General features: G+C 33.2%; 15 protein-coding genes, 2 long non-coding RNA genes and 2 pseudogenes across 20 annotated transcripts; 6 read left to right on the forward strand and 13 right to left on the reverse strand.

Annotated features, from left to right (window-relative positions):
* Nucleotides 1-10,519: 10,519 nt before the first annotated feature.
* LOC120219409 lies at nucleotides 10,520-14,625 on the reverse strand. The gene is made up of 11 exons (XM_039216224.1): nucleotides 14,483-14,625; nucleotides 14,023-14,387; nucleotides 13,712-13,756; nucleotides 13,503-13,598; nucleotides 12,965-13,111; nucleotides 12,469-12,504; nucleotides 11,938-12,132; nucleotides 11,730-11,864; nucleotides 11,586-11,651; nucleotides 11,434-11,499; nucleotides 10,520-11,341 (listed from the first exon to the last, which is right to left on the reverse strand). The coding sequence occupies exons 2-11, from the start codon at nucleotides 14,359-14,361 to the stop codon at nucleotides 10,709-10,711; spliced, it is 1,758 nt and encodes a 585-aa protein (XP_039072155.1). The 5' UTR covers nucleotides 14,362-14,387; nucleotides 14,483-14,625; the 3' UTR covers nucleotides 10,520-10,708.
* A 2,607-nt stretch (nucleotides 14,626-17,232) lies between these two features.
* LOC120219315 lies at nucleotides 17,233-20,188 on the reverse strand. Its single transcript, XM_039216134.1, has 3 exons — nucleotides 20,083-20,188; nucleotides 17,543-17,823; nucleotides 17,233-17,281 (listed from the first exon to the last, which is right to left on the reverse strand). Exons 1-3 carry the CDS (start codon nucleotides 20,161-20,163, stop codon nucleotides 17,248-17,250), a joined length of 396 nt encoding a protein of 131 aa, XP_039072065.1. The 5' UTR covers nucleotides 20,164-20,188; the 3' UTR covers nucleotides 17,233-17,247.
* An 8,441-nt stretch (nucleotides 20,189-28,629) lies between these two features.
* Nucleotides 28,630-29,498, reverse strand: LOC120219312. The gene is made up of 3 exons (XM_039216130.1): nucleotides 29,418-29,498; nucleotides 28,859-29,139; nucleotides 28,630-28,774 (listed from the first exon to the last, which is right to left on the reverse strand). Exons 1-3 carry the CDS (start codon nucleotides 29,460-29,462, stop codon nucleotides 28,705-28,707), a joined length of 396 nt encoding a protein of 131 aa, XP_039072061.1. The 5' UTR covers nucleotides 29,463-29,498; the 3' UTR covers nucleotides 28,630-28,704.
* A 441-nt stretch (nucleotides 29,499-29,939) lies between these two features.
* Nucleotides 29,940-33,703, forward strand: LOC120219410 (DEAD-box ATP-dependent RNA helicase 36-like). Its single transcript, XM_039216225.1, has 6 exons — nucleotides 29,940-30,591; nucleotides 31,433-31,755; nucleotides 32,007-32,210; nucleotides 32,294-32,375; nucleotides 32,988-33,086; nucleotides 33,432-33,703. The coding sequence occupies exons 1-6, from the start codon at nucleotides 29,965-29,967 to the stop codon at nucleotides 33,600-33,602; spliced, it is 1,506 nt and encodes a 501-aa protein (XP_039072156.1). The 5' UTR covers nucleotides 29,940-29,964; the 3' UTR covers nucleotides 33,603-33,703.
* A 710-nt stretch (nucleotides 33,704-34,413) lies between these two features.
* LOC120219237 (G-type lectin S-receptor-like serine/threonine-protein kinase At4g27290) lies at nucleotides 34,414-37,470 on the reverse strand. The gene is made up of 7 exons (XM_039216080.1): nucleotides 36,187-37,470; nucleotides 35,969-36,097; nucleotides 35,677-35,801; nucleotides 35,374-35,584; nucleotides 35,055-35,292; nucleotides 34,813-34,963; nucleotides 34,414-34,728 (listed from the first exon to the last, which is right to left on the reverse strand). The coding sequence occupies exons 1-7, from the start codon at nucleotides 37,448-37,450 to the stop codon at nucleotides 34,414-34,416; spliced, it is 2,433 nt and encodes an 810-aa protein (XP_039072011.1). The 5' UTR covers nucleotides 37,451-37,470.
* A 1,956-nt stretch (nucleotides 37,471-39,426) lies between these two features.
* Nucleotides 39,427-42,521, reverse strand: LOC120113438 (G-type lectin S-receptor-like serine/threonine-protein kinase At4g27290). The gene is made up of 7 exons (XM_039134611.1): nucleotides 41,230-42,521; nucleotides 41,012-41,140; nucleotides 40,720-40,844; nucleotides 40,417-40,627; nucleotides 40,098-40,335; nucleotides 39,856-40,006; nucleotides 39,427-39,771 (listed from the first exon to the last, which is right to left on the reverse strand). Exons 1-7 carry the CDS (start codon nucleotides 42,518-42,520, stop codon nucleotides 39,457-39,459), a joined length of 2,460 nt encoding a protein of 819 aa, XP_038990542.1. The 5' UTR covers nucleotide 42,521; the 3' UTR covers nucleotides 39,427-39,456.
* Nucleotides 42,522-49,298: 6,777 nt separating this feature from the next.
* Nucleotides 49,299-52,418, reverse strand: LOC120113439 (G-type lectin S-receptor-like serine/threonine-protein kinase At4g27290). The gene is made up of 7 exons (XM_039134612.1): nucleotides 51,140-52,418; nucleotides 50,922-51,050; nucleotides 50,630-50,754; nucleotides 50,327-50,537; nucleotides 50,005-50,242; nucleotides 49,763-49,913; nucleotides 49,299-49,678 (listed from the first exon to the last, which is right to left on the reverse strand). Exons 1-7 carry the CDS (start codon nucleotides 52,401-52,403, stop codon nucleotides 49,364-49,366), a joined length of 2,433 nt encoding a protein of 810 aa, XP_038990543.1. The 5' UTR covers nucleotides 52,404-52,418; the 3' UTR covers nucleotides 49,299-49,363.
* A 2,221-nt stretch (nucleotides 52,419-54,639) lies between these two features.
* LOC120219238 (G-type lectin S-receptor-like serine/threonine-protein kinase At4g27290) lies at nucleotides 54,640-56,413 on the reverse strand. Its single transcript, XM_039216081.1, has 2 exons — nucleotides 56,368-56,413; nucleotides 54,640-55,859 (listed from the first exon to the last, which is right to left on the reverse strand). The coding sequence occupies exons 1-2, from the start codon at nucleotides 56,411-56,413 to the stop codon at nucleotides 54,640-54,642; spliced, it is 1,266 nt and encodes a 421-aa protein (XP_039072012.1).
* A 798-nt stretch (nucleotides 56,414-57,211) lies between these two features.
* LOC120219411 (uncharacterized membrane protein YuiD-like) lies at nucleotides 57,212-61,225 on the reverse strand. The gene is made up of 4 exons (XM_039216226.1): nucleotides 60,829-61,225; nucleotides 60,666-60,703; nucleotides 60,483-60,549; nucleotides 57,212-57,681 (listed from the first exon to the last, which is right to left on the reverse strand). Exons 1-4 carry the CDS (start codon nucleotides 61,111-61,113, stop codon nucleotides 57,298-57,300), a joined length of 774 nt encoding a protein of 257 aa, XP_039072157.1. The 5' UTR covers nucleotides 61,114-61,225; the 3' UTR covers nucleotides 57,212-57,297.
* Nucleotides 61,226-62,393: 1,168 nt separating this feature from the next.
* LOC120219412 (DNA-directed RNA polymerases II, IV and V subunit 8B-like) lies at nucleotides 62,394-64,151 on the forward strand. The gene is made up of 4 exons (XM_039216228.1): nucleotides 62,394-62,533; nucleotides 62,993-63,150; nucleotides 63,644-63,735; nucleotides 63,922-64,151. Exons 1-4 carry the CDS (start codon nucleotides 62,458-62,460, stop codon nucleotides 64,031-64,033), a joined length of 438 nt encoding a protein of 145 aa, XP_039072159.1. The 5' UTR covers nucleotides 62,394-62,457; the 3' UTR covers nucleotides 64,034-64,151.
* Nucleotides 64,152-65,149: 998 nt separating this feature from the next.
* Nucleotides 65,150-66,470, reverse strand: LOC120219332. The gene is made up of 3 exons (XR_005525287.1): nucleotides 66,344-66,470; nucleotides 66,162-66,232; nucleotides 65,150-65,413 (listed from the first exon to the last, which is right to left on the reverse strand). It is a non-coding gene; the product is annotated as an uncharacterized LOC120219332 (long non-coding RNA).
* A 10,462-nt stretch (nucleotides 66,471-76,932) lies between these two features.
* LOC120219300 lies at nucleotides 76,933-78,232 on the reverse strand. The gene is made up of 2 exons (XR_005525285.1): nucleotides 78,124-78,232; nucleotides 76,933-77,239 (listed from the first exon to the last, which is right to left on the reverse strand). It is a non-coding gene; the product is annotated as an uncharacterized LOC120219300 (long non-coding RNA).
* A 1,553-nt stretch (nucleotides 78,233-79,785) lies between these two features.
* LOC120219414 (NAC domain-containing protein 21/22-like) lies at nucleotides 79,786-85,855 on the forward strand. 2 transcript variants are annotated; one of them, XM_039216231.1, is made up of 5 exons: nucleotides 79,786-79,797; nucleotides 80,755-80,756; nucleotides 82,104-82,272; nucleotides 84,805-85,070; nucleotides 85,358-85,855. In XM_039216231.1, the coding sequence occupies exons 3-5, from the start codon at nucleotides 82,104-82,106 to the stop codon at nucleotides 85,805-85,807; spliced, it is 885 nt and encodes a 294-aa protein (XP_039072162.1). In that variant the 5' UTR covers nucleotides 79,786-79,797; nucleotides 80,755-80,756; the 3' UTR covers nucleotides 85,808-85,855. The 2 variants fall into 2 exon arrangements, with proteins under 2 accessions (XP_039072162.1, XP_039072163.1); XM_039216232.1 differs by lacking the exons at nucleotides 79,786-79,797; nucleotides 80,755-80,756 and having other exon boundaries at nucleotides 82,009-82,272.
* A 134-nt stretch (nucleotides 85,856-85,989) lies between these two features.
* Nucleotides 85,990-87,170, reverse strand: LOC120219415 (conserved oligomeric Golgi complex subunit 1-like). The gene is made up of 3 exons (XM_039216233.1): nucleotides 86,979-87,170; nucleotides 86,678-86,852; nucleotides 85,990-86,287 (listed from the first exon to the last, which is right to left on the reverse strand). Exons 1-3 carry the CDS (start codon nucleotides 87,071-87,073, stop codon nucleotides 86,270-86,272), a joined length of 288 nt encoding a protein of 95 aa, XP_039072164.1. The 5' UTR covers nucleotides 87,074-87,170; the 3' UTR covers nucleotides 85,990-86,269.
* A 2,927-nt stretch (nucleotides 87,171-90,097) lies between these two features.
* On the forward strand, nucleotides 90,098-93,415 carry LOC120219416 (annotated as a pseudogene).
* Nucleotides 93,416-93,621: 206 nt separating this feature from the next.
* On the reverse strand, nucleotides 93,622-110,411 carry LOC120219413 (succinate-semialdehyde dehydrogenase, mitochondrial-like). Of its 2 annotated transcripts, XM_039216229.1 has the most exons (20): nucleotides 110,279-110,411; nucleotides 109,965-110,166; nucleotides 109,240-109,288; nucleotides 108,778-108,865; nucleotides 108,567-108,677; nucleotides 107,044-107,106; nucleotides 106,849-106,959; nucleotides 106,056-106,121; nucleotides 105,855-105,932; nucleotides 105,687-105,764; nucleotides 103,236-103,302; nucleotides 102,977-103,062; nucleotides 102,649-102,681; nucleotides 102,496-102,528; nucleotides 101,213-101,313; nucleotides 94,465-94,550; nucleotides 94,136-94,242; nucleotides 93,979-94,056; nucleotides 93,846-93,892; nucleotides 93,622-93,754 (listed from the first exon to the last, which is right to left on the reverse strand). In XM_039216229.1, exons 1-19 carry the CDS (start codon nucleotides 110,357-110,359, stop codon nucleotides 93,854-93,856), a joined length of 1,557 nt encoding a protein of 518 aa, XP_039072160.1. In that variant the 5' UTR covers nucleotides 110,360-110,411; the 3' UTR covers nucleotides 93,622-93,754; nucleotides 93,846-93,853. The 2 variants fall into 2 exon arrangements, with proteins under 2 accessions (XP_039072160.1, XP_039072161.1); XM_039216230.1 differs by lacking the exon at nucleotides 105,687-105,764 and having other exon boundaries at nucleotides 93,753-93,892.
* A 4,559-nt stretch (nucleotides 110,412-114,970) lies between these two features.
* LOC120219239 lies at nucleotides 114,971-115,921 on the forward strand (annotated as a pseudogene).
* Nucleotides 115,922-116,150: 229 nt separating this feature from the next.
* Nucleotides 116,151-118,660, reverse strand: LOC120219417 (protein Iojap, chloroplastic-like). Its single transcript, XM_039216234.1, has 5 exons — nucleotides 118,359-118,660; nucleotides 117,753-117,879; nucleotides 117,047-117,185; nucleotides 116,859-116,947; nucleotides 116,151-116,523 (listed from the first exon to the last, which is right to left on the reverse strand). The coding sequence occupies exons 1-5, from the start codon at nucleotides 118,599-118,601 to the stop codon at nucleotides 116,402-116,404; spliced, it is 720 nt and encodes a 239-aa protein (XP_039072165.1). The 5' UTR covers nucleotides 118,602-118,660; the 3' UTR covers nucleotides 116,151-116,401.
* A 3,538-nt stretch (nucleotides 118,661-122,198) lies between these two features.
* Nucleotides 122,199-123,490, forward strand: LOC120219301 (probable BOI-related E3 ubiquitin-protein ligase 2). Of its 2 annotated transcripts, XM_039216120.1 has the most exons (3): nucleotides 122,200-122,785; nucleotides 122,897-123,268; nucleotides 123,302-123,490. In XM_039216120.1, the coding sequence occupies exons 1-3, from the start codon at nucleotides 122,357-122,359 to the stop codon at nucleotides 123,476-123,478; spliced, it is 978 nt and encodes a 325-aa protein (XP_039072051.1). In that variant the 5' UTR covers nucleotides 122,200-122,356; the 3' UTR covers nucleotides 123,479-123,490. The 2 variants fall into 2 exon arrangements, with proteins under 2 accessions (XP_039072050.1, XP_039072051.1); XM_039216119.1 differs by having other exon boundaries at nucleotides 122,199-122,785; nucleotides 122,897-123,490.
* Nucleotides 123,491-127,749: the final 4,259 nt, after the last annotated feature.

Genomic DNA, 127,749 nt, shown 5'->3' on the forward strand with positions numbered 1-127,749 from the left:
CGGCCGAAATCGTCAAAGATATACTCGACAACGGAGATTTTCGACAGGACTTCCTGGCAATTCACGACGAACGGTGCCGATTCACGACGGACTAGGGGTCGGGTTTTAATCACCGTTTGATGGTGAGTATTTTGGTGGTTGTGGCTCTAACAGAGGTGGTCGGATGGCGACGAAATGTGGTAGTAAAGAGGGGTCGGCGGAAAAGGGAATTGGGGGTTTAGAGATTTGGGCTGATTGGGGCAAAATTAAGATAGCTCTATCGAGGGAAAAATAAATTTTCACCGTGTATTAAAAATAGGTAAATTCGGGTTCAAGTCCTTGAACTTGCTATAATTCAAACTTTGGCCCAAAAATTTCCAAAAATTATCAATCTAGTCCTTGAATTGAATTAACAAAAATGATTTTAAATTCTCATTTAAAAATCGGGGTGTGACATTTAGTTTTAGGGGTGTTTAAACTTAATATTTAATCGAATTAACCGATCGAATTAATCAAAAATATTGAATATTTAATAAATAATATATATTATTTATAAATTTTATTTAATTCAGTTAATCGGCCGAATTAATGGAATTTAATTCAGTTTGGTTAAATTTTTTTGAAAGAATTTCGGTTTGATTAATAATTAAAAAATTCCGATTAATAAGTTTTGGGTAATTCGGTTTGATCAATTAACCGAATTAACCGATTGAACACTCTAACCTAAGCAATTACATCTATCCCTGAGTTTAAGTCTACCCAAAATTTCAATTTATTTTGAAGGATTTAATCTTTCTTTTTTTAAAACTCCTTTTTTTCGGGTATTACTATTAATCTTTTATAAATAAAATCAAATATTTTAATTATTAAATAACAATTTTAAGTAACCAACCTTAATTAGTAAATGTTGTCTAAAGCTCGATTGACTTACCTCCTGCTCGGAAGCGACCAGATTTTCGCGATGGTTTATGCAGATTTTCGCTTTGTATTTCTTCTTCAGATTTTCAACAATCAGAAAAAGCTATAAAAAGAAGAAGAAAAGAATTATGAACCTTTGTTTCTAAAAGAAGTGGATGCTGATGGTTTCTCGATTCTTCGAGTTTTAATGGTATGTTCACATGAAAGTGAACCAAAAACTCCATAAAAGAAACAAGGATTCATTAAGGCAGATGACAGAGAAAAGGTTTTCTTAGCTTAATCTTCTTCCTCTGTGCTTGAAGTATCAAAGCCATTCAATGATGAGAAGAAAAAGGATAAGAAAAAAAGGGAAAATGGTAAATTAAGAGCGGTGCAAGCAGAGCTGATAGCATAAATGAACCACATTTTTCATTTCAGCTCGGAGTAAGTTCCAGAGGTTCATTTCAGCTTTCAGCTCTGCTTGAACCGTTCCCTGTCGTTTCACTTTTTTTCTCATCCTTCTTCTTCCTATGATTCCACGGTTTTTCATGAGCAAACAGAGTTCAGAGATGAAACAAAGGGAAAGTGAATCACAAAACAAACGAAAGAAATCAGTGTATATAAGGAAAATAAAGTTGGGGTGTTCAGAAGGTTCAAGTTCCTGAATTTTATTTTATTCAAAAAAAAAAGTTGCAGTATTCTATAGTTCCAATACAAGTTTAGCCGTACCAATAAGGTTTCTGTTTTGGTTGGTTAATTAATTAGCGTAAGATCAGAAGAACCCGAGGAATTGAAAATCGTAAACTATTCTACTTTAAGTGATGAGCACTCTTGGAATTCGATATTCCCAGGCCAGTATGTTTGCAAAATTTTTATTTACACCTCTAACTATTTTCAGTTCTTGTGGATCCCTACCGGCTTTTGTATTTGAGTCTGCGATTCAATTTTAAACCAAAACTTAACTTACACCAACATTGACCGGCAACGTCAAATGAACGAACGTATTCAAGCTCCTATCTATCCGTCGTCTAAACAAGTCTACACACGTGTATATAAATCTTGTATACAATCATTTACTATATATATATATATATATATATATTTAAAATATTATATTTAAACACTTAACGAAATGAATATCTAAAAAATTTAATGATTTAATCATATACGATCAATGTCTTAAAGAATTTGATAATTGTACTTCAACTCTATCCTTACAGATCTATGGAGGTGGACAACAACAATCACTAAATTTAAATTTACCATTTAGTTGAATATAAATAAATAGTAGATTACCTAATGATTGGTACTAACCAAGTTGACAAATTTGATATCAATATATCTAAACATTGTTACTGGACCGTTTCATTGGATTTTTGGACTGGTTCAGGCCCAACTCTTGGATTACTTGAACTGTTATTGGATCTGGAAAAAAAGCAAAAAAGAAATAAATAAATAAGAAATAATAATAATAAATAAAATAATAATAAATAATAATAATAATAAAAAAAATTAAAAACCCATATAATATAAATTTTTAAAATTGTTTCTTTTAAAAACTATATATTATATATAAATTTTTAAAAATATTTTTATAAAAAACTATATAATTTTCAAAAATGTTTTTTTAAAAACTATATAATTTCCAAAACTGTTTTAAAAATTATATATTATATATAAGTTTTCAAAAATGTTTTCAAAAACTATATATTATATAAGTTTTCAAAAAATGTTTTCAAAAACTATATATTATATAAGTTTTCAAAATGATTTTAAAAATCATATATTATATATATTTTCTAAAAATGTTTTAAAAACTATATATTATATAGTTTTCATAAGTGTTTTAAAAACTATATATTATATATATTTTCAAAATGTTTTTAGAAACTATATATTATATACACATTTTTAAACCGTTTGCAAACTATATTATATATAGATATATGTGTAAAATAAAATAAAATAAAGAAATGTGGACGAAAATGAGTGTCTACAGTGACTAATAGATTTCATCGACTGCACCTTTCACTAATGATGTCGCTAATAGTTATTATACCATTGCGGTCATTATTATACTAAAGTATTTGATTGAACTAAAAAAAACTTTTTAAAATAATAAATAATATTAAAAATTCAAAAAATATTTAAAATTTATTGAAAACACTACAAATTTCAAAAGTAATCAAGAAGGTATTCAAATATTAAAAATAGTAAATTTGAAAAAATAATCAAATCTTTTGACTGGTAAGTTTTCGTTCTTGCTAGCCTAAATATATCGTCATTATGTGAACATATATATATTTATTTATTTAATAGAATTAGCCTTGTAACGAAGCAACAATCAATTATAAAGTTAGTGGGACGAGAATAGGGGGCATAGGCACCCAAAATTAGCATTCAATTCTTTAAATTTTTAATTTGAACCATTTGAGTTATGAATCGCAGTCAATTGAACCATTGAAACCATTTTTTTTTATCAAAATCCCTAGTGGTCCGTTAAGCTGAGTCATTCCGTTCAGATCGAATCTCGATTTAAATAAAAAAAATTACCTTTTGTGTTAGGTAAGATCATATACTTACACATTACTTTTTTTACTAGATTCATATCTTATCATAAATTCACTTAAAAGAATTTAAAAGTCATTTATACATGAAAAATGATAAACATCTTTACAATATTCAGAACCGATATCAAATCAGTTATAAATTATCTTAATAATTTTTGTTTTTCAATTTCTCGACATTGAGATAGAAAGTGCGGTACATGGTTTCACGACTCCTTGACAAATGCCGACGTGAACTTTGAGTTGGAAACAGCCTTTAAAGATTAGATAGATTGTTCTTTTTTGCGTCACCACAAGTATTCGGCCGAGCGATTTTGTTGGGAAGCCTGCACGAATCTTGCGATTGTCGTTTGACACCATGCGGCACGCCACTTGCCGGTTGTCAATATCAAATTCCCTCCTGCCTCTACTCATATTTAAAATTTTAATAATATATATAACTATTAAAAATTAAAAATAACTTATATTTAAAAATAAAAATGATATAGGCAGATCTAAACATATTTAGATTAATCGTTTATAAATATTAAAATTCGTTTCACTTATTTGATTCTTATCATTTAAAGAACAAATGAGTGGTACGAAAAGATAAAAATATCATTCTTATAATATTAATAATTTAAAAAAACAACATGTTTAAAACCAACACTAAAGTTTCAGTAAACTTTTCATTTTGTATGACGTTAATTTTGGTTTTATTTTATTTTGAATGTAAACCTAAAAGATTTGACACAAACCACTGCCTTCACGCCCATTACCAAGCCACCCCGACATGAACAACACTGTTACACCTGTACCAACTAGAGCCATAGTACTAAATTGTGGTTCCAATTGGGGTATCGCACTTACATATGTTGTAGAGGTTATAGTATGATTTAATTTTTTTAAATAACTACGTTTTTATATTGCAAATATGGGTTATAATGTCGCGATAATTTTAAAAACATTATGATACAACTGTTACATTATATTACGATCATATTTTTACTTGTAAATAGTGATGTTGACTAATATTAACGCGTTTTCACTTTTTTTTTCTTTTCCTAATTTGAAAAGAAGTCAAGATCGAACCAATTTTAGGGTCTTCTTTTCTAGCTCATCATCCTTTTTAAAGGTAGAAAGCTTGATTCAATTTGGACAGTCTTTTATCATGAACGAACCATCAAAGTTAGTTACGTTAATAGAAAGCTAAATCGGGTTGTACGCAATTTCGTTTAATAGGTTTTGTCGAGAATCAATTTTTTTTAATTTCCGTTTGATGAATCAGAATATATTAAAAACAATGTAATTTAATTTGAAATATAACATCTATACTTTCCACACACAAAATTATCCTGGTTTCCTGGACTTCACTTTCCTTACCCGATACTTACCATCACAAATTTTGGATGGCTTTTCCTTGTCTCATCTTCCATTGCACTTGAATTTGATTTTGGGCTTCGAATACTTAGGCTTCTCTGACTTTTTATCACCTTGCTCATTTAGCGACTTTGACTATGGTGATGGCTTTACTGAGTTCTTGGACACCCCCTCAACTGCAACTCTTGTTTAGCCAAGGACTTAAGTTCATTTAGAGTTTGTAAAATAGGTAGAAAAATTATTGATATCTGAAAAATATGATGAACATTGGAATAAATTGAGAGAGAGCGAGAGAGGGAGAGCCTCCTTCCTCCAATCTTGTATTGTAGTTTATATAGAGACACTTAATGCTTGTGTCAGGCCTAAAGTGATGATAAATATTTGTAAGTTGATATGTCAAACAAACATGATTGTCAAACCAAAGTACTGTAGCTCTCTGAAAGATATGAAACTTCAAAAGTTTTAAAGAATTTCAGAGTTTGATAGGCGGTAGAATGACAACGGAGATGTGATTTGCGGATATTAGACCATTCCGTGGCTGGTTCACTTGGCACAAGGGTGGTTCATCTTTGGTTCCTATTTGTGAAAGATTTGATCGTTTTGTGGCGGATTTGGCATGGCTCTCCCTCCCACCCTGCTTGTGCGGTGAATAGTGAGTTTTCTCCTTCTTCGGATCACTGTTATTGTCCTTGACACTGCGTCTTTCGGCCACTACATTCCAGGTGCCCATTCTGACTATTTCAGGTTTGAAAATTGCTGGGGGGATAACCCTGGGTGTGTTCATGCTGCCTGGGACACTACAGGGGGTTCTACTTTATCTAAGTTACGTTCTGTTGGTCTTCATTTGGATGGGTGGCAAACACCGGAAACGGGCTGAGGAGATCGATGATTTTCATGCCATTCGTCACCGTATAAACTCTTTACTTTAGAGACTTATGTCTGATATTGAACTTCAAGAATTCGGTCGACTGAAAGAGGACCTTCATCACCGCCTCTCTCGCAAGGAAGTGTATTGGCGCCAACGTTCCCGTGTGCAATGGTTGGCGCATGGCGACACCAACTCGGCTTACTTTCATGGGCGAGCTTCTGAACGTCGTAAAAAGAACAATATTTGGGGATTGTCTAGCGCTGATGGGACTTGGGCCGTGGATCCAGATGCGATGTACGCTGAGATATTGTCATATTTTCAGTCATTGTATCGGTCTTCTAATCCAGCTCCGACACCGGTCATTTTGGAATCTGTCTCTCCGGTCATCACTGCATCCATGAACGAGAAACTCACGGCTGCCTTTACACGTGAATAAACTCTTTACTTTAGAGACTTGTTGACGAAAACGGGTAAAGAAAACGAAAGAACACGAGAATTTTACGAGGTTCGGCAATGTGCTTACGTCCTCGGTGCCTAGGCGGCGCTAGAAGTTTTATTCAATGATATTTTAGGTCTAGGTTACATCTCTATTTATAATAGAAAACCCTGGTACATAATTACAAAATCAACCCTGTACCGTACCGCGGGGGCTGCGCCCCCACACCCCCAACCCACATAATTCGTAACCCCACAACGAGACTTTTTATGAGCCATACATAACAAATCTCCACCTTGGCGAATATCCTGCCCCTTGGAAACTTCAATGTGGGTTGGGTTACCTTGCTTCTTTAACAACTCGAAACATTCAACAAGTCCAAGCAATACTTGAACTTGTCTGTCGTAACTGGCTTGGTGAACATATCAGCGGCATTCTCATCAGTATGTACCTTCTGAAACAAAACCTCTCCAGATGCAACCAACTCTCTGATCTTGTGGAACCTTACATCAATATGTTTAGTTCTAGCACGATACACCTGATTCTTAGCCAAGTGAATAGCACTTTGATTATCACAAAGCAACTGAACTCCACCTTGTTGAACACCCAACTCCTTCACTAAACCAGTAAGCCATAAAGCTTCTTTTGCAGCTTCAGCCGCTGCCATGTATTCAGCTTCAGTTGTAGATAGTGCCACGACAGATTGAACAGTAGACTTCCAGCAAATAGGCCCTCCACCAAGAGTAAACACATACCCTGTCGTAGATCTTCTATTATCCAAGTCACCTGCATAATCTGAATCCACATATCCTACAACCAAAGGATTATCCCGCTGACTCCCAAAAACAATTCCATGTCCCACAGTACCCTTTAAGTACCGAAAGATCCACTTGACTGCATCCCAATGTTGCTTACCAGGTTTAGACATGTACTTACAAACTTGACTAACAGCATGAGCTAAATCAGGACGAGTACATACCATCGCATACATCAAGCAGCCAACAGCATTAGAATACGGAACCTTTGCCATATTTTCAGCTTCCTTATCTGTCTTAGGGCACTGTTCTGATGAGAGCTTAAAGTGATTCGCCAATGGAGTGCTAACTGGTTTCGCGCTGCTCATCGCAAACCTTTCTAGCATTTTCTCAACATAACCCCGTTGAGATAGCCGCAGTTTCCTTGAGTCTCTGTCCCTGCAAATTTCCATTCCAAGAATTTTCTTTGCAGCACCTAAATCTTTCATATCAAATTCCTGACTCAATAAAGTTTTCAAACCGATAACATCATCCATGTTCTTCGCAGCAATCAACATATCATCAACATACAGTAATAGAAAAATAAAAGAACCATCATCAAGGCTCTTAACATAGACACAACAATCATACTCACATCGGTTGTAGCCAATCTTGATCATATAGGAGTCAAACCGTTTATACCACTGTCTCGGAGACTGTTTTAACCTGTACAAAGATTTCTTCAATCTGCAAACTAAATGCTCGTTTCCAGGTTGAGTGAAACCTTCAGGTTGCCGCATGTAGATCTGCTCCTCTAAATCACCATGCAAAAAAGCAGTTTTAACATCCATCTGCTCTAAATGCAAATCCCAACTAGCCACCAATGCAAGTACTGCTCGGATTGAAGTGTGCCTGACCACAGGAGAAAAGATTTCATCATAATCAACTCCTTTCTGCTGTGAAAAACCCTTCGCTACCAAACGAGCCTTGAACTTCTCCCCCTCTTTTTCTGTTACTGCTGGTTTCTTCTTATACACCCATTTGCAACCAATCGGCTTCTTACCCTCAGGAAGGGGAACTAACTCCCATGTGCGATTGTGATTCAAAGACTCCATCTCCTCAACCATGGCTGCCATCCACTTGTCGTTTTCCTGACTAGTAACGGCATCATGAAAAGTTTCATATGCTAATGCAGTTGGGAGCTTGATGTGTGCAATGGTGTGTACGCGTCCTGACATTTCACAAGCAGTTGGAGTTGTGAGCAGGTACATGCATGATCCTAGAGAAAGACATTGGCAAGCTGTGAAATGGATTCTACGGTATCTCTAACAAACCGCGGATGTTGGTTTAGTTTTTGAACAAGATGAAACACTTGGTCAGTGTGTGGTTGGATATGTTGATTCCGACTATGCTGGTGATTTGGATAAGCGTCGATCAACTACTGGGTATTTGTTTACTCTTGCTAAAACCCCAGTAAGTTGGAAGTCTACCTTGCAATCTACGGTGGCTTTGTCTACTACAGAGGCAGAATACATGACAGTTTCAGATGCTGTGAAGGAAACAATTTGGCTTAACGGGTTGATGGAAGACTTGGGAGTTGTTCAAAGTCACATTAGTCTCTATTGTGACAGTCAGAGCGCTATTCACTTAGCGAAAAATCAAGTCTACCATTCAAGGACTAAGCATATCGACGTGAGGTATCTCTTTGTGCGAGATATCTTTGAAGAAGGAAATATTCTACTTCAGAAAATTGCGACAGCAGAAAATCCTGCAGATATGATGACCAAGGTAGTAACATTAATCAAGTTCAATCATTGTTTGAACTTGATTAACATCCTGAAAGTATGAACACCTTCGGGTGTGTGGCGTTTGTGAGCGCAATTAGAGGCACAACATCAAATTTGGGGAGTTGAAGAAGTTGAGTATGCTTGGTAATTTCAAGTCAAGGTGGAGATTTGTTATGTTTGGCTTGAAATTAAATTTGGCAAGTTGGAAATTTCATCTTGGTTGGTGGCCAACTTATTGGAAAATTCATCTTTGGTAGGTGGCCAACTTATTTTTCATCTTTGGTCCCTAAAATATTAGGTTATTTATAAGTTTAGTCCTTAAAACTCAACTATAAATAGGCCTAAGTATTTCATTAGAAATCATCCCAAAATAAGTTCTCTCTTCCTCTTGTTTTCTTCATTCTCTCACTTTGGGAATTCTAAAGAATTTCATTTGTTGTAATATTTGTTGATAGTGAAGTTATCATCCGGTGTGGTGCCCGAGGAGTAGACGATATTCTCGTCGAACCTCGTAAATTTGGTGTGTTCTCTCCTTTATTTTTTTATTCGGTTTTTTCATTGTGTTTCAATATTCAATAGTTTGACAGGTTTATCCGCTGTGCAACCTTTGGTGGTTTTGATCTTGACATTTTAGGTCAATTTTGAAACTACGTTCGTGTGGGAAATAACCCGGTTTCCCCAACACCTAGTTGGGTTGATCTCATCATGTGTTGTGTGACTTCGGTTACCTATTGTGTTCGGGTGAATGGCTGCCTTACGGAACGATTTAAGTCAGAACGTGGTCTGCGTTAAGGTGATCCTTTGTCACATTTCCTATTTCTTTTGTATTCACAAGGACTATCATCGTTCCTCCATACCGAACAACAAGCTCATCGTCTTCGGGGTCTTCGGGCAAGCCGCTTTGGTCCTCGTATCACATATTTATTCTATGCCGATGATAGCTTGGTGTTTCTACGACATCCACTGTCGAAATTTCAGCTCTTAAAGGAGGTCTTACATGAGTGTGAGATAGCATCTGGGCAGCAAGTGAACTTTCATAAATCAAGTGTGTATTTCAGCCCCCAAACTAATCAAGCTGATCGTGCACATATGAGTGCTCTATTAGTAAATGAGGGCAGCCCTACTTTCTCCAGTTCCTGATCCTATCGTTTCTATTCAATATTGTTGAAAACTTCAATTTAAAGAGGTATGATTATACTCTATATAATGGATATATTTCATTGTATTATTAGTAAAATTACAAATAGATTATTTAACTTCAAAAAGTTATAAACATATTATCTTATTTATCGATTGTAACAAATAAATCACTTAACTATTAAACTTTTAGTTACAATTAAATCACTATTTTGATTTATAACAATCAAGTTACTCAAATATAATTAAAAGATTAACGTCCATTATACACTTAATAGCAAAGAGACATGCTTGTTATAATCAATAAATAGAGTGATCCATTTATACTATTTTTAAAATTAATTATCCATTTATAAATTTACTAATAATTGAGAAACATGCGATATTTTACTCAAACTCTTTTGCAACAAAATGGCATTTTCCCACAACTTATGCCCATTAGTTTTTAATATTTTGACTCTTTGATACTAATAAAGGTGCAGTTAAAATGAAACATATTTAACCATAGGCTTTTTGGTATGAAAATTCAGAACTGGAAAACAATTACATTTACATGGATACTAGGAAAAGCAGATGTACGCAGTGTCTTGCATTTTATCTAGTAATTTTCTTAGATTACTTTATATATTGCCACATGGGGCAGTAAATCAAACCGTATAAAAACTAACAGAAGAAACAAACACCCTAAAATTAATGAAAACTGTCGAGAGACTCGCAAACTACGAAAGCATTAGTATTTAATTACAACCAGACCAAACAAACGAGGGGGGGGGGAAGGAAAATGAGTTGAAAGCGGCCGGCCAAAGGCAAAAAAAGGCCTCTCCTATGACAAGAATCCGTGGTGTGGTGTGGTTTGCGCAGAGCAGATTTGGTTTAATAAAGAGGTAACTGAATCCTTTTTGCTTGCTCAATAGCTCAATATTGAGGTAGCTGAATCCTTCTTTTTAAGTCGAGCTCGAGTTGTTTGCGCCTTCAAGAGTTTGTTTAACACCCCTCGTGCTAACAAACATTCCGGAGCTGACAGGCTTATCATTAAAATCTTCTGCAGCATCCATAAATACCTTTGACCTCTTTAATATCTTAGAATGCTCCTCTTTCGTAGCACTCAACTGAGCCTCTAGCTTGAGTATCTTAGAGTGTTCCATTCGACCAATGTACGCGCAAGCAATTTTCTTCAAATGTTCCATGGCAAATTCCACCTTGAAATTCATACATAAAGCATCCTTGATTACATCCCTCCACTTCAATATCAGGCCCTCGGTAACGTGCTCTAACCGTAGATCACTCATCTCTTTGACGCAAGCACAAAACATGATGTAGATCGCCTCGGCAATAGTCGGATTCATTTTACTTGTTGCAGAAACATCACCGTAGACATCAATGATGTTCTTTATGATCGGATGTAGAGAGAGTGGAAAGCTATATTTGCCTATTGTTATGCGCTCACCATCTAAGCCAGAAAAGTCTGACAATTTCACTTTACTCCCATCATCAGCTTCAAGCTTAAAGAGAATGTCAGTAACGGCTGCATCACCATTTGATATGGGATGGAATTCAGAAAGCTTCATCGATAAAAACTGCACCAAAAAAAACATAATAATATAAGATATTATCATTTTGATATGATTGAAGCGTGCACCATTTCAGTTGTTGAATTAAGCTCGAATACCTCAACCTGTCGCTGAAGTGATTGTATATAATTAATGATTTCATCTAGAGCTTCTGCGCCTGTAAGCTGCAAGAACCATTAAAACCTGACAAAATAAGCAACACTTGCTGTTCTAAATATTAATTTAAGCTATAACATCCAGAAAAACACACCTTGCTACAACCAGGTACCAGTTCTTGAAGAATTCTCTCCTTTTCTTTGATGGTTTCTATTCTTACCTGAAGCCATAACCAATTAACCCCAATCAAATGATTAAACTTTACTGAATTTCAAAAGTATAAGATTTAAAATATTACGTTGTAACAGTGACTGGTTTTTGTCTGGCCTATTTGGGGGATGGTTTCATCTTCTCCCTTCTCGTGATTTTCAACACTGTCTTTTCTTGCCTTGTTCAATGGTTGGCCTCCCTTAGCTTGATCAAACTCAGCATCCTGCCATAATCTTAGCAATCAAACCTTAGACTACAAACAAAAACAAATATGTAATGGAAAATCATTTTGTTACCTGCACACTTCTTTTTCTTTTGTTGAGTGAGATTTCTTGAACTTGCAAACAAGTATCTCTAGGAGCTTCAGTGGCATTCAACAAAGCATCCAACCCAGATACTGGTTTCACCCCATTGACTTCTAAAATGTTTTCTTGTAGTTGCATCAAGACAAGACTTATAAAGCTTGCCTGCTGCAATTCCAAACTTCTGATCTGGAAAAATCAAATTGTGAGGAAAAGCAAATCAAGATTCGATGTTTACAAGCTTTATAAAAAACTTAATATGGTTTAATCCAATTGAAGTCCAAAGATGAATTCCAGCCGAAGCATTAGATATTTCAAATCCAATATAAAGATGCAGAACAATATGACATACCTTGTCAACAAGTTCAGAATTAGTTCCATGGTGATCCCGCAAATGACAAAAAAAACAAATAGGCAACACTGATTGATTTTAATGGTTATAATGTATGAGATGAATTTCAGTAAAAGAACTATATATATTTTAAACCAGGTAGACTTATAAAGATGTAGAATAATATATCATACCTTGTCAACAGCTTCAGAGTAAGATCCATGATGATCCTGCAAATTGCGGAAAACAGATATGTTCAGAATGGTTTTAACGGTAGACTTGTAAAGATGTAGAATAATATACCATACCTTGTCAGAAGCTTCAGAGTTAGATCCATGATGATCCTGCAAATTGCGGAAAACAGATATGTGATATAAATAAATTGAACTAACAAAAATATGTGATATACATGAATTGGACTAACAAAAAGGAATAAAAAAATGAAGTTAAATGATGATTTTAAAGAAAAAAATAATAGATAGAGGTCAAAACGGAATCGCGAAAATAATTGAGTGACTAAATATATATAATTTATCTCATATTTAAACTTCAAGGAGAAAACATCTAAAAAATTACTTCAAAAAATTAGGGGAGGGAAATGATGAATGCCAGTCATGAAAAAGAAGCGAACTGCAAAATAATGACTTATATTGTGGTTCTTAAAAAACTTTGGAAGCTCACAGATGCTACCTGGAGAGAAAGACTCTGATGCTCAACCTGCTTGCCACTGGAAGGCAACAATCCTATTTTTTCTTTTAGTGCTGTATTCTCAGCGTTTAATCGCTCATTTTCCTCTTTCAAGTGTTTATTCTCAGCAATCAGTTCATGTGCCTTTTCCTGCAACACAAACAGTGAACATTAAAAAAAAAGGAATTTGCAGTGCCAAACATACCCAACTTTAATATCAAACCACGAGCAATTCTTGATTCAAATGAAATGGGATAACAAAGGATCTTATCATACAACAAACAAGAAAGAGTTATCAAGCAAGAGTAATATGGAAGAACAACATAAAAGCACAGGACTTATGGACTTCGGTACCATTTTAAGTATCCAAGATAGGATAAAATAGTTTGCTAATAGGTAGAAACACAAATTTGAATATAAAACCACCATCTAGTACCATTTCAGTCACTGAATTAAGATTTTATATATAGAGCATCTAACAGAGCATTTTTGTAAAATTGTAAGCTTGCACCATTTCAATGGCTGAATTAAGCTTGAATACCTCAATGGCTGAATTAAGCCTCAATCCCTCAACTTGTCGCTGAAGTGACTGTACATAGTTAATGATTTCATCCAGCATTGCTTCCTTGCCTTTAACCTGCAGGAACACAATAAAACCCTCACAAAATAAACATAACTAGCTGTTGTAAATAACTGTTGGGTGTTATTTTAAAGGTAATTCTTCAGCTATAACATCCAAGAAAAACACACCTTACTGCAACCACGTACAAGTCCCTGAAGAACTCCCATCTTTCCCTGAAGAACCAATGAGCAAGTAATCCAACTTTAATATCAAACCACATGCAATTCATTGTTTAACTGGAAGGGGAAAACAAAGAAGCCTACCATACAACCAGCATGAAAGAGATGTCAAGCAAGAGTAATATTGAAGAACTAACAAAATAGCACAGGACTTGGACTTTGATACCATTTTAAGCTCCAAGATAACATGATACTTTGAATATAAAAAACCACAGTCAATTACATATGATAAGTGAGAAGAAAATTTAAACTTTCTTAACCTTTAGCTTTTGTCTGTAGTTTATATCGCATTTTCTTTTATTTTCTCTTTGTGCTGGAGTAGGTTTAGATTTACCACATTCTGCTTCTGTTTGAAATGAGGCTTCAGATGTTTCGGCTTGATTAAACTGGTAATTTGGAGACTCCATTGGTCCACCATTTATAGCAGGCCCAGAGATCTCAGTAGTGTCAATGACGAACTCAGAGTCAATCATACCAATCAATTCAGAATCATCTATGAACGAGCTTCCATCGAGGTTGAACGGATTAGTTTCGAATGGGAATTGTGATTTATCTCGCATCAATGAATTGGATCCATCCGATGAATAACCACTAAACATCTTGTAGTACACCTATATATATTTAACTAGCAGAAGAAAAGAAAAAAAAGGAAACAAATCTTGAATTCAACCAGATTTCTGAAAATAAATGCTCAACATTCATAACGGTTTAGCAGCTTACTTGAGTGGGAGAAAATTGAAGAAGAGGTAGACGGAATCTTCCTTTCCTGCTTCAGCTGAAACTACAAAGGCCAATGATGTTTAGACTTAACATCATCTGATTCTTATAACCCAACCTTCAGGCTTCAACACTCTAGTTACTTCTTTCTTCTTCACTTCATCGTTCGAAAACCTACCACTTACTTCAATCGTCCGAGTTGCTCGTACGCGTTTCTTTTTAGAAATTTCTTTGTCATACTTCTTTCATCGAGTTCATTGTTCAGACTCTAAAAGTCAATCATGCCAGGCCCCAGACCCCAGTGCGAGTCGTCCGAAAGCTCTTTTTTTATATAGCAAAAGTCGTCCGAAGATTAAAAACTTTATGAACCGTAGGATCTGTCAGATCATATTACGTGGAGAAACTGTCATTGCTTTCAGCCCCGCCCTTATTTTCAGGAACGGGTTTATTAATAGGTTCATAAATATTAAATAGTTCATTTTCTCTTAAACATTATAATTAAATTATTTAATTAATGGATTATTATAAACATATCATTGAATCATTAGATATTACATAATTTTTTAATATTGAATATTTTATTAATTAAAATATATTAAATTTTAAAAAATTATAAAGGAGTGAATCAATTAATTGTTTGTTACAATCAGATCCTTTATTGATATTGTTGATCATTGTTGTTGTTATAGATGATGGTCGATGAAAACCAAACTTCACTGTAAGGTTCACCTCGACATCTTTGTTCACTTTATTGGATTAAATTCACGATAATCTCTCTCAAAAATCATGAAACCACTTAAAATTATCAAACTTTTTGAGTCGATTTACCTCGTCAATAGTTAGATTATCTTCAACTTGAGATATTTCTTCTCACCAATGATAGTCTTTTCATCGTTAGGATCTTCGAATAGAGCCCCCAATTTTCAAGAAGCTCAAAACCCAAAATAAATTTTCTTTTATATTTTTTTTATATATAAATTAAATGACTCGTTCGTGAGCTTTTGAAATTAGATGAACTAGTAATCCTATTAATAATTAGATGACAAATTTTAAATTTTATTAATAATTAGGTGGTCCATTTGTAATCTTACTAATAAAAATATTAAAAACTGTTTCCTACTGATACCTTCTAATGTCCGTTTCATTTATAGATCTAATGATATGTTTGTAACAATTGGTAAATTGAGTTGTTTTTAAAAATTATGTGACCTATTTGTAATCTTATTAATGATTGAATGACCTATGATGTAGTTTATCCCTTTGTCTACCTCTATTGCCAGATTGTTACGCGCGTTGTCTCTTTCGGATCTTTTGGCTGTTGGTTCGGTTTTCAGTTCTGGTCACAATAGAAACCAACTTTATCACTTTAAAATCCTCAAAATGTAATACAGTTTCTTTATTTAAAAGAAAACACTTAGCAATTATTATTGATTTCGTTTTATTTAAAAAATTATTATTTATTTTATTTTTGAAAAAAAAAACATATTTAAATAGAAATAAAATTTATTTTCAATAATAAAAAATTATTAAGAACATGTAGAAATGTGAGTAGTAAAAAAATTTACTCTTATATGGACTGAGTTACTATGGAGTTAATTGCACATGAGGTCCCCAACCCATAATCTCCATTCTAAATTGATTTCTAAACTTTAAATTTTTTTATATCAATCACTAAACTATGATACCATTCTAAATTGGTTCCTAAACTTTTTAAGTTTTATATATATCCTCAAACTACCAATAACATTTCATTTTGATCATTTTGTTAACGTGCCATTAACTCAACTAATTTTTGAAAATCATAAGAATTGAAGATATGAGATTCCAAAAAAAAAAAATTTATTTTTTAAAGTCTTGAGATTTGAACCCGTGACTTTATGAAAAAAAAACTATTTTGATTTTTAAGGTCATGAGAAGTTTTTTAGAAGGTCACAAGTTTAATTCTCATTACCTTCAAAAAACATTTTTTATTTTTTTATCCATTAGAGTTAATGACACATTAATAGGAGGATCAAAATGAAATGATATTGAGAATCAGAGAATTGGTATAGAATGTTTAAAGTTTAGGGATTAATTTAAAATGAAGTTATAATTTGAAATTTGTTACAAAATACTTTTAAGTTTAAGGAACAATTTAGAATATAGATCATAATCTGAGGACATCTTGTTTAATTACCTCATATGGATTTAATTATCATGTATAAACGAATCATTAAGGAATCTCAACTGTAAAAGGGATGTTTTTCGTAGAGGACATAGATTTAAATAATTACGTTTACAGGATGTGTGTATATTAACAATGTTTAATAAATACTCTACTCGTAATGTCCAACTATATCTTTTAGCTTTAATTTTAACAAATTAAATCATGTATATTAACATCATTATATTATTTTAATGCAAAACTAAGATCAACAATCCTACTTAATATATTTTTGACAAATCAACAAATTAGCGTTTAGTAGTTGATAATTTTATGTTTAAAAAGTTGTGAAACATACATTTTAAAAAGGAGTTGATTGAATGTTTTTAAAATGTTTTTTAATATTATTAAAAAAATAAATAATAACAAATCAAAATTGAAAAAAAATATTAAAAATCAATAAATAATAATTTTAATAAAAGAGAAATATGGATAAATATACACATTATACATCCTTTGAGTTTGTGGGACCAAATTGAATGCAATGTGTTGAAGATGAAAATATAGAAGTAGAACAACTGAAAATACACATAATTTGATTGCATTTTGCAGAGAATTTTATCACTCAATGCTTGACGGTCGAAGTTGCGATTATCTCACTGCAAAAACCATACAAATGCAAGCCAAGAAGAAATTGATCAGAAGCCACAAACTTATAACCTCACATTTATTTTATTTTTTTAAGAAATTTAAAATGTTTCATAACAACCACGTATACCATGCAGACGTAACTGTTCAAATTTAAAAACTTTAAAAAGAATAACAATTTCTTTTACCGGCTTTGATTTGAACTCAAATAAACCCTAGTGCAAATGAAATAATTTTAAATGATTATTTAGGTAAAGGAAGGAGGAGCTGACCGAAGCAAGTGAGTGAGGAGAGAAGCTTTGTTGAAGTCATTTTCTTCTCTAGCTTTGAGAATTTGAAACATGAGAGCTAGGCGAAGCTGAGTGTGTGCGCTTTGGCGAATGATGGCATTAGTTTCCTCCCTCAATTTCTCGCATTCTTCTTCAATGGCTTCCAGTTTCTCTCCAACTTGCCTTTGTTCTTCTTTAATCATCTTTTGCTCTTCACTTCTCTCTTCCATCTCCCCTTTCAACTCCACAACTCTCCTTCTCATCTCCTTTCTTTCTCTTCTTTTCTGTAAACCAAACACAATAATTGTTTTTTTAATTAATAATTAAACTAAAAAAAATTAGTTATTGTAGTAGTAATAATAATGCATCGACTATCACACCGGAGTTGTTATCAAGTTTGATGTTGGTTTTTTTAAAACTTTGATACAAATATATTATTTTATTTAAAAAAATCAGCTGACCTTATTCCTATATGTAATGGGATGAGGGGAGGTAAGATAGTAGGCTGCCCCCAACGTCAGGTTGAGAGCAACTTCCGTGGAAGACCTCCGACAGTAAGAATTATGAATTGCCCACCGTGGGACACGATCCCACGACCACAAGGTTAAGAGCCTTGCGCTCTACCAACTGAGCTGGACGGGCAATTCATATTATTTTATTTCAAAATTTCATTAATAAGAACTCACCTAATTCAAAAAATAAAACATCAATTCTCCTAATTCAACTTTTAATTATAATATATATATATATATATATATAATATTTTTATTACTTTTTTTGGGTAAATTACATCAAATACTACTAAACTTTTAATTGCTCAAATTATAGCATTAAACTTTGGTTTTACCTTCAATTATACTAATGAACCGTTAAATTTTAACAACACGATGATGTGGATGGATCTTTCCATCAATGCGATGACAAAAAAAATGATATTGTGTTAGGCACTGAACTTTAGGAATGTATCGATTTTACTACTAAACTTTAATAAAGGTTCGATTTTAGGCATTAAACTTTTACGACTGCTAACAACCAATCATTTCATGTCATTGATCATCATTCACAACAAGAATAATATCAGAATGTTTACATTTCACTCATCTTTTTCTCATTGGATTGGGTTTTCACGAAATTCACTCAAAATCAACGAAAATCCATTTAAATGTTCGATATGTTAATACCTTGATCTCCTTCAATAGCCATCCGATGAAGATTATTTTAAGTTATATTGTTTATCTTCCCAAAATAATGCTTCTCACTGTTTGGATTTTCGAACAAATATCTCAACCCCTTAAATTCGAGAAAACCCCTAAACCCCTAAAAATGGTGAAGTTTTTTTGTTTATTTGTATCCATTTTAAGTGGATTTCATGTAAAGTTAATCCTAAAACAAGAAAGAAGAGTGAAATGATAACGTTTTAATATCGATCTTGTCTTGAATGATAAATTACAATCAAAGTGTAATGCCTAAAAGTAAATCATTCAAAAGTTTAGTGGCAAAATTGATATATCTCTAAAGTTTAGTTCCTAATACAACATTATTTTGGGCATTAATAGTTGTACCAGTACGATGTTGTTTTGTCCATGTCATCACATCGTTTGAATTTTAACGGTTCAATTGTATCATTGAAGCCAAATTCAAAGTCCATTGCTATAACTAGAGCAATTGAAAGGTCACTGCTATAACTGAAGCAATTAAAAGTTCAATGGTATAAACGATACATCACCTAAAGTTTAGTAGTATAAAAGATACACCACCTACGATTCAGTAATATTTGTTGTAATTTACCTTTATTTTTACATTAGTCTCTTATTTTTTATATAATTTAGTTTTCAAAATAGATTTTTGGTTGTTTCACATTGGCAGTGTACTTTATCAATTCACTAGAAAAGGCTTAAAGGTATTCGAAGCAACTTCCCATTTGGATTTTTTTATCATTTTTAGAATTACTTTAGAATTTTTATAATTTCTTATAACTTTTTAAAAAATAATAATCAACGCTTGAAAATTTCCCAAGAATACTCAGCTTAACCCGGAAATTTCATTAATATGAACTATCCTCATTCAAAGTTCAAACAATAAGATATCAACTCTCCTAATTCAATTATATATATATATATATATATGGACAGATCCAATTATATCCAGTGTAAAACTAAGAGTTTTACATCTTTTCAGGATCGTTGGATGAAAGAAATCAAAAGCTGCGATTAACAATAGGAAATGAGAAGATATTCTTGGTATAATATACACCAAAGAAGAATAGGAATTAGGCATTGGATAACATATATATAATTAGTGTCGGAAGAGACTTATTTAAACCTAAGCTTTAAATCTTAAATCTTAGGATTTTATGTTAGAGGTGAACTTTTAAAATTCTAAAAATGAACGAATTTATAAAATTCTAGGAGGACGAAAATAAATTTTTAATAAACAATACAAAAAACATCTAAAATATATGGTAACTTAAATTTTCAAGAAGAACAACGCCCAGTATAACATTAACAACGTATCCATTTGATTTTGCGGATAAAGAAACAAACCTTGAGCTTTATCCCAGATCGGTGGCATCTCTTCTTGAAGGCTGGCAGAGGATGCAAACGAGTGAAGGAAGACGAAGTCATTCTTTTAGACAAGGCTTGGTCCTTTTATTCTCAAATATCACTCGCCATATGCATATATATAGAGGGAAGTCTATGATATATAAGATTATCTAAAATGTATTTATGTGTAAGACTATAACACATCATTATTAATAAATTTAAAATTAAAATTTAACAAAAATATATTATTTTCAAGCTTACTGATGATATATAAAAGTATACACCATTATTACGTCAAATGTTAATCACATATATATATATAATCACATTCATAATATATATGAAAATTATTTATTTATATTTTTTTTATACAAAAAAATATTCTTTAAAATAAATTATTCTTTCCATCCCACTAGACCCTTGCTAACTTTTTTGTCAACATTTTCAAAATTAATTTTTTATTATTTAAATTTTATTAGTAATAAAATATATTTTTTAAACGACCTTTAATCAAGTAATAATTTTATAAAATTTAGTTATTTAAAGTAATTATAGTAAATGTTAGATGTTCTTATAATTATATACTAATAATGATTTATTAATGAAATATTGATTTTTCTAATAACCTGCAGTAATTACATGGTAGTATATGTTCATAATTTTTTTTAATTATTGATAACGCACATACATCCTACAGACACGGCTACTCGAACTCAAGATTTGAAAGGAGAACAATACTCTCTTTGACCACTGAGACCACTCAATAAATTCTACTAAAATTATGTTAGTTACAATGAATGGATCAATTCCTCAAGTAAGAATTACCTTAAGTATCCAAAGAAACAATTTCATAAGAAGTTCCTTCCACGGCAAGAGACTTACTAAAATTATTCATTAAAAAGATTAAATACATATTTAATAACTAAATTAGTCTTCCATTTCCAAATAGACAATCAATTTTTTTTCAGATTAATACTCAAATTTTAATTTCATCTATTATTTGAATATTGTTATTAATGCTGTTAATTATTTATGATAGGACACCATAAAAGTATATCACATGACAATGATGATATCATTATGTATTTTTTATTAAAAAATTATTTTTTTGAAAAAATATTAAAAATTTAAAAAAATTAAAAGAAATCTCAAATCAGATAAATTTAATGGCTACAACACTTCAAATTCCATTCTTCTCTTAAAAAATCTAAAATACGAAAATGAGTTTAAAGTTGAAGTTTGACTATAAAAGATTGTTGTAATAAATTAAAGTAACCTACAATGTTGTATCAATTGAAAATCTTGTTTTTAAAAAAAAATACACACATTTATTTGAGCATATTAAAGAAAATTTGCACTCAAATTAAGTACAAAAAAAGGGGGGATAAGGGAAAACTGTGAAAAGAAGTGAAATATCATGATTTTATAATAAAATAGATAAATAAAATTTTATCTCATGATAAAATAAAAGAATATATTAAAGATTCAAATAAAAATAAACAAATGAGTAACGCTAGACTAGTTAATTAGAGATAATTTATTGATAATTGTCGATTAATTTTTTTAATATGTTTTTGATTTTTTTTGTTTTGTAATTTTCTTTGATAACATTCTAAAGATTTTTATAAAATAGATTATGACATCATCATTGACATATAACATGATCTTATATTGTAATGTCATAAAAAGGTAATATCATTAATAAAAATATTAAAATATTAAATGAGATTATAATTATGATATCAACTTTAAAACAATTGAATACTAAATTTGAAGAAAGTATAAAATTGAAGTACCAACTATATATGCAATCCTATTAAAAATAATAAAACATAAACTAACCAGTTGATTGGACCCATCCAATTGATTAAACTCAAGTGGGGCGTCATATATGTAAAAAAAATTAAAAAAAATTAAAAATTTTTAATAGTTTACAAATGATTACATGATAGCATATCCTCATAATATTTATTAGTTATTAATAACACACACTCATTGCAAACGTAGCTGTTTGATCTCGTGATCTTTACGGAGAATAACATTCTCTTTTACCATTAAAATCACCTAATGTGTTTCAATTTTAGATAAATATTGAAATAATACTCTTTCATATAACTTTTTGGATAAAGTACATAGACTATAAGACGTTGATTTGTTGAATAACTCTACTATTAAAAGTTACAAAATAATCATTCGACTATTCATTATGTTCCAAACTCGTCCTTTTCCGTTAAAAAAATTAATGATCATATGAGTTGGACGTTAACATGTTGACTAAGATATGACAGTCGTTTAAGCTTATGAGATCGAATTTTATCATATCTTAGTCAATAAGTTAATATCTAACTCAAACGATCATCAATTTTTTAACATAAAAGGAATAAAATGAATAATCGAATGACTATCTTGTAACTTTTAATAGTCGAAAAACTTAACAAAACAACATCTTATAGTCATTAAACCATTTTGAAACTTTTAGTAATCAAGAGACTCACCAAATAATATCACATAATCGAAAGACAATTTATATAATTTACCTTAATTTTTTTAATAAATGGAAAAAGTAGAAGGTTGTCCACATAATAATTCCAGAAGTAATGAATGCGATGAGTTTGTGATATTTGAAGCTTATAGATCAAATGTACCCGTGGACAATTTGCAGGACATGACAACTATACAACTATTGCTATATGCGTTTGGAACACGGAAAGCAACCGATTTGTACTCAAATTCGCACGATACTCTATAAGTATCCGTCCCTTTGCTGCCGATATCGTTCGTTCTCGTCCCCCCTTTTTTCTAATCCCCACTTGGCCACTTTTCCTCCTCTCGTACGCTGGTTGATTCAACTACTAAGCTATGGGCCTACTTCTAAACATTTCCTTTAATTAATTTATTCTTTGACGTTTGGGTTTCTGTTACTTACATATCAAGTTTGTTTGCGTATCCCTTTTAAAAACAGTTTAGTATATAATTTCTTCATACGTAATAAAAAACATGAAATTGAAGTTAGTTGTTCACAAAAAATAATCAAAATTAAAATTTATTCTATATAATTACGTCAAAATGTCGTTTTACAGTGTGCATTGGACCAAATGTAACACTGAGTTTTATTGATTGCTCCTTTACAGCTAAGAAATGTTCAAACAACAGAGATTGAGAGCGAAATGATATAAAAGATATTTATTTTGCAAAGTAATTGAGACGAATTATCTTGGATTTTTCTGAGAAGATGACTACAGAATAAGCTACCTTAAGGTTAAATATTACATAAACCTTAACAATAATTGTAATATGTTCTGAAATATTTTAGCTTCAAAAACTATTAGCAACAAAAAATGTGATCCATTATCAAATCAAACCTTCTTTTTATAAGGGGAAGGGGGACTGGGGAGGGACCAAATCAAACTATTGGAGTAAGAACAACCTAAAGAGATCAAGAAAACAATAAAACTAAGAGATAAAGAAAACAAAGCAAGGGCAACAACAGTTCATATTGATGAGATGATACACAATGAAAACTATAAAGTATAAAATAACAAAGGCAAACACAAAAAATAGAGAGCGAGAAGAATTCAGTTCAAGTAATCAAAAATTTCATTACATTCACATTCAAATACGTAGATAAAGAGTAAATGTTCAACCAAGATTTTAACAACTATGCAAAATGGATTAGTTGAATGCTCCATGAGATGGTTTTCACATATACAAGAATGCAACTCGCATGACAATATGACCCTATCAAAGTATTCCCACTGATTGTAGACATATTAAATGCTGCAAACAGAAGTCCAATCTACGTTTCAACAATCTAGAAAACTTCAAATATGGAAAAACCTCAACAAGATAAATAGTAGCTAAATCACATGCAAGGCAATGAATACTTGGATTCTAGAAAACCTCAAAAATAGACCCAAATGTCCAACCTCTAAAACTAATGCCATGAAAGCAACATAGAAGCCCCCAACAAGTTTACAATTGTGTTTAACCAAATCAATATGCTAGTAGTTTAGGATTTTCAAACCCACACCTTCACTCAGTGGAAGACATCTCATATTAGGCAACAACAAAAGCTGCAGCCTGAAATTCTTTTGTTGTGAACATAACCCATTGTAATCCACAACCACAACCCCCAAAAGTCGAGCCCATTTTTTCACCTTACGCATCATGGTCTTCGATATAGATTGTGCACACCTAAAAGTTGTGGCTTAAGACCACAACTATATTAAAGGCCAAAAGTAAAGTAAAACAACTAAAACCACAACTATTTGAGTTTTCGTCGAAGTTTAAACACATAAGACTGGAACCATATAAAAATAGAAAACAATACAAGATTTAGCAAACCAAAAACAACCGTTGAGATTTATATTTAAGCTATAAATAGAATGATGCCAACAATTAATCTCATTTCCAAGTTGTTAGCAGCACAAGCAACAATTATCCTCTTTTTACCCAAAAACATATACATAAAAAACATTAAGCCATACAAGCTAGCATTTTTTATTTAAAATTACCCTTTCCATTTGAGTGGTATCATTTAAGTGATATTTTGGCTTATCAAAGCTATGTTGCTCAAACTTGAATATCAGTGTCAGGTGCTGATGTGTCTATAAACGTTTGACTCATCAACTGCCTTTAACTTAAGACACGAGGTTTGAAACCAAGGGATCCTAGAGAAGGATACGGGTGTAAGGATTCGTTTTACATATTAAATATTTTAAGTAAAATATAATAGATTAATTTTGTTATAATTTTTAGATAAAAAATCATTTAAAATATTTTATTTATTAGTTATAATCAATTTTGAGTGACTTTGAAACTTTGATCCATTAATAATGAATTAAAAAAGTTTTGGACTGGCTTTATAGACTAAACAATAATAAATATTTTGGGCCATACTCTTCAAGCCTGGGTCTAATTCTCTAGTTTCTTTGATCCATATGTTCCTTGCTGGTACCTTTTTGCTTACCTCCTTTTATCTACTCTTTTGAAACTGTTCTTCACCTTTCAGTCAAAAGAGGCCGTGTCCCAGGAAATCAACACAGATCCCATACTCAAATTGTCACCCAAACCCACAGCATAAATGACTATCGTTATCCCAATAATACATATTACTCGATATAAACAATGGAGAAACCCAAAAATATGTCCAGAAAAAATCTTAGCACCCAGAACCACATCACATATATCATTATCCCGTAAAGAATTAATTAAAATAGAAAACTCATTTTAACAGAACGAATATGAAATGGTGATAGAAATTAATAATTCGTATCATTAGCTCTTGCATATGTTTATAAGAAATTAGACTTCATGAACCATGAGGTAAACAAACTATCAATCTGAAGCCTTTTAATTTTTCTCATTCAAGTATTTGATTCGAGTGAAAGGAATTATAAAACAAACTCTGTTTACTAAACTTAATTAGTAGTAACAACTGTTCAGTTATATTTACCTTTTCAAAGTAGACTCTATAGACTTCCTAACCAAAATCAAAGGGGGAAAACTTGCCTTATTTTAACGGCAACCAAACAAACAAGTACAAAGAACAAATCCAAGAAAAAGAAATGCGGCTATATATTTCAATGATTAATATCAAAGATCACGGCGCTTCAACATGACTAAATTGTAATATATATAATTCTTAAAAAAACAAAATAATTTAGCAAAGTAAAAACGGAAAAAGAGGAAATTAGGGTTAGAGAAAAAGTACGGTTATTGTGAGGTCTTCCATAGCTTCAAAACAATAGCAGAAACTAAACCAAAACGAGCATCGAAGTAGAAGAGTGACCTTCGCAACTGACACTGAATTGATCAATTACAGAATCGAGAGCCAGTAATGGTCGCCTCCCAACACCATCTTGAAGCAGAGCGGCACGAACGACTGCCAAGTCTGATGAGCAAAAGGGGATCGAAAGAGGCCCGTTTTTGTTGTGTTTGAAGGGTTTTTTAAACTTGGTGTCTAGGCTATAATGAAATTTAAAGTGAAAATATTACCCTTGTTTGGAATTGGAAATCCTCACAAAACATGTTATAAAAAAAATATTAGCACAATTTCAAAAATCCTCTTTTCTTTGTTGAACGTCGGTGGATATGTCTTACATGTATAAGGTACGACAGTCATAATATACGGTTAAAAAAATATTATTAAAAATATTAATATTTATTTAATATTTTTGATAAAACGTTATTCAAAATATTATTTTTTTTACCAAAAATATTAATATTGAGCGCTACCTAAAATATTTAACAATTTCGATAAAATACTATCTAAAATATTATTTTTCTACCAGAAATATTAATATTGGGCGCTATCTAAAATATTATTTTTTAGCTGAAATTAGTTAGCAAAATTAACATTTCCGGTTAAAAAAATAATGTTTTAGGTAGCGCTTTACCGAAAATATTAAAAAATATTAACATTTCCGGTAGGACCTTTCTATAGTCGTATATTAAAGCTGTCGTACAACATAATTATCCCTTACATATGTACATTACCGTTATTATTATTATTTTTTAATAATTTCTACTTAGCATAAGGAAAGAGAATTTTGGTCCAAACAAATAATAAATTCATAACTTAGGATAGAAGATAAGTGTTAACTGAGAGCTTTTAACAACTTGCTTTATAAATTATTGATATTATCGTTATTATTGTTTATTTGGTTTGATTTGCGATTATTATATCTTTTTGACACGTGATTTGTCTAAATTATCTATGTAAATTTAAAGTGATTATTTTCATTTTTTTAACAACTAAATTATAGTGAAATTAACGTGATTGACAAACAATATTTAATATGAAATTCTTTGCAGTTGGAAAAAAATATTTTTAGAAATTTTGAGACATATTTTCAATGAGTAAAGATGAAAATTTGAATCATAAAGATATAGTTTTATATTCTACTTCATGAAACATTTATAACATCACATCATATGTTCAAAATGATTGAATGATGAATAAGAATTTAATGCTCAAAGTAAACTACTTGTGAATTATATTGAAGAATATGAAAAGCATGCATCTCAAATATGGGATATGTTTATATACATGAACCAACTTAGATGTAGTAAAATGTGCGAGACAAGACTTTGCTTTGTGCATAGATGCCAGAGGATGCAAAATGGTGTGAATCTAAACTTGATGGGTTTAAAGGTGTTAGTCGACATCAAATATTCACGAGCAATTGAATTTGTCTTAAGAAAATTGTATAAACAATCCTCGACGATACTCTACTGATCTATCTAATTCCATAATTACTGACGGATAAACGATTTTTATTTCGCTCTTAACCTTTTTATTGTTGTGTTCGATTCAATTATAATTTATTTCTATTACTATTTATTTCTTTAATTAACGTTTTGTCTAACCTTACTAACATTATATTCTTATATTTAATTGAATTATATATCAAACTAGAGATGAATTTATTTAATTTTTTATCTAAAATTACTTACCACTAATTATAAAAAAAATTACTTACCACTATTTTAATGGTTTTAATGATTTCTTTATTAAAATTATAAAAACAATGAAATAAAAGGAAAATTGTGTTCGTCTTAATATATATAATAAAATTAAAATTAAGTAAAGCTATGCATTTTCATAAAAATATTAAAATGAAAAAAATAATAGAGTTAACATAAAGAAAATACAATTATTTTTCATGTCAGAAGTTTTCTGAAATTCAACAACTTATTTATATTAATTGAAAATATGTATTATATTTAAGATATGTTTATAGTAAAATATAATGTAATTTATAATTAGATTCAATAATTATCAAAATGAATGCATAATATGTACCAAAAAATGAATGCATAATTAAATAGATTTTATTAATTTTTAATTGACAATTATTGAATAGAAAAAGATAATAAAAATATATAGAACAAAAGAAAATTAGTTTGGGGTAAATTTACTTTTTTATCTAAAATTAAGATCATCTTTGTGGTACAAAAGAAAGAAAGGCCGACTAGAGTCTACATCCTTAGAGTAGCTACTCCTCTAGCGTCGGCCAGCAGCCATGCAACGATTTCCTCCGGAGGGTGTGTTAGAATATAACTTCCCGTCTCTCGTTCCCGGGCCATTTTCGCAAGAAGGTCGGCACATTTGTTTCCCTCGCGTCAAGTATGTGTGATTTCAACAACCCATCCTTCCTTACAAAACTTGTTACAGTCCCTAACCAGCACTTCTGCTTGTATGTCTTCCCTCTCTTCTTTCTTAAAATTAAGATCATTAATATGTCTTGGGGGTTGGTAGATATCTCATCGAACCTCACGAGTAGGTGATTGTTTTTCAAATTATAAGATAACTCAACGACAGATTTTAGATTTTAACATATCGTTAAATGTTGATGTATGAGAAAAATACAATGTTTGTATTTACACTAAATTAATTAAAAATATATATAACTAATTTGCAAGGCACGAATAAAAAATTAATGTATGTTACATGATACAAATATATGTAAATTTTACAATAATACATCTTTTAGAAAATATTATAATCATGAAAATAACATTGAGAAATTTCTACGCGTCGTCTAAAGATTTAAATAGTAGTTTACTATCAAAATAATAGTTGTTATCTGATGGTTCCAGTATTGTTTGAAATCGTTATTACATGATTGTGATATCTGAAGTTACTACAGTTGTTTCGTTGTTGCTATTATCTCCGCTTAATGTTTCCCTAATAAGAAAGGAAAAGTCAATTGTTTGCAACAAGGCAAAAGCTGTCAATCGAGAAAGGAAAAGGGAAACGATTAGGGTTTACCGAAGTGACTGAGTTAATTGGGCAGCCTGGGCGAGATCGCCTTGTTCTCGTGCCTTGAGGATATTGAACATGAGAGCGAGACGAGCTCGAGTATGGGCAGTTTGTCGAATAATTTGATCGGTTTCGTTTCGGAGCTTATCGCATTCTTCCTGGGTTGCTCGGAGATTTGCCGCCACTTGCCTTTGCACTTGTTTAACGCTTTGCTGCTCTTTGATAATCTCTTTCTTGTCTACCTTCAACCATTTGAATTTCTTCCTCATATACCTTGCTGAATTCTTTCTCTTCAGTTCCCAAGTAATTAAACACCCCCACATTAGTCAAAATTGTTTCATTAAATTGGGATTATAACTTCTATTAGTAAAATACACTTAAAATGCACCATGCATGCAAATTGCAAAGTTAAATGGCAGTGTGTAAAATCTCTCAAACTGGTCTTGTTTTAACATCTAAAAACCGTTGCATGCATGAACATAAAGCAAAATTAATCAGAAAAACGAAAAGAAAATACAAGGGATATTAATACGAAAATGAAAGGAGTGAGTGAGTTTTACGTACATACCTTTCGCCATTTACACAAAACGAAGGATCCTGAGGTTTGCGCCATTGTCTTGGAATAACACAGGAAAGGAAAGTTATTATGCAATCGGCCAACGTGTGTGTGTATATATATACATATATAAATATCTTTTTGTCTGGACAGGAACAAAGTCAAATTGATGTTTTGAACTTAGGTCGGCTAATTAAAATTTTAGTAGTTGTCGAAAGGCGGTGGTGCCTCTGCCGACTAATCTCACCGCGTGTTCGCCTACGTTTTTAGAGCCGGCGCGTTCGAGGTCGCGCGTTATTCCATCTCACCGCGTGTATATTTTAAATCATAAAAGTTTAGGCCGACATTGAAATTGAAGTTATCGACTCAAATGTAACCTAAGTGGATCTGGGCTGACTGGGCCGGAGGCATCAGCCCATTGAACCATAGAATTGGGCGTTTTAGGCTTTTCCTTCATCTTGTTTGTTTAAGTCCCAATGAGGGATATTGCAAATTTGACTTGTTTTCTTTCTCTCTTTACCCCCTCAGGGTTTCTCTTCGTCCAAACAGTAAATCCAGGATGGAGCAAGGAGGAGGGGAACAAGAAAATTCTCCCGCTTTAGTTGACAAAAGCTTTCCTCTTTTCTCCAAACCCCGAAGACCCAAAGCCAGCGAAACCCCTAAACCCTCCATAATCCATGATCCACATACTCCCCAACTAGAAAAATTTTCCTCCTCATCTGCCACCTCCGGCGCCTCGGCTTCCGCTTTCTCCGACCTGGGCCTAGCCGAATGGGCCATCCAGACATGCAAAGAACTCGGAATGCGAGAGCCAACGCCGGTTCAGACCCACTGCATACCTAAAATACTTGCCGGTCGTGACGTGCTAGGGATAGCTCAGACGGGAAGTGGAAAAACGGCGGCCTTTGCTCTACCAATATTGAACCGTTTAGCGGAGGATCCGTATGGGGTTTTTGCGCTGGTTATTACTCCGACTAGGGAGCTTGCTTTTCAGTTGGCAGAGCAGTTTAGAGCATTGGGGTCTTGTTTGCATCTGCGGTGTTCGGTGGTGGTGGGTGGAATGGATATGATTACGCAGGCGAAAGCCTTGGTCTCGAGGCCGCATGTGGTTGTGGCTACACCTGGAAGAGTCAAAGTTTTGCTTGAAGAGAATCCTGATATTCCTAAAGTCTTTCAAAGAACTAAGGTAAATCCCTCATCTTATTCATTGTTGATTTTTCATGAGTGACAGAGCTGGTTTTGATGAGAGTTGTTTTATAGTGTATGATTTGGAACTGACACTGACAAATTCAGAATGTAACTTCGATTGATTTAATTTTGGATAATACATTGCCAGTAGCTAGTAATTTGGCTAAATGAGGAATGAGGATGATGTGGCTGGTAAGAGGTGACCTAATTTGCTTTAAAATGACCTTGAAATTTGTGTTTCATATCATAAATGGGAACGACGAGTGAAGCATTTGAATTCATTGCTTATGTGTGCGTTTCTGTCTTGCAAATTCACGCTATTGGTGGATGAATTGTTGAAATCTAGGACAAAATAGGATGCTGGGTTTAATCATTTTCTTGCGTTGGAATTAATTTGGTATAAATAGTTTTGAGCTGTTTTCTACTCAAGACTCTTCAAAACCTGAGAATAAGAAGCTGGGATATATGATATGGACTAAGGGATGGAGAAGGTTTTCTCATCTAATATTACTTAATTTTGGGATTGAGTCTAAATGATTCTGTATTCTTTTGCTTATTATCAGTTTACGGGGAGATTTAGATATCTTCAGAATGGAGATTTTCCGTTGGAAAATAAGCTGAACTTTTTAGAGTAAGATTGTTGAAAGTGAGTAACTGGAACATGATATTTGTAACCACCCTTGACAACCATCATTGAGTCAGGAAAGCAGGATAAGGATATTGAGATCCTCCATCTGGTCACTGGCCTCTTTAGATCCTTCATGCTAAATAAATGAATATGCTTGTTTTGAAATTGCTCCTTCTTTATGTATTCGTTTTATGTGATTATTTTGTTTCAGTTTTTAGTTTTGGACGAAGCAGATAGAGTTTTGGATGCTGGCTTTGAGGAGGAACTAAGAGTGGTTTTCCAATGCTTGCCAAAGAACCGGCAAACTTTGTTATTTTCTGCAACAATGACCAGTGAACTGCAAACATTGCTTGAGCTTTCAGCCAACAAGGCCTACTTTTATGAGGCTTATGAAGGCTTCAGGACAGTTGAAACGCTTAAGCAGCATTATGTTTTCATCCCAAAGACCGTGAAGGATTCTTATCTTGTTCACATTATGTCTAAAATGGAAGACATGAATATCCGCTCCGCCATGATATTTGCCTCAAGATGCAGGTATCAAACCTTTGAGTAGATTGGCTCTTTTCCTTTTTATGATTAATTTGTCATCTTATTATTATTATTATTATTACAGCTACAATTGGTTAAGCTGTGTACAAAATACAGTATTCCACCTTGTAGATGTTACATTAGTTGTGATTCTTTTCTCCTTAGTAGCTTTATCAGAATTTATTTGAAGTTGTAAAATTTGTGTTTCTTCATAAATTTATGTTTTGACATTTCTTATTCTTGAAAATTTGGGACAGAGATTGTCATCTTTTAAGTTTATTGTTAGAAGAGCTTGAAGTGGAGGCTGCATCTCTGCATTCATTAAAATCACAGGCTCTAAGACTTTCAGCAGTGCAGCATTTTAAATCTGGAAGGGTTTCTATACTGCTTGCTACTGATGTTGCTAGTCGTGGTTTAGACATTCCCACTGTTGATCTTGTCATCAATTATGATCTTCCAAGGTTCTATTAATGAAGAATTTTCTTAATTCCTAGTGTCTCTGAAGTATGCCTGGGCATTGAATGTTAGCTGCTACCCGTTGCAGGTATCCTAGGGATTACGTTCATCGTGTGGGGCGAACTGCAAGGGCTGGTAGAGGAGGATTAGCTGTGAGCTTTGTTACTGAGGTGAGTATGAACTATGAAGTGGTTGTTGACATTGAATATGATTTTTGAGGGCTGTCGACTCTGAAGATCATTGTAGAAAGGTTTTCCCATAAATCTCGAAGAACACAAACTTTAGAAATGAGAATTACCTAGTATTTGTTCTTTCTACAATTGCCTTCAAAATTGTATAGAATTTAGATTTTCAACGTATATGATGCCCTAAGGGGATACCATGCTCTGTTTGCATGTGTTAAAAGCCCTAAAGAGGATTGCCATCTATAAAACAACCCGTAGTTGTATTCCGCATATGTTTCCTGTAATATGTGGTCAATTCTATATAACATAAGACTTTTTGTTAGATAAGGAGGCTATTTTAACTGAAACCAATTTGAGTTTGAATTCCATCAATAAATAAAGCCTCGTTTCCCCTCTCTCTTATTTCAGATTTAAGACTTAGTGATAACGGTGTTGTCACCTTCTGTTTTCTCTATCACTCTCAATGCCAATTCATTTGTGTGGCTTTTATTGTAGTCATGCATGTTATGGATTATCTTCTTCTGATCTAATAAAGAGGCTTTTTAAGTATGAAGATCCTAGTTGTTCATTTGCTTATTAGAGTAATGTAATATGCAGAATGATGTGGATCTTGTTCATGAAATAGAAGCAGAACTAGGAAAACAATTGGAAGAATTTGAATGCAAAGAGAATGAAGTCCTGTCTGATTTCACAAAGGTATGATCTGATAGATTCTTCTTCTTTTTTCTGCTTAAATTGCAGAGCTATTCATTTTGACAACTGTCAGAAATCAACCTTCTGAGGATTTGCATTGTGTGAACTGCTTATGCAATTCCAACTAATGCTCTTAAGTTGAAAATACACGGTTAATCCTTAGAACTGTGGAATAATATGTATTTACGCATCGAAGCTCTTGTCTTACAGCATCAACTATAGAGAGAAATAAAAGAAAATTGGCTTTTTTAAGGCTCTTTTGGCATTACTAAAGAGTTCGTTTTCAACATAGTAGTTTCTGATATTTATCCAAGTCGAGGTTAATTAGTATCTTCTGCAAACTGGCAGGTATTGAAGGCTAAACGTGTGGCCAGGATGAAAATGATGGACGATGGGTTTGAGGAGAAAGTGAAAGAACGTAAAAAGCAGAAACTGAAGACACTAGCTGAGAAAGGGTTGCTGAAGAAAAGGAGTAAGAAAAGAAAGCGTGAAAAATCTGCTGCTAAGATTAGTGATTAAAGTTTAATTAGCATCTTAACAACCCTTACCATCTCCACTGCAACAATATGAGCTCCATTTTGTACAAGGAGCAACTTGCTTCTGTTTTTAATTTATTATATTATTATTATAATTTCTTTAGAATAGCTATCATCAGATTGGTCCTGAGGCTGACTGAACTATATTTTGAATCATTCTCTCATTTATTAAAGAAATTATTGAAAGGTCTTTCATCAACTTTTTTCTCTACAATGTAAAAGCCAAGTGCATGGAGATAAAATGGTCTTTCATCAACTTTTTTCTCTACATTTAAATGATAAAATAAATCAAAATACTTAATTACACAAGCACGAATGTACTTGTACGTGCAAGTCTGACGTATTAATGAGTGCATGTAGGTATAGGTACAGGTACGTGAGTATATGAGATTGCTTTTCTTTTTAAAAATCTTAAATTTGAGTAATTGTATTTACAAAATATATATATTAATAGTTAAAAAAAATTCTAAACATATATTATTTTATAATCATTTTAGATTATCAAAAATAATAATAAATTCTCTTATTGCTTTTTCTCATTGACAGACAAAATATAATAAAAATAACGATAAAATTTTACAAATTAAAGACATAAATAAAGATAAAATATAACTTATCTCATTATAGATTTTATATTATTTACGACACTCCATATATGTTTTTACTCTCTTTGAACGGATTCGCTGAACCTACTAAGATATCGCTAACGCTAAAGCTTCAAGTTTAGACGATTTCAAATCATTCGACTTTAAAGCAGTGGGCTTTTTACATTCAATACTTTGCTAAGAATCTTTTTATCTACCTTCTTCCAGAGTCAAGGTGACCGCATTTTCAGTTGAAGGTTCCATATGTAAACCTACAGCACTTGTATCAGCGGAACTTCTTTCTACGTAGAACCCAGGCTCCTTCGGTGGAGGCAGTGTCGATGTGATCTCTTCATTATCCAACATCCGAACCACGTACGACATTGTTGGTCTATCTTCTCTGTGTTTCTGAACACACAGCAGACCTACCTGAATGCACCTCACCACTTGTGCTTCAACACATGAATCTTCCAAACATCGATCCATTAGCTCCAAGGTCTTCTCATTGTTCCACAGCAGCCATGCCTACAACGAATCGAGTTCTTAATCCGATAGTGTAAGGATAATGACATGGAAAAATCATATGACAATGCAAGAAAGACGTCCTACATGTCCCAAGAGATTGTGGTAATGATCCGGATGGTTAAAGCCCCTGTTCTTTTTCCCACTCATAATCTCTAACAGAAGCACCCCCAAGCTAAACACATCAGATTTAACTGAAAATTTCCCGTCGATCGCGTACTCCGGAGACATATAACCACTGAAACAGATGATCAAGCAAAGAGTGAGCTTTTAAATCAAGTGATGAGAACAAGCAATCTTTTAATTTCATGCAACAAAATTAAACTTACTATGTCCCAATTACTCTGTTAGTTTTGGCTTCAACTTGATCACCTCCAAACATTTTCGCTATCCCAAAGTCTGAAATTTTGGGGTTCAACTCATTGTCCAGCAACACATTACTGGCTTTCAAATCCCTGTGAATGATTCTCAATCTCGAATCTTGGTGGAGGTAAAGAAGCCCCCTTGAAATTCCCATAATGATTTCGAAACGCTTTGGCCATGTCAACAACTTTCTTCTGGTTTCATCTGCAAAATTTTTATTTTCTTTACTATTTAATTTCATGTCAAATGAATACAAATTTTGAAATCTGGGTAAAAAAAACTAACCAAAAATAAAGTAATTCAAGCTTCTGTTAGACATAAACTCGTAGATAAGCATCCTTTCATCTCTTTTAATGCAACAGCCCAAAAGCCTAACAAGATTCCTGTGTTGAAGCTTAGATATCATTGCAACTTCATTCATGAACTGTTCAACACCTTGCTGGGAATTGCGAGAGAGCCTCTTTACTGCTATTTCTTGTCCCTTAAATAGCTCACCCTGCATGTTATTTTGTATAAAAATTAAGATACAAGTCCCATTTCAATGAATTATGTATAATTATAGAAGTAGTTATTATCTCTAGCTATTACCTTGTACACAAGTCCAAAACCACCTGTTCCTATTTTATTTGAGTCGGAAAAGTTATTGGTCGCAGATGCAATTGTAACAAAATCGAATAATGGCAACTCCAGATCTTCTTTGTTTGCTTGCGATTCTGAATGTGAAATAATTAGATTCTATAGGTCTATGAGAAGATGCTAGGCGCGAGATGCAATACTAACAACTGGAATAGTATCCATTACATCCATAACCACAATGGCATCCATTTCGTCCACAACAAAAATAAAGTTAATACTAGAAAGTGTTGATGAGTTCATTTACCTTTTATCTTTCTCCTACACTTCCGAATCATATACCAGCACATCGAAACTAAAGCAAGCAGCCCGAAAAGCATTGATGAGGCCACTATAATTACTATTCTTCTACTTTTCCAAATCGAATCACCGCTTCCTTTATTACCAACGAATCAATTTAGTCATTATTTTCCTTAAAATGCAGCAGAAAACACAATGGAACGAATAAACACAAAATCCACTTACTTATTTCTGAAGCTGGCACCCGAATATAAATAGCTTGCTCACTTTGTTCTTCAATGTATTCCCGGATATCTATCAGATTTCCAAACCACATTAAACATCCGCTTCCATTGTAATTCAAATTAGCATACGCTGTACATGAACAATTCTTCAAACACTCGACCCTGCAGTCCTTGAGGTTCATCCTTTCGTCCAACTTAAATTGCAATAGGTCTGGCAATTTCACATTCTTAATCTTCAAGAATCCCTCTCTCTCCTGGCAATCTAATGGAGTCCTCCTTACACATCCACCAGTCCAATTGAGTACTTGCCACTTGCGCTCCAATCTCGGAACAAACCCTTCCAAGCATTCACAGATTGGCAGTTGATTGATTTTACAAATTCCATTAGGGCCACAGTGAGCATAATCGTCACACAAGTCATTCTGCAATGTATACATGACAGTCCATTCAGTAGTGTTCTCATACAACACAAGCCGTTGAACTAAACCGGATTCATTCACGGTAAGTCTTGAGATAATAGATTTGTCTGTCACTTCAAACATATTGTAAGCCTCCTCTGTGTTATAAACAGAAACATGATAAATAATAGGGCTTATCTGTGATGGACGACCACTATATTTAATTCCATTCCATGGACCTATTCGAAACCTCTTCTTTGTTCCCTCACGAACAACAAACTGAGGTGAGTCGTTATCAAGTCCATAAGTAATATCTCCAGGAGATGGATCATTAACACCCTTCCGTGCTGTCAAATATCGGTTTATGCCAGTTTTAAAGTTCCTTCCAATCTTCATCCCTGACAATTGAGTGTCCGATGGAAAATCAAAACTTTCCCACAAGTAGCTTTCTGTATCTTCATCAGTATCCTCGTCTCTAACAACAAAATTTCCAGAATCCAACAGTTGTGCAATTGGATTTTTGGCTGATCTAGATGAATTAGTTGACCAAATAGTAGTGTTTTGACCATCGAAGATAAACAGGTTACCAGTGCTGGAAATATTAAGGAAGGCATGTGAATCGATAACTGGGTTTTCTCTGTTACCAACCCATACAACAGTGTCAGGAAGCCTTTTATACCATATTCCCAAGTAATATTTGTTGGACTCACTGGGAGAAAAGAAGCCTAGCTCGAATGTTTGACCAGAAGAAACTAAGGTGCTGCCATTCCTGATGGATTGAGTTGGAGCTAAGATATAAGCAGCAGAAGCATAGTATGAGCCTGAAAACAGGCAATACTGAAAGAAGATTAAAGCAAGAGTCCACATTAAGAAATAAAAAAAAGGAAATATTTCATGCATATGTCTCAACTCATGAAACTTTATTTATAATCTGAAAATGAATGAAGTTATACTTTAAGAAAAGTATATATCATTAAATTTCCCACCGAAAACCAGGGAAAAACTACATACATTTTCTTAAGGTCAAAGACACGGGGTTTGTGTAGCGGTCATGATCTTCAACTAGTGAGGGTGACCTTGGAACTAAAGTGTTCATTTTAAGTTCAGAGCCAGAACGCTTTTTTCATTGGAATAGTATAGAGTAAGAATATTTGGTCTTAATCGAAAACAAAAGTAATAGGAATCATGAAATTTGATTGAATAGAATAGAATAGAATAAATAATAGTATTAGGGTAGACACAAAAATTACCCCTTTTTTATTCTCTCAAACAAAGCTCTCGTTTCTTGCCTTGGCCTGTAGGTTGCAGCCTCCGTCACCGCCGCGCTTCCGGCGCTTTCCACTGCCGTTCTTCGAACGCCGGTCAAAGTTCTAGTTAACAATGGTCAACGCAGGTCAACGGTCAACAGTCAACAGTTTTACACAAATATCACCCTAACATAAATTATTTACAAATTTAACACCATTTTATAAATATTTACAAAACTAGCACTCGAGTTTTTTTTTTCTCCATACCTGCGCCAATACTTTCCCACGCGCAGGGGCGGCCCGTGGGGCGCGTGCGGCCCTAAAAATCTCGGAAAATTTTTTAAAAATTATTTTATGGCACTTTGAGATACTTATCAAGCTCGTTTCACAATTTTGAACGGCGGAGAGCTCAATTCCGAAACATCGAAAACTTTGACTTCCTCACCCCTCCACGCGCCGACGACGACAGAGAAACAGAGGACACCGGCGGACTCGGAACGATGCAAGGAACGCGATGGTGTGGGAGGTGTCGAAAACGGATGGTCGGATCGATGTGAATCGACGGAAAACCAACGGAAATTGAGTTAAAACCGACAATACTTTCGATTGAAATTAACGACGAACGACGTCGATTCACGACGAGAGGTTTGAGGGATTTTATTCATCGGTCGACAACGAACATGATGGTGGTTTCGATTCGTCAAACGGAGACCGGACGGTAAGTATATCGGAGATCAAAGTCAGTTGACCGGAGGAGAGAAAATGTTAAATTCTGCATAACATACGAGGAGATGGGGTTTATAATTCATCCCATAAAAAATAAATAAACCATAACTTGTCACTGAACTTCCTGCACGTCTTAAAATGGTCTGCTAACTTTACAATTTTACAATTTAATCCTTAATTTTCTTCCTAAAATATCAATTAAATCTACCACTTTAAAATTCTAAAATTTAGCCCCTAAATTGAGGTGTTACATTTTCCGCTGCCGTTCTTTGAACCCCGAGGGTGGCCGTTTTGTGGGTATGGCTCCATCGTCTTCTCCCCAAGGGCTTTGCTTCTTTCTCTCACTGCCGTTGGTTTTGTTTCTCCGCTTGTGCTTTCGCGGGAAATAAGAATTTTCAAGGATAAAATACATTTGTGGTCACTGTATTTTTAAGACTCTTTCATTTAGGTTATCAAAATCAAAACATTTTCAATAGTCACTATAAAGATTCAAACTTACGACCATTAAAAGGAGATCCAAGGCTTAATCGCTTAGTTAAGTTAATTACTAGATATATCTTCACAAAATTATATTTATAGCATACTATGGTTAAAAGTTAATTACATTTTTTTATAAAAATATATTAATTATAATATAAGTTATAAACTATTATAAGAAAATATTTATAACAGTAATTAAGTATATTTATTATTTTATAAAATATTTATAAAATATTTTATAAAATTAAAAAATATATATAATAAAGAGAGAAAGACAAACTCTCAAGCATAAACAATTTCAACTTATTGACTTCGAAGCAGTAGGCTTTACATTCAATAATTTGCAAGCTTAGACAATTTCAAATCATTCGACTTTGAAGCAGTGGCCTTTTTACATTCAATACTTTGCTAAGAATCTTTTTATCTACCTTCTTCCAGAGTCAAGGTGACTGCATTTTCAGTTGAAGGTTCCATATGTAAACCTACAGCACTTGTATCAGCGGAACTTCTTTCTACGTAGAACCCAGGCTCCTTCGGTGGAGGCAGTGTCGATGTGATCTCTTCATTATCCAACATCCGAACCACGTACGACATTGTTGGTCTATCTTCTCCGTGTTTCTGAACACACAGCAGACCTACCTGAATGCACCTCACCACTTGTGCTTCAACACACGAATCTTCCAAACATCGATCCATTAGCTCCAAGGCCTTCTCATCGTTCCACAGCAGCCATGCCTACAACGAATCGATTTCTTAATCCGATATTGCAAGGATAATGACGTGGAGAAATCATATGACAATGCAAGAAAAACGTCCTACATGTCCCAAGAGATTGTGGTAATGATCCGGATGGTTAAAGCCCCTGTTCTTTTTCCCACTCATAATCTCTAACAGAAGCACCCCCAAGCTAAACACATCAGATTTAACTGAAAATTTCCCGTCGATCGCGTACTCCGGAGACATATAACCACTGAAACAGATGATCAAGCAAAGAGTAAGCTTTTAAATCAAGTGATGAGAACAAGCAATCTTTTAATTTCATGCAACAAAATTAAACTTACTATGTCCCAATTACCCTATTAGTTTTGGCTTCAACTTGATCACCTCCAAACATTTTCGCTATCCCAAAGTCTGAAATTTTGGGGTTCAACTCATTGTCCAGCAACACATTACTGGCTTTCAAATCCCTGTGAATGATTCTCAATCTCGAATCTTGGTGGAGGTAAAGAAGCCCCCTTGAAATTCCCATAATGATTTCGAAACGCTTTGGCCATGTCAACAACTTTCTTCTGGTTTCATCTGCAAAATTTTTATTTTCTTTACTATTTAATTTCATGTCAAATGAATACAAATTTTGAAATCTGGGTAAAAAAAACAAACCAAAAATAAAGTAATTCAAGCTTCTGTTAGACATAAACTCGTAGATAAGCATCCTTTCATCTCTTTTAATGCAACAGCCCAAAAGCCTAACAAGATTCCTGTGTTGAAGCTTAGATATCATTGCAACTTCATTCATGAACTGTTCAACACCTTGCTGGGAATTGCGAGAGAGCCTCTTTACTGCTATTTCTTGTCCCTTAAATAGCTCACCCTGCATGTTATTTTGTATAAAAATTAAGATACAAGTCCCATTTCAATGAATTATGTATAATTATAGAAGTAGTTATTATCTCTAGCTATTACCTTGTACACAAGTCCAAAACCACCTGTTCCTATTTTATTTGAGTCGGAAAAGTTATTGGTCGCAGATGCAATTGTAACAAAATCGAATAATGGCAACTCCAGATCTTCTTTGTTTGCTTGCGATTCTGAATGTGAAATAATTAGATTCTATAGGTCTATGAGAAGATGCTAGGCGCGAGATGCAATACTAACAACTGGAATAGTATCCATTACATCCATAACCACAATGGCATCCATTTCGTCCACAACAAAAATAAAGTTAATACTAGAAAGTGTTGATGAGTTCATTTACCTTTTATCTTTCTCCTACACTTCCGAATCATATACCAGCACATCAAAACTAAAGCAAGCAGCCCGAAAAGCATTGATGAGGCCACTATAATGACTATTCTTCTACTTTTCCAAATCGAATCACCTGTTCCTTTATTACCAACGAATCAATTTAGTTATTATTTTCCTTAAAATGCAGCAGAAAACACAATGGAACGAATAAACACAAAATCCACTTACTTATTTCTGAAGCTGGCACCCGAATATAAATACCTTGCTCACTTTGTTCTTCAATGTATTCCCGGATATCTATCAGATTTCCAAACCACATTAAACATCCGCTTCCATTGTAATTCAAATTAGCATATGCTGTACATGAACAATTCTTCAAACACTCAACCCTGCAGTCCTTGAGGTTCATCCTTTCGTCCAACTTAAATTGCAATAGGTCTGGCAATTTCACGTTCTTAATCTTCAAGAATCCCCCTCTCTCCTGGCAATCTAATGGAGTCCTCCTTACACATCCACCAGTCCAATTGAGTACTTGCCACATGCGCTCCAATCTCGGAACAAACCCTTCCAAGCATTCACAGATTGGCAGTTGATTGATTTTACAAATTCCATTAGGGCCACAGTGAGCATAATCGTCACACAAGTCATTCTGCAATGTAAACATGACAGTCCATTCACTAGTGTTCTCATACAACACAAGCCGTTGAACTAAACCGGATTCATTCACGGTAAGTCTTGAGATAATAGATTTGTCTGTCACTTCAAACCTATTGTAAGCCTCCTCTGCGTTATAAACAGAAACTTGATTAAAAATAGGGATTATCTGTGATGGACGACCACTATATTTAATTCCATTCCATGGACCTATTCGAAGCCTCTTCTTTGTTCCCTCACGAACAACAAACTGAAGTGAGTCATTACCAAGTCCAAAAGTAAAATCTCCAGGAGATAGATCATTAACACCCTTCCGTGCTGTCAAATATCGATTTATGCCGGTTTTAAAGTTCCTTCCAATCTTCATCCCTGCCAATTGAGTGTCCGATGGAAAATCAAAGCTTTCCCACAAGTAGCTTTCTGTATCTTCATAAGTATCCTCGTCTTTAACAACAAAATTTCCAGAATCCAACAGTTGTGCAATTGGATTTTTGGCTGATCTAGATGAATTAGTTGACCAAATAGTAGTGTTTTGTCCATCAAAGATAAACAGGTTACCAGTGCTGGAAATATTAAGAAAGGCATGTGAATCGATAACTGGGTTTTCTCTGTTACCAACCCATACAACAGTGTCAGGAAGCCTTTTATACCATATTCCCAAGTAATATTTGTTGGACTCACCAGGTGAAAAGAAGCCAAGCTCAAATGTTTGACCAGAAGAAACTAAGGTGCTGCCATTCCTGATGAATTGAGTTGGAGCTAAGGTATCAGCAGCTGAAGCACGGTATGAACCTGAAAACAGGCAATACTGAAAGAAGGTCAAAACAAGAGTCCACATTAAGAAAGAAAAATGGAAATATTTCATGCATCTGTTTCAAATCATGAAACATCAGTTATAATCTGAAAATGAATGAAGTTATACATTAGTAAAACGATCATCAAGGCGAAGAAAGAAGAATATATACACCATTAATTTCCCAGCCGAAAACCTGGAAAAAACGGCATCCATTTGCTTCAGGTCAAAGTCTAGAGGTTTGTGCAGCGGTCATGATCTTCAACTAGTGAGGGTGACCTTGGAACAAAAGTCCACATTTGAATCTCAGAAGTAACACATTTTCTTCATTGGAATAGTATAGAGTAAGAATATTTGGCCTTCGAAAATAAAAGTAATAGGAATCATGAAAATTGAATGGATAGAAAATATAATAGTATTAGGGTAGACAAAAAAAAGTACCCGTTTTTTATTCTCTTAAACAAAGCTCTCGTTTCTTGCCTTGGGCTGTAGCCTCCGCCACCGCAGCACGTCCGCCCCCCGTTCTGGGCGCTTTCTCCTGCCGTTCTTCGATCCCCGCAGATGGCCGTGTTGTGGGTATGGCTCCATCATCTTCTCCCCTTTTCTTGCTTTTGTTTCTTCTGTTCTCATTCTCATTTTTTGTTTCGTTCTCCCACTGCCGTTGGTGTGTTCAAGTCGATGTGCTTTTGAGGGAAATAGATTTTTCAATGGTAAACTACATTTTTGGTCATTATATTGTTGAGCCTCTTTCATTTAGCTCACCAAAATAAAATAAGAAATCATTAAGGTTAGGGTAAAGTATAGTAATGGTCACTGAACATTTCAGAAGCTTGCATTTAGGTCCCCCAACATTTAAAACTTGCAATACAGTCCCCCAACATTTATTCCGTTTGCAATATGGTCCCCCAACTTAAACCACAGTTAGAAAATTAGGATAAATTATATAAATGGTCATTGAACTTTTCAGTCACTTGAATTTAGGTCCCCCAACTTTTAAAACTTGCAAAACAATCATCAATTTCATTCTAAACCCCAATTTCCAAAGTAATTCAATTTTATTCTAAACCCTAAATTCCAAAATACTTAAATTAAATTCAATTATGTCAAAGTTATTATTATTTAATTCCATCTTATTTCATGTGATACGTATTTTTTATATAAATATAATAGTATAATTCTTATCTGTTGAAGAAATTTTTTAATTAAAAAAAGTAGTTAGGATATAAAAGATGTTGAAAATAATTCGAAATTTAAATTTATAAAATTTTATTTTGACGTATAAATAAAAGTGTAAACTACTCGATTGACAACTTAACTATCTAGCCCTTTTTACTTTTGTCATCGATCTTTTAAATTTATCAATCATACCACATAATTATTTATCTGTTTCAACTAAGCCACTAGTCGTTACCAATTGATAAAAATGATGATGTGGCAGTTAAAAGGAATTGACATTATTATACATTCAGTCTTTATTATTTATATAATCAATTTGGTCCTAAATTAAATAAAATTTAATAAATTAATCATTTAATTAGGTTAGCACATGATCATGACACGTGTCATTGGTGACACGTGTTACCACCTAATTATTTATATATGCTATCAATTTGGTCCTAAATTAAATAAAATTTAATAAATTAATCATTTAATCAGGATCTGACATGTGTTAACACATGATCATGATATGTGTTATTGGTGACACATGTCACCTCCTAATTAGAAGAAAATTAAGTTACAAAGAAGTAAAATTTGGGTCTTGGGCAAACTCAAACCTGAGTCACGCAAATGAAAGATATAGGGTGGAGCCACTAAGCTAACACCATCGTTTGTGTTAAGAGATATACAATAATACATATACTAATAGTATGACCAATGCCAGAAAAAAAAGAATATAATGTAAAATGGAAATAATGAGATTTGAACTTCGGCAAAAAATTTGAAAGCAATAAATGATGGGAAAATATTATATTTTTTACAATAAAAAAATATTATATTTGATAAATTGTTTGATAGATTTAATATATTTTTTAAATATTAGTTGATACAATATTTTAAAAGAATAAATTTAAGATTTATATATTTTTAAACTAAATTTAATAATTATATATTTCATATTTATAATTCATGATTATATATATAATCTTAAGTTGAGTATTTCTAATATAATTAATAATTTTAATTTCTTATTAAAAATAAAATATTCAAAAAATATAAATGATTTATACATTAATATATGAATATATTTTTTATACATCTAAATATAAATATACATTTATATAAATATATTTTTATTCGTTGTGTCTGTGCCTTGAACTCTTTCTTCAAGCCTATATTACCTTAAATTGAAGTATTTTAGAATTTAATTGAAGTATTTTAGAATTTAGGGTTTAGAATAAAATTGAATTACTTTGGAAATTGGGGTTTAGAATGAAATTGATTACTGTTTTGCAAGTTTTAAAAGTTGGGGGACCGAAATTCAAGTGACTGAAAAGTTCAATGACCGTTTATATAATTTATCCTAATTTTCTAACTGTGGTTTAAGTTGGGGGACCATATTGCAAACGAAATAAATGTTGGGGGACTGTATTGCAAGTTTTAAATGTTGGGGGACCTAAATGCAAGTTTCAAAAATGTTCAGTGACCATTACTATACTTTACCCTTAAGGTTATCATGGAAATATGGAGATTCAAACTTAGGACATTTGAAAGGAGATTCACCCTTTAACTAAGTTAATCACTTCATATATTTTCAGAAAATTATATATATATATATAATATAGAGTTAATGCAAAAATAAACGGTCTAAGTATATCTTAAATGAAATTTATGTGTTTAAAAATTTTCGTTAAAAATAACTGTTTAATTTTTTGATGTTACACTTTTAGGTGTATAATTTATCACGGTCGTTAAAAGAAATCATTAATTAACACGTCTTATGTCTATAAAAATTTAAAATTATTATTTAAATTAAAAAACTTAAAGTTATAGTTTTTTAAAATAACCCCAAAATTTATAAAATTATAAAAATAATCTTAAAATCTCTAAAATTCTTAATTTTAATCATTCTTACCCTCATCGGCCTCCACAATGCGTTCGATCAGTCTAACGCCGTCTGTCAAAATCTTGAAATTCAAATTAGATTGAGAAATTTGGTTGTCGGTGTTTATACACAAGGGTTGGAGTGGCCTGAACAGGAGAAATAGGGGTGGAATTAGCAGCAGCCCATTCTATAACAATCATTTGGTTTTTTTCATTCTTTTTTTGTTTTGCTCTCCCCAGTGAAGGAAGACTTCCCCGCCGCTTGGGGGGTTGGGGGGAGAGACTTGGAGAGAGGAGGCACGTACGAGGGGTTAGGAAATTAGGTGTTTTGGGTTTTTTTTAATATTTTAACTTTTTCAAAAATAAAATATATAAAAATATATAAATTTAATACGTGTCAGATGATGGTATTTAACGAATGTTACAATGAATGCACCTATAAATATAATGTTGAAAACGTTAGGTACCTATGATATATATTATGATATAATTTGTGGTCAGTTTGATAATGAGACACCTAAAGTTAATTTAGGATATAATTTAGACTTATTAAGTTTATAATATATTATGGTTAAAATTAAGACTTTAATGTAAAAATAAATGCTTAAACTATATTCTAAGTTAATTTTAGGTCTTTAAAGAACGTTCAAATCAGATCTAATGTTACTTTTTTAAGTGTCTACGTTATAATGATTGTTAAAAACACATTAATAGACACTTGATGCGTTTATATTTTAAAAGATATTATTTTGTAAAAGTAAAAATATTATTAAAAAATCCAATTCTTTTTTGGGTAAAGTATATAAATGGTCACTGAATTTTTCAAATACTTGCATTTAGGTCCCCTAACTTTTAAAACTTGCAATACAGTCACTAAACATTCAGTTCGTTTGCAATATGGTCCCCGACGTAACGACTGTTTCACTTTTCGTTAGGGTAAATTATATAAATGGTCACTGAACTTTTCAGGAGCTTGCATTTAGGTCCCCCACCTTTTAAAACTTGCAACACAATCATCAATTATATTATAAACCCCAAAATCCAGAATACTTCAATTACATTTTAAACCTCAAATACCAAAAATACTTCAATTACATGCCCAACCTCAAATTCATATTTCATTCTCAAAATTTGTCATAACAAACTAAACTTGAAGCAACAACCCTAAACCTTCAAAACATAATTATTTCAAAAAAATCAATAAACTATAAGTGAACAATAAGTGATTATGTTGGGTTTAGGGTTATTTTGGGCCTAAATACTCAATTCAGTTTATAAAATAGTTGACTTGAAATTTTTTCGATTTGAGTTTATAAAATTTAAATCAAGTCGAATTGAATTGAATTTTCGAGTTTCTGTTTAAATTTAATTATAACTATTTATAATACAATAATATTATTTGATTCTAATTTAAATAATTTTTTAACCATATACAATACATAGATTTCTTCATATTTTTTTCATATGTGGTATACATATATCATACATAGTCAAGGGACTTGACTCAAACTTAAAAATTAATCCACTAATTACTAAAATTTTTGAGATATTCGAGTTGTATTTTACAAATCGATTTTAACTTGAATTTTTTTAAGTTGAGTTTATGAAATTACAACTCAAAGTCAATTTGTGTCAATTTTTTTGAATCAATTCAAGTCGAAAAATATTTTTTTCGAATCGAATTGAGTATTGTTCACTTATATTTGGTTAAATCTAACTTTTAAATCATAAACCCAACATAATCACTTATTGTTATGGACCCAAAATGAACTAAATGTTATTGATTATATTGGGTTATTTGGTGGGAAAATTTAGTATTTAGGGTTATATTTTAACGGTTTAGGATTGTTGCTTCAAGTTTAGTTTGTTATGGAAGATTTTGAGAATGTATTATGAATTTGGGGTTGGGCATGTAATTGAAGTATTTTAGAATTTGAGGTTTAGAATGTAATTAAAGTATTTTGAAATTTGGGGTTTATAATGTAATTGATGATTGTATTGTTAGTTTTAAAAGTTGGGGGACCTAAATACAAGCGCATGAAAAGTTCAATGACCATTTATATAATTTACCCTAATAGTAGTGAAACAGTCGTTACGTCGGGATCATATTGCAAATGAACTAAATGTTTGGTGATTGTATTACAAGTTTTAAAAGTTAGAGGATCTAAATGCAAGTATTTTAAAAGTTTAGTGACCATTTGTGTACTTTACCCTTTTTTTTAATCCTAGCTGCTAAACATCCCCTTGACAGCTTCTCTCTCAGTGCTTATCTCTTGAGTAGGGGAGATGTTTAGTGGCTAGAATTTTAAAAAATAAATTATTTAGAACAAGATTTTTATTTTTTAAAAAATATATAAAACATGACTTATGTTAGTTAATGATGTATTTTAATACTCGTTACGACGTATGTACTTAAAAGGATAACGGTAGACACTTATTTTGAACAAAAATTCTTTAAACACTTAAAGTTGACTTAAATTATAATTTAGACACTTATATTTACTTTATAAAATATATTTATTATAACCTGATTTATAAATATATATTTAAAACATTAATTAAAATATATTAATTTTATGGAAAATAATTATAATTTATTTTATAAAATAAAACTTATTAACTAATCTACATGGTAAAAAGAAATATTAGTATCCTTAAAAAATTAAGTAATTGTGTATACAAAATATTTACTTTGTAAATAGATTCGAGTATTTCAGTTTTTGTTGTTCTCTTTCTTCTGATTGTCTCCTTTTCTCTTTAGCGTGAGTTTTTTTTAAAATAATCAATTTGAATTAAAAAATTAAGAGGTTATTTTTTTTAAATGAAAGTTTGAATAATATATTCCAAAAATAAAATCTCAATAACCATTTAAGACAAGGTCAAGCCAGAGTTTAGAAAAGATTTTGAATTTAAAATCACTTTTGATACTAAAAAAAGATCAAAAAGAACTTTTTAGAATAAAAAATATTTTTCAAACCAGAGTTTAGAAAAATTAAAAGTATTAGCTTTTAACTTTTGAATATAAAATTATTAAATATTATTTAAAATGTTTTTTATTTCCTAATATCATGTATTAAATTAATATTTTAATTATATATATTTATTTTGCTTCTAAAACCAAATATTTTTAATTAATTAATTAAAATTTTTAAAAACAATTTCCAAATTTCAATAGAGAACTGATCCTATATCTGTTTCATGACTTGTCCGAGCTGAAGCTTTCATCTCGGAGGCGGAGGCAAATAGTTGGCACGGCCATTCTCTTAAAAGATTAAATATTAACTTTAATCTCTTTAAAAGTTAAGGTAAAATAAACAAATGATTCCGATTATTAGATGATTTATTTTAGTCTTCGATTATTAAAAGTTATAAAATGATTTTTTGACTGTATGATATTATTTTGTTAAGTCTTTCGTCTATTAAAATTTACAAAATAAACATTCATTTATTTCTTTTTTATTAATATAAGGTGTGATACAAGACAACAATATATGTTCAAAGACTTCTCAATCTTTTAACAATGATCGTTTATACCTTTACTTACATGATGCTCGAACTCAAAACTTGAAAAATAATAATATATCTCTTAACCACTTAGACTACTCGGTTGGTGCTACTTAATCCCTATTTCACTTCTGAAATTGTGGGAACCCAAAGATGCCATCATTTTGACTCCTAAAAGATATAATTCATTTTTCAATTTTTTATTGACAGGCAGAATTTAATATAAAAATAGTGGTGAATTTTCTAAAATATAAAAATAGTTATACTTGAAATTCCAACGAATTGCTGACACTAAAGCATAAACAATTTCAAATCATTCGACCTTAAAGCAATGTGCTTTTTACGTTCAATACTTTGCTAAGAATCTTTTTATCTACCTTCTTCCAGAGTCAAGGTGACTGAATTTTCAGTTGAAGGTTCCATATGTAAACCTACAGCACTTGTATCAGCGGAACTTCTTTCTACGTAGAACCCAGGCTCCTTTGGTGGAGGCAGTGTCGATGTGATCTCTTCATTATCCAACATCCGAACCACGTGCGACATTGTTGGTCTCTCTTCTCCGTGTTTCTGAACACACAGCAGACCTACCTGAATGCACCTCACCACTTGTGCTTCAACACACGAATCTTCCAAACATTGATCCATTAGCCCCAAGGCCTTCTCATCGTTCCACAGCAGCCATGCCTACAACGAATAGAGTTCTTAATCCGATATTGTAAGGATAATGACATGGAAAAATCATATGACAATGCAAGAAGGATGTCCTACATGTCCCAAGAGATTGTGGTAATGATCCGGATGGTTAAAGCCCCTGTTCCTTTTCCCACTCACAATCTCTAACAGAAGCACCCCCAAGCTAAACACATCAGATTTAACTGAAAATTTCCCGTCGATCGCGTACTCCGGAGACATATAACCACTGAAACAGATGATCAAGCGAAGAGTGAGATTCTAAATCAAGTGATGAGAACAAGCAATCTTTTAATTTCAAGCAACAAAATTAAACTTACTATGTCCCAATTACTCTATTAGTTTTGGCTTCAACTTGATCACCTCCAAACATTTTCGCTATCCCAAAGTCTGAAATTTTGGGGTTCAACTCATTGTCCAGCAACACATTACTAGCTTTCAAATCCCTGTGAATGATTCTCAATCTCGAATCTTGGTGGAGGTAAAGAAGCCCCCTTGAAATTCCCATAATGATTTCGAAACGCTTTGGCCATGTCAACAACTTTCTTCTGGTTTCATCTGCAAAATTTTTATTTTCTTTACTATTTAATTTCATGTCAAATGAGTACAAATTTTGAAATCTGGGTGAAAAAAAAAACAAACCAAAAATAAAGTAATTCAAGCTTCTGTTAGACATAAACTCGTAGATAAGCATCCTTTCATCTCTTTTAATGCAACAGCCCAAAAGCCTAACAAGATTCCTGTGTTGAAGCTTAGATATCATTGCAACTTCATTCATGAACTGTTCAACACCTTGCTGGGAATTGCGAGAGAGCCTCTTTACTGCTATTTCTTGTCCCTTAAATAGCTCACCCTGCATGTTATTTTGTATAAAAATTAAGATACAAGTCCCATTTCAATGAATTATGTATAATTATAGAAGTAGTTATTATCTCTAGCTATTACCTTGTACACAAGTCCAAAACCACCTGTTCCTATTTTATTTGAGTCGGAAAAGTTATTGGTCGCAGATGCAATTGTAACAAAATCGAATAATGGCAACTCCAGATCTTCTTTGTTTGCTTGCGATTCTGAATGTGAAATAATTAGATTCTATAGGTCTATGAGAAGATGCTAGGCGCGAGATGCAATACTAACAACTGGAATAGTATCCATTACATCCATAACCACAATGGCATCCATTTCGTCCACAACAAAAATAAAGTTAATACTAGAAAGTGTTGATGAGTTCATTTACCTTTTATCTTTCTCCTACACTTCCGAATCATATACCAGCACATCAAAACTAAAGCAAGCAGCCCGAAAAGCATTGATGAGGCCACTATAATGACTATTCTTCTACTTTTCCAAATCGAATCACCTGTTCCTTTATTACCAACGAATCAATTTAGTTATTATTTTCCTTAAAATGCAGCAGAAAACACAATGGAACGAATAAACACAAAATCCACTTACTTATTTCTGAAGCTGGCACTCGAATATAAATACCTTGCTCACTTTGTTCTTCAATGTATTCCCGGATATCTATCAGATTTCCAAACCACATTAAACATCCGCTTCCATTGTAATTCAAATTAGCATACGCTGTACATGAACAATTCTTCAAACACTCGACCCTGCAGTCCTTGAGGTTCATCCTTTCGTCTAACTTAAATTGCAATAGGTCTGGCAATTTCACGTTCTTAATTTTCAAGAATCCCTCTCTCTCCTGGCAATCTAATGGAGTCCTCCTTACACATCCACCAGTCCAATTGAGTACTTGCCACTCGCGCTCCAATCTCGGAACAAACCCTTCCAAGCATTCACAGATTGGCAGTTGATTGATTTTACAAATTCCATTAGGGCCACAGTGAGCATAATCGTCACACAAGTCATTCTGCAATGTATACATGACAATCCATTCACTAGTGTTCTCATACAACACAAGCCGTTGAACTAAACCGGATTCATTCACGGTAAGTCTTGAGATAATAGATTTGTCTGTCACTTCAAACATATTGTAAGCCTCCTCTGTGTTATAAACAGAAACATGATAAATAATAGGGCTTATCTGTGATGGACGACCACTATATTTAATTCCATTCCATGGACCTATTCGAAACCTCTTCTTTGTTCCCTCACGAACATCAAACTGAGGTGAGTCGTTATCAAGTCCATAAGTAAAATCTCCAGGAGATGGATCATTAACACCCTTCCGTGCTGTCAAATATCGGTTTATGCCGGTTTTAAAGTTCCTTCCAATCTTCATCCCTGCCAATTGAGTGTCCGATGGAAAATCAAAACTTTCCCACAAGTAGCTTTCTGTATCTTCATCAGTATCCTCGTCTTTAACAACAAAATTTCCAGAATCCAACAGTTGTGCAATTGGATTTTTGGCTGATCTAGATGAATTAGTTGACCAAATAGTAGTGTTTTGTCCATCGAAGATAAACAGGTTACCAGTGCTGGAAATATTAAGGAAGGCATGTGAATCGATAACTGGGTTTTCTCTGTTACCAACCCATACAACAGTGTCAGGAAGCCTTTTATACCATATTCCCAAGTAATATTTGTTGGACTCACCGGGTGAAAAGAATCCTAGCTCAAATGTTTGATCAGAAGAAACTAAGGTGCTGCCATTCCTGATGGATTGAGTTGGAGCTAATGTATCAGCAGCTGAAGCACGGTATGAACCTGAAAACAGGCAATACCGAAAGGAGATCAAAACAAGAGTCCACATTAAGAAAGAAAAATGGAAATATTTCATGCATCTGTTTCAAATCATGAAACTTTAGTTATAATCTGAAAATGAATGAAGTTATACATTAGTAAAACGATCATCAAGGCGAAGAAAGAAGAATATATACACCATTAATTTCCCAACCGAACACCTGGAAAAATGGCATATATTTGCTTCAGGTCAATGTCTAGAGGTTTGTGCAGCGGTCATGATCTTCAACTAGTGAGGGTGACCTTGGAACAAAAGTCCACATTTGAATCTCAGAAGCAACACATTTTCTTCATTGGAATAGTATAGAGTTAGAATATTTGGCCTTCGAAAAGAAAAGTAATAGGAATCATGAAATTTAATTGAATGGATAGAAAATATAATAGTATTAGGGTAGACAAAAAAATTACCCGTTTTTTATTCTCTTAAACAAAGCTCTCGTTTCTTGCCTTGGGCTGTAGCCTCCGCCACCGCAGCACGTCCGCCTCCCGTTCTGGGTGCTTTCTCCTGCCGTTCTTCGAACCCCGCAGATGGCCGTGTTGTGGGTATGGCTCCATCATATTCTCCCCTTTTCTTGCTTTTGTTTCTTTTGTTATCATTCTCATTTTTTTGTTTCTTTCTCCCACTGCCGTTGGTGCTAGGGATGGCAACGGGTCGGGTTCGGGTCGGGTATTGGTCTCCGTCTCCGTTTAAAAAACTCGTATCCGTCCCTGCTTAAAAAACTGTGGGGATTTAAACGGGGATCCCCATCGGGTAATCGGAGAAAACCGCGGGGAAACGGGTATCTCCGTTTAGCCTAAACGGTTATTTAAATGGGTATCGGGCCGGGTATATATATATATATATATTTAAATTAAATATATAAATATTATATATATTTTTTAATTTAATTTAAATTTATTAATATTATATATATATATATATAATTATTTTTAATATTTATCGGGTCGGGTATCTGGGCGGGTAATCGGGGAGGGGATTACCAAACCCGTCCCCGTCCCCGTTTAACATAAACGGTTTTTCCCCATCCCGTCCCCGTTTAGCATAAACGATTTTTCCCCGTCCCCGTTTAATTTGTTTTTCGGTTTTTTCGGTCGGATTCGGATTTTTTTGGCATCCCTAGTTGGTGCGTTTAAGGGATGAGGTTGATGGCCGCTTCGCTTGTGCTTCTGAGGGAATTATATTTTTCAACGGTAAACTACATCGTTGGTCATTATAGTTTTGAGCCTCTTTCATTTATTTCACCAAAGTAAAATAAGAAATCATTAAGGTTATTATGAAGATTCAAACTTAGGACATTTGAAAGGAGATTCACCCTTTAACTAATTTAATCACTTCATATATTTTCAGAAAATTATATATATATAATATAGAGTTAATGCAAAAATAAACGGTCCAAGTATATCCTAAATTAAATTTATGTGTTTAAAAAATTTTCGTTAAAAATAATTGTTTAATGTTTCTGCTTAGGGATGGCAGAATGACCCGAATCCGACGGGGAAACCCGAAACCCAGTCAAGTTTGGATCGGGTCGGGTTTGAATGATATTAGGTCGGGTCGGGTATCGGGGTAAAATTCGGGGATTTTTTCGGGTTCGGGGCAAGGTATCCCTGCCCCGATAATATATATATATATATTTTATATTAATTATATATATAATATTTTATATTTTTTTATATTAATTATATATATAATATTTTTGGGTTCGGGTTTGGGTGCAATATTTCGGGTCGGGTTCGGGGACAGGACAAAAAAATCCTCGACGAGGCGCCCCGATAAAAAACCCGACGGGGATCGGGGCGGGGACGGGGGGAGCAAAACCGGCCCTGAACCCGCCCCGTTGCCATTCCTATTTCTGCCGTTATACATTTAAATGTATAATTTATCACGGCCGTTAAAAGAAATCATTAATTAACACATTTCATGTCTATAAAAATTTAAAATTATTATTTAAATTAAAAAACTTAAAATTATAGTTATTCTAAAATAGCCCAAAATTTTATAAAATTATAAAAATAATCTTAAAATCTTTAAAATTCTTAATTTTAATCATTCTTACCCTTGTCGGACTACACAATATGTTCGGTCAGTCTAACGCTATCGGTCAAAATCTCTATTGATGTGACCATTATAATCACTATTCTTCTACTTCTCCAACTTGAATCACCTGTCCCTTTACACCAACAAATCAAGTTAGCCATTATTTTCCTCAAAATGCAGCAGTAAACAAAATGGAATAACACAAAATTCACTTACCTAGTTCTGAAGCAGGCAATCGGACATAGATATTTTGCTCAAATTGTTGTGCAATGTATTCTCGGATATCTATCAGTTCTCCGAACCACATTAAACATCCACTTCCGTTGTGATTCGAATTAGCATATGCTGTACATGAACAATTCTTCAAGCACTCGGCCCTGCAATCCTCGAGGTTCAACCTTTCATCTAACTTAAAGTCCAATAGGTCTGGCAATTTCACATTCTCAATTTGCAGGAATTCTTCTCTCTCCTGGCAGTCTAACGGAGTGCTCCGTACACATTCACCAGTCCAATTGAGTACTCGCCACTCGCGTTCCGATCTCGGAACGAATCCCTCCAAGCATTCACAGATTGGCCTTTGATTAATCTTACAAATTCCATTGGGGCCGCACCGTGCATAATTATCACACAAATCATTCTGCAGTGTTAACATGTTGGTCCATTCACTGGTGTTCTCATACAAAACAAGGCGTTGAAGCAGACCGGATTCGTTCACCGTAAATCTCGAGATAACAGATTTGTCCGTCACTTCATACGTATTGTAAACCTCCTCTGTATTAACAACAACAACATGAACAATAAGAGGCCTTACCTGCATAGGAAGACCACTAAAGCTAAGTTCATTCCATGGACCACCTCGAAACCTCTTCTTCATCCCCTCACGAAGAATAAACTGAGGAAAGCCATTGTGATCAACTCCATAAGTAAAATCTCCAGGAGATGGATCATCAACACCCTTCCGTGCCGTCAAATATCGATTTACACCGGTTTTCAAGTTCCTTCCTAACTTCATCCCTGCCAATTGAGTGTCTGATGGAAAATCAAAAACTTCCCACAAGTAGCTTTCTGTATCATCATCTTTAACAACTAAATTACCTGAATCCAACAATTGAGCAACCGGATTTTTGGCTGATCTAGATGAATTAGTGGACCAAATCATAATATTTTGTGCTTCAAAGATGAAAAGATTACCAGTGCCGGAAATATTAAGAAAGGCGTGTGAATCTATAACTGGGTTTTCTCTATTACCAGCCCATACAACAGTGTCAGAAAACCTTTTATACCATATTCCCAAGTAATATTTGTTGGATTCACCGGTTGAAAAGAAACCTAGCTCGAATGTTTGACCAGGAGAAACTAAGGTGCTGCTGCCATATCTGATGGATTGAGTTGGAGCTAAAGTATCAGTAGCAGAAGCATGGTATGAGCCTGAAAACAGGCAATACTAAAAGAAGATCAAAGAAAATGTCTTCATTAAGAAGGAATGAATTCAAGGAAATATTAGCCCGAACATGCATGAAATTATATTTATCATCAATTTACACATGCAAAACCATGATTTACACTAGTTGTTCATTGTCAAAGTCGAGAGGTTTCGGTAGCAGCCATGATTTTCATTCTTCCTGACCTGGGAACAAAAATACTCATTTTAAGTTCAGAACCATCACGTGTGGCTGCTTCACTGGGATAAATTACACCATTCTTCACTCAACTATCTTTTTTTTTCTTATTTTGGACACTTAAATTTAAAAATATTTAATTTATTCACTTAACTTTCAAATTACTTCATATTTTAATCATTATAAGAACGACATGATTTATTTTATTATCATTTATCTATGACATGGCACATTTGTTCAATATTTTTACCATGTAAGATTAAAATAAAAATAAAATATTTATACAAACTCAAATCTCCAATAATCAAACCTCAAACCCTCATCTTTACCCCAATCAGCTGCACTCCCAAAGCCAATCTTCATTGTTTTTTATCTAAGAGAGAAGGTGAGTTCCCTTTGCATCACATAGTTGACATGTCGCCACCGTATAAGCTTATGTTGCTGCCTATTGTTGCTTTGGTTGTCGTTGTCGGGATCGTGCACATCGTTTGGGTTCTGGTGACAATTTTCGTCGTTGTTATTCTCTCAATGATGTCTTCTCTTTCTCGTTCTACTACTTTGGAATCACGTTGTTTGAAATCCCCGTCGTTGTTTCGATTCGATTGTCGTCAATGTGTAAGATATGTTTTCTCTCGTTCCTCTTCAAACATTTTTGATGGGTCATGTGTTATTGTCGTCGGTTTCTGCATATGGTGGTTTCTGGTTGATACACCAGTGGAAGGGATTATCGTGGTCATGCATGTTGAGAGGAATAAGCTAAGCTCCGATCATCTAAAATATTAAAAAAAAATTGAAGAGAGAACCCTAAAGAATTTTAAATTTTTGAAGAAATAAACATCGCCGAAGAGAGAAGATGAGAGCTTGATTGGAGGTTTAAAGGATAATATATAGCGTGAAGGGGGCTGAAATTAAGTTTGTTTTCTTGGGCTAGGGTTAAAATCGATAGATATTCAATCTATTTATCGATTAATTCAGATTTGAAATTACATATACTTATTATAAGGATAATATTCTCAACTTATTATAAGGATATTATTCTCAACTTAATTTACTCTATTTAGAATGTCAAGATTCAAACCTATAAGTTTCAAAAGTAATTCATAATGAAAAATTGTTAATAAGAATTCTAAATTTATTGGTAATTTGGAACACCTAATTTTACTAAAAGAATTATATATTCTTTTTCAATCCCCCAAATAGAAAAGGTAAAAGATTCATTGCGCAAAGCATATGATATAAATATAACATCACATAACTATGGAATAGACTGCCAAGCTTACAAGAAAACCTAATAATGCCCCCGCTACAACTTCAACCTCTGTGTGTCCGATTGATTCTTTTAATCGAATTTGATCTAAAACTTCATAATCTTCTGCTGCAAACTCAAAAGTTTGACTTGTTTCTTTCTCGGAAGCGATTAATAGCGAAATATTCGCGGTTTTTGAAGCTAAAGAGCTAGATTTCTTGGGTAATGTAGGACTACGCCCCTCAAAATTTCCAGCAGATTCGGATGTTTCTTCACGAGAATCGATCAAATTATCTCTGTCCTCAGTGACAACTGAATTAACCCGTCTCTTGGCTAATATTGCATTCAGCACCTTTGCATGATTCCCTACTTCTCTTCGCACCCCCTGCAAAACCAACATCCATGAGTAGGTCACATTCAACCATAGATGTTAACAATATTTTACTAATGGATAACCATGTCATATTGTACACACACATACCAAACAAGATCATTCAGCTTTACTAATGATAATATGCCGACACAGGCATCAACTCTGATGATTATACAGTTACCGAAATTTTAAATATCTGAAATGACTAGCGGATTTATTTTCCAAGTGTTTCTCTCTTTCCTTCTATGCAACAATGATCACCAAACAGGTCATTTTCACTAGATCTAGCAGCCATTGATCTCCTTCTCCAACACATCACTCCCAAGCTTTTCCAAGCACTAGTTCCAATACTACTCTACCAAGTTGAAAATCTCCAACCAACCCATTACAAACCACTGAAACGACTTTGGCACATGTCGAGAAATACCAGAAGGAAAGAAGAGGTGGATGGCTATGGAAGCCTAAACAATTATTGAATGCACCTTATCCATTATAGAATAGCACCATGTTACTAAAACTATTGGATGATAACAACCATGTTACTCGAACTCTTCATTTTTCTTAAAACACTAAAGTCTTGAAAGGTATATGTCCTAGAAATGATAAGATTAAAGGATATACAGTTAATAATCCATACCATTCACTACTACCGTAGTCATAAGGGTTTTCCTTCCTTGGTTAGCACATGGATACAAAGTTACAATGTACTAATTGAACACCACCCATGAAATATAACGACTTTTCAAGGAAATTGTAAAGTAATATGAACTATGGGATACTCGTGCATCAAAGGCTAATTCCTAAACTATTCTTGATTATCATTAAGCCAAGGCAATGCATTAGCAATACTATGCAAACAACTGATCCCATAATTTAAGTATACAGAATACTTGGGATCCTATTCATTAATAAATGGGTGTTTGTTTGTCGTACATGTTCACAAAACCTAACGCGCTGTGAGAACTCCATTTGGTAATTTTCAAACTAATTTCCACATAAACTTTCTTATGTTTCAGTCACATAATAATCCTCAAGCTGTATAATACCAAGTCAACTAGTACATGGATGGTCATACTTTGATCTGATTCGAACAGGTTGCAAATTAAGATGCCAACAATATCGTGTTTTTGTGCATTGCATAAAACAGGGGAAGATTGATAAGTGATCCATAGAGGATTCAACACTTCAATTGATACTAAGAGACATATCTAACTTGTTCTGGGCTTAGATTAAATAGTAAAGTATTTGGCCAAAGCATGGTGAATTCAAGATAAATAGTTTCTCTAAATTCATGTAATTAATCAAGAATCAAGCTATAAGAAATAATATGGAAAGCACATAAGTAAACACTGCAGCATGCCTATGTGCTTTTAGAAAGATTTGGTGAAATGAACGAATTGCTCTGATAGGCTAATCTCTAAGAGGCTTGAATAAGGTCACAATTAATGTTCAACATTTTGGTGGTCATTATGCAATACTAGATGCTGCTCATACAAACTATAACCTCAGTGAGGCACAAAATAATAATTTACACTAATTAGCAACATGATTAGAACCTAATAGCTTACACACAATAAAAAGGAACAACATATCAAAATAAGATTTGATTAAGTTGAAGAGTAAAACATATTAAGGTTTGAACCCAATCTCTCAGTGCCATTCAAAACTCTTGCCACTAAGCCAACTCCAGAAGGTTGTTGGCTTAAGAAATGTTCTTGGCCACATCACACTTTAGTACAAAATGAAAGTTTCATTTGGTATTAGAGTTTTGATTGAGAACTTTTACAAGGTAAGATGCTTTGACACCAAAGAAAGAAGACAAGACCACAAAAGCATAAAGGAATGCATGATTCGGCTATAGATGCCTACATTTACCAGAAAAGACCAAAGAGTACAATATTGATATTATGAATTGTATAGTATTTTGGACAAAAATGCCTTATTTATGTTAAGAAATTTAGGGGGGGGGGGATAAGGATGAACATTGTCCCATATTTTCCTGATTCATAATAACGTCGTAGTTCCTACTATATCTAATTGCTTCGCCAGAAACGACCAAAGAGTACTATATCTTTCTATTCTTCCTTCACATTTCATCACACCAGATTAAATAGTAAAGTACTTAGGAAGGAACATATGATAAAATACAACACAGGAATCTGGTGTGATGAAATGCAAAACAAGAATAGAAAGATGTTGCATAACAGGTTACAGGTAGCAAGAACATGAAATCTGATGTAACTTATTGCAAGAAAATCCGGTGCAGTATAACATGAGACAAAGATATAGCGCAACACACTATAGGAAAATCTGACATAATGGAACAAGCTGCAGAAAAAATGGCAAAATACACAAAAAGAAATTCTGATGTTGTGGAACATGGCAATGGTATAATAACAAAGCAAAAATATGGCAGAAAATGTAATAGAACAATAAGAAAACACAAATAAAAAGACATAATAAACCTAGCTGTAATACCATGTTACAAGATAAACGCTCTAAGTTCATAATACTTTCTAAGTCAAAAGATTCAACTTATTGGAATTGGAAATAAAACACTTTTGAGAGTTATGCAGCCACCTTCAAATCAAAATTTTGATAGAAAATATTTATTTCATAAACTAGTTTACAAGAAGATTACTACTGCCAAGAATCCACATGAAACAGGAACAAACATTCGTTAAAAACAACATCATTGAAAGAGATAAGATGAATTTCCGTTGTGGCAGAACTAAAACTTTGCAAAGCCAAATAGGCGACAGAGACAGCATCCATAAAAACAAGGCAAACACCACAACAGAGCATGTGCATACCTGAGCATCGTACATGACAAGGCCGGCGTAGACCAGCGTCACCCCGAAAATCGAATCAGAGAACCCTCTGCAATACACATGTATAGGTATAAAGAGATCGATCGAAAGAACTGTTTAATTCTAGAAGCATAAAACTAAAATACAAGCAAGCAAAGGTCTGAATGGTTAGAGAAGAGCAAATACCTTTCAAAAGCAAGAGAAGTTGCAGCAGCCACGACAGACTGTCCACAAATAAGATAAATAAAAGATAAAGATGAGGGCAGAATCAGGAAATGGCTAAGAAGAGCAAAGTGACTTAAGAAATGAAGTGTTACCAAAGAGAAAGAAAGGCAAAAGGGGGCATTACGGAGGAATGGGTAGAAGGAAAGCCTCCAGCTTGAAAAGCAGTCTTGAAATCGAAATCTTTCCCATAAAGAAGAACAGAAGTGAATGGCTTTGATAGCTGCCCAATTGCTGCCGAGGCTGCAGCCGCCACCAGCACCTTGTTATGGGCGAGTTGAGCAATATCGTCAACCCCAATGTTGGGGACAACAAAGCAACTGAATTTTGGCTTGGGTTTGATACGATGAGTTAAGGTTAACAAGGGCTTGGGAATCGGAATCGAAATGGACGGGCAACAGTGCAGTACCATTTCTTCTCTTGTTTACCTTGTCGCAGTTGACAGGAAAATTAAAACAGATCAAAGTCCCACCTTCTAACGGGAATACTGAAGAATGGATAAGAGTCAACCCAAGCTAAAGGCACAGGAGAGCAGTGGCTTTGAATTTCTTTATTGTTAATAAGCTAATGTTTTATTTCTGAACACTTGATTCAGTGAGGGAAAATTTTAAATAAATATAGTGGAAAATACATAAAATTACTGAAAATTAAATAAAAACTCTTTTAAAAACTAATTAAAATATTTTAATTTTATCAGAAACTTTTTAATTTCTTTCTTTTACGTCATTTCACCGTTAAATTTTTAATATCATTTAATTCTATAATAAATTTATAAAAAAAGTCTATGAAACTTTCCTTATAAACTTGAATCCTTGAATTTCTTTTATTTATAAATGCTTGATTATTTTTTTCAGATTAAAAAAAATAATGTTCTCAATTTCATATCATCAGACAATAAAAATTATGGATCAGATAAAAATAAAGTCGATGTTTCGATTTAAATTTTATCTATTTTGAAAAAAATCAAATTAAAAAAATTAAAGAAATGAGAAAAAAATATCTTATTACAAGTATATCGTAAATGACGATCTAACGATAATGAAAAATAGATGAAGTCGTAAGAAAGAATAATGTTGAAAGTTTAGGTCAATTTAAGAAAGAAAAGCTTCAAATTATAGTCTTTTGACCTAATGAAACAATTAATTATTGAACGATCAAAATAAAAAAAATAAAAATTCGGTGATAAATTAAAATTTTAGAAAGTTAGATGATCAAAATAAATACATATTAAAAATTGGGTGACATGTAATATATATATATATATATATATATATTTTCAAAAATTTATCCTCGACGTTTAACCTCTATACCAATAAATTAAATATTGACTGAATTTAGTCTTGTGAGTCAACTCAAACATCAACTCAGATATAGAAAATTAATTAATTTTAAAAATTAAAAATGAATAATTTTTTTGAATAGAGTATTTTAAAAATAAATTATTTTATCATAAAAATAAGTTTTATTTAGACACATACATGTATCTAAAGAATTAATGAGTTATTAAACATATAGTAAAAAATAAATTATTAAACATTTTATTTTTCAATTTACGGAAACGTTTGATGTATCACCAAACAGGCTCTAATTCGAATGGGCCAATAAGAGCCAGCCCGATTTTGAAGTTATGTATTGGGTGTTGCATGCTTTCTGGCTCTATATAAATTTAACCCTTCCCTTCTCTTACATAGCCACACTTTCATCGTTGAAACTCTTGAATAGTTTCTGCTGCAAATCTAGTGTCGGAAGGGTAAAGATGTCAAGCATAATACTTTTCGAGGATATTTTTGTGGTCGATAAGCTTGACCCAGATGGTAAAAAGTTTGATAAAGGTCAAAGCTCTAATCTTTCTTTTGCTTTTCTTTCACTCATCTGGGTTATCCCCTTTTTTTCTTCGTAATATGTTGCAAGTATATTCATGCGTTGTCAACTTAAATATGTTGTGAAAAGGTTATTTTTTAAGCATGGAAGTTCTCTATTGTGAGTTTTGGCTATGGAATTTGGATTATTTTCTTGTTACCTGGTAGTAATCTAAAGCTACACGAACAATTAGATATTGTTGTACTTATACAGATGGTCGAGTTTTGTTGTAATTGTTTATGCCATTTAGATAAATATATATGGTCAAGCTTAAATATTCTGGGTATTCTTTATGTAGGAATAGAAATGCATGTTTTGAATGTTGTACAATGATGTTGGAAAAAGGAATAAATAGTACCAATCATTTGTTTAATTGTTTCAGTTAAGTGTTCTATTAGCATTTCCCATTTATATGTTTGTAAATCGTGTAGTTACTCGAATTGAAGCACGGAGCCAGAACTGTGATATGTTCATGCACCTAGATGTGAATACAGAGATATATCCTATGCATGTTGGTGACAAGTTCACAATGGCTTTAGCTCACACATTGAATTTGGATGGAACGCCCGACACCGGCTATTTCACTCCGGTACTCTTCTTGCTGTTGTAGTTAAAGTTTACCTCTCTACTCTAATTTCTTTGCCGCAACAAAAGGCGTCTTGTTGGAAGTGACTGGAATTTGTTTTCAGGTTGTACCAGTGCTCTTTGAACTGTGCTTCGGTTGCAGTTTGGTTCTAGGATATGATTTGTATGCCTAATGTGTTCCTTATATAAATTTTTTGATCATCTTGCCTGTAGTTAGATCTATTCAAAAAGTATGTTTCTAGGACACCTAAATCCTATATTTTACCTCGTATGTCATCATGCTTGTAATTGTTTCTATTTGCCATTCTTATATGAAAACATTATCACAGTTGACGTAAATTAGAAAATTAACATAAGTTGAGTTTGCTATGGCGCACTGACTCTATCTTGCTGTTTATCTACATGTATGTTGCATGCATATATGTAAAGGAACTTCTATCTTTAAGATAAGCCAATTTTTTGTTTCCATATGCCTAACAAATTGACTTATTTTCCAGGGGAGGAAGACTCTTGCAGATAAGTACGAGTATGTCATGCATGGGAAGCTATACAAGATATCAGATGATGCTTCGGGGAAAGGACTTAAAGCGTATGATTATTAACATTCTTAGCCATTACCTTTTTGTGTACCACTAGTATCTTGTATGTTCAACCGCTAGACTTGATATCCAAGAGGACTGAACTTGTTGCTATTTCACTACGTTACATGATCCAATCTCTTTGCACTGTTATAGTCTCCTTGATCTTAAAATTGAACATCTGATCTTATTTTCAGGGAGCTCTATGTTTCATATGGTGGGCTTCTAATGCTGCTCAGGGGAGAAGCTTCTCATGTCGCCCACTTCGAACTTGACCAGAGGATATTTCTTCTCATGAGGAAGCTGTGAAACTTTTAAAATCTGTGATTTCTCTTATAAGTTGGCTAAGCTATGCAAGCATCTAGATTGTTCTACTGTATTATAAAGGGCGACTTTTGTCGTCCAAAACTGGCATAATCTTGAACTTTATGCAAACTAATGCTTGATGCAATTCGACAGTCCCAACAGTTTATTAACTTCTGCAACTGCATGACAACTTTTTTTCAGGCTCTTGTTCCAATATCGTTCAATAGACGGTATTATGTTATATGCATTGAATGATTGAAAACAAAGTTCATACAAATGCGTTGTCACCAATTTGTGTTTGTATTAACATGCATCTTCGATAAGCATGTAGAAACATCAATTTGTGTTTTATAAACATGCATCTTCGATAAGCACGTAGCATGTGTTTCTTTTGGCACGAAGTTCGTATATTTTTTCTTTTAAAGATACTTCAAATGTTTATAATTATAATGCATATGTTTAAATAAAAGTACAACATTGAGATTCTCTTCCCCCCCCCTCTTCCCCCTTTTTTTTCATTTAAAGATACTACAAATGTTTATCTTTGATTATGGTACAAAGTAGACTACAAATTGTGATAAGTTATGGATGTTGAATGTAAGCACCAACTAGACTCGATCTCGGGTTTACCTTTGTTTTACTTTTGAATTACAGACAAACAATCCGTCAATCATAATCTCCGAAAAATATCTCTTGGTTTGTCTATGGTGAAAGAATAATTTCAATCCTATACTATTTTCCTGAAGCTGAACATGATCTTAGTCTCTTGGACCGCTGTAGGATATAAAACCAGAGAGTTTTACATTTCTTGTTCACTGCTTTGATAGGAAAAAGAACGATGAGTTTGCCTTCAGCTTCGGACAAACGGTCATCAAACGTTGAAGCGAAACAGCATTATGTCTCCTTCTTGTACTACGTAATCTTTACCTTCAGATCTCAACAGCAGAAAGTTCAATATCAGCGGAGACAGTGAAAAAATATACCGAGCATTAGATCCAAGAGAGGTGAAGAAAATTTGGTAGTGTGGATAGCTGAAATATGCATGAAACTAAAGGATACACAGGGAAATGATAAAACTAAATACAAGTTTGGGTTTTGTTGGATAGGGCCATAGGATATTTTAAGAAAAATGAAGAGAATCACTGCAACATAGATAGGGACCAAGGAAGAGTTTCACCATTTTAAGATAGAATAAATGCATGCAAAACAATCTTACTTTCCTGATAGCAGAAGTGAACCTCATGGTAGGTATTAAGCAAATACCATTCAGGAAATTTATTACGGATTTGAAGTTTATATGCTAATAACAATGAAATAACTTACAAGTCTTTTCTCTCTTGCTGCTGCTAGTGAACCAGCCGCGACAAAATCATCATAGGATACCTGTTAAGAACAGAAAAGTTGTTGGTGGTTATGGAAAGAACAAAGCATATATTTCATCTCATGATCAAACGTCCACCGATTCAGTGTTTGATTAAACATCTTAACTGTGAAACAAGATGCATGTGAATGCATATCTGAATTTTCATATAACTTGGAAAGAAGCAGATGTTTGAAAAGGTAAAAGATGATTACTTATTTATTTAGGCTAGCATCTAATGAATTCAATGTCTTTCAATAGAATAATGTTCTATACAGTTTGCCGATGACTGCAGGGAAAGTAGAACACTGCAATGCTACAGGCAGGTTTCATTGTAAAAAAACTGGCTGGTGGGTCGGGACGGAAAGCAGTGGTGCATCCTATCAAGCACATATCACCTTAACCCCTTAATTAAAGTTTGTACCATTTAATCAAATATAAAATTTTAATTACTATTCACCATCTTAATTTTTATTTAATATTAAAACTAGTTTTTTGATCTTTGAGTTCTATCCTAGACAATCATTTTAACAGATCCAACCAGTTGAACCGATAACAGTTGATTTCACCATGTTGACCTCTGATCCAGTTTTTTAAACATTGCCCAGCAAAACGATTGAATTTCCCTTTTGGAGCTAAAACATCTGCCAAGACAACGTGGGATAAAAACAAATAGCAGGAAAAGGGAAAAAAAATTGCATCCATTCAGCCACTTCAAGTTGAAAAATCTGAATATATATGGGATGCAATCCACAATACTGTTGATCTTACCATCTCAGCACGAATGAAGCCTTTCTCAAAATCAGAGTGAATGACTCCGGCAGCTTGAGGAGCAGTCATTCCTGATCAAGAAAGAAAAAAAATTAGACAACAGTGGAACACGTATTTAAAATTCAAGATAAAGATAAGACTGCCTCCACACGGTATGGATAAACACTAGCAGCTAAAGCTACCTGCAAGTATTGTCCATGCTTTTGATTCCTGCAGCATTAAGAACAACACTTTCAACTAATGCAACAACTAAGGATTCAAGCAGAAATATAACTTCACAGGATCAAATAAAAGCTGTCAAACCAATTCATGGCTGAGATGAATGGTGAGGATCGTTCTCCATCTGTAGTTACTTGCAATATATTGATTGGTTCTCTTGCCCTCCATGGCAGGACTTCTCAGCTATGGATGTTTTAAATGAAATGATACGAGGACGTTTTAAGGACGGTCCTACAAGTTATAATCCGATAATTGCTTGACTTTGCCAAGAGGAGAAGGTGGATCTTTTGGTTAAGTGTCTAGACCAAATGATCTATAGACGTTGTAAACCTAATGAAGGAACATATAATGCTATTGCTGTGCTCTGTGAGCAGGAAATGGTGCAGGAGGCGTTCTCCATATTTCAAAGCCTAGCAAGTAAACAAAGTTCATCTCCGAATGATTTCTACAAGAGTGTGATTTCTAGTTTATGCAGAAACGGGAACACATATTCCTCACTAATCAGCGGATTGTGCTTGGAGGGACAATGCACTTATATTAAAAATGGCTGACCCTTGTTCCCATATATAATGGGATAAAGGGGAGGTAAGATAGTAGGCTACCCCAACACCAAGTTGAGAGCAGCTTTCGTAGGAGACCTCCGAATTATGAAATGCCCTCCGTGGGACTCGATCCCACGACCTCAAGGTTAAAAACCTTGTGCTCTACCAACTGAGCTGGATCCTAGAGAACAGATCAAGCCTTGAAGGTTTTTGAGATGTTGATCGAGAAAGGCTGCATGCCTAACGAGACAATGTATACCATACTAGTGGAAGGGATTGCGCACGAAGGAGAAATGGAGCTGGCAGCATAAGTACTGAAGGAATTGCAATTAAGAGAAGTTGTGAGTCAACATGTTGTAGAAGACTTATAATGCAGTAAACCTTTCTACCATTGATAACTTTTGAATTTTAGGGTGCCAAAATACAGGGGGAAATGGAAGAAAACAAAGTCATTGGTCTGTGAGTTTGATTGAGTGTTCAGATCCTTTAACAGTGTCAAATATGAATTTTGTTCTGAAGGTGAAAGAAATAGCTTCGAGATCATTTGAATGAGAACCAAATTTCTGGATGGTGGTGTCAACACACCTTTTTTGTCCTACTAGGATTCAAACTCTCAAAAATATGATAGAATTCTGTTAGGATTCAACTCCTAAAAATAGGATAGAATTTTGCTATGTTTTAAACTCCTAAAGATAAGATCCACAAACACTATAAATAGCCATTGTAGCTCACTATTGTAACAGACGATGGGCATACGAAATTATCAGAAGAAAAAAAAAACACGAGCAAATAGATTGTTTTGAAGCTATTGTAAACAATTCAGGAGCAATAAAAGGTGAAAGCTTTTACCTTTCGCATTCTTTTCTTCACTTGCATGTGTTGTTATTCGTCTTTGTGCTTGAAAAAAAACAGTTTTGGCCGAGGAAAAGGGGTTGTCGTTCGAAACTTTTCTTTTAGATCTACACAACCCCGAGGCCGTTTTGGAAAAATACTAGAATATTTAAAACGAGGGAAGGAAAGGCTTTTAAAAATCAATTTTTTTTTTCGAGGTTTGCCGCCGATGAATGGTCCTTTATGTATTATTTTCATATTTTTATTTATTTCTTTTTGATAATTCGTATTATTAAGTATATATATATATTAATTATTTTTATTCTAATATTATTTTAATGTTTTTTAAAGTTATTATATATATATTTATAACTATTATATTTATTATTATTTTACTATTAACGTATATAAATATATTTTTCTCTTTTGCTACTATTATTATCATTATATGTATATTTTTTATTATATTATACTTTTTATTTTTACTTTTTTTAAAACATATGCATATATATACATTTAATTATATTTTTATATTTTATACTTCTTTATTTTTTTGTTTTCATGTATTTATATTATATTACATTATTATTATTTTACTTTATTAAATTATTTTTTTTCGTTATTATATTTATTATATATATATATTATATCATAATGTTTTTTTTGTTTATTCATTCTTACTATATTATAGGGATACATCACACTCATTTATTAACTACGGTCCTACCCCTTATCGTCTTTTTCCTTCCCGACAGTTATATTTCACCAAACCTTGTCTTTCTTTTTTACTTTCTTTTGGTGTGATTGCGTTTTTTTTTATTTTACTACTTATTATCATTATTATTATTTTGCACTTAATAATTATATATTTTTATTCATCTTTTAGTTTTTCATCATTTTTTTTTATTTTTTCCCTTCTATTTTTTTTATTTCATTTACTCTTATTTCCTTTTTCCTTTAACGCGTTTCTCGACTTTTTAAGGGTACTCTTTCAAATTGATCGGAGGTAAGTAATTTTGGATCATATGTTACCTTTAAATTTTAACTTTCGATTTTCTTAATTAAAAACAACTGGAAATTACGTAGTACCGAAAGGGCGGTTCAAGGGTGCTAATCCTTCCTTGACCGTAACCGACTCCCGAATCCGGCATATCTTTGGTAAGACGCAGATCAGGTAAGATATAAGGTATCCGATTAACCTATTTTTTTTTAAATAAATAATCGGTGGCGACTCCAATCACATTTTTCAAGTCGAAGCCCAATTCCGGGGCCCAACCGAAAGATGGTTACGACAGCTTGGCGACTCCGCTGGGGACACAGGTAAGTGAGTCAGGCTAAGGTAATTTCCAGTTGTCTTTTTAATGAAAATGGTAAGTTTAAATTTTAAGGTAACATTTCGATCTTTATTACTTACTTTTGATTATATTTTCGAGTAATTAGTTGTACTAACCGTTTTCTCAATGATTTCAGCCCTTAAAGTCTTTTTTCATCTAAGGCTCTAAACCCGAGCTCCGAACCCGTTTTAAGTGGGGGTGAAAGCGACGCATTCGTGTGAATTTATTCACCGCATATGCCTAGCAAGTAGCCTTCGGGATTCATATACCTTATGTCTTCGTGTGAATTTATTCTCCGCATAGACATAAGGGAATGTGTCCTCTCGAGTTTAACTTAGTCCACACAAACCTGTGATGGGTTTAGGACTAAGGGTCTGGCAAGCCCAAAGGGGCACCAGCAAGGAGAACTCGGGTACCGTTTTTTTAGAACCTAAACCGGGAGACTATGGAGAATTAGAGCCCACCCCAAAACCTCACTTCAAACCTTAGGCTGTTTTATTTCATGCTTTACTTTCTGTTCAAAGCATGCGAACTAGACAAATATGCGGTTAGGATTTGTTTGAAATTAGCATGCGGGATAGAGATCATGTTCGGGTAGGAATAATAAGCATGTGGGGTAGATATCATGTGGGGTAGGACTTTCATTTTTATGATCGTTTTTGATTATTTTTCACCTCACTAACTCTTTTCATCTTTATTTTATTTTATTTTCATCACTTGCATCATTAAAAAGAGGTCATTGATCCACTAAAACGTGTTTGTTAAAACTCGAATAATCTGAATCCATGGACAAAGGTGTTGTAATACAAGAGATGAAAATACAGAGGATAGTCTACAAGGCGACTATGTGTCACATTCAATCCAGAAAACGTGGTGCCCACAATTGAAGAGTATATCACTCTGCTGCATTATAAAAGACCCAAAATGAATCGGGTCTACATCAAGCACAATGAAAGCTTATCTTTGAAGAACTGACTGGCAGAGGTTGCAGGGGCAAGATGAAGGTTATGTATCACGGAAGTCCTTTTGAACACAACAATGACAAAATGATAGCTGAAATTGAAGACCATTGCCCGCGAATTCAAGAAACATATTAATGAACTTCACATAGTTCCTATCAATTAAGGGCTCCAATGACGAATTCGTTGGGAACATGCTCAACAAAAGTAAATGCTCGAGATGCGATCATTCGAGACTTCTTGGACCAGTACAAAAAACAACTTAACATTTTCACGGTTCATCCAGAGAGGCCGGAGCGGTTCGACAGGTTATTCAACCGGTGAAAGACGAAAGCAGAAGACTAGTCAACATGTCAGAAGCTGTCAAGATATTTTTTTCTCTTAAAAGATAAAACATTTTTGTCCCCAATAAGGATTATTCATAATAACAGTCACATTTCTTGGATCAATGCCTCGAACATTTCATGCATTCTTGTATTCTTGCATTTTTGCATCTTCATCTACATTTTTAAGCATTTTCATAAACATGAAATTAAATCACGGAGGATTCGATGAAGTGGTCTTAACCACATTACACCACATGGAAGCCAGATTTTAACAATTAAAGAAAAACTGAAATCAGTACAGGGGGAGCTGGATCAGCTGATTGTAGGACTAAGCCTGCCAGGATGATCTGAGAAAAGAGTACCCATCTCCTAAGGGCTACGATGTTGAAGTTGTTGCCACATAAGGATTCCCAAACATTCTTCTGAAAACTGTAAGGCGCTTGCCGAAGAAGGGGGCATGGCATATATCATTTGCACTTAGAGGATTATTTTGTTTGAACACATCTTTTAAACGATTGAATTCATGTTACTTTCTAAGGTGGAACAATTGAACAAATTTTAATCTTTAGTTCTTTGAATATTAAATGAATTAAGGATTCTTTTAATTCTTCAAGAATTATAGATTTTTGACATATGACAAGATTAGACCTTTCTTACCCTGTCTCAAACCCTAGAATAAAACACATTGATTCTTTACCCAAAATAACTCATGGTCATTATCAAAAAACCAAATTTTGACATTACCTCCATTTGAAATTCTTGAACATTACCTTTATCTTTTTGATACACCCACACCTTTCTTTGAGTCAATAAGATCACACAACTGTCTTTTTAGACTCAAAATTAACCTTTTTTACCATTAAAACCCAAGGCATTGAGTTGTTCATTTGAACATGAGCATTCTTCCAAGATACAGTTTGGGGCATCTCGCCAGGAGCCTGAACATTGAGACATGTTGGGAGCAAGAAGCAGAAAAAATAATTCATTCGAAATAATTCTATCATGCATTAATTGCACTGTTTTCATGTGAATAGAATTAATCCTGAAAATCTATCCCCCTGGGGATACCACTTCTGTGAAGACTTACATGTATGAAATGATGAACGGCTTTCTTTCTTTATCCCTTCACAACAGGAGAAAATATATATCTCTTGCGTCCCCCTTTGAGCCTATAGTATTTTTTTTCTTCTGATTCAACCCTAACCAAGGATCACCCTCCACACTGGGGGGCAAGGTGGAGAAAATCTGCTCACATGAGTGAAGACATTGATTCAGATGAGATACCGAAAGGTGAACCAAATGCCAAGTGCGATGATTCAATCAGAACAAAAAGGGCAAATAAAAAAAGAAAAGAAGCAAAAAAGGAAAAAACAAGAACAAAAAAGAAAGAACAAAAATAAAAAAAGGGAACAAAAAGCACATGCAAAAATTCCCTAAAGACAAATGGTGCATCAAGCTTCAATGAGATTGATCAAGCACAATCATTCCCGAATCACTGAATCCCTTCACTCGAAGATCATAGAGCATCAAGAGAAAGAGACATTTTGAGCAAGACAAGATCGATGGCATCAGAATGAATTGATCCTTGGTTCAATACCCTGGAACACTTGTTTGGGCCTATTTATCCTTTTCTTTCATAACCACGAACCCTGGCCTACATTACGTGCCTTAAAAGTCATTTCTAATCATACATGGATTTCTAAACAGAAGAGACTATCTTCAGATTTCATCCCGCCCATCAGAATTAATCTTTGTTTGCAAAAAAACAATGTAATTAATGTATGGTAGAGAAAAATAACAAAGGGGGGGTTCAAGACGTAAATCCTGAATAACGTCTTGAAACCAAAGGAGGATTCGAGTTGAAAACCTGGAAAGGCGGCTCGAATATAAAAATTGTGCAACTGAAGCGATCACACAAATTCCTTGATAAGGCATCGCACAATCCGAGTGTGACAATGAAGGTTGGGAGTCAGAGAACACTTCCAGTAGAGAAGCATGCAAGCTACCCCATCAATCCTTTGAGCATCAAATGCCAAACCTTTGACCAAACACAATGACCTGAGACTTTTTATCCTTTCCTTACTTGACCATCTCTCAAAGATAGCTTTGATCTTGACACTTGTCAAATAGCTATAATTTATTGAAGGATTAACATTGTAATTAATTCTTTGATATCCAATGAACTCTAGTTTTATGATTTGTCTCAATTGTAAAACCGTGAAAGGGGCAATATTTTTAAAACTTGGGATTAAACATTTTTTGAAACTCTTTTAATTGATATTAAAAGAGAAAGAAAAACATTTTTTTCAAACAAGACAGTCTCTCCAGAGTGGATCTTGGTAAATGACATGTGACTCTTAGACACAAAACTCATGCTCAGAATCAATGTTGAAGCAAGAAATGAGGAACATTTGGGGCATCTTTGAAGATTCAACATGAAATATTGGAGCATTTTTTTTGGCATCTTTGGGGATTCAACATCCTAATGCGAATTATCAGGCCTTTTTCAAGAGATAAAATATAACCAATTCATGTTATATGCATCTTATGCATACATTTTAGAGCGTCATATCTATCATTTTATTTCCACGTACATAATATTTTACAACTTTAGAGTCAAGTTCGACTTCAAGACGAAGGATACTCGATTCAAAAGCACCTTTACAGATTGATGTCGGTTGCTTAGCTCAGCAGCAAGAAGCTACACTTCAACCAACTCGACAGATAGAAAGATCGTCATTCATTTTCAGATTCGACATTTCCAATATAAATTATGTCTCGCTTGAGACAGTCTCATTTAATGCAGATGATTATCTCACTTGAGATTGCTTTTTTAAAACAAATTTTGTCTCCCTTGAGACAGTTTCTCTTGAAACATAAACATTGAAAACATTTCCCTTGAAATAAATTTCGTCTCTCTTGAGATAGTTTCTCTTGAAACAAAATTTTGTCTCTCTTGAGACAGTTTCCCTTGAAATAAATTTTGTCTCTCTTGAGACAGTTTCCCTTGAAACAAAATATTTGAATATGTTTTCTTTGAAACAAATTTTGTCTCCCTTGAGACAGTTTCTTTTGGAACTAAGTTTTGTCTCTCTTGAGACAGTTTCTCTTGAAACAATTTTCGTCTATCTTGAGACAGTTTCCCTTGAAACAAAATCTTTGAATTTATTTCCCCTAAAACAAATTTTGTCTCCCTTGAGACAGTTACTCTTGAAACACAAAATCTTCAAATTTATTTCCCTTAAAACATAATTTTGTTTCCCTTGAGACCGTTTCTCATGAAACAACAGATATCTTTGAGATCGTTTCCCTTGAAACGAATTCTATCTCTTTCAAGACAACTTCTTTTGAAGCATCATCTGAACCGTTACACTCAGCTCAGGCACATACTTGAGATGGTCGAGAAGCATTTCTCAAATCAAAAATAGAATGTGCACATCAGATTTGAACATTTGAAGAATTCAAGATCAGGGATCAAAATTTGAAGATTCATGAATCAAGATTCCAGACAGGCAACTGGAGATCGAGATTTCTCTCTAGAGCCCCAAGATAACATATGTTGCATATGCATTTTAGGCACACCTAAGAGCATTGCATCCATAGCATCACATATATGCATAACTTTTTCAGGTTTTAGCTAGAGTCAATTTCAACTTCGCGGCGAAGGATATTGAACTCAAAATGACACGATTTGCTCGAGAATGGATTTCAACTTCACGACGAATGATATCTAGCTCGAAGCCAAACTTCACAATAAAGGGGTCTCCACGGTTTCAACTTCACGGCGAAGGGAATTGTGTCCACCCGCAACATACAATACTTGGATTTCAACTTCACGACGAAGGATATTCAAGTCAAGGCTCAACTTCACAACGAAGGGGCCATCCGCGATTTCAACTCCACGACGGAGGATATCGTGGCACTCGAGACAACACAAGTTCAACTTCACAACGAAGGGACGGCTGGTTGTCAACAAACAACTTCTCAATTTCAGAGCCAATTTCAACTTCACAACGAAGGATATTGGACTCCAGACAACGCAAGTTCAACTTCACGACGAAGGGACTGCTGCTTGTTAACAACAATTTTTCAAATTTCAGAGCCAATTTCAACTTCACAGCGAAGGATATTGGACTCGAGAAAACACAAGTTCAACTTCACAATGAAGGGACGGCTGATTGTCAACAAGATTTTGTTCAGAGTCAATTTCAACTTCACAGCGAAGGATATTAGACTCGAGACAGCACAAGCTCAACTTCACAGCGAAGGGGCGGCTGACTGTCAACAAACAATTTCCCGGTTCCAGAACCAATTTCAACTTCACAGCAGAGGATATTGGACTCGGAACAATATTTGGATTTCAACTTCATGGCGAAGGATATCCAATTCTCAGGCTCAACTTCACGACGAAGGGGCCCTGTACGATTCCAATTTCACAAACAGATTGACCCAACTTCACGACGAATGAGTCATCTGTAACGCATCAACACTGAAGTCTTCAGGTCAAGTTTCACCTTCACGATGAAGTATCTTGATCCAGAAGACAATTCAAAGGCCACTCGCCAAAAGCTTTGAGTTCGATTCCAACTTCACGACGAAGGATATAGTGCTCAGAAGCTTCCAGATGAACTCGACTTCACGACGGAGGAGTCATCCGTAACTCAATTCGACAGGGAGTTATTGAAACATCAGAGTCAATTTTCAACTCCACCTAACGAAAAGTGTCTTTCAATCTTTTCCCTATCCCCGTTACACGACTATGGGCAAAAAGGGTCAGCTGTCAACACACATTTTTTGTCCTACTAGGATTCAAACTCCTAAAAATAGGATATAATTCTGCTATGTTTTAAACTCCTAAAGATAGGATCCACAAGCACTATAAATAGCCATTGTAGCTCACTATTGTAACAGACGATAAACATACGAAATTATCAGGAAAAAAAACACGAGCAAATAGATTGTTTTGAAGCTATTGTAAACAATTCAGGAGCAATAAAAGGTGAAAGCTTTTACCTTTCGCATTCTTTTCTTCACTTGCATGTGTTGTTATTCGTCTTTGTGCTTGAAAAAAAACAGTTTTGGCCGAGGAAAAGGGGTTGTCGTTCGAAACTTTTCTTTTAGATCTACACAACCCCGAGGCCGTTTTGGAAAAATACTAGAATATTTAAAACGAGGGAAGGAAAGGCTTTTAAAAATCAATTTTTTTTTTCGAGGTTTGCCGCCGATGAATGGTCCTTTATGTATTATTTTCATATTTTTAATTATTTCTTTTTGATAATTCGTATTATTAAGTATATATATATATATATTAATTATTTTTATACTAATATTATTTTAATGTTTTTAAAGTTATTATATATATATTTATAACTATTATATTTATTATTATTTTACTATTAACGTATATAAATATTTTTCTCTTTTGCTACTATTATTATCATTATATGTATATTTTTTATTGTATTTTATTTTTATTTTTACTTTTTTTTAAAACATATGCATATATACATTTAATTATATTTTATATTTTATACTTCTTTATTTTTTTGTTTTCATGTATTTATATTATATTACATTATTATTATTTTACTTTATTAAATTATTTTTTTTCGTTATTATATTTATTATATATATATATATATATATATATATATCATAATGTTTTTTTTTTGTTTATTCATTCTTACTATATTATAGGGATACATCACACTCATTTATTAACTACGGTCCTACCCCTTATCGTTTTTTTCCTTCCCGACAGTTATATTTCACCAAACCTTGTCTTTCTTTTTTTAATTTCTTTTGGTGTGATTGCGTTTTTTTTATTTTACTACTTATTATCATTATTATTATTTTACAATTAATAATTATATATTTTTATTCATCTTTTAGTTTTTCATCATTTTTTTTTTATTTTTTCCCTTCTATTTTCTTTATTTCATTTACTCTTATTTCCTTTTTCCTTTAACGCGTTTCTCGACTTTTTAAGGGTACTCTTTCAAATTGATCGGAGGTAAGTAATTTTGGATCATATGTTACCTTTAAATTTTAACTTTTGATTTTCTTAATTAAAAACAACTGGAAATTACGTAATACCGAAAGGGCGGTTCAAGGGTGCTAATCATTCCTTGACCGTAACCGACTCCCGAATCCGACATATCTTTGGTAAGACGCATATCAGGTAAGATATAAGGTATTCGATTAACCTATTTTTTTTAAATAAATAATCGGTGGCGACTTCAATCACATTTTTCAAGTCAAAGCCCAATTCCGGAGCCCAACCGAAAGATGGTTACGACAGGTGGAATGAAGATGAATCAAGTTCAAGCACAAGTACTCGTATTTGAGGCGCTTAATATTGAATGAGCTGGTCAACATTTTTGTTGTTAATCCCTTTTCACATATAGAACATTTCTTAATCATGTATCATCGTTGTAATATGAAATGATCAACTAGCCCCCTCAAACCAATTCAACACTGCTAAGTGTTTGAGGATATATATATATATATGGCAACAATCTATCTTATATATTATAGACCATATAAGATAATAAAAGTTCCGATTTCAAATATTCAGGATGCTAAAGATAACCGTTTACAAAGATCAAACCACAATCCCAACATAACATCTAATAGTACTAGACAACATCTCAGTCTTAAAACTTCAACCTAGATTTTGAAGACAAAACAGATAAGCTTGCCTGAAAACCCCTTATATCTTAACAACTTCAGGCAACATATGCTTGATAATCATGAAGAAGAGGGGTTGTCGGGGCAAAACTAATCCAGTGGAAGATGCGTCTACTTGGATCTCTGCCTCATCTTTCGGCGCTTCCTCTTCAGCCTCCTCATACGCTTCTTCTTCCACTGAAAAGCATAAGACAAACATTTATCTTCAAATGGCTCACGCAGTAGATTATTCTAAAATGTTACCATCTCCATTTAGTTTAAATGAATAAAATAACAATTATGGTAAACCATCACATCTCTTAATTTAAGCCAAAACACTCCATTTTTATGACAAGTAAAACAAATTCGTATCCTTTATCAACCAGATCAAAGGGTGAAATATACAAAGTTTTCTTCAAATCACCAGAATAGTAAAAAAAATTACGTTTTAGGCAAGAATTTGCTCAAGAATTTTAGCATGAGTTGCGTATCAAATGACATTCATTTCTAGGCAAACAAATTAATTTCCTCATTGCACTTCATCTCAGTTACTTTGCAAAACTGATATCCAAAAGAAAGAAAGAAGCAATAAATGCCAATCAAAACATAAGCACTTTCCAAACCGATAAGCCATATAACAATCCATGTTAAAATATAATTCACCTAAGCTGAAGGCTTCTCCCGCCAGCTTTCCTCATTTTTTCTGTTTCAACTCAATAACCTCTCAACTTCACCCAGTCGTCTTATATTATATCCGTCTACTTTACCAGCAATTAAAACTAGTGGATTCGGACTAACAAAATAATAATGATCAAACACACTCCAGACTCTATAATCCACTCCAGCCAATATCACAAATATCCCATTTAGGTTCCACTTTCTTTTGCATATAGATAACAGATCATACATCGAATTATAAAACCCTAAACTTGTACGAAATCTAAAAAAGTAAAAACTCCAAAAGTAGAAACAAACTAATTTGCAACCGCAAGACGGAATTTATATACTTGAAGAATGAAACAGAAATAAAGAAAAAAAATCACGGAAACGAGAGATTAATTGAAGACGAAGAGGAAATTTACCTTGGCTCTCATATTGGGTTAGGGCTTTGTTCTCGATTTGCACAAGATCTCTCTAGAGAAGAGGCGTTTCCACTGATATTTGTACGCGTCCTAAACCCTAGTTCGTTCGGGTGTAGCTCCTGTGTTCACGTGCGAGGGCCATTTTGTAATTAAAATTGGGCCTTCGACATCTATTTTCAGGCTCAGTCTCAGGCTCTTATAATTCTATTTGAATTATTTTTGATTTTATAGAAATAATTTATTTATTTATATTTTACTAAATCAAATTCTTTTTATATTATTATTATATTTATAATTTTAAGTAAAACATGAAAAATAAGAATTATGAATAATTTATATGAAAAAAACTCAATATTTCAAGAGTATTCGACTATTAAAAGTTACAATGGTCACTCAACTATTCATATTTTTCAAACTCATCATTTTCGGTAAAAAATTGATAATTGTCTAAACTAGACGTTAACCTGCTAACTGAGATATGATAAAATCTGATTCCATAACCACTTGAGTTGTATAGTTGTTTGAGATATGATTTTATCATATCTTAGTTAATAGGTTAACATCCAACTCAGACTGCCGTCAATTTTTTAACGAAAAATGACGAGTTTATAACATATCAATATCAATAGTCAAGTGACCATTTTGTAACATTTGATCAGTGGACTCAACAAAGTAACATCTTATACTCGGAATCATTTTGTAACCTTTAATCATCGAAAAACACAACAAAACAAAACATTATAGTCCATACATAATCTACTTTACCCAAAAGATTAATCCCCAAATAATGATTATTTTTACAAACCAAACGTCTGTTAAGAAGCTTCTCCCAACCCCAGCTATTACCTACTTGCATTATTTATATAGCTTTAAACATAAGCATTGATCCAAGCTATCCACAAGCAGAGGCATAGACAAACAGTAAATCTCAGTTATTGGTTGCTTTAAAACAAAGTGATTACGGACCTCACGAGACGTGCTTTGGTTTGAACGATTTTTGTCGTTTTGAAACACTTGTCCTGTTGTTCTCTCCCTCCTTCCACCATCCATTTCTTCTTCACCATGATTCCTTTGTTTTTTTTTTTCACTTGAAAAAACTTAAAAGGTCCTGGTTTTTATTTTGTAATTTTTTATTTAATGAATAATATTATCATATTCACAATAACGATCAACATAAATCGATTGTAAATACGTTATTTGAATGATTTTCGAAATTTTCTTTAGTGTTTTCGCTTTCATTTTGACATCAGATTGATAGGTTTTTGGCCAAGTAATCATAACCAGAACAATCTGAAGAAGAGTTTGTGAAGGAATTGAATTTGACTTGATAAGGGTTTGCTTTAAAGATTCAGAGGCTGTTCCTTTCACTATATTACCCCCACCATCTTTTGGAATTCAATCCCTTTTACAGCTATCTTTCATTTTTTTTCAATGAGATAAATATATTATATCATTAAACATATTTTAAAATATAATTATTAAAAATATTAAAATTAAAATTAAAATTAAAAAGATATTAAATTTAAAATTAACTTTTAATTTATATTAAACGATGACTGGATTTTATTTTAGTAGTCTTGTATAATTATAAGTTAGTATATATTTTATTTTTGTAGATATAATTGCTCGAATTTAATATATCTAAAGAAAATAACACTTTTCTTAAGAAAAAAAATTATTGCATTATGATATTTTTTTTATATGTAATGTAAATTATATACTGTTTTCCGAAGTCAAAGATTGCTAATATCATACAAGCGCTATCAAAGTGGATATTTACAAGATTGCAAAATTTTGTTAGTAAAGCTCATTAGTTATTTTTTTTCAATTTTGAAAAATAATAATAAACTTATTTAGAAGACAAATAGTTAAACAAATTATACTTAAAAATAGAGGTGATGTTTATTAAGTTTTTTTTAACAATTCCTACTTAGGGGAAAGAGAAAGGGAATGAAAATTTTGCTCTTTAACGAATATTAAGTCCATAACCTATAAGGAATGAGAGGTGTTAACTAAGAGCTTTAAACCACTTGCTCTAGAGATTTTGATGAAAATGATTGATGTTATTTTATATTATTGTAGCATTTTTTTTAATCATGATTAGATTTGATGTTATCTCTCAAATTGACGTTTTTTCAATTATATTGATGATCTATATCTTCTTCATACCCTCAAGGTGGTTATTTCATATAGATAGATACACACAATCACAAACAATCACTTTAGATATGTGGTACTTGAGTTGTGATAAAGTTAGTTGTTAATGTTTCGTTATTACTCTATGTTACAAGTATAAATACCCAAGACGAAAAAGAAAAAATATTTTATTAATAATCGAAAAGAACAATTTAGAGATAAATACATGATTTCTGACAGATTAACGGATTATAAACAAGTTGAGACATGTAGTTACACAATTTCCTTAAGATATTTTTTTTTCATTCCTATGTGCTTGAGATTGTCGGTCGTCTGTCACTGAAAATTAGAGAAGAAAATAGTTTTTGAGTTGTGTTTAACCTAGAAAGTTTATATGGTATTTATAGGGTTTCACATAGGAGAATAATTAGAAATAACGAATTCTAAAATTAAGGTCATTTAATGTGTATTTGAATAAATTCAAAAGTGAACCACGAGTATCATATTTAATCAAATGCATTTGTGAACATCAACCAATCTAAACATTCAGTTCGACCACATCGTACGGGTGCGACCCCAATCCTGATAGGTTTACAAGGTTTGGATTTGCACCCCACGCCTACACGCACACAATATCAACTCAAGTCATTCAATGACTAGCAAGTGGGTTAGCGTATACAAATACTACTCACGCTTCTTATCCTACTAATGTGAGATATGAGCTATTTATTTATTTATTTTCATTACACAATTCACAAGGTACCATACTTTGAGTATCAATTTCTCATTCATCACTCAACTGTTTTGACTATATGAGATATCATTGTAAAGATCTCATGGAGTAGAATATAAATCAATAAATTTATCATTTGAATCTTCACCTTTACCCATTGAAAATATGACTCAAAGTTTTTAATTTATCACAAATTTTCCAACACTCTATTCTTACATAATATTGATGGTGTTGCACAAACTAAGTGGATTCCATGGTAAAAGAATTGTATTTCCTTGAGGACCAATGTTCGAGTACAATAGATGTCAAGAGTGTGAACGTTCAATGTTGAGAGGTTGAGAGTTATCTTTGGACAAATATTATTTTGTACTTACCCCAAATTACTCAAAAAAATATTGATGGTGATTATCATTTATCATTCAAAATTATGAACATATCGTCATTTAAATTGTAATAAAATCAATTATTAAAGTCAATTATATTTTTTATTAATTGTTTTGATTATATTTTTAATATTTTTGTATAGTTTTTTATTGATTTAAAAAGTAAAAATAACGAAATATTTTATTGAATATATATATATATATATGATTGGTGAAACATAATCCAATGAATTGGATATGATGAGGGCACCAGATAAATATTTCCCCCAATTTAATTATGTTGAATGGGCCATCTCTATAGTCTTATTTATTTATTTATTTATTTATTCTTTTATTAGTTTACGATGAATATAAGATAATATTTTTTCACCAACGTTCAGTCATTTGATATTGTACATTCGTACATTTCTATATACATAATTTTTGAGATCTAAAGAAAAAACCAATAATTCTTTAATCATTAATATTGTTTGGTTAGTAAAACTCCATAATTTTAGAATATAAAGGAAATGAAAAAGACAGAATGACGAAAGGGGAGTTGGTATAAATTACAAATGCGAAAGTGGTGATGATAGTCAGGTCCAAATAATTAACACCTAAGCATTTGGACCCATTGATTAACCCCCATTTCACCTAATCTCTGGTTTATTTATTCCTTCATCCATTCATTCTCCATTGATTTAACCCTTTTCTTCTGCAATTTTCTGGGTTTGAAGGTTCCGAAAAAGATGAGTAAGATAAAGTTGGTAGAGGCGAAGTTGCCAGCAGGGTTCAGGTTCCACCCCAGAGATGAAGAGCTGGTGTGTGATTACTTGATGAGGAAGGTTACTTTAACTGATACCTTGCACCTCCTGATTGAAGTTGATCTTAATAAGTGCGAGCCTTGGGATCTTCCTGGTAACTTTTCTCTCACCACTCCATGCATGCATCTTTGCATCTTCAGTTCCTTTTGTTTCTTGCTGACGATGTTCGATATAGATATTTTTTTTTTATATTTTAAAAATTTTATATCCATAATTGAATTCACATTAAATGCTAAATATTAAATCTTAATAAGTGCTAGTTGGGACGATGAATATGCTTAAGTCGATGATGTCCATTTTTGTGGTGGGAAAATGTCTAAATCCAGACCATATATAATTGCTAATAGAGAAATGAAACGAAATGTCTGAATTATGGCGATATCCATGGACATCAATAAGCATATCCATCATCTTTTTTAGATAATTTTTTCTTTCACTCACGTAGTAAACGTAAAAAAGTCTTAATATATCAAGTTATTTTATTAATTAAATGGAGTATTGTTCTCTTTTAGATGTTCTGAACTCGAGTAATTGTGTCTGTATATTGTTAATAACTAATAAAATTTATGAACAAATACTACTCTATTCATATAAAAGTATAATAATAATTACTGGATGATATATATATATATATCCAATCATATATAATTTTAAATAAATATATGTAGGTATATCCAATTCATGCTGAGCTGTTTTGAAAAGTCTTGAATCTTTAAATTAATATAATGAAATTATTATAATTATTTAAAAACATTATCCAAAAAATCCATATTATATTATAGAGTTTTTTTTTTTAATTTTATTTTAATGAAATGGACAGTCTTGGCATTGTCCCAATCAAAAATGTCATCTTATCTCCCTTGATTATAAAGGTTTTCCAGAGGAATTGGAATAGTACTTCCTTTGTTCTTACCAAATCCAAAAGACCCTGTCTCCGTCTCATCAACTATTCAAACTTTATACTATTATTATATTAATAATTAAAAAAAAACAGTGGTGGGAATTAATTTTCAATTTCTTCCTAAAGGTTTGCACATATGTTCACACATACTACACGTGTAAGCAAAGCAGCCCTCTTTTGTCCTCTTGGAAAATTACCATAATTATCTTCAATAATTATCCATTAACGGACAAGTTGAGATCTTTGATTGGCTTTGGGGGCTTTATATATATATATATATTATCTATATCTGATTTATTAATCGATTAATTTAGATTAATTTTTACTGAGATGATGACAACTCTTTCAATTCAGTTTGTTATATTCACAAACTTAATAATTTAAACTACTAACTTTATTTCAAAGATCTAGTGCAATGTTTCATTAGACCAATTTGTTATTGGTGGCTCAACTATTTTAAGCCACTCTTATAAAATTGGACTGCCAAGTGTTTTCTTTTTTACCTCAATTACCCTTCCCAATTATTTTTATTTTGAGAATATGTATTTTATATCAGGTTTAGAATTTACTATTTATAGGTTTAAATTTAGGGTTTAAGTTTATATTTTAAAAAATTAGCCTATAGGGTTTAGAATTTGAGATTAAAAATAAATATAAAATAAATTTTAAACAATTTATATATATATATATATATATATATATAATAGCTATATATAAAAGTTTTGTGAGGTATATACTTAATCTAAAGAATATTTAAATTTCAATTGACCCCAAAAAGTTGCATCCAAGAAGATTAGGTTGAAGTAATCCAAAATTCAAAGTTTGATATGTTTTATGACATATTCAACCTCAAAAATTAACAATTTTAGTGTAGCTTCAAAGAAATGATGAAAAATTGTATTATTGCATTTAAAAACTTAAAGAGCAAAGTCAAGAGTTGTTTTCATTAATAATACGCTTATTTAAAATATATATTGTGTATTATATATTCATTAAGTAAAGTTTTTTTTATTAACGTAACAGTTTGACTTTAAAATGAAAATAAAAATAAAATATTAGACACTTTGATCAACTTTTTAAAACAAAAAAAATTGAACATGATTTTTTCAAATAAATCTTAATAATACAGCTTATCCAAATTTAATTTATATATAAAAAAAATGGATGTCCCTTATTCCCATATATAATGGGGTAAGGGGGAGGTAAGATAGTAGGATGCCCTCAACACCAGGTTGAGAGCAACTTCCGTATAAGACCTTCGAATTATGAAATGCCCTCCGTGGGACTCGATCCCACGACCTCAAGGCTAAGAAACTTGTGCTCTACCATCCAGTTCAGTTGGTAGAGCACAAGGTTCTTAACCTTGAGGTCGTGGGATCGAGTCCCATGGAGGGCACTTTATAATTCGGAGGTCTCCTACGAAAGCTGCTCTCAACCTGATGTTGGGGACAACCTACTATCTTATCTCCCCCTTACCCCATTACCCCATTACATATGGGAATAAGGGACAACCATTTTAATTTATATATAATATAACTTATCCAAAAAAGCTTGTTTGAAATTTTATATTATAAAATACAATAATGATTAAAAAATCCCCTTTATCATTCAAGCATATTATTAGTAATTTATAGCATAATATCTGGAGGTTAATATTATATATATTCAGTGCAAAAACCATATATGTATATATAAGATTAATTTGAAAATGGAAATGAATTGTAGAAACGGCTCGAGTGGGTAGGAAGGAATGGTATTTTTACAATCAAAGAGATAGAAAATATGCATCAGGATTGCGGACGAATAGGGCGACAGCCTCGGGGTACTGGAAGTCCACAGGGAAAGATAGGGCTGTCCTAAGCAAGGGCACCATTGTAGGGATGAGGAAAACCTTGGTGTTCTACCATGGTCGGGCTCCCAAAGGCACAAAAACTGATTGGGTCATGCATGAATTCAGGCTCCTTTCCTCTCCCCAACTTTCCACCTTCAAGGTATCTTATTCTTTCTATATTGCAAATTATAATTAGATAGTTGAATTATCAATATTTCAACTAATAAATTGTTTGGTTATAATGTTCTATCAATATAAATTATGGAGTTGAATATTGGGACATGTACTTATAATTTACCATAAGTTTTAATGTCAAATTTTGTTAATATCGAACCTCAATTGTGATTTTGATCACTGTCCACTCACTGTTGTTCTTATAAATTACATGACATCAAAATATGATTGTCCGAAATTGATGAGAAAAGCTTGTCATTTTGGAACTTGCAGGAAGACTGGGTCTTATGTCGAGTGTTGCACAAGAACAAAGAGACTAGTGCAAAACACAGTAGCATGGGAAGTTGTTATGATGACACAGGCTCTTCAACACCTCTTCCACCATTGATGGATTCTTACACCACTTCTCATCAGAATCAACCAATTTCAGATGAGCAGCAAGTGCCCTGCTTCTCCAATTTGCCTGAATCCCAAACCGATCCAATTTTCACAGACGTCGGACCGAACTTGTTGGCCGAAACAGAAGCGGCTGTTGGACAAACACCCATTAATGTTGCTTGCTTGGACTCTTTCCCTTGTGATAAAAAAGTGATCAAAGATGTGCTGAATCATTTGACCAAGCTGGATACTTATCTTAATGTGAAGGAATCGCCGAGCCTTGGAGAAGGAAGTTCAGACCAAAGCTATTTGTCTGAAGTTGGAATGTCAGACATTTGGAATTAATACCCACGACTACATTTGTCTTTTACAAAATTTGATTTACAGAGTTGGGGTATGTCAATATCCCCTTATATATATGCACTTGTTTAATACATTAAGATATAGCTCCTAAAGTGGATAATTGTAAATGATTTCAAGTAGGTGGGTACGAATTTATATTTACTTTGGGATTTGACTTTTTTACTTTCGAACTATATCACTCGGTACTGTTCCCCATCGTTGATCGTCGAACTCGGAAATTTCAAGCCGCCCTACCCTCCATATAACATAAGTGATGTATCCATTTTAATCTGGGAAATCCAGCAGAGATTAAAAATCTAACCTGGTGTTTGTAAAAGATGAAAGAAGTCCAGCAGCTTGTACAGGTAAAATGTCACCGAAGGTTGACATGGCAGATGCGGGTTGATCCTTGAATATGCCCACTTGTCCGTTCGTTAACATGGATCCCAGTTTCAAAGTACTCTCTCAGAGTCTGCTGCCAACCTGCCAGGACCAATACAAGGGAAATCACTAGCAACATAAGATTTAACAAGCCAAAGCATCATATGTGCCTAAATATTTACAATCTGCGGATAAGCAACTTTAAGTAACCCCCTATAATAAAAAGATGAAACCCCAGAGTGCTAAGTGAAAATTAAAAGGAAAACGGAACACTACGAGGTGTTATTAGCGAAGAGTCAAAACCACAAAGGGCGCGACTTTAATCGAGTCTCACTAGATTGGCTCAAATAAAGCCAAACCGATGTATGGGCATCGGCAAGCATGCTTTTGAAATGTACACTACTTTATACGGAAACTTTTCAGTCACATCACATGACATTGGGAGTTGGAAAAACCATTTTAAATGACATAAAAAATGATGAATAGCATCACCTGCATGAAAGATTTCAAGAATGGCGTTGCAACACCAAAACTCTGGTGATCATCCAAATCACCTTTCTGGGAAAGCCCTCCATTCGTGTAAGCTTTCCAGGAACTTGAAGTAATATTGTTGGAGGCAGCCATATTAGGTTTCCAATTATTACCTCTAGAAGACAACGCTGGAGCACTAAATGACCAACCATAAATTACAGGAAAATCAGATATATTCAAAAAATACCACAAGATAGCATTGTACATAATGTAAAGTGAAAAGAAGATCGTGTAGCAAAACAAAAAAGAGTAAAACATAAACCTGATTGGAAGGTATTTGAAACGAGGAACCACAGAACATCTCACAATATTCGATTCGGAATTAGTAGGTAGTTTCTGTACAGTATCTGTATACATCCGATTAAGTTGAACAAAGAACCCAAAGAGCACAGCATGCCGGAGGTATGACTGCCTCTCATTCTCCCCTAAGTATGGCTCATACCTTAGACTATTTAGAAAACACCATTAATCAGAAGATATAAAAACAGTCATGACTTACAGTCAACAACATAAATAAAACATATGAAACTTTACTAGTTGAAATAACCGCTCTAAAACATAAACTGATAGGCGCAAAGGTGCTCACAAGGAAGCATCCAGAGAACAGATGACACAGTTGCAATTTCATCAGGCTTTTAGATTTTGATTAAGAACACCCGTAGTGCATTTTGATAAATAATAGTACCCATTTTATAATAATCAGACTAGAAACAATCTGGTCTAGTTAAAGAAAGGAAATAATTTATCAGATGAACCTTTTGCATAAACTTTTGCAATGTTCGAGTAAAACAATCAGAAAACTTCTGTTACAGGAACAGCACATTGTAATAAATTACAGCACTCTGTACGTGCAATATGCTTAGAGTTGGAGATATTACCAACAGCAGAAAGTCAGACCACTTCACTACTTAAGGTGAAATAAAGTAACATGTCTAAAAGCATGTACTCCAATTAGCTATAATTTTAATCATTGTTCTAGTTTATCATTTTTAATGTTACTTATTACCCAAGCTACATATTCTAATCAGTAAAAAATGATGCAAGACAAGCTTTGTACCTTTTCTATAAGGCTTAGTGCAAACCTTTTCACAATTGATTTTTCGAGAACATGGCCTCCAACGCTATGAATTTCTTCACATGCTTGACATAAGAAGGAGATCACATAGAGAGAAGGCATAGATGGGAGTGATAATTTCATCTCTGATGCCCCCTCATCAGACTGTTCTTGCTTAACAACTATCTCCTCCCAACCCTGAACAATGTATAAAAGATAAACAAACATGCTTAAAAGAAATACAAGATAATTATTCTTACACAAGAAACATACTTCTATTTTAGTACCTAACAAGCCTAAAAGCATATACTTAATTTAATCAAACAAACGATATTAATTTGAATAGATGATTGTCCAGAAAGGCAATAAACACCAATCGAACCTCAGCAATAGTGTTCAAAAGTTTTAAAGCTGTCAGAGATATAAAATAGGATCATAAAATGTCCAACATATATGAAATACAACACAGGTGTGAATCCTATGAAGCCTTATGTGTGAAGTGCATTGGTTCCTCCAATCAATCTTAGGTTTTACCCTAAGGAACCCTGCATATGAGGCACAGGGATTCCTCCAATCAACCTTCAGTGTGATACTTCGTATTTTCTAAAGAATTTTAAAGGGAGAAATGTTATCTTTCTTTCTATTGGATATTATGTTCTCAAGAATTTCATACTATAATTTATCATATAAACATAATATCAATGGCCAAGAATATTCGATGATAACTCAATAAAAATTATAAAACTTATAATCTTACATTCTAATCAAAAAGATAATATATATTTTTGGAATGTTTTTAAATAATTACAAGTTAATATCTATTCAAAATATTTCTTAGTCATTGGCAACGTAAACACACATTTCAAGTACAATTATTCGAACTCGATTTTTAAGAAAAACAATACTATCTTTTACTATTAAAATCTCCACTACTATTATCGTTTGTTTGGTATTCTACTTAACTCTTGTATCCATCCTACCATCAGTGTTTTGGCCTTTTGGGGTATATAACTAAAGATTCAGTTGTCCGTTATTAGAATAATGATTGTTATATAATGATAAAAGTGATGTTTAAAATTATTATTATTATTATATGATATAATATCCGTAATGATGGTAATATCATGTATTATTATTACAATTAAGATAAACAAAATAAAAAATACAATTACAACTATAATTTAAATATGTGAGTATATTACTTTATGTCATCTCATTTTATCTTCCGAGGTATTCCAAATACCTAAAAGAAAAGAAGATTGTTCAATACAATATTTTTTAGAAAATAAATCTTCTTAAAATTTTGGAATTTTTAGATTATATGTTCAGTTTTATTTTATATAAATTATATATATATAAGTTTAAGTTTATTGTAATTTAACTTTTATATCATAAAATGATATAAATACTCTTACAATTTACGATATTAAAAATAAAGAAAGAAAAATTATATGACATTATTTTTATTTTTTAATACTCTTTACTTAAAATTTATAAATGTCTTTTAAATTTTATTTAATGTTTCAATGCCCTATTACATGAATGACTCCGTACATGATTATATATAAATATTATTCATATATATTATTATAAAATTTAAATATATTTTAATTATCAATTGGATTACATTTTATAATAATTGATACTAATGAATAAATATTATTCATATATATTATTATAAAATTTAAATATATTTTAATTATCAATTGAATTATATTTTCTAATAATTGATATTAATGAATAAAACCTTAAAAACCCAAAACAACCCTTCACTACATATATATATAAACTATTAGTCCAAGTCCAAAAGCAAAACAGGTAATGTTAAAAATATTTCATACGATTTAACTTCTTTTTTTTAAAAAAAAAAAAAGAAAATTGAAATTTTGATATCAACAAACTCTTTTTTTTTCTCTTAATTAAGATATGAGTAGTTATACGGCGTGATAGTCTAATTTAAAATTAATTTAAAATTATTTCAATTTAAAATATAATTATATTTAATTTAAAAAATTACATAATTTTATAATATTTTCGATTGCAACCGAAAATATCATTTCCGGATGCAACTTGTCTAACTTTAAAAATTACTCTGTCCACTTTTAAAAACTAAGATCTTGATAATATTTTAGATTATAACCGATTTATATAATCTTTTAACTTCATATTAATAAATTATATTTTTAAAATTTTCTTTTAACATATCCCATTGTGAAAAAGAAAAAGATTCTGTTAAGTAGTTTATTATCTCTCAGTCACCCCTGTGGTTGAACGGTTCACAGGTCCCTTTTTTCTCACTCTTTTGCCACATGAAAATTTCCCATTTTTCCATTACTCTCTGAGCATCATCTCCTTTAATCTTTTATATATCTCGCTGTCTCTGAGTTCTTTGGGTGGAAAAAAGAAGACATATATTTCATCTCAAAATCAATGGGGACGAGAGCAAGAAGGAAGCAGAGCTGGTACAAGCAGACATTGACGCCATTAATGGAAGGACCAATGGATCCTGAAATCCAAGAAGAAGGGAACAAGGAGTGGTCTTGGGAACTCATCCGAGAATGGTTTCGAACACAGAAGAGCATGTCTTTCTCTCCAACTAATAATAACTTCCCACTGTCTAATTATCCCTGTGCAAATGCAAGTAATGTTCTGGCGGCGGCCAAGAGACAAGACTTGAGTCTTTTGCTCGGCGTTTTGGGTTGCCCTCTCTCCCCTATTCCTCTACCTAATCACCAAATTCATCACATTCTCCTCAAAGACGTTCCCATTGTAAGTTTCCTTTTTTTTTCATTGTAAGTTGTGATCATGGTTTTCAGAACCGGATCGGTTAACGAACCGGTCATGTTATCAGTTTATTGGTTCAACCGGTCGAATCAGTTCGATCGGTCGAAAGAATCGAACGACGTCATAATTATTTAAAAAATTAAATAAAAATACCAAAAATATTTAATAAAAAATATTTTTTTATATCACAAGTTATATTCAAAGCAATTCATAACATATATAAGTTAAAAATCATAAAATCAAGTGAAACAAAATGATTCAAATTAACTACAACATAATATTTAAGGTAAAATATATTAAATAATAAATATAATTATATAATTATAATTAAAAAATAAATTTGGGGCTAAAAAAATCATAACAAAATGATATTGTTTGGTTTAATTTTTTTTTTTTAAACAATCCCACGGCTAAGAAACATAGAAGAACACCCCAAAAGTCTAAAGAGTAAAAACATGAGAACAAAACAATCTCACATGATTAAGAAACATAGAAGAGCATCTCAACTAACTTCTATAAATAATAGAGATAATTTGACATTCAAAATTATGGAGACTTTTGGTGAGCATTGAGTGAACTATTCTTTCACTTCAATTAAACTCGAATTTTAAGCTTCAATCGAGCTTCTAAATTTTTTTTGAGTTCAAGCCTTTTCGATTTCAAGTTTTAATATTATATTTCGAGTTTGATTTGAACATGATAATTTTTAACTCGTGAGTTTGAGTCAAGTTGAGCTTATTTTTAAAGTTTTCAAGTTCGAGTCGAGTTCATCATTACTCGAGTTCTACTTGACTCGTTTAACAAACGACGTTGTTTGGTTTAATTCTTTTAAAAAAAAAACAAAATTGGTGTTTTTTCCGGTTTTCAGCCGGTCCGGTTCGAGCGGTTCAACGGTTCCGGCCGGTTCACTGGTAGCGGTTCAACCAGTGTAGATTAAACCGGACAAGGTAACGGTTTCCGGTTGAACCGGCCGGTCCGGTCCGGTTTTCAAAACTATAGTTGTGACCATCCCTTACTGTTCATTGAATACGAACAGGAAGCATCGACGGCGCATTACATTATACAGCAATACTTGGCGGCGTCGGGGTGCTTGAAGCAGCGGCAGAAATGCGGGGCTAAGAACATGTACGCGACGGGGAGAGTGAAGATGTTATGTTGCGAGACGGAGATATCAATGGGGACGGTGTTAGGGAAAGGGACGAGTATGGTGAAGAGTTTAGGGACGAGGAGTGAAGAGATGAGCGGTTGCTTTGTGGTTTGGCAAATGAAGCCGGAGATGTGGTCTCTCGAGCTCGTCATCGGAGGCAACAATGTCATCGCCGGCAGCAACGGAAAAACGGTGTGGCGACACACTTCTTTGCTCGGCACACATGCTGCCAAGGGTCCTCAACGTCTTTTGCGACGCATTATCCAGGTATCTAAGCTAGTCCACTTCATTCCCCCCCCCCCCTTTTTTACCTCTTAATTCCTCACGGCTACACACCCACATTTACTTCCATGCAATCAGATTAGCAGGTTAGGGATGGATTGAATGGACAGATGGAGGTAATCATTTTTTTTAAAAATTTAAAATTATCATATATTTTAATTTTTTTTATATAAATTGTCTCCCTAAAATTAATTTTATAAGTTCGTGTCTTAGAAGATTGCTCCCTAACATAAAAGATTGCTCTCTAATATAAAATATTGTCCTCGGTGTTAATAACATTAATATTTATGTACTAAACAAAAAATTAAGATATGAGATAATTTTGATGTAAATAATAATATGGTGCGACAAGCGTAAATTATATGTTTGTTAAATCCATGTTAATTTTAAAATTTGATAAATTGTATCCAAATTCAAATTTTTTGATTTAGCAGACAAGGATGGGGTATAAGTGACAAGGATGGATGCTTTAGCAGACAAAATTTCTTTTGTTTTTTGTTTTGATCCTTAGAAAAGAAATGAATGTGTGAGTTAGGGATTATTATATGGTATAGTTGACATCATCACATGCATGTAATGTATGATCATTCATCAATCACTTGCATCCAACACCACCTCCACTGCTTCCATCTTGGGATTGTCACCTTCTCCTTTTGTCTTTCGTTTTTTTCCCCCTTTCTTTTTCCATTTTTGCTTTTTGCTCTTTACTATATTCTTGCATTATTTTGCTCTCCTCCTTTGCTTTGATGGGTATTTTACCCTTAATTCTCAAATAATCAATGTGTTACTTTATACGCATTGTGATTTTTTCAATTATTTGGGTAAAGATGGGCTAATTGGAATGAATATTCAGGGGCTGGATCCAAAGGCGACAGCCAGCTTATTTGCAAAGGCACAATGCCTGGGGAGGAGAAACGAATAGGCGATGAGGATTGCTTCGTACTGAAGGTATGCGCCGATCGTGCAGCAGTAATGGAACGGAACAAAGGGCCGGCGGAGGTGATGAGGCATGTGTTGTACGGCTACTTTTCCCAAAAGAGTGGGTTGTTGATATACTTGGAGGACTCCCACCTGACCATAGTCCAAACGAAAGGAGACGATGCATGTGGTTGTGCCTACTGGGAAACAACCATCGGAAGCAGCATCGAGGACTATAGAGATGTGGACTGAGTGTTGATAGCGCACCAAGGAAGATCGATCGCCACCGTTTTCCTATTCGGGGAGCAGCCGATGCAGCACAGCCGGAGTCGGATGGAAGAGTTTTGGAGCATTGATGATGATGTTTTCAATGTTCAGGGACTCTCCATTGATTCCTTAAATCCTCCAGCTGATATCTTTGATCCATAATATATGTATTTACCTTCACTAATCATTTCCACTTTCACTATATCTATAACAACCAACTTCATCAACACATGAACACATAAAGTATTGGGGGGTAGGGTGGATGAATCCATAAAGCACAAGTGTTTATATAGAGGTGATTTTAATTGATCTAGTTTATTAAATAATATATGTATTTTACTTTATGAAATTAAAGTAATTATTTAAATCACGCCTAAAACTAGTCTGCAACAAAACAAACATGTTTCTTTCTTTATTCATAAACAGTAATGAAACGGCAAGTGATTCATGATAAAAGCTTTCAGACTACACACCCTCCCATTAACATAACTTACCTTCAAAGACTGCAGTTTAGTGCACCACCCTCCAACAAGTTGCCTTCTCAACTATTAATTAGTCAACAACGGCATCAAAGGTTTCCTAAATTCTGTGAATAGACATTTAGCAATACAAACCACTTGATGTTCTACGGTTTCGAGTTCCGAGCTTCTATCATAAATAAGAATCCCAGTACATACCTTGCACTTCATTTTCTGTTCATATCTCCCAAGCACACGTATTTTAGCTGCAAAAACATGAAAAATTGCTTTATTGAGGCAAACAGGATATCGAGGAGAAAAATGCATCGAGGAAATATCCGGTTACACTCACTTCAAGATATTCATCTATCCCATACTTGGAACCTTCTCGCCCGAGACCAGACTGTTTGACACCACCAAATGGTGCCACCTGAAATGAAACGAACAAACCATAAGTTTAATCTATAGCTGCTGATGCTTTTCTGTTAGTTTATCCAAATATGACCCACCTCAGTTGAAATGATTCCTTCATTAACACCAACAAGTCCATATTCAAGTGCTTCTGAGACACGCCATGTCCGTTGAACATTGTTTGTAAATATGTAAGCAGCTAACCCTGAATATGTGCAGCATAGAATGAAGATATAATAAATCAAACTGTATAATATTATCCTAGAAGAGGTAGTTTATGAATAATTTTTTAATGTAATTTTCCAATAGTGATTAATTAGGTTCAGTAGATAGATAGTTCTAAGGAACTAATAGAACAATAAAAAACATAATGACAATGAACTATGGATTAGCTTATCCAGAAGACAATGAAGCCCAAAAAAAGAACCTGCATTGGTGTCGTTTGCGATGCAGATAGCTTCTTCCTCAGTTTTGAACCGCAAAAGAGGGGCCACGGGTCCAAACACTTCCTCCCTGACATAAGACAAATTGAAATGCATCTCCATAAATCTAAAACATAAATACAAAGACAAAATCATGCTGAAAATTGACGTCGCAACATGACAGCATATAAAGAACAACCAAACATGTACTGAGAATCTCAGTAAAAACTGCATGTTTGACTCTAACATATATATCACAAAAACACCAAAACATGTACACAATGACAGAGGGTGGTCGGGGAAAGGTGATGGCCTGTTTTCGGTCAAGTCATGTAGGAGGTCTTTTTATAGCAGTGTAGAAGGTTCGTTTGAGTGGAATAAGTGGGTTTGGGCTGGTTTGGCTCCTCCTAGGGTGGAAACGTTCCTTTGGCAGCTTTGTCATGGTAAAGTGGCAGTTAGAGAGGAGTTAAAGAAGAGAGGTATTCCTTTGGAAGACGGTCTTTGTCCACTGTGTCAATTGCATGAAGAATCTGTTGAACACCTTTTCTTCTCTTGTGTGGTTGCAGGGGAGTTATAGACCAAATTCCTTAGGTTATGGGATATTTCTATTGCTCTTCCTCAAGACCCCATTTCACTTTTGTGTTCTTGGTCGTTCCTAAGGAAGGATTCTAGCATTTGGAAGTTCATCCCAGGGGTTGTTTTATGGTTAATTTGGAAGGTTAGGAATTTGGTTGTTTTCGAAAAGTGGAAGGTCGACACTTCATCTTTGTTCTTCTTCGCCAGATTTAGATTGGCAAAATGGTTTCTTGCTAAATATCCTTTGGTTAGTATCAACTCTGACAATTTAGTTGGGGATCCAACGCTTGCAGATAAGTCTCAGTACTATCATGTCCATGAGAAGGCTATTTGTTGGACTCCACCGCCTATAGATATGTTCAAGCTAAACGTTGATGGGGCGGTAAGAGGGGATAGGTTGCAAGGTGGTATAGGTGGGATTTTAAAAGATTCTACCCCGAGTACCTTAGCCACTTTCTCTTTAGCGGTAGGGCCTGGAACTCCTATTTTAGCAGAGTTGAAAGCTATTAAGGAAGGGATTGTGTTTTTCTTCTCTTCGACATGGGCTAACAAGGGAAGATTAATTATAGAAAGCGACTGTAAAACAGCAGTGGATTGGATTTCTAATCAAAACTCTGCACCAGTTTTTTTCAGTTCGATGGTGGAGGAAATTGGGGCATCTATTTCGGCTAAGGATATTGTTTTGAGATTGATTCCTAGGAGTTGCAATGTGGAAGCTGACAAGTTAGCTAAGGGGGGGATTGGTTGATTGCATCAAGTATTTTGTGGGAATGTTTTGTGTTGGTTTTCTGGCCGATCGGTTACAAGCCAGACTAAGTTCAGGTCGTTGTAGAATTGTACAGGGTTGGTAGGCCTGTTTGGGTAGTTGTTTGTTCCTGGTTATTTTGGGAAATGCTCTTGGATGTATTTTATGTATTTTATTATGGTTAATAAAAATTTTAAGGCACTCTTTTCCCTCTTCCGCTGATTGGTGAGCTTCTATACAAGCTCATACAATCAAGAAGGGGTTTTTTAATGAGGCCTTCAATTCCTATCAAAAAAAATGTACACAATGACAGACACCAAATTGACTTGAAATACTTCACACTTGTAATGCAGTAGACTATCAACTTCTTTGAAGCAGCAATGATATCAGATTTCATGCTAAGTTGAGTGGTTGGATGTCTAATTCCCTGTCGCTAGCAGGAAGAGTGGTGTTGGTTAAATCAGTGTTGTGCTCGCTCCCCGTTTATTTTCTTTCAATTTTCAAAATTCCAGCTTCTGTGCTAAAGAAACTAAATTCTATCATGGCTTCATTTCTGTGGGGGGGGGGTGCGGCGGATAAAAAAAATATCCACTGGTTAAATTGGAATTCGGTTAGTAAACCAAAAAGATTGGGGGGTCTAGGGGTCCCGAATTTATCACTCTTGAATAGAGCTTTATTGGGGAAATGGGTATGGAAGTTTGCATCAGAGAAAGAGTCTTGGTGGAAGAGGGTGGTATGTGGTGTATATGACATGGATCCGAAATGCATAATGATGGGGAATTCGTGGCCAGCCCGTGCATCGTGGATTTGGAGAGGTGTGGTTAAAACTTTCTTTACTGATGATGGTTTTGGGGATTTTATTAGGAAGAATATGCGTTTGAAGACAGGGAAGGGGAATTCTGTGCAGTTCTGGAACGATGTATGGTTGGGTGAAGTCCTTTGAAAATTCAGTTTCCTAGACTCTATGTTCTTTCGAGCAACAAATCGGGTAAAGTGATGGAGTTTAGGGAGAATAATGCCTTTGGTTGGGTGTGGGACATTCAAATGAGGCGAAATTTGGCGGATTGGGAGGTTGAACAGCTGTTGCAGTTGATTTCTATGTTGAACAATATCTCTATATCTCCATGTGAGGAAGACTGTTGGATTTGGTCAGGGAATGGAGAGGGCTGTTTTTCAGCTAAATCTTTTTTTTTTTTGATAGAAAGAGGCCTCATTAAAATCCTCCTTCAATCCCTCCATGTTATGAGAGTAACATGAAGGAACAACGAAGGAGGAAAAGAGAGCCAAGAAAACTTTTATTCACAAGAACCAGATTACAAGATTGAACAAACTCCTACACTTCCAACAGAAGAACATAAAACTTAACACAAAACATCCAACAAACAGGGAGGTACAATCCCTGTTAAACAACACAACAATAACCAAAAATCACCCTATCCCATCTTTAGCAAGTTTGTCAGCTTCCCAGTTTGCTGCCCTTGAAATATGCCTAAATATAATATCCTTTCCAATCAAAAGCGAAACTATATCCTTCACCAAGGATAGATGCAAAGGAGGGCTTAAACCCGGATTCTGGATCCACTTCAGAGCGTTAGATGAGTCTGATTCCAAGATAACTCTCTGATTTGCGACAAAATCCAACTCCTCCATAAGACAAATCCCTCTTTTGATAGCCAACAGCTCTGCCAAGATAGGAGGACCACCCCCTACTGCTTCAGAAAACCACTGAAGTAATAGACCTCTGCTATCTCGAAACAGACCACCAATACCTCCTTTTTCCCAACCCGAAACCATCGCTCCATCTACATTTAACTTTAGAAACCCCTCCGGTGGAGGAACCCAACAAGCAGGTTGAGAGCAATCCTTTCCTGATCTACCAATCGAATCAGCAATTTTCAAATCACCTACTAGAGAATCTAGAGGAATACCCACATCCTTGAAACGAGCACTAAACCAGGAAGCCACTCTAAATCTAACAATGAAAGATAATCTGACCAAATCCAGCTTTCCTTTCTGAAAGATAATCTCATTTCTACACTTCCATACTGACCACATCACTGCCCTAGGAATGAATTTCCAAATCAAAGAGTTAGTCATAAAATCATCCCACAAAATTAGAAATTCCATGGTAAACTTTGGAGTCACCAATGACACATTCCACATTTTCAAGGAGGACCACAGACCCCACACAACCCTGCAATGCAAAATAGATGGGAAACTGATTCTACCTCCCTACCACACAAAACACAACGTTGGTCAACAATCTCTGCAACACCTCTCTTTGCTAACTCCTCTTTAACCGGTACTCTATGTTGCACTAGTTGCCAAACAAACAATTCCACCCTTGGAGGAGCTAAACCAGACCAAATATTCTTATCCCAATTCACTTGATTCTGCTCAGAACCACCTTGTTCATAGAAAGCGTTTAAACAAGATTTAGCTGTAAAATTTCCTTCACCATTCCCTAACCAAATCCAACAATCATCTTCAGTAGGAAAAGGAGAGGTATTATTCAACATAGAAATCAACTGCATCCACTGTTCTACTTCCCAATCAGCCAAATTCCTTCTCATTTGGATGTCCCACACCCAACCCGAAGCATTATTTACCCTAAACTCCTTCACTTTACCCGATTTATTAATTGATAGAACATAAAGTCTAGGAAACAATTTCAGCTAAATCTTGTATCAACGTTTTCTTTGATCAAGATGGTATTGAGCAGAAGAAAGAGACCTGGGAGAGGCATATTTGGGTAGGGATTGCTCCTCCATGGGTGGAGACCTTTGTTTGGCAAGTTGCTCATCAGAGAGTGGCGGTTAAGGAGGAATTACTAAAGCGAGGTGTGGCAGGGATTGATGATCCTTTATGTTCTTTGAGTGGTAGGGAAATGGAATCAGTTACGCATCTCTTTTTGCATTGCGAGGTAGTATGAGGTCTGTGGTCCAGATTTTTGAATATCTGGAATTTGTCCTTCGTGATTCCAAAGAATATCATTGACATTTTCAATTTGTGGCATGATTTACTTCCGAACTCTTTGATTTGGAAATTTATTCCAAGGGCGTTGATGTGGTTAGTGTGGAAATGTAGAAATGAGGTTATTTTTCAGAAAGTTAAGCTGGATGTGGTGAGACTGTTCTTTATTGTTCGTTTTAGAATAGCTTCCTGGTTTGTTGCAAAGTTCAAGGATGTGCATATCCCTTTAGACTCACTTGTGGGTGATGTAAAACTTACTGATTTGGTGGGAAAACAGGGAAATGGTAGCTCTCAACCAATTTGTTGGGTTCCTCCTCCGGATGGGTTCTTAAAGTTAAATGTTGATGGAGTGATGGTAAAGGGCTGGGATAAGGGAGGTATTGGGGGTCTGATTCGGGACAGCAATGGCGTGTTGCTTCATTGGTTATCAGAAAGAGTTGGGGTGGTCCTTCTATCTTGGCAGAATTATTGGCGATTAAGAGGGGGTTATGTCTTCTGGAAGATTTAAGTTTTGTTCTTAATCAGAGGTTTATTCTTGAATCAGATTCAAGCAATGCTCTGAAGTGAATCAAGAATCCGGGTTTATGCACTCCTATGTTTCAATTATTGGTGAAGGATATAGTCTCTCTTATGGCAAGGAAGGATATCATTTTTAGGCATATCTTGAGGGCTGCAAATTGGGAAGCTGACAAATTAGCTAAATATGGGATAGGGTGATGTTTTGGTTTCTTTCTACTTGTGTTGAGGTGTAGGAAATTTTATTCCCTATGTTTAGTTGTTGTGTTTAAGTTTTATGTAATTCATGGTGGTGTTAGCAGATTGTTAGGGTCTGCCTATGTTGTACTATTGTTTCATCTTAATAAATTTCTAGGCACTTTTTTCCTCCTCTCTTTGTCCTTCATGTTACTTACATAACATGGAGGGTGAAAAACTGGGTTTTTAATGAGACCTAATCTTCTATCAAAAAAAAAAAGCAATATTCACGATCCTACTATCATCCATCATGGACTTATGAGCAGAGTCCTTAACAAAGATTCAGTTCATCAAATTTCTTCTGTAAAACTTTGGAACCGAGAATAGTGCACCTATAAAAAACATCACAATGATTATCCCAGTTCTTCAATCTAGTGATTGTAGTGTATTTTTTTTATAGAAATCCCATGACCCAGTTCCTAAAGTGTTCAGTGATTGTAGTGTCAGTCTGTCAGAATAATTTCAATCAACACTCCCGAATGTTAAAAAAAATGAGGGGGGTGGGCACAAAAATGCAATTTACTGTTCATTGACTTTTGGCTGAAATTTAGCAACAAATACCAGAAAAAGGCCAACCGAATAGCTTATGCTTTGGGTATCCAAATATGATAAAAGAAGCACTAAAAAGGTCTTTCCATTTCACCATCTGGAAGATAAACAAAAGGGAAGACGAACAAAGAGTTGAATTTAGAAGAATTCTACAACTTGTTTTGCACCCCAAATCCTAGAGAGTAAAGAATAATTGTTTACAACGTGTTTGCAGCAAAAGGATAAAAATGTTGTGGTTCATTGAATATTAGCTCGTAATTAAGCCTAATAGTAGCCCAATTTTTCTAAAAAACTAAAACATAAAAAAGCCCACCAAATAGTTTTAGGTTTGGCTGTCTATTTGGTTTTACTAAATCTCAATTCTTTCAGATGAGAAATGTATCTAAATGGGTTTCCCCCCCTTTTTAAATATATACATATATGTATGTACATTAATACATTTATTTCTCGTGTATTTTTTATGTTCATAGATTGAGTCACTATACAGCTATTGTAACTGATTTCCCAATTTAGGCTATTTGTGGCTACACTTGCTGCCACTTGTGACTTGACATCTACCAATCTTCCTTTGCTAATTCTTTTAGCTTCTTGTAACAAAATTCACAACTCTTCTTTTGCGTGGGAGTCTCCATTAGTGTCTTACTCTGATACCAAATTCTTAAGTTACTGAGTTATAGTTTGAGTCACTAGGGATTACGAGAGAATCTGCATCAGTTGATAAAGCCTTAACCTTATTACAATCCCTACCTCATGAAGAACCTTTGATTAACAATGTGTGGAACCTTCAGTTCATAAAGACTTTCAATTGCAATAAAATACTTGCTAAAAATAAATTATTCTAATCAGGAATACTTGCTCATGGAACCATCCATAACACTTTTCCCTCAAGGATTCAAAAAGGTCATAGTTTACAACCATTTCCACTAGCATGGAATTGATAGACCCATCATATTATTCCTTAAACCCCTACGTCATAAAAGAAGATCAAATAGAACATAAATTATAGCTTTTGCCTTAAAAGTTACTTAGATTGATTAAAATTAGCATGCGTGAAGACTCAGACCATACTATAATACTCTCGAACTTAAAGCATCAAGTTGCTTTCATATCATATTTAGTAACCGATCTGAAATGTCAGCATATCTTAGAGGATGTACCTTGCTAATAGCATGTCACTCTTGACATCAGTAACAACTGTGGGCTCATAGAAAGTCATTCCAAGGCTATGTCTTTTACCCCCAAGAATGACTTTTGCTCCCTTCAAAAAATCAACAGTCAATAAGTTGTGAGGTAAATAAACGTTTACAGGGAAAAATGTAGGCTGTCAGTAACAAAATTTAGCAACACTTGCCGGAAGAGACAGGGAAGCAGGAAAGGGAGAAGTTAAGAGACAGTATGAAATGATGCATATATACACATGATACATGGCAGGAACCATAAATAGGCTGGTTTGGCTTACCAAAGTTGGCAAATATACAATGAGAAGGTGATTTTGGTATGAGCTTGAGGAATTGCAACTCCGAGTCATGTTAAAATCAAGTATAATAAAAATAAGCATGCTCAATCATAGGGAACCATGAATTAAAATGGAAACCAAGAGTATAGAAAATTGAATGTTATATACTACAAAAAGTGTAATGCCATGAAGCACGGGTACTTTTGTTAGGGGAGCGTTCAGCCTTGTGTCCAACATGAACGTGGCTCTAAGATAATAGGATACGGTGCTAAATACAAGAGGACAGGCCAAAAAGTAAAAACTAAAAACATGGTCAAAACCCGGCAAAGACATGGTTCGACATGTGATGATTTTTCTTTTAATTTTTTAATTTGTATTTTTATCCCAAATGGGGAATCAAAGCAAGTTGGTGTAACAGGTTTTTTATAGTTGAAGTTTCAAAATCCAAAAAATAAGCTTAAAGAGTAGAAAATCTTTTTAAAGGATAATATTTAACTGAGAAGTATCAATTCTAACTTTTTATTGCATCATTGTATAAAGAATATTTGTTATTTCCATGTCTTGCCATTACCCGACCTTGTGTCCTAAGTTTTAGGAATACACATGTCCCCATGTTTGTGTCTTGTCATACATGTATTGTGTGCCTGTGTCCGTGCTTCCTGGGTCTTATGACAATCAGTTAAGAAGTTTGGCATGCACCATATTGCAGATAGCAATAAAAAATTGTAGCTTTCGTGAATTTTAAAATGTAGAGAATTTTAACAAATTCACTAAAAAGAATGCAATCAATGAACAAAAACATCAATCCATGCAAAAACTGGCAACATACCCATGTGCCATTTTCCTGTTTTAACATTTGTTCAATTAAAGTTGTTAAACTCAAAATGCAAACACAGAATACAACATCAAGCAGTACAATTCCTTGAGATAACTTGTCTATGACAATTGGCAGCCACTAGTTGATAAGAAAAGTTAAAGACAAACCTTTGATAGAGCATCTTGAAGGAAAGATTCAACCTATGAAAAACAAAATTCCAAAGATGAGACAGTAGAGAAATCCACTAAAAGAAAAAAGTAAAACTAAAAATGAAGATATGGAGTTGATAAAAACTGGAAAATAAAAAATGCAAAGCTAACCTTTTGTACTGCAGCTTCATTAATTAGTGGACCCTGATAGGTAAGTACAGTAAATCAAAATTAATATCCTTAGGACAAATTCACTCCATAAATATAATTAAATAGAAAGAGCTCCAATCAACTTAGCAATGGCACAAACATAAGTGCAATCTTTTCTAGTCACTATTTCCACACAGTACTTCAAGAAAAAGGAACAATATAATTTCTATCAATAACTATCCTTGTAAACTGAATATTGAGAAACATAAATGCATAGACTAGCCACACATAAACACTAAGATCCATTTCACAAGAACAATAAAAATATGAAAGGGCTTAGGCTAACTACCTGAGCTACACCTTCAGTGAAGCCGTCTCCAACTTGCAGATTCTGGACAGCTTTTGAAAAAGCCTCAGCAAACTTCTCATAAATACCTGAAAAAAGGTCTAGCACTGTGAAATTTGTTTAGACACTAAAGAAATTGGCATATAAAACAAAATGTATTTTCTAGATCCAAATGCACTCGAAATTTCTCACTATAAAGAAACATACTAAAAATAAAAAGATTTGCCAATAGAATATGTTGAATACATTTTTACATCCATACCTTCTTGCACAATTACTCTGTTTGCACAAACACAAGTCTGTCCGCTGTTACGAAATTTTGCTGCAATCTGCAAATTGCATGGCATTGTTAATGATACAACAAAGGTAACACTGCATGCTTGGGCTAAGAATCAAACAAAAGATACAATTGGACAGGAGAGTAGAATGCATGTTACAGCCAATTTTCATGTATCTATAAAATCGTAGTAAACTTAATAAGCTTTTAAACCAGCCAAAGTGCCATTGTTTCATTCATTTCCAGTCTTCAAAGGTTACTATTTGGGTAGTAATGGTTTCTGATCAGTTCAGTTCTGGGTTACAGATAGATTTGACTTCAGATTATTAAGTCTCATATGCACCGGTTTATGTCATTTATTGAGTGGCCTTAATGGTAAATGAGAATGTTGATCTCCTATTCTGTTAAATCTTGTTCTAATCTCTGTTATTCGGGTTTTTCGAGTTCGGAGGAGGTCCATTTCTGGAAGAATTTAATTTGGAGGGGTCTGCTGCCTCCAAGAGTGGAGTCATTTCTGTGGCAAGTGGTTCTTCAGAAACTGGCAGTGAAGACAGAACTGGTTAAAAAAGGAGTTCAGGGTATTGAAGATGTGTCCTCTTTGCAAGTTGGTGGAAGAGTCTCCCTCTCACTTATTTTTTACTTGTTCGGTGGTTTGGTCTTTATGGAATAAATTTATGAAGTTTTGGAAGATTAATTCTGTTTTTCATGCTAATGCCAAAAGCTTTCTCCTAGCCTGGGATGCTTTGAAGACTAATTCAGTTATATGGTCATTTATTCCAGGGGTTGTCCTTTGGACCACTTGGAAAATCAGGAACTCTATTGTGTTTGAAGGGGGGAAGTTAGATCAAGCTGAATTCTTCTTCTTAGCAAGGTTTAGGCTTGCTTCATGGTTTTTAGCAAAGTATAAAGAGGTTTCTATCTCTAAGGATTCACTTATATCTGATCATTCCTTAGGGGATTCTTGTTCTTTCTACGCTAACCCGATTATATCTAAGTTCCCTTCCTCCTCCCAAGGGCTTTATCAAATTAAATGTTGATGCTGCTACTACCAGTGATTGGAAGAGTAATGGGTTAGGAGGTGTTTTAAAAGATGTTTCTGGTTCGATTTTAGGCTCTTTTAAGGAATCTGTTGGTCCGGGGCCTCCTACCTTGATGGAATTAAAAGTTATTCAAAAGGGTTTATCGTTCTGTCTCTTTTCGCGAGCTGATTAAGGATCGTTTGATTATTGAGAGTGACAGCAAGGTGGCAGTAGACTGGATTAAGGATGTTGAATTATGTCTAGATGTTTATGCTTATATTGTTAAAGATATTGTTGAAAAGCTTAGAGTTTTTGAAAGTGTTATTAGATGGGTTATTAGGACAGCTAATCTAGAGGCAGATGCCCTAGCTAAGGTTGGAATTGGTTGATTTATGTGTTGTTCTTTAGGGATGTTTTTTTTGTTCTCTATTTCCTTAAGAGAGTTTTAGGGTGTTGTAATTCCTATGTACTTATTATGATTTTAATGAAAATCTAAGGCACTCTTTTCCTCCTTCCGCTGATTAAGGAGCTTTTTACGAGCTCCATTAATCATGAAGGGGTTTTTTAATGAGGCCTCCTATTCTTATAAAAAAAAGAATGTTGATCTCCTTAGAGGACCCGGGTTCAAGCATCTAAGTCTGCAAGGTGTGTGCGCTTTGTCTGTTAATAGGCTAAGAAAAATTCTGAACAAATACTACCTAGTAATCACCCCAAACTAATAAAAAAAACTTTTTTGTTTGACAATTTTCAGGTTCAGACACTATTGAGCTTGGTTCACTTTGGGTTCCATATAATTTATTTATTTTGGGTCATTGACCTTTTGAGTCTCCAACTTGAACCAGGTTGCGTTCCAAGAAGGTTTTGGGTTTAGAAAAGATGTTGCTAAAGCAGTTATTTTGATAATCATGTTGATTCTATAACTATCAAAATCCAGAATGGGAGCTGCAGCCTCACAACCAATTACAAGTACGGATGGTGACAGGGAAAAGCGGGGCAGGTTTTTGGCCGCCTCAACCAAACCCAAAAGTTTGTAATCCCAACTCGACCCCAATTTTAGCATAATTTTTCCCAACCAGCCCTGACATAGTGAAAGCATAACCTGGCCCCAAAATTTTAACAAAAACCCCAACTAAACCCGTCCCAACCCCAAAAAAGTTAATAAAAAACATTAAATATATTATATAAAAATAATTGTAAAATACGAAAAAGGTTATTTTAGTAAATATATCAGGATGGGGTGGATTTCACCCAAATCTAACCCCAAAATTTTTAACAAAAAACCCGACTTATCTCGCCCCAATTAAAAAAGTTTTGGGATAGGGGAAATTTGTCACCCCTAGTTACAAGTGGAACTCAGGAAATATCTAGGATGAGGAGAATGGAAATGATGTCAATACATATCAAAGTGTAAACTTACAGCTCCTTTAACTGCCACATCCAGGTCAGCATCATCAAAGACAATGCATGGGGCATTACCACCAAGTTCAAGCGATATCTAGAACAATCCAGAATACAAGCAGTCAACTGCATGATCATACTGGTTTAGCATATATATATATATATACATTTCCCAGAATATCCATACCCTTTTAACAGTCCCAGCAGCACCTGCCATCAGCTTTTTCCCAACCGCTGTTGAGCCAGTAAATGTGATCTTTCTTACCTGGATATGAAATAAAAAAAGGAACGAATGACATTCTGTCAATTATCACCCCTTCATTTCGAGAGGCAAATAAATTGTGATGTCATGTGACAATAACTGAGTTTCACGTTAAGGATAGAGGACCTGAGGACTTGCAAGTAAAGCATCACCAATATCAGAAGCATTCCCCATAACCACATTCAGAACACCCTGCAAGGTTGAAAAGTAGAAACCCATAAAAATAAATGAAGCAAACCAAACGACCAAGAAATGAAATGCAGCAGGGGCACCAATTTGTTCTAGTAACAGCAGCAAGTGCATATAGTAGAAATAAAATAAAAAATAAAACCAGGATGTTTTGATTTCAACAATTTGGACGAGTATTAACATACCATTTACTTACAGATGTGTTGAAAAAGTTCAGATGCAAATTAAAACAGGATATAAGTTCTGGCTGATTTGCTCCTTAACCATTTTGTTACTATCCAGAGATGCCTAAAAGCTACAATCAACCCCATTAAATATATAATAAAGTGTTAGATAATCTCACAACTATTATATCTCCATTATCCATAACTAACCAATGATAGATGCCTAAAAGTTCATGTATCCTCAACTCTAGGTTGTCCATGCATACAAGACTGCCAAATCAATCTACATTTAAATTAAGAACAAGACATGAGAAGGCAGACTTGACTTCAAAAGGTTAATGTTATTATCAGATGACAACACTGGGCATGACACACACACGTATGTATGTGTGAAACTATCCATCTGATATTTTAGAAATCAATTAATGATCCAATTGGTTTTCAGATCAAGCTTTGAATTACCATTTTCAGAACAAGCTTCCAATTAACGTTACATGCTAAGACAAAGCAATATAAACTTGTTGAATAAAAAACTTTGTAAAAAGTAATAATGCATAAACAATTACCGGTGGAATTCCTGCTTGAAGGGCAAGTTCAGCTGCTGCTAAAGCTGTGAGGGGAGTAAGTTCAGAAGGTTTTACCACCACTGTACAGCCACAAGCGAGGGCAGGGCCAACCTGATACAACCATGAAGAGGAACATTTTAGTTCTTCAGCAGCATGGAAAGTAATATGGAAAAAAAATCTATATATAGCACCCACCTTCCTAGTGATCATTGCCAAGGGAAAGTTCCAGGGTGTAATTGCACCAACAACACCTACAGGCTGCCAAAGAGAAATTAAGGCAATACTGCAGGAATTTTAAAAATAAATAAATAATCTAAACATCAACTGTTTGCACCAAGAAGTATATTAAAGCTTTGTCAAAACCCAGTCACTAAAATAATCCAATATAACTGGTTTCTATTGCATCTTCTCTATAAGCCAACATAATAACAATAATAGTTTAAAAGGGAAGACACTAAAGCAGCAGGAAAGTCGTTCTCCAGTGTGAATTCCCCTCTATTTACCTATCAAGTTTATAGCTGAGAATCGCTCCTCAAACTTTTGGATATTAGAGGTCTTGTATAAATAGGATGATGACATCACATCTATGATCAGAAAGCTGGCGAATGAGATTATCGTTTATTGATAACGCCTTCCTCTACAGAATGTTTGTTAGACTTGGCATGAGGTTGGGACAGAATCAAGATGCCACCTGCTGGTTAGAGCATGCTATTCTGGTTCTCTTGAATGCACACAAGCTAAAAGAATGACCTATCCATCTGACTATTCAGAGAGATTTGCCATCAGGAACAGCAATCCTAGGCAACTTTTACCTGGCCCTTTGGGGTGATCTAAATCCCCAAAGACTATGAAGAGTTAATCACCAAGGAGAGTGATCTTCAAAATTTTAAGACACATTTACCTGGGAAGTGCGAAGTAGTGCCCACTGCAATATATATTACTCTCCAATTTTTCTTTTTACTTTTTTATAATCAAATTTCCATCTTTATATTTGTTTGACCATTAAATGTGAACATGTCAATAACTTTGTATTCTTACTCACCAAAACTGGCTTTATTTTCTTTAGATCAATGAATTCTTCTAATATAAAACTGCTCATTCAATAAAAAGAAATCTTGTTGTTATAATAAGATTATTTTAGGTGCTTTATATTCAGAGATTTTTTAATTCTATACAATAGCAAGCACAGATTTAAGATCAGTAGTGTTTTAGAATATTGCACCAAACTTGGTAATCCAAGATCACAAGTGATCTTATCACCATGTTAATTACATCATCATAGTGATATTAAAAGTGATGCCAAACACTTCCAAAATTTATCTCAAAGGATCATCCAAGACATTCGCATATGATACCAAATGCTGTGCAATTTCAGAAGTCAAATTACTTCCATGGTTATAAAGGAAATTGTGATAGTTGAGGTAATCTAACTTCTCCCATTTCTTTAGTTCATGTTTGTCTTTCTTCTCCTTTTTCTTATATGCTGGTTTCTTCTTTTAAATACAAAAGGAACATAATTTATATTGCCTTGTACGGACACAAGACTGCAAGATGTAAACTGAATTCTTAACGATGATATCAACAAATTTATCCCCTTAAATTATGGTCAATATATCATATTTCCCTTAGAAGACACTATCAAACCATAACTAAGAAATTATTTTAAATTTGTACAAGTAATCAATATGCGATTTAAACAAAGAAGAATTTATCCTCACCTGCTTTAAAACAAATAAGCGACGATCAGCTAGAGTAGCCGGAATTATATCTCCATAGACCTGTTTGGCCTCCTCGGCGAAGAATTCAATAAAACTGGCTCCATAACTAACCTATAATTTGAATCTTGGCATCAGAGTTGACAGATGACAAACAACTTTCTGTCAAAATCAGTTGTTCCGTTGTAATAACACTAAACTTTCAAATGAATACCTCACCCAGGGCTTCTTTTAAAGGTTTTCCTTGCTCTAATGTTATTAGTTGACCAAGCTCTTCCTTGTGGGACATTATAAGATCGTACCTTTAGAAGAACATTCAAAGAAAGAAAAAAATTATTTGATACTAAAAACATGCAAGAATGATTAGTTCAGTCCAACAAACGAAAAGTATTTAACTTTCCATGCTACAAAATATCCTGTCAATCTGGACCATTTTGATTAAAAAGCAGAGGATTTAACTCCCAAACTATGCTAAAAAAAATGAATCCTCCAATATTTTAAAATATATATGTCAGATTCTACGCATCCATCAGCTACAATCATTTACCAAAAATATCTCAAGTTAAACCACGCAAAAAATAAAAATGAAAAAAGAGCACGGCTCTTATCAAATGGTTGATCATTCCAAATTTGAATAGAAAGTATCCTAAAAAGATACAGTAGGACAAGGCAATACCATTTTCTAAGATATTTGCTCCTTTCAGCAGCAGTGAGTTTACTCCATGCTATGATGAGAAAAAGAAAAGGACAAGGAAAAAAAAGAAGGAATGAGGATAATCAGTTAAACTAGGTTTCAGGCCCAAAAAAACTTTGAACCTCTGCAAGCAAAATTCACCAAACGATAACAACTTCAATCCAATAGTATACATGATAACATCGAGGCACACAAAAACTTTCATCTGACCATAAAAATAAGGCCCCAGCTCAAACCACACATTCTGTTGTTTAAACGAAAATGCACATTTATTGAAATACGAGTGGTCCATTGTAAGCTAAGATCAAACATTATATTATTCAAAGGAGTAGAAATTTTTGCAGTATTCATGTGCTGTTATATCCAAGCTCACCTTCTTGCTTCCAAAAGCAAAAATCAAATTGCAAAATTAAACTAAAGGACAAAGGTAAAAAACCAGAAAAGGCTACAATTCCATAAGTAGATGATCCGGTGAAAAACTATAAAGAAAGAATAAGTAATTAGTCCCGAAGCCAAGAGGAAACACTCAGCAGAAAGATCACCCTAAACAACTTGGAAAATAGCAAGTTAGTGGCGAAAAGATCAGAGATATGGGATGTAAATCATCAAGTTCTTCAATATCACGTGACGGGCTGAAGTTTAACTAAAAACCCCAAACCAAATAACATAAAATAAATGAGAAAAGTAAGAGTAGAAGTGTTAGGTACAGTTAAAAGCTTGATATGCCGAAGAAATGGCATCATTCGTCTCCCGTCTGCCCATGAAGGGAACATCGGCAATGATTTCCCCCGTTGAAGGATTGAACCTGAAGAAATTCCAAATTCCATCATGGGCAGCCACCCACTGGCCTCCTATGAGACCCTGGCTCCGGAATATGGTGGAATTTTGAAGGCCGGAAGCAAAACTCATCTGATAAAACAGTAAGATGTAATTAATAAAGAGAGAGAAAAAAAAGAACTACTGAAGTTGCCTTAGGATTTGGATTTAGAAGAAGTGAAGGCGTTAAGAGAACGGAGGAGACCTGGCGGAGGGCGGAGGGATGGTGCATGCGATGTAAATGGGAGGAGGCGATCTTGAAAAGAGAGAAGCGAGCTACTCCCATTTTCTGCTTCGTTTTCTACTGCGACTCTGCAGTCAGTTTTGTTTTTAATCGGTACAAACCGGGGATTGTATCGATATATTAAAAGATATCGATAAGTATCTATCTTTTTTATAAAAGTGTCCATAATTTTAACATATTAGGTAAATTTTATCGGTTGTCATAATGAAACAGATTTTGTCATATTTTTACATGTTATATTGTAAAGTATCTATCCTTTTTATAAAAGTGTCTATATTTTTTTCACTGTGGAAAATATTAATTTAAGGTTATCTTTTAAGTGAGTTTTAAGATATTAACTTAGTAATTATAGGCGTCTAATGATTTATTTTTTACGTTACGGTATATATTATTATTAAATTAAAAACAATAAACATATATATTACATATTTATTATTATCTTTGGTTAATATTGTTAAATTTAAATTCTAAATAATATTTTATAAAATATCAAAACAATAAAATATTTTTTTGTGTAAATGAAATTATTAAATTAATATTGTAAGTGAAAAACATGAAACACTATTAAAAAAATTGAAACATAAATTACATAACTTTAAAAAAATATCGATCCTTTTTATAAAAAGTATTAACACTTTCAATATAATAGGTAAAAATATGATGTAATAGGTAGCGCTTATATAATGTAATAGGTAGTGTTTATATAATGTAATAGGTAGTGCTTATATTGTAAAGTATCTATCATTTTTATAAAAGTGTACATACTTTTTTCACTGTGGAAAACATTAACTTAAGGTTAGTTTTAAGATATTAATTTAGTAATTATAGGCGTCTAATGATTTATTTTTTATGTTACGGTATATATTATTATTAAATTAAAAACAATAAACATATATATTACATATTTATTATTATCTTTGGTTAATATTCGTAAATTTAAATTCTAAATAATATTTTATAAAATATCAAAACAATCAAATAATTTTTTTGTGTAAATGAAATTATTAAATTAATATTGTAGGTGGAAAACATGAAACACTATTAAAAAATAAATGAAATATAAATTACATAACTTTAAAAAAATTATCGATCCTTTTTATAAAAAGTATGGATACTTTCAATATAATAAGTAAAAATATGATGTAATAGGTAGCGCTTATATAATGTAATATGTAGCGTTTATATAATGTAATAGGTAGTGGTTATATTGTAAAGTATCTATCCTTTTTATAAAAGTGTTCATACTTTTTTCACTGTGGAAAACATTAATTTAAGGTTAGTTTTAAGATATTAATTTAGTAATTATAGGCGTCTAATGATTTATTTTTTACGTTACGGTATATATTATTATTAAATTAAAAACAATAAACATATATATTACATATTTATTATTATCTTTGGTTAATATTGTTAAATTTAAATTTAAATTTTAAATAATATTTTATAAAATATCAAAACAATCAAATAATTTTTTGTGTAAATTAAATTATTAAATTAATATTGTAGGTGGAAAACATGAAACACTATTAAAAAAAATTGAAACATAAATTATATAACTTTAAAAAAAATATCGATCCTTTTTATAAAAAGTATAGATACTTTCAATATAATAGGTAAAAATATGATGTAATAAGTAGCGCTTATATAATATAATAGGTAGCGTTTATATAATGTAATAGGTAGTGCTTATATTGTAAAGTATCTATCCTTTTTATAAAAGTGTTCATACTTTTTTCACTGTGGAAAACATTAATTTAAGGTTAGTTTTAATATATTAATTTAGTAATTATAGGCGTCTAATGATTTATTTTTTACGTTACGGTATATATTATTATTAAATTAAAAACAATAAACATATATATTACATATTTATTTTTATCTTTGGTTAATATTGTTAAATTTAAATTCTAAATATTATTTTATAAAATATCAAAACAATCAAATAATTTTTTGTGCAAATGAAATTATTAAATTAATATTGTAGGTGGAAAACATGAAACACTATTAAAAAATTGAAACGTAAATTACATAACTTTAAAAAAAATATCGATCTTTTTTATAAAAAGTATAGACACTTTCAACATATTAAATGTAATAGGTAAATTTGCAATGTTATCGGTATAAATATACCGGTTTACTTATAAAATAGGTCAATATAAGCGTTACCTATTACATTATATAAGCGCTACCTAATATGTTATTGTATTTTATAATATTTCCGGTTAAATAATATAACATAACCGGTTACTTGTTTAACCGGTCACGCCGTATATTAGCCGTTTTTTAGGCGTCGCACCGCAGAACTACCCACAAAGCTGTACAACTTATTATTTGAAGATAACACACATGGAGGGGCAATGTTAGTCTTGTGGTTGTGGGATCGAGTCTTATGATGGGTAATTTATAATTGTCGGAGGTCTTTCACGAAAGTTACTCTCAATCAAACGTTGGGGACAGCCTATTACCCTACCTCCTCTTATTCCATTACATATGTAAATAGGGTCAACTAATAACTAATAACACCTGGAGGGGCTAATTGTGGATTATTTTATTTGAACTTATCTAAAAATTAGGATTTTGTAATAAAATTAGACCTACTTAACATATGGATTCATTAAGCTTAATGTAATTTTCATTAAATTATAAATGATAATTTTATTAAGCTTAATATCATCATTTACCCTCCGAAATTTTATCTTAAAATTAAAAAAAATTATCTATTTTAAAACATTGACAGTTTACATTGACATAATTTCATTGGGGGTAAAGAGAAGCCTTGAGCCCGTTAATTTTTTTAGGTATTAATTAATATTAAAATATATATATATATATATATGTTTTTTTAAAAATTATCCCATTCCCCCTCAATTAAAAATAATTGTATTTATGAAAAATAAAAAATACTTTAATTCCGTCTTAATAAATTTCTGATTCTGCTCCTAACTGTTTAACAATTTTACTCCGAAATAAAATATTAAGATTAAAATATTCTTAAAAAATAGTGACAAAGATTATTATTTATTCAAAAATTATGATCAATTTTTGTCGTGCCTTTTTATTATTAATAGATGAACTTTTTTGGTAGAATATTCTTTTAAGCCCTCAACTTTATCGGTTTTGTTATTTTAACTCTTACTTTTTTATTGTTCTTTTGATCTTTGAACTTGTTTCTTTTATCATATTAAGTCAAATATAATGAAACAATAACAAGGTCGTTACATTGATGTTGTTTATCTTAATATTTTCTATTAGATCATAAAAAATTGAAAGAAAAATATTTTTTCTTATTAAAATGTTAACATCAAGGTGAATATGTACGACTCGGGTCGGTTCCTGGCCTTGTACACACCGCCAGTCACATTATGGGAGCTGGTCATGCCCGAAGTCGTTACCTTAAAAGCAAGGAGGGGATACTAAAGGCAAGGCTAGTGACTGGAGTGAAGTCGTAATAAGGTAGTTGTATTGGAAGATGCGGCTGGATCACCTCCTTTTCAAGGAGAGTTAATGCTTGTTGAGTATTTTGGTTTGACACTATTTCACACCCAAAAAGAAGTGAGCTACTTTTGAATTAAACTTAGAGATGGAAGCCTTTTTTTTGTTTCTCAACGGTGAAGTAAAACCAAGTCCATGAGCTTATTATCCTATGTTGGATCAAGTTGGTAGAATCCCCTTTTACACCCCTAGATCCCTTATGTGTGGCGACATAGGGGCATAAAAAGGAAAGAGAGAGTCATGGTTTCTCTTGTTTTTGTCATAGCGGGTCGAGACTTATCCATCATAACCAAATGTGTAATCCGGGTCGGTCCGAATTAATCAAGGTGAAGCCTTAAGAATCGGGAGGGCAAAAAAAATGCTAACATCAAGTATTTTTTACAACTTTAATATTTTTTTAATTTTTTTATGGAATGATAGAAAATGGTAAAGTAATTTACGTTAGGGTTTCAATAATGAAAAAAATAATTGACGTAAACTTAACTTCATTATTTTTAGTTTCTAATCTAATATAAAATTGATTTTGTTAAACTTTATGTAGATTTATTTTAATTTATCACACACTTTGATTTAATATTGAATTTTAAAATCAATGGGTTGATTGAAGTGGTAAACAACTTGATATCGCTTAAGCATGTATCGAGTTTGAGGTTTTGTATGCAGAAAAACCCCGTTAAAAGACTCACCCACCAAAGTCAAAAGCGTTATACGAGTCTATTTAGATTAGCATGACAAAATCATGCCGAGGAAGCAACAAAAATAAATAAATTTTAAAGCATTACTTCTTCAACCCATCTTATTAGAATCACAACTGAAATTATAATAAAAAAATTAAATCAAATAATTAAATCAAAAACTATTTTAAGAATAAATAAATAAATAAAATACAAGTTAATCACATAAAGTAACTATAATTCTCATATATCTCTTCTAATATTATTTAATTATTTTATTACACAATTTAAATATTTATTAATGATTTTAATTCTTGTATGACTAGAAGACCTAATTCAAATAGGAGTTATTTGAAAGATTTAGAACAACTTATTTAAACAGACTATGCAAGGCTAAGAGATTGGTGTAGTTGGAGAGAGAGTTTCAATATATTCCCATTTATTTCAAGTAACAGTTCGTTGAGGAAGGGAACCAAAGGCAGTGATAATGGCGACATGCAGCAGGCTGAGCGGCGAGTGCTGGCAATGGACCAAAGTTTACTTAGACGACTGCGTTTGCAGCACCAGAGACCGAGTTTCGTTGGGGTTGGTCAGTATACTAAGCTGGGGTGTCCCTGAAATCCCTCAGATTATCACCAACCACAAGAAGAAATCCGTCGAAGGCCTCTCTCTCGGTTTCTTGATTACTTGGATTATCGGTGATCTTTTCAGTCTTTTCGGTTGCATTCTCGAACTGGCTACTCTTCTGACGCAGTTTTATATGGCGGTCTTGTATACGATGACTACGTTTATTCTCACGGCACAGACTGTATACTATGGTCACAGTTATCCTGAAGTGTCCGACAAGAATGTTGAGCCACTGCTCAGTGCATATGTTGCGACACAATCGACCTCTCAGCATCGGGAACCCATATCGCCTTCAAGCTTGAAATAATTGTAATGCTTGGTGCCTGCATTAATGTTCATTGGCTTATTTGATCCAAAGCTCTCAGCCGTGAGTAGATTTCTCATAGGGAATGAGAAGATAAATCAAGGATTTGTGATACAAATAGGAAGAAAACTTCTCCAGTCAAATACTATGAGTGGATCTGAAGGAAGTAGCAGAGTTGCAACTTTTCTTGGTTGGGCAATGGCGGTTATCTAAATGGGCGGACGTCTTCCACAAATTTACTTAAATATTAGGAGAGGCAATGTAGAGGGACTTGGCCCTTTTATGTTTATCTTTGCTTTGGTTTGGAACTCTACATATGTTGCAAGTATACTGGTGAGAAGCATGGATTGGTCAAGAATACAACCCAACTTACCATGGTTGGTGGATGCTGGTGGGTGTGTGTTGCTTGATGCTTTTATAGTAATCCAGTTTATATAATTTTATAAGTGGGCAGGTCAAGAAGCTGAGGTCGAGCACGAAACGCCGTGGGAGAATGAGTTTTGTTGAAATTCTGAATGTGCAGTGAGCCAGTGTCGATGTCCTGCCTTGTCTGGTTAAACAGTGGATAGATCTCCGATTTATGTTAATATATTTATTACTGTTCGAAGGATGCATGCTAGAGTTCTTAGATTCGGATTATAAGCTAAATTTAACATATATGCCCAACCTACATTTACATTGGTTAGATCTCATCAAGCTTCATTGCATCAGTGCTTGCAGCTGTTAGAGGTACAAACCATAAATACTTAGAGCATCATCCAGAAGAATACAATCAACCAACAAACATATGATAATTCCAACTTTTCCGTATGATCGGCGAAATATAGGTACTGGAAAATGGAACTGTGCCCCCCTGTGATTCCAGATCAAGCCTCCCTTCAAGGATTTGAGGTTATGAGGATGTAATGCTAATTGTACCCCGGTAAAGATAAGCACTTGCACCACAGGGGTTCTATATGTCGGTGCTTTCGGTTCCGTCGGTTACTCTCAAGAATGAAATGGTGGTTGGTTTTCAGAAGGAACCTCAATGAGTGTCGCGTTCCCGTAAAACTCTTCCAAATTGTAAAATGCTCTTTGCTGAGGAAGAAATATGTGGATAACAACATCACCTGGAATTATGACAGATGAAACATTGCTAAAAGATTAATAGAAATTAATACTCATATCATGCCAGACTACGGTAACGCTTTACATTTTCATCAACATATTGATCAAATGGAATTTTGTACATCTACAGTTAAGACTTCCTAATCATTACAAATTCTTTCTTGTTATTGTTTTCGCTTCCTAAATTTTCCAAAATGCCTTTGAAGCAGACTGAAACAAACAAGATACAATAAATATATAAACACACACACAAATAGTAAAAAGGCACAAAATCTAACCTTGTTTTGTAAAAGTTTCATAGTCATATTGTCAATCACCATACAACAAATGTGCTTACCGAAGTCTAAAAGTGTCCACGAGTTTGGTTTTGTATCTCCCGAGGGAATTTTTCCATACTTCTTCTCAGCCAAATCTCTTATTCTGGATCTACATTGATACTCGAAGAAAAAAATCAGTTTAAGAACTGTTGGATACTCTAAACCAATTCCACAAAGTGAGGTAAGAGGTCAAAGTTAAAGTCCATACCCGATAGCATCAATCTGAGGACGAGAAAATGCTGTGGCAATGATGAAAAATCGAGTCCAATACACAAGAGGCTTCACAAAGAGGACCCTTATATCTCCAGCCTTCACATCACTTGCCACCTTGGCCATTTCTACAGCAACTACAGATATAGCTGGAATCTGTCAGCTGGTGCGAACCAAAGCTACTGATGTTTGCTACATAGGGTGCATGATTTTAATTCAGTTTTCTAAAATTGTTTATAAAGATGCTGCACATGTTAAGGCTATGTAGCCACAGCGTCATGAGCCGATTCCAAAACTAAAACCATACAGCAAAGTCTTTACCACAAGTGATATGCCACATTACAGTTGCGAATGGTGAAATCTCCCTATCAACATATGCAGATATCCTTAAGGGCATGAAAAGAGCATAAGGTGCCTTTATTTAGTTATAAAAAAAAACAGCTGCAGGCAGAAAATATACAATAACAATTGCAAAACAGTAAAACTTGTTGGCAAGCATTGGGCCAGAGCAATCTTGATTTTGACTACAGTTTGCAAGTATAAACAAAATAATTATAACTAGGGGATGAAGGCTCGAAGGAAGGAATTTATGATCTTTGATGGATGAGGCGAGGCTAGATATCTATACAAGTTAGTGCAACATAAAGCTAAACATGATAATGGGAGTTATCGATATGAAACGAATTTGTACTGGATAAACTTACAAGACAAGCTTTCAGCATCATCATCAAGCTCAGCGCTCGAGGACTTTCTGTCATTCTTTGTAAATACTACTTCTCCATACTTTTTCATCAAATCATCAAACATCTCATCAGTGTCCTCATTCACATTCTGCAAAAAGTATCACTTCGTAAGGATGCAACATAATATTCGAGGAACAAAAAGAACATTGTTAATGGATGGATGTATGACTATACTGTACAGCATAGATACCGCACTAGAATTACATAAACATGTCCAGAAGGTGCAAACCATTAACAGAAATAAATTACATTTGATTATCATGTAAATATTACTAATAGAAACAAAATCAATGTATCCAAGAGTACATTTTTGCTTTATAATACGTTCCAAAGCAAAAGCCAAGCAGCAAAAGTTACAGCCAAATGGAGCAGGAATTTCTCCAGCTTTAATAACACTATGAAAAACTGCAAATACGTAGCAAAAATCTTCTCATATCCTCAAAGGTTCACCGAAAAATTAAAATTTGAAACTTTAAATTTCCAAAACATGAACTTCAAAAGCAAAACATAAGCTGCTTAATTTCTGTCATTTAAAGGTAACCAAATGGAGAAAAAAGAGACCCGTACCGAGAGATAGGCATCGTCTGCTTCTTTTCCATAGGCATAAAGTGAAGGCAGCAAACTTCCTCTTGGGTTGAAATTCAAGGTTTTGATTCTGAAGCGGAGCAAATGGAGGTCGTTAAGGCATAACCACCGAAAATGACTTCTGGGTTTTTGAAAGAGCTTGGATTCGTTAAGCTCCCACCGCCGGAGCTGGCCGGAGAACACGTTGCCGCCTATGGATAGTGCGGTGGTTGTAGACACTGCCATTTTCTTTTATCTTCTCTGTTTCTGATAAGAGTGAGACAGCCTGAGAGGGCAAGTAATTCGCTAGATCTTTTCTATATGGGCTTTTACACGTAAGATATTTCAGAAATATATATACACACTGTTTTCAATTACATGTTATATTATAAAAATTATCATACAGTATAGTAATATTTTTTAATAAATTAAAATAAACTTAATTTAATTATATTATATTAATATAAAATTTTAAATTAAAGTCAAAATATAAATTTTAAAATATAAAACATTAATCTTAAAATTATAAATTTTAAACTCTAAATATAATGCATGACATTTTTTTTTACATAATTATATAAATTTTAGTCTATAAAATATGTGTATCATATAATTTTTTTACTAAATATTAGTTTAATATAGGATAAAAATATTTAACATATCTACCATCCAAATAATTAGTTATTTAATTAAAAATATATATAACAAATAAACTTATATAAAAAACATATTATTTTTAAAATAATTCTGTTAAAAATAACAAAAATTAATAAATATTTAAAGAAATTTATGATATGAGAAATGTGAACATTTAGATGTAAGAGTAACCGTCTCTTTAAAAATTTTAATTTCTATACAATTTAAATAATTTTTACTCATTTAACGTTCTTAAATCTATATATAATTAAAAAGTTTCCCATTATGAAAGTCGAATCTAACTACATGTATGTTGTGGTGGTGATCAATCGATAGCTATTTTATTTTAATCTGTTTAATTTGTTGCACTACAAGATTTGTGTTTTCATATGATTCTGGTAACTTTTGGTTTTTTTCTTTCCACCGGCTGAAATAGCAGCCTTTGTTCTTGATGAAATGCTACCTGGAGACATAAGCACCGTCCGGTGAAGTTGCTGCTTAGTTAGTTGTTTTATTTCCCTCTTTCGTTAAAGAGTAGATGTGTAATATCTTTTTCGTTAAAGAGTAGATCATTTAATAATTTCTCAGAAGTTTGGAGACTACAATGTAATTATTTAAAAGTCGGAGGGCTAAGTTGCATAACTAGTCATTAATCAAAGTATTATACTTTTAAAAACTCTTAACTTCATCTTTTTTTTTTTATAATTAAGACATCATCAGGGACTAAATGGCTACTCATAACTAATTTTAGGGTTTTAAAAATAATATTTCTCATTTTATGTAGGAAGTTTACTGCGGTGAGAATTTTGAACTCTATCCTAAAGTTTTGAAACTTGGACTGAGGTATCTAGATCCCAAAACTTTCTAAAACAAAGTTTAAGAACTTATCTAAAGAGTTTCGAAGTTCACTAGATCAAATTTTGAAATGGGACAATAAGTTTGAAAAGAATCATGAATACAAAAGGGTCTTCGGCGAAGCAATGGCCTGTAACACTAGGGTAGTTATGAAAGAGGTTCTTAAGTATTACAAAGATGGATTCAATAATGTTGGAACAATCGTTGATGTCGGAGGAGGATCGGGAGATGCAGTGGCCGAAATCGTCAAGGCACATACTCATATTAAGGGTTATAACTTTGATCATCCGAATGTAGTGGCTGGTGCACCCAAATACCTCAATGTCAGCCATGTCGGAGGTAACATGTTCGCTACTATTCCCATTGACGCTGATGCAATATTTCTCGAGGTATGTACGTTATGCACATATATTTGATACACTGATAACACATAAATTAGATTTTGACAAGTAATTGATGTAGTGTATATTGCACAACTGGATCGACGTACGAGAAATCCATGGATCCTGAAGAATTGCAGGAAAGCTTTATAAGAGAAAAAGGGGGAAGTTGGTAATAGCGGAAGCTGTTCTTCGTCCGGAAAGCGAAAGCCTTTCCGATGTCAAAGCACATTGGTATGACTTAAAGATGATGGTTATTTCTCCAAGCGGAAAGGAAAGAAGCTACAGAAATGAGGAGGTTTCTCCCGTTACATTATCATCAACATCCCTTCTTTTCTATCAATCATTGAAGCCTTCCCTTCATAACTATATATATATATATATATCACTTGCTGCTGTGGTGATCGATCGATAGCAATTTTATTTTAATCTGTTTAATGTGTTGCACTATGAGATTAGTGTTTTCATATGGTTTTGGTAACTACTGCTGTTACCTGCAGGAACCAGAAAGGAAACCAGTGACATTTATATGAGAAATAACAATTTTTTTGAATTAAAATTATTTTTGGTGCTTTGAAAATTTTGAATAAAGAGTCACTGAAGAAAGGAATTTTAACTTATGTGATTGTCGGACGTATATTTTGCTATTTTTATTATTTATTATTCATTTCTCTTAGAATTTACGTCTACCCTGTCACCAATACGTAAATTATGTATGATCAGAATTTTTATCTTGATATCTGATGTATTAAACTTATCATTTATGTTAACTAATGATGATATCCCCTATCACCAAAACGAAACCGAAGGAATAGATAGATGACTAAATACTTAGTTTACCCAAAAAGGTGAATCATCCATATAGTCACAAAATTATTGGGTTGTTTCTATTCTAACCATTAAATTATAAGTAAATGATAAAATTAGCTCTCAACATTTTTTCAAATAATCATTTGCCCCCTATTTTGAAATATTTTAGCAATCAACATTTTAATTTTTGTCAAAATAGGCCATGTTGTATGAAAATTGTTACTTAACTAATAGTCAATGCACGTTATTGATATGACAATTTTACATGTGCTTAATTGATAGTATTTTACATGTTATATTATCACTTTGGATGATGTAACACATGATATATTATCACTTTGAGTGATGTGACACATTACACATCAACAATTAAACACATGTAGAATATTACATTAACCAGATACAACGACCGTTAGTCAAGTAACATTTTTCCATCCAATGCTATTTTGATCAAAAATTAAAAAGTTTATCTAAAATGCTAAAAAAAATTATAACCAATTTGATCATTTAAACAAAATTTGTGGACTAATTTTATTACTATGTCAAAATTATATTGCTTGTTAATATTTAAGATAAATATTTTTTTTTGGCTGCTCTCCTGATTTCAGGGTTATGCCTTAACTAATCCAGGTCAACTCACGTTGCACACTTGACTTTGGTGGGTGAATCTCCCACCAGAGATTTTCTATATACACTCAAGACCTTGCTTTAAGCAATATCAAGTTGCTTACCACTTTAATCGACCCCTATTAGTGTTATCATTATTTATATTTTTTAGACAAATTATATTGCTTGTTAATTTTGTTAATAAATTTGTATAATTATATTTTCGATCATCATTATTTATATATTTTATTTATATATTTTATTAATTTAAATGATAATATATGTTATCATCCTATTAAAAAATTATCTGTTATTTTTAATTTAATTAATTCAATAATTTTTTTTCCTAATCAGATGATAAATATCATTATTTGGTTAGAGGGAAAAATATGAAAATGAAAATGACACCAAAGATAACCAAACTGTGGAAAATTAAAGACGACACTGAGAGAATCAATTGTCTGTAATATTAAGTGAAAATTTTATGAAATATATTCAAAATAATCAAATTACTTCTCTATCCACAAATCTAATCTAAAATTGAAAACAATTAATTTACTTTATTTTAATTTGTTTTTGTAAATTTATTTCTAACCCGAACCAAACCCTAAATAAACCCCACCATCCAGCCTTGCCACCTCTACTGCATGTCCCTTTTTGTTTTCTCTCTCTTTCAGTTTTCGTCCTTAAATTCCAAATCTTCTTCTTTAATCTATGACAGTTGAAGCTTCGCATCTCGACCTCTTCTCTCCTCAATTCTTAGCTACCAGGTTTGATTTTAAGGTCGAAACCCATTGCTCAGAATATTCAGATTCAAATAACCCTTTAACGTCTCTTGCATTTTCCAGGGAATTGATGAATCCCATTGAAGCAAACTGGAATATGTTTGAAACCCAGATGGGATATGGAGTTCCATTATCAACGACGGCGGCAACACAAGGATTGCTTCCTTTGTATAACTCTTTGGTTACCGATCAAAAGACTGTTGCACCGGCGATCAAATCGGAGAGTACTTTGACGTGCAACAATCGTCCATTGAAGCGTTCTAGAGACTCGTTTCAACGGCGACTTCATAACATCAACGATATTTCCTTTCATATGGAGCAGCAACAGTTTGATATTGATCGCCTTATCTCTCAACATGTAAGCCTTTCTTTAAGGATTTAATTGTTTTCTTAATCGGTTGAAATCCAGAAAATTGCATGTTTCGAATTTGTTGGATTTTGGGTTTTTATTTTATTTTATTTGGTGTAGATGGAGGAAATGAGGACGGAAATAGAAGAGAAAAGGAAGTGGCAGGCGCAGAAAATAATGGAAGCCATTGAAGAAAGAGTAACGAAGAAACTAAGAGGCAAAGATGAGGAAATCGAGAAAATTGAGAAATTAAATTGGGCGCTTGAAGAAAGGGTGAATTCACTTTGCATAGAGAACCAAATATGGCGAGACTTGGCTCAAACCAATGAGGCCACCGCCACCGCCCTCCGGTCTAACCTAGAACAAGTCCTTGCAGCGGCGGCGCAGCAGGTCAAGGTCGGCGAGAGAAACCCTTGCGTCGGATTAGAAACGACTGCCATGGCGGATGAGGTTGACGATGCGCAATCATATTGCGACAGCAGTTGGGAGGTGGAGAAATGCACGTTCTTGGGAGCGGCGGGTTCCGGCAAGAAGAATGGAGACGGCGGCACGCTATGCCGGAACTGTGGGGAGGAGGAATCCTGTGTGTTGCTGTTACCGTGCAGGCATTTGTGCTTGTGTACCGTTTGTGGGTATCGCCTTCACATTTGTCCGATTTGTGAATCTCCAAAAAACGCAATCCTTCATATTAAAATGTCGTAAAAAAACGATACATCCAACCCAATTTTTTGTAATTAATTAATGCATGTATTTACGGCGTTTAATTATATTTATATAATTACTTTATATAATAAAATAATAAAATATTTTATATCAGTGTATGCTTATCTATAAAATGTATAAAAAATAAAATAACATTAAAGATTAAATTTATATCCAAAAATTATAATTTAGGATATTTAATTTATATATATAAATAATTAACTCATTCAACGATTTCAGTAGTTAAAATAAATAGTATTTTTTAAAAAATTTGGATTCGAACAATTGTATCTAGAAATCGTACTATCAGTAGATATATAAAATAAATGTTAATTAAATCATAACATCAATTCAATCAAGTATCTAAGTATAATCATAGATGCATGAATCAAGTTACCTCTCAATGGTTAAGAAATTGGTGTTGCTTCCGGATTCGAGCACCACATATGTAGGGGTGCATGAACATTTATTATCAAGTGATTGAGAATCTTTAAATATATATTATTTTGTATTCACCCCATACTAATAATTTTTTTTATCATCGTAGATATATTATAATTGGAGAAAAAAATAGAATAACACAAATGAACTTTACATAAAACACAAACATATTATCTTCAAATCATTAAAAAGAACAATTTTATATGAACCTTTATATTCATATTACACTCAACTAAAATTTTAACACTTTATTCGTTAAATAAATTTTATCTTTAATTTGTATTTAAATGAACTTTAATCTTTAATATAGGCTTTAACAGATCATTAACATAAATAATTTTTCATTAAATAAAATATTTATATACATACAGTTATATAAAACCAAAATTTATTGAACTATAAATCTATAACAAAATATAAAAATATTAAAAATGAAAATAATAAATGGGATTTATACCATTGATGAGTCGCATGATAGAACAATGGGCGCATGTTAGCGACGTGTAGGACCCAAAGGAGGGCATCTACCCGACACAGAGAGACGGAAGAAGCTACTGAAAAATGGGGGCGTAGGTTGACGCGCGCGGTAAACGGGTGGAGTCAACGGGGAAGTTGAGAAAGGGAATATGTGTACGTGAAGTTTCGAATTATTACTTTTATTTATAAGGTAAACTACATATTTAGACCTAAAGTATTAATTTTGTTTCATTTTAGGACCTATTCTTTCATTTGTTTCAAAATCTTACTTAACGTTTACTTTGTTATTCATTTTAATACTCTGCCATTAAAAACTTAAGAACTGCTACACTTGTAATTGTTTATGGGTAAATCAAATTATTCATCACTTAATTATCTTCTCACTCCTATTTTGGTCACTAAACTTTAAAAATTTCAATTTAACTACTTAACTTTCAAATTGATCATGTTTTAATTACTTTAATTTATTTCATTAATAATTTTTGTGAATCACATTTTATTATGATTTTATTAATATATAATTAAAATTTAAAAAATAAATTTTAAAGTTAGAGTGATTAAATTAGGAGTAATACGAAAGTTAAATAATTAAATTTAACAAATAAACTTCAGTAGCCAAAATAAAAGTGAGAATATAGTTGAGCGATTAATGATACGATTTACCCATAAAAATGTCATGTTGTAATAGTTTTGCTATGGTTTTAACGGCGAGGTACTGAAACAAAACAAAAAATAAATGTTAGATGTGATTTTGAAATAAATGTAATAAAATAGATAGTTTGAGTACTAACATGTAATTTACCCTTATTCATATCATATTAACATAGATGTATTTTTTTACTATATATTAAAAATTAAAATTTTGAACTACCATATTATATTCTTATATAATGGTAAAGGAAGAAATATATAATTAATATTAATATCATTTAAATATATTAAATATTATTGAAATAAATACATTTGTAGAGTTTAAATTTTATCTGACGTATATAAAATAATTTTGCTAAAATTTTATATCAAATAAATATTATATAAATAAAACAAAAAATGTAATATTGTGTGAAATAAATATAAATAGTATATATATGTTTCTGTCCCTTTATCCTATTATTTCATATAATCAATTAGGAAAATTGATAAGACATAAGTTAGGTATAACCATAAGTGAGATGGCCCCTATTCTATCGTTTCTTAATAAGTGTGAAATGTGAATCACAAATATGAAAAATTAGGAAGAAGGAAACAAAACCATACTGAGAAAATTTTTTCATATCAATGCAGAGTAGTGGGAATCAAGTTAAAGCATAATGATTTTGATAGCTCATGTTTTTCAAATTCAATGGTAGGGTAATATTGAGCATAAAGCAAGAAGGTTGAAATCTTCAATGGCATTTATTTATTTATTTTGGGTGGGAACCTTTTGCTTTTAAAGGTATCTTGTTTTTAATTCTTAGGAGATAATAAAATAAAATTCAAAAAATATTATTTATAAAAAAATTCAACCACGTGAACATCTCACAATTTATTCCCGCTTATATAACTAATAAATAACAACACGAACCAATTTACTCACTGGTTAAAGGAGTTGTGGTTCCTAGAGGTCACGTATAACATGGTGATTGAGAGTTCAATATCAAATGGGTGAGAGTATTTAGACCGGCTCTGTATTTGAATTAAAGACATGCAACCATAATCTTTTTAGGGTTTTAAGACCCTAATTAGTCCTAAATCGATTACGAACACATGATCAAAAAATTTTATTCAGAGTTTTAAGATAAATTTATTAAAATAAGTAGATAGTTTGGATTCTGGAGAGATGTATATGATTTTTTATAGATTTTTTTTAGAATGATGTAGTGGGTCTCAAAGATAAGAATTCCACAAACCCTAAAGCAAGAATGCATAAACCATCATATCTTCACAATGAAGGTCCTTCCCCTCTAAGAGTGAAATTCAATGATGTTGTGCCATGAGTTTACCTCTTACGTTGGATTTCAATTTAGTGGGATAAGGCGAAAAGATTGGAGAGACATTTTTTATTGCAAAATCAATCCAACAAAAGACCCACTAAGTGAATGAAACATTGAAGAGACAGACAACAAAAGATTGAACATAAAAGATAATCTCGTTAATTATGATAGATTCACGGTTCAACCGACATATATAATTTTTTATTAATCTTAAGTTGCAACCTCCTTTATATATAACCTTATTGCATCTACTATTTCCCCTAGATTTTGACTTTGACATTTGTATGCAAGTGTAAACATCAGCTTCTTCCACTAACTCAATATCCAGTGCTCAAGTCAAGATTAAGAATAAATATTTGATTGAGTCGAGTCAAAAAATTACAAGTTTTTCGAGTTGGTGTATCTTATTTTATAATTCAAATTTTATTTGAATTTTTTTCCGAATTTTTTCGAATAAAATCGTGTTTATAAAATTATGAGTTAAGTCGAGCTAAAAATTTTAATATTTATGAGTCCAATCAAATTTTGCTCAGCAATCAAGACTGTTGCGGACTCTTGCTCATACTATTTATGGGTTCTTAGGGATAACGTTAACACACCCAACTCCCTTAGTCCCTCCATTATTGTCTTTGGTTAAAATCATTATGCTTTTTTTCAATCTCTTTCACTAATCACTATTCATGAGTGTGTACGTTGTCTAAAAGTGTTTGTAATACTTCTATTTTGTAATAGTTATGTAACTTAGTGGGTTGAGGGAAGGGGAGAGGATATAATATGACATCTAACAATCAATGTGATGGATTGGATAATGTTATGCACATATAGGGTAAACTATATATCTTAAATTTCACGAGAGATATTACGATTGAAGTAAGTTGAGATCAAATAGGTTTGTCTCTTTTACATATGAAAAAGACAATACAACAAGATAATTGATGTATCATTTAAGTAGTTTCAATTTTTCAATCGTTGTTTTTATATATTTTTTTCTTGTGTTTGGATTTGACGTCGTCATGACTGAATAAGATGACATTTATTTGTTATCATATTGATCTTTCTTGTTTTGAACCCTCGAATTGTATTTGAATACGCGATTGCGTTCTTGGATAGTTTTCTCACGTCGCTCAACTTTAATTTGCGATTTGTCGGTGGTCTTTTAGTAGTTTGATATCCTTTTGTAATTCATTTATCGAAGCAGTCAGATATGTTTGTATCTATCTTTTGTTCGAATTTTCTGGTTAGGTTTTTTTAACATTTTCCTTATATGATCATTGTACAATCTTAAGTAGCTCGTTTCTTATGTAAATGATTATAAAAAAAAAATCTAAATATGTGTTTAGTTTACAGTAATAATTATAAGCATTCGTTATATTTCTGAAT

The sequence above is a fragment of the Hibiscus syriacus genome, unplaced genomic scaffold, assembly GCF_006381635.1.
Source record: "Hibiscus syriacus cultivar Baekdansim isolate YM2019G1 unplaced genomic scaffold, ASM638163v2 tig00110206_pilon, whole genome shotgun sequence".
In the NCBI taxonomy this organism is placed as follows: Eukaryota; Viridiplantae; Streptophyta; class Magnoliopsida; order Malvales; family Malvaceae; genus Hibiscus; species Hibiscus syriacus.

Excerpts from the sequence above, each read along its gene's own strand:
- LOC120219409 (XM_039216224.1), bottom strand. The coding sequence starts at position 14,361 with ATGTTTAGTGGTTATTCATCGGATGGATCCAATTCATTGATGCGAGAT. Across the intron at positions 13,757-14,022 it reads ACTACAGACAAAAGCTAAAG|GGAAAGATGGGAGTTCTTCA; the intron begins GTTAAGAAAGTT and ends TTGGTTCTTCAG. Across the intron at positions 12,133-12,468 it reads ACTCTGAAGCTGTTGACAAG|ATCAGAAGTTTGGAATTGCA; the intron begins GTATGATATATT and ends TGATTTTTCCAG.
- LOC120219315 (XM_039216134.1), bottom strand. The coding sequence starts at position 20,163 with ATGACTTCGTCTTCCTTCACTCGTTTGCATCCTCTGCCAGCCTTCAAG. Across the intron at positions 17,824-20,082 it reads GATCTGGGATAAAGCTCAAG|AAAAGAAGAGAAAGAAAGGA; the intron begins GTTTGTTTCTTT and ends TTTGGTTTACAG. Across the intron at positions 17,282-17,542 it reads CTCCTCACTCACTTGCTTCG|TGAGATAATCGCAACTTCGA; the intron begins GTCAGCTCCTCC and ends TGGTTTTTGCAG.
- LOC120219312 (XM_039216130.1), bottom strand. The coding sequence starts at position 29,462 with ATGGCGCAAACCTCAGGATCCTTCGTTTTGTGTAAATGGCGAAAG. Across the intron at positions 29,140-29,417 it reads TTTTGTGTAAATGGCGAAAG|AGAAAGAATTCAGCAAGGTA; the intron begins GTATGTACGTAA and ends TGGGAACTGAAG. Across the intron at positions 28,775-28,858 it reads CAATTAACTCAGTCACTTCG|GGAAACATTAAGCGGAGATA; the intron begins GTAAACCCTAAT and ends CTTTCTTATTAG.
- LOC120219410 (XM_039216225.1), top strand. The coding sequence starts at position 29,965 with ATGGAGCAAGGAGGAGGGGAACAAGAAAATTCTCCCGCTTTAGTTGAC. Across the intron at positions 31,756-32,006 it reads ATATTTGCCTCAAGATGCAG|AGATTGTCATCTTTTAAGTT; the intron begins GTATCAAACCTT and ends AATTTGGGACAG. Across the intron at positions 33,087-33,431 it reads TCCTGTCTGATTTCACAAAG|GTATTGAAGGCTAAACGTGT; the intron begins GTATGATCTGAT and ends GCAAACTGGCAG.
- LOC120219237 (XM_039216080.1), bottom strand. The coding sequence starts at position 37,450 with ATGTGGACTCTTGCTTTAATCTTCTTTCAGTATTGCCTGTTTTCAGGC. Across the intron at positions 36,098-36,186 it reads GGTGCCAGCTTCAGAAATAA|GAAGCGGTGATTCGATTTGG; the intron begins GTAAGTGGATTT and ends TTGGTAATAAAG. Across the intron at positions 35,585-35,676 it reads GTTTTGGACTTGTGTACAAG|GGTGAGCTATTTAAGGGACA; the intron begins GTAATAGCTAGA and ends AATAACATGCAG.
- LOC120113438 (XM_039134611.1), bottom strand. The coding sequence starts at position 42,520 with ATGAAATATTTCCATTTTTCTTTCTTAATGTGGACTCTTGTTTTGACC. Across the intron at positions 41,141-41,229 it reads GGTGCCAGCTTCAGAAATAA|GAACAGGTGATTCGATTTGG; the intron begins GTAAGTGGATTT and ends TTGGTAATAAAG. Across the intron at positions 40,845-41,011 it reads GTGTAGGAGAAAGATAAAAG|AATCGCAAGCAAACAAAGAA; the intron begins GTAAATGAACTC and ends TTTCACATTCAG.
- LOC120113439 (XM_039134612.1), bottom strand. The coding sequence starts at position 52,403 with ATGTGGACTCTTGTTTTGATCTCCTTTCGGTATTGCCTGTTTTCAGGT. Across the intron at positions 51,051-51,139 it reads AGTGCCAGCTTCAGAAATAA|GAACAGGTGATTCGATTTGG; the intron begins GTAAGTGGATTT and ends TTGGTAATAAAG. Across the intron at positions 50,538-50,629 it reads GTTTTGGACTTGTGTACAAG|GGTGAGCTATTTAAGGGACA; the intron begins GTAATAGCTAGA and ends AATAACATGCAG.
- LOC120219238 (XM_039216081.1), bottom strand. The coding sequence starts at position 56,413 with ATGAAGATTGGCTTTGGGAGTGCAGCTGATTGGGGTAAAGATGAGG. Across the intron at positions 55,860-56,367 it reads TGATTGGGGTAAAGATGAGG|GCTCATACCATGCTTCTGCT; the intron begins GTTTGAGGTTTG and ends GCCTGTTTTCAG.
- LOC120219411 (XM_039216226.1), bottom strand. The coding sequence starts at position 61,113 with ATGGTACTGCACTGTTGCCCGTCCATTTCGATTCCGATTCCCAAGCCC. Across the intron at positions 60,704-60,828 it reads TTCCTTCTACCCATTCCTCC|TCTGTCGTGGCTGCTGCAAC; the intron begins GTAATGCCCCCT and ends ATTTGTGGACAG. Across the intron at positions 60,550-60,665 it reads ACTTCTCTTGCTTTTGAAAG|AGGGTTCTCTGATTCGATTT; the intron begins GTATTTGCTCTT and ends TGTGTATTGCAG.
- LOC120219412 (XM_039216228.1), top strand. The coding sequence starts at position 62,458 with ATGTCAAGCATAATACTTTTCGAGGATATTTTTGTGGTCGATAAGCTT. Across the intron at positions 62,534-62,992 it reads TGGTAAAAAGTTTGATAAAG|TTACTCGAATTGAAGCACGG; the intron begins GTCAAAGCTCTA and ends TAAATCGTGTAG. Across the intron at positions 63,151-63,643 it reads ACACCGGCTATTTCACTCCG|GGGAGGAAGACTCTTGCAGA; the intron begins GTACTCTTCTTG and ends CTTATTTTCCAG.
- LOC120219414 (XM_039216231.1), top strand. The coding sequence starts at position 82,104 with ATGAGTAAGATAAAGTTGGTAGAGGCGAAGTTGCCAGCAGGGTTCAGG. Across the intron at positions 82,273-84,804 it reads CGAGCCTTGGGATCTTCCTG|AAACGGCTCGAGTGGGTAGG; the intron begins GTAACTTTTCTC and ends AATGAATTGTAG. Across the intron at positions 85,071-85,357 it reads CCCAACTTTCCACCTTCAAG|GAAGACTGGGTCTTATGTCG; the intron begins GTATCTTATTCT and ends TGGAACTTGCAG.
- LOC120219415 (XM_039216233.1), bottom strand. The coding sequence starts at position 87,073 with ATGTATACAGATACTGTACAGAAACTACCTACTAATTCCGAATCGAAT. Across the intron at positions 86,853-86,978 it reads TTCAAATACCTTCCAATCAG|TGCTCCAGCGTTGTCTTCTA; the intron begins GTTTATGTTTTA and ends TTGGTCATTTAG.
- LOC120219413 (XM_039216229.1), bottom strand. The coding sequence starts at position 110,359 with ATGGGAGTAGCTCGCTTCTCTCTTTTCAAGATCGCCTCCTCCCATTTA. Across the intron at positions 110,167-110,278 it reads ATCCCTCCGCCCTCCGCCAG|ATGAGTTTTGCTTCCGGCCT; the intron begins GTCTCCTCCGTT and ends CTGTTTTATCAG. Across the intron at positions 103,303-105,686 it reads ATGTGGCAGTTAAAGGAGCT|ATTGCAGCAAAATTTCGTAA; the intron begins GTAAGTTTACAC and ends TGCAATTTGCAG.
- LOC120219417 (XM_039216234.1), bottom strand. The coding sequence starts at position 118,601 with ATGGCAGTGTCTACAACCACCGCACTATCCATAGGCGGCAACGTGTTC. Across the intron at positions 117,186-117,752 it reads TGATGCTGAAAGCTTGTCTT|TTGCTGTAGAAATGGCCAAG; the intron begins GTAAGTTTATCC and ends CTATATCTGTAG. Across the intron at positions 116,524-116,858 it reads GTGGACACTTTTAGACTTCG|GTGATGTTGTTATCCACATA; the intron begins GTAAGCACATTT and ends TCATAATTCCAG.
- LOC120219301 (XM_039216119.1), top strand. The coding sequence starts at position 122,357 with ATGACAGTTGAAGCTTCGCATCTCGACCTCTTCTCTCCTCAATTCTTA. Across the intron at positions 122,786-122,896 it reads ATCGCCTTATCTCTCAACAT|ATGGAGGAAATGAGGACGGA; the intron begins GTAAGCCTTTCT and ends TATTTGGTGTAG.